The sequence below is a fragment of the Larus michahellis genome, chromosome 1, assembly GCF_964199755.1.
Source record: "Larus michahellis chromosome 1, bLarMic1.1, whole genome shotgun sequence".
NCBI classification, from domain to species: domain Eukaryota; kingdom Metazoa; phylum Chordata; class Aves; order Charadriiformes; family Laridae; genus Larus; species Larus michahellis.
This window is the reverse complement of record NC_133896.1, coordinates 147,555,540-147,699,718: the sequence shown is the minus strand read 5'-3', so window position 1 is coordinate 147,699,718 and position 144,179 is coordinate 147,555,540. Positions and strand designations below refer to the sequence as shown.

General features: G+C 40.0%; 1 protein-coding gene across 7 annotated transcripts; it reads right to left on the bottom strand.

Moving 5' to 3' along the window:
* Positions 1-74,591: 74,591 nt before the first annotated feature.
* CRLF2 (cytokine receptor like factor 2) lies at positions 74,592-124,204 on the bottom strand. 7 transcript variants are annotated; one of them, XR_012589924.1, is made up of 12 exons: positions 123,517-124,204; positions 118,007-118,102; positions 111,160-111,271; positions 110,230-110,402; positions 108,522-108,661; positions 107,636-107,798; positions 105,543-105,657; positions 104,439-104,523; positions 84,176-84,276; positions 82,237-82,336; positions 75,643-75,800; positions 74,592-75,030 (listed from the first exon to the last, which is right to left on the bottom strand). XR_012589924.1 is itself a non-coding variant. In XM_074607726.1 (11 exons), coding segments are annotated over exons 1-10 (1,047 nt in total). In that variant the 5' UTR covers positions 123,578-124,204; the 3' UTR covers positions 74,592-75,030; positions 75,643-75,678. The 7 variants fall into 7 exon arrangements, 5 of the variants coding, with proteins under 5 accessions (XP_074463827.1, XP_074463822.1, XP_074463800.1 ...); XR_012589920.1 differs by having other exon boundaries at positions 74,592-75,800; XM_074607726.1 differs by lacking the exon at positions 82,237-82,336 and having other exon boundaries at positions 75,643-75,679.
* Between the last annotated feature and the right edge of the window lie 19,975 nt (positions 124,205-144,179).

Here is a 144,179-nt window from a genome sequence, read left to right as displayed (position 1 = left end):
GTTTTCTACTGCCCTTGTTCATCACTTTGTAGTCAGACATTTACATTTGTATTACATCACCCTAACTGACTTTGAAATTTTCATTGAGTTAGAAAAGCTAGTTAGGGATTTAACTAGTCTAGCTAAAAACGAAACGAAATCCCCAGTCATGGTTGACTACACGGTTCCAGAACCAAATGTCAAGAATGCAGTGTCTTCTGCAATTAGTGACCTGTGAACTTTATATTTTTTTTTGCCTACCAGATATATCATTATGGCAACCTGCCCAACTAACCTTTCTAACAGAACCGTTCAAGCATAAGCTTCTCCTCACTCTTGAGGACTTCTGACCCTCAAAAGAGCTTAAGTTATGTCTGAATGAAAGCGTGTTGTCATACAGAGATATCCTGGGATGTTTTACAATGGGAGCTAAAGGCCAAGCAATGGATTTTTTAATAATCATACAGCATTTTGAACTATTTCTTCTACATGTTATAAATTGCCCCAAGTGATGATGCTAGAAATTGCACAACTTTGTCAGATATATTCTCATCAGACAGGCAAGCATCCCTCAAATTATGCTGCCTTTTCCAGAAGTCAAGGTCAACTGATCTGGAAAACTCATGATTTGGTGAGAGACAGCACTTCATGACGTCTCTTGGAAAGAAGGTGTTTTCTTAGCTCTTTTGGGCTACCTGTCCAGTTGACCTGCAAATGGGATGGATTTGCAGTAAAAGAAAGAGAAAGTTAAACCCTACCACAGGAGAACAAGATGCTCAGACCAGTACTGGCAGGTTGCTGAGGGCGTAACCAAAATTGTCTGGAAAAGTGATGGGGGTGGTTCAATCTACGTTTCTGTTCTTACCTTTGGTTACAGAAATTAAATTCAGTAGCTCTGGGCTAGCGTAGGGAACAAAGGAAAAGTTTTTTCACTGATGGATAGATTTCACTTCACTTTATGTTAGCTTAATAGAAATAAGGCAATAAATAAAACAGCATCACGTACTATCTCTCTCTGGAAAAATATTGGCATCACCAGAGAGCAAATACTTACAGTAAATTCCTCAGGTAGGTGGAATGAATCACCTACTGGAAATGCTTATCTATTTCTACTGCATACAGGGAAGAATCTGAGATCACTGTTTTACTTTAGATGTTTAACTTTCTAATGGCTAAAATCAACATTTTTATCATGTCAATTCCATTGAAGTTGCAACCTTTTCAGTGGATATGATTTTCACTTACATTTCTCTGGGAATACGTGCATGTACCTCAGGATAAAGTACGTTATATCTGTTGTAGCTTCATTATGCATTGCCTTGTGACAGACTTTGCATCTTACAGTTATCTTCTGCCTCACGTAAATCAGGGGAAAGCTAATACAATAGTATTGATGTGGATACGCAGAATTGTACATTTTTGATGCCTTCCACATGAGAGTGCTGGTATTTCCAGACACAAAAAGAAAAAAAGAAAAAAAAAAAAAGATTGTTTCCTTCATGCTCAGGTAGGTTTTATCTACATGATGTTATGCATGCTTGACCACCACATATCACATTTAATTTTAGAAAATGGAACATTTGTGGCTGCATGTAAATTATTTAAGTCATATGGCAACAGCTTTTGAAAGAAAATGTTGTGCAGTTACAGGGACGTTCCTGGAAAGAACATTGTTCAGTTAGAAAGCCTATAAAACTTTAGGATGCTCATATAATATTAAAAAAGAATATCCCTCACTTAAAATCAATGTGTAAACAACTAATAACTACCGAACATGTTTAGTACCATTTCTGTTCCAAAGAGAGAAACAGAGAACATAGAATGAAAACAACACTGACTCCAGACCCTGCTACCATGGGGTCAATTACATCACAATGAGCATCTCCTAATAAATTAATGAAATCTCCTTGTAAAATTAGATTGTTGACTCCCTACACATCTACTGGGCATACTGTTCAGATTCTGACTCCTGAGATATTTATATAACTTCTTCACATTTTGAGCATCATTATTTTATGGATGGTTCATACCTATTTGCTCTTATGCCAACACTATCTTTCAAGGTGGAAAGGTAGTTGTCCTGGTTTCAGCTGGGATGGAGTTAATTTTCTTCCTAGTATCTGCTGTGTTTCAGATTTAGTATGAGAATAATGCTGATAACATACATTGTTTTAGTTGTTGCTAAGTAATGCTTACATTAAATCAGGGACTTTTTCAGAACAAGCTGGCCAAAGGAATATTCCATACTGTAGACGTCATGCTCAGCATATAAATGGGGGTTGGCCAGGGGGCAGGAATTAAAGATTGCTGCTCAGGACAGGCTGGGCAATCGATCATCCGGTGGTGAGCAATTGTATTGCATCGCTCTTTTTGTATATTCTTTTACCATCATTATTATTATTTTCTCTTCTGTTACTGTTCTATTAAACTGTCTTTATGTCAACCCACGAGTTGGGGTTTTTTCCCTTTTTCTCCCTCTTCTCCCTATCCCACTGGGAGGGTGTGGGGAGTGAGCGAATGGCTGCATGGTCCTAGTTGCCAGCTGGGATTAAACTGCAACAGTACTTTTCCCTGTATTGTTAAGCAGTCACTGAGAGTCAAGGGGTGGGATTGATCTCAGCAAAATGGTATGAAAGTTACATCTTCATCCACCTGAAGCTTCATCTATATAGCTAATGTAGAGAAGCAGTTAACTCTGGAAGAGATGAAACCTTATTCTAAGACAGACATATGTTAAGATCCTTAGAAAGCTCTCATCAGTGCTTCACCCAGTTAGTATTGGTCTTCTTTACTGAAAATGTCTTGTCAGATACATGTATATGATGACTGCAATGTCTTTTTTTGAAGCAGTATCTATTTTTTTCAGCTGAAGTTCATCCTGTGTTTGTCTAATGCATGTGATCTGGCTCTTCTGTCTTACAGCAACAGCCTTTTGCAAAAGTTCCTGTTGCTACCTTTCCCCGACCTCAGTACTAGTCTGTTTCCTCACTTTTCTAGTTCTTTAAGTCTGATGGTCAACTGGTTCTTCCTATATGTTCTTCCAGTGCTCCTCTATGATGAGAATAACTGCCACCTCTACGTCATCAGCAGTTTAATCAACAACCTCCTGATTTCTGTGATGAAGTTATTAATGAAAATACTAAATGCTAAATACTAGACAAAGTCAGTCCCAAGGTCAGACCTTTAGGATTCTTAGTAGGAATCTTAATTGAAATCCGTAGCTGTTTCTTTCGGCTCAACTAATTGTAATTTTTCCTTTATTCCTTTCTGCATTTCTGTCATTAGCCTGTATCTATCCCATCTTCTTCTCGTAACTAATACCTTCCCATCATACCAGATGCTTTATTGTAGTCCTAATAAAAAAGTTTATGTTCAGCAACGGCAACGTATTATGTTAGTCTGGTACAGACTAGACTGCTTTCACTGAACTCACGGTTTGCCTTAACTTAAGAATCCCAAAGCAATAGACAAAGACAATTAATGCCAGTAATAAAAACATACACCTTTATTTAGTCTGCAGCCAAAACCCGAAGTCTGTCTTTGAGGCATAAATCAACCAGATGCTTTATCCAGAGTTTCCAGCTTACCTGTGATCCAAGTGAACATCCAGAACTGGAAACCAGCAGTCTTGTCATTCTCTTCCCTGTCTTCCCTTCACTTTAGAGATATTTACTTTTTAAACTTTCTGGGAAGCATCTTCAACAACAATCTAGAATTCTAATCCCTGCTATTTTCTCCCTGTAAAGACATTTGTTGGAAGAAATTATTCTCCCCTCACCAATGGTGCACATAAGCACATTGCATCCAAGAGGAATACAAAGAGCTTTAGCACCTGAAAATAACTTACATTGCATGCTACAGCATTACTGTGCAAACATTGACAGTGGTCTCAAAAAATTTAAACAAGCTTAGAACTGAAATTCTTAGATCTTTCCTTTGTCTTTTTTTTCCTGTACTCTCTTTAATTTTTCATTTGCAAGTTTTCAATTCCCTTCTAAGCATGGTCAAGAGGACTGGACATTGTTGTTCAGTATTGTTAGTTTCCGAGGTTATTTTCATCCATTTTTTATCACTGACATGATATTAGTTTCCCTATTCTTACTCACTGCTCTAAGGATCAGTTTGGCTCATTTACAAGAGTAACCGAAAAGGAGCTGGTGTTAACTTTCTTCTTCACTGAGATCCCTTAATCTTTTACATATTCATTGCCTTTCTACTAAAAAGTAGGCATCTTTGTGTGTCAATGAAAAGAGGTGTACAACCTGTTTCTAATATGGAGTATTTTTGTATATTTGATTGGACTTATATGTTTTGCTTGAATGATCCTAACTTATGAAGCAATTCAAGATACTCTTCCAATTTGTGTTCCTGTTCTTACTTCCTAGCCTGCCAGTCTTAACAGTAATGGATTCATTTTCTCTCAGGTCCTAAAGAAAATACTGAACAGCACCAACACTGGTAAGGATCTTTTTGGAACATCATTACATTTATTCCAGTGTAACAATGCCACGAAATTTCTCAGTTAAATACTCAATGATTGACATGAACTTGATTGATTACAGCTAACCTTTTCACTAGTGTTAATTTAAACTTTATAATTTGCAATACTTTTTAACTTCTTTGCAAAATTTTAGGTATATATATGTGAATACTGTTATTAACCAAGCTTAAAATATTTATGAAGGATTTGTTTGATAACGTTTTCCCCAAGAATATAGTGACAGTTGATAAAATCCTACATTTTTTAATAATGACAATTAATGATAGCTTTTGCATTATTTTCCCAGGACTGATGCTAGCCTAACAACCTTTAAATTTACCAATAACCTCTTAGCTTTTTAATACTGACAGAAAAGTTACCATCTTCCTATTTTTCATATCAAATGCTATCTATCTAACATGCTGATACAATATGGGAGAGTTTTCTGTAATACATGTAGTATTTGTCATACAGTCAAAGCATGGTAGTGGAAATTAGAGGAGTTGGGCTCAGCTAAAACTGAGCCATGGTCCCTCTTTTAGCAAATGTAGTCATACAATGCAGATGTCTAAATCTGAGTGAGTCACCTTAAGAGTCCCTTCATAGTTGATGCAGAGAAACAGATACTTCCAGAACATCGTTCCTTTCCTTATAAATAAATGTATAAAATAGATTAAATGAGTCACACCTTAAAAATTCTCATTTCCTCCCCTGAATATGAAGAACTGCAATAACTCACTCATATACAGAAATGTAAAGCAAGGTGGAATAAATTGTAGCCTTAATATGTTTGCCCCCATCTGTGACATGAGCAACAGCATAGACACAATGACTGAATATTTCTGAGTCTTTATTCATTAATATTTATAAAGTACTTTAAGATCTTGGGATCAAAGCAGTAAAAAGAAGCAATCAGCAATACATGGCCAATCCACGGAAGTGTCAAAGTCCCATTTTATAGAGCATTGTATGTCTAGGTAGCCCTTCCTTAAAAAGCTTATGAATTAATTGAGAGGATAGTTGGACCATGGCGGTGAGGTGTTCCTGTTATAGCACGTGAGAATGGTGCAAGGAGCTTTCACTGTGGTGTCTTGCTTCTCTTCATCTTGTCATAGTATCAGAAACATTATCTTCCACACATTATACGTGTGCTGCAAGTTGTAAGACTTGCCTGCAGGCCACTTTGCACTGTCTTGCAAAGCTGACCAGTAGTAGGTAACCATTATGGTTACCAGTAGGTAACATAGTAAAGTCCCTTCCATCTTAATGCACACCAATCCGCTGGCGTGCGCTCCACTGCAATATGGTGTGACTCCTGGGACTGCTGCTGTAACGACAGCCAGGTCGGCAGCAAAGGCTGACTCCTTTTATCTGGGTGAAACTGCCTGCCTGGTGATATACTCTGAACCTGAACACTCAGTCCTTCTTTAAAAAGCACAACCAACCCACAACCACCATCCCCACAGACCACCCCAAACAGGTCCATTAGCAGCCATACATTTACTAGCACTATTTTTTTAATCACTGAATACACTTGGACAGCTAAAGGGGGTTAATGGTCACAGATTTCCCCTTTCTGTATTTTGGAGGGCTCCAATCACTACATAACGACTATGCAAAATGCTGTTTGCTTATTTTTCTGAAAGAATTGTACGCGTGGCACATGGGTCCTTCTGATCACACTGCTGGAGGGGTAAAAGGGCTCTCTAAATCCACACATCCAGCCAACATGCACAAGTGGTTTTTTAGGCTTGCTTCTTTTTTAATCTGATCTAGTTTTACACACACACGCATACACACACACGCATTTCCTAGCACATTTTGTATAATTTAAGTTATTTTTGTGTTATATGCTCTTCCTGGTGTTCCCATGGATTCGTTAGGATGAATAATTTCTGTCAATAATGAACACAGGAACCCAGTACATGAATACTTGACGAGATGAATATATGCATAGGTTATACATATCAATTTGTGGTGAATGCATGAAACAAATGCATAAGAAACTGATTTAACTAGCACGAAACACAGATGAAATAGCTGGCATATAAACGTAATTATATTACTTTCAGGCAAATAAGATGGTGTAGATAGGAAGGTGATGGGTATGTGGACTCTGTAATGAACATCAGGGCAGTGGAGAGGCCCTTTGCAAAGACGATGCATCATTTTATGTTTTTAAAAAAGCCACAGTCATACAAAAAGCCAATAAGCAAGCACTGTTAATAGGTGGAAAAATAAATATATTCTGTGGGTTAAGAAGCTAGTATGGGTATAAAAATGAATGCTTGTGCATGGAAAGAAAGGTGACGAGAAATACATGGAATTACTAAGAATCTATTGGACCAGGTAGAATTTGTATTATCACCTTCAGTGGATTTTGAATCTGCCCCTAATGGAGTAACCGACATGCAGCATCAGCATGACAGTGGTATTTGTTTGTATGTCTGATCATAGTACGAACAGATACTTAAAATTATCATATTTTGAAAATTTCTAAACCTTTGAAAATCCCTTTATAATGACTTGACCATACTTAATCTGTTTTTAAAAGAATCTTTAAAACAGTGTTTTATGATGCACAGACCATTTTTGATACTAGGCAATAACACTGTATGATAAAGCTCACCATGCTGGAATGTCTCTAGGGACCTGGTCTCTGAGATGTATGTGTGGAGGACCTAGTCTTTCAGCCGATCAGTTTTATTGTCTCCTCTCTTTTAGTGCTATAAAGCATCCCAAGTTCCCAATAAAACAATGCACAACTCCTTATCTGCTCCAACATATATCTTTCACTCACCAACATTTTACTCACAACTCTTGTCAGACACAATCCTAAGCCTGCTTTTCACAAACATCTCTTCCTTGGTACCTGTTCGGCCTCACACGTCTTTTAGGGTTTCCTCAAGAGTTCCTTTAACAAACTCTTAATAAGAATAAAAGTTAAATAATGTTTATCCCTTCTGTGATTTTGCCCCTCATTTTTTCTGTGGTGTTCCCTGTTCCCTGTGCTCCTGGATGCCAAGGCACAGACCAACCAGCTTTCATTTCAGCCTGCTCCAGGGCTCATCACCAGTAACCCCATTCCTCTCCCAGAGACTCCCCTGGCCTTTTCTCCTCACCTGGCTCTTTGTTTCTCCTTACATTAAAAGCCATTCGTTGGTCTCCAAAGAGGGACGAATGTGACCCCCATCGAGCATGTGATATCCCATGAGGTTGTCTATAATGGGTCTATGGTCTCCTGTGAACCCTTTCGTTACCAGAAAGTTTATGGCCCATGCCATACAGCATAAAAGTGAGCGCTCTGAGTAGTCAAGAGTTAAAATTTACCTTGGCTGTTTCAATAAAATGCAATTTAATACGGCAAGGAACACATTTCATATCTAATGTTGACATTGAAGGATCTGGTATTGCTTTTTTACCAATAGAAATGACAGTGATTCATCAGCTTTTATTCCATTTTATATTGCTCTGGTGCTCTATCAGCCAGAGAAATGCTCTAATTTTTGGCAAAGTTTACCCACTGAGTTCTTTTCCTTGCTGCCTTTCAAATAAAAAATATTTCTTGTAGAAGGCACTCACATTTTTGTTATATTCCTGGTCTTCCCACTGTATAGCTCCCCTGTCCCCATGGAATCCACAGCTCAGTATTCCCTGTAACTTCTTTTTTGAAGGGAACATATATAGACATGCGAATTCTTCCAGATTTCTTTACAATTTTTCATGTCTTTGCATCCTCTGTTTTATTTTTAGAGTTTCAGCATGCATCCCTAACTTTATATGCTGTGCACTTTGAATTGCCGTAGACTCAAAGGATTTTCTGAGATCAAACAGCATCAATATTAATTACTAATAGAGTTTCCCTTTTAAAATAAACTTGGTTTTAGAATAGTGAGACAGCATTTTAGCAATTAATGCATTGAATTTACTTTTACACAAGATCCATATACTTTAAACATGGGGACAAGAAGTGCTTAGGCTCAAGTTCTGTACTGAAAGAGGTTCAACATTAGCAGTTGAACCAATTTGTAGCTTTGAGGTTGGGACTGAAATTACATGGAGTGTAAATCTCACAGAGGCAGTTGTCATGAAGCTTTCACTCTGTGAATAAAGGGGAGTCTTAGTGACTTCTTCAGGCTGCATTCAAGCTAGATCAAAAAAGAATATACAAAGAGATGAAAAAAATAGAGAGTTTAATATAATTCAAACCTAAATGAAAACAATTTCCTTTGTATTAGGCTGTAGTCAGGGTGAGTTTCATTTTGCAAATTTGACTCCTCATGCTCTCACATCTGCTTGTATTCGGAAAAGTTTGGGATATGGAGGTTTAGATGGGTTCATGTTCACCCAAGCTGAAGAAGAAGCAGACCATAATTATATTAAAAGATATACCAAAGTGCTCCTTTTGCACAATTGGGGTGTATATCCTCATCGGACAGGAAACAGACAAGTAACAGGAGTATTCAGAACAGCAGGAAATACGAGAAGGGTATCAATAGTAAAAGGCTCTGTCCTCCCACCCGACAAGGTCTGAGTCACAGGCCCTGGAAATAAGAAAAAAACAATTTCTCAAAGGCACACTAGTGAAAATAGTGAAGCCGCAGCTACCTACTCAAAATCGCTAAGAAGGTATGTATAAAACAATAAAATGGAATCTTACTTTTCTAAGGAGCATCCATTTTCTCAGAAGATGCAGCAGCATTTCTGTGAGCCACAAGCCAACTGTACCGGCTAAGTGGCAAGATTCAGGCTATCTGGATAAGCCATTTCATAGCACCAAACAATTTTGCTTTCTTTTTCCTGTCCATTTCTCCTCCTCATTAACTTCTCCAACCCCAAACCAGCACCAACTCTGAGATGACGCTCAAAATGAAATTCCTCCACTCCATGATTCTACTAGTAATCAAGCTGTAAACCCAATTTCAAAGCACCATATAATTTCCTGAATATACTTTACTCTGGAAAAAAACAATGTGGAAAGATAGAAAGAAAAAGGGCAAAGTACAATCTATCTCTATGAGTCGGAAAAGGTGTCAGAAGGTGCCAAAGCAAGCAGTTTAAAGGCACAGTAAATTGTCTGAGACTATGAAATACTTAAGGATTATGCTGGAAAGCAGCATGTGCGTGAGAATCTCAGGAAGGCACTCAATATGAGACACACAAAAAAATCTAGTCTCCCTTTTTATGTCTGAGACATCACAGAAGAAGTCATAAGCTTAGTGTGGATTCTTTATGTTTTGCCAAAGGTTTGGCTGGAAATAATTCTACACTCATAAAATCTGTTTATGACAGTATTAAAGTAAGTATATCACTCTAAAAATGCTGTCTGTTCTACCCCAAATAAAGGCAGCAGGGAGACCTGAAGCTCACCTTAAAATTGGGGTGGGGAAGAGACAAGAGCACAGGGACAATCTCACCACCGTCCCACGCCAGGACTCTGGTCTGGTGTTGCCAAGAGGGAGTGGGTGATTACCTCTCCGTCAGAAACCAGCCTCAAGAGCTTCCTGGGAAAATGTGAAACAAATTTACTGACGATGTCCGAGCTGCGTGTATTTTGGTGCAGTAGGAGCAGCAACAGTTGTGGGGCAGTGTGTCTGCGGCTGCGCTGGAGTGTCTGCAGCTATCGGTGTTGGCAGTAAGCAAGCATTCAGTGGGCTTTGCACAAACCATTTTCCCTTCAGTGTTCATGTGTTTTATGGGCTTGAAAGTCAAGGAGGAAATAGAAATGCTTGTAGGGGGAAGTGCTTTTAATACATCATAGTAATTTTTTACTTGTGACTTTTGTGTTAACATAATTTGTAGCTCTTTCATGTTCTCCTTTCATTCTCTCTCCCCTGATTTTTGCTGTGCAAACACGGAGATTTCCTGATAGAAGGAGACTTTAAACAGCCCACAAAGATCAGCTGCTTTCATGCTTCCAAATTTTCTCAGGCAGTTAAGCTCAAGAGACTCGTGCAAGAGCATGGATCGAGTAACTTATTGACACGCACGCAGACAAACACTGGGGAAGGGAGGACACGAGCCATCTGCCCTGACATGAAAGGGCAATGTGACTTTACACCACAGGGCCATCACCCCACTTGAACTATGTGACGGCAGTCTCTGAAACCAACCTGGGCAAGCCAGCTCCTCTGTGCCAAACAACCGTGCTGCCTCACATTCCTAGGCTAGCTTAGAAATAAAAAACCAGAAATACCGCACAAGCCTCTTTCAGGAACAGTCATTTTCTTAGTATACAGCAAAGCTGCTACTCCTAACGGCCAGCCCTCCCGTGCTCCTTGACTCTATCCATCTATATCAGGATATATATACTACTCTAGTCCATGAAAGCAAATGGTGCTGTACAGTAAAAGTGGGAGAAACCTAGAGAAGACTGAGAATAGCAAGGGAGGCAGTCAAGTCTGCGGCTACGTCTTGCAAGGAAGAAGGAAGGATGGAAGGAGAAGAAACTGGCAAACTACAGTGGTTCTCACACTTCATCTGAGAAGATGTAAAAGCAGTGGTCTGAGCTGCCCGGGTCTGGCAGGTTTCTGTGTTGCCTCTGAGTGCGGTATATAGAAGTAAAGAGGATCACAAAAGAAAAAAGGTTTGATGTGGTCAAAAAAGAAAATGGAAGAAAGCTGAGCAAATAATCACAGAGCCTAGCAAATGCCAGTAATGCACTGAGGGCTGGAACAGCCGCTAACTAGGAATAGCTATAAAAATAGTAGAGAAAAGCTCTGCTTTCTACATGGAGGCAGCTCTGAAGTTGCAAAATTCCATCACAAGCTGACCTCAAATACAAGGGCCTGAGCTCACCCTCCGGGTATTTTTGGCCACTAAGCATATTTCTGCCAGCGTAAGGGTTTTGTTTGTTTGTTTCCATTCCTATGATACCACCTTTCTGTCAATCAATAGAAGAAATCTAAGCAATTTCCAGCTAGAGGCTAGCTGTATGTATAGTATAATTTCTTGTTGGCACGAGCTGGTGTTGTAGCAGGGATAGTGACAATCAGCAGGCATATAACCATTTTTTCAGCAATCTCATCACAAATGGGATTCGAGGCAAGGTACCGAGATGAAGACAGACAGCAAGATTCACTGGTGCACTCTGGAATTATACTTTTTCCCCTCTTACACCCTGACATTATATGAGAATGTAAGAGAAGAGATACCCAACAGAACAGAACCGGTAGTCCATCCAGTTTGACCTTCTGTCTGCAGAAACAGGAATTGAACGTTTAACACATGAGCCTGGCCACTTCACTGCAGAACATTTTCCTTGAACTGGACCAGCTTCTGCAATCGTTGGATTAGGGATGTTAGAGGGTATTTTCCAGTCTAGTCCTTCTGGTATCTGTCTATAGACCTGCTGACCATGAATTTGTCTTCTCCCTTTCTCAGCCTACTGCTATTGCTTCTCTTCACCCCCGCTGTCGGAACAAGGTACAAGAGTTCCCTATGAGCTCAGTAAAGGAGTGCTTCCTTTTAAACCAGTCTGCCTCCTGCTTCATCAAGCTCAAGGACTCAGTCAATAACAGCTCTGCATTCAGCTTACCCAGCATCCTCCTGATTTTGTCACTCTTATTCTTCTTGTTCAAAATGAAGGGTCACAAACTTTTGTAGTCGCCTTTTGGAAGCCAGTTGCTTCATCCCCTGGATCCTTTTTGTTGCTTCACCCCCATATCACCTACAACTCCACTAAGTCCTTCCTGAGACACAGACCCAGGGCTGCACACACGGCACTTGAGGCACGACACATCCCAGCTTAATATGCTGGCAGAAAGTCTGTCTTGCTCTCAGTGATGATACCTTGCTGATGCTTTGGCCTGATGATATCCGAGATTATTCCCTTTTGCATCTGACACTGTGCATTGAGACACTGATTTTGAAAACCAGCCAGTGATGACTGCAAGGTTTTTTTCTTGTAGTGGCGGCTCGGTTACAGCTGGCATTTAGAGCTCAGGTTTCAGCACCATGCAAACGTGGTTTAGGTTACTGCTCCCTAGCTGCATTACCTTGCATTTACTGATACTGAAGCTCATCTGCCCCTTTTTTCCAACTTATTCAGTTTTGTGAGGTTTTCCTGAGGTTTCTTACAACCTGTGAATCTGTTCTCTACCCACGATAGACTTGCAGATTTTACTGTGCATTGCCTTTCCCAGATCATTGCTGAACACAGCCAGCACTGGCACAGGTGCTTAATGGGCAGAACTGGAGGCAAAGTGACAGGGCTGTGGCTCCCAGACCCATCCAGAGCCCTTTAGTATACCTTGGCCTATGTGCCCCCTCTATACTTTGGTGGCCATATGGTCCCACTACTCCCCACGCCTGCTTCCTGCCGTGGGTGCCTTCAGGTTCCTTGCATTCCTTCTCATTTTTTATTTACTTTCAACTTGCTGTGTGCATGGGCTTCCCTGTTCTTTTTTGGTTTGGTTTTTTTTTTTGGTCGGATTTCTATTTTTTAAAAATACTTTTCTATGTGACAGCCTGCATAACTTTCCAGTTAAGGCTTGAAGGGATTTTCTGGACTGTTTTGTTTTCTTTCTGAATTGTGGCACGCTTTTTACCTGGCTTCTAGCACTATATTTTTCAACAGCCTCCAGGCTGCTCCTAGGCTTCTTTCATTTTGGACAGCTGCTTTTATGAATTTTTTGCTTGTCTATTTGTTCATTTTTGACCAGTTACCTCATTTTTACACAGTTGCTTTTCTTGAAATTCAGTACTGTAGTCACTATCACAGAGACTCTTACTGAAGCAGGTCCTGTGTATCGTTCTAGGTCATATCCAAAATAGCCTCTTTTCTTGTGTTTTCTGAGGATAGTTGTTCCAGGAAGCAGCCATCTATTGTCTCCAGAAAATTTATCTCCCAGCTCATTTTTTACTACTGATGTTTAAAAGCACTGGTAATTTTTATTCTGTTGCTTAATATTGCTCAGGCAAGTCAAACAGCTTTGTAGGAGGTCTAATTTGATTTAATTGTTTATTGCAGTTGTGATTTTATTTCCATCTTTGCCTTTTCAAAGATGCATTGGACATTAGCCACATCCAGCTTGCATGTTGCAGTATTCCAGGTGCTCTTCCATATCTATGTGTTTTTTTCACGTTTTTAGTTTAGGAGACATCATAGATAAGTATTAGTTTTCAGTGACGTCTTGTGAAGTCTGCTCCCTTTGTCCCCAAGAGGCCAGGTACCATGCAGTCATGAGAAGTTTTCTGAGTGTCTAGTAGTTGAATCTCCACTGTCACCACCTGCTTCTTCCTCACCCTTCTGCCACAGGAGCAGGGGCAGTGAACGCTGACATTGACATCAGCTGGAGTGAAGGGTCTCATCTACAAAATTAGATCCCTCCCTTGGGATGTAGTCCCAGGCATCCCAGCAGACTCCCACTTGCCCACAACACAGGGTCACCATCATATGAACGTAAGCCAAAAGCTTCCTGCCCTTTCCAGCCTTTCAGGATCCAATTTCCTTTTTCTTCTTCCTTCTATTTTTCCTAAGCAAAACTGCCCTGTTGCTGTCCCCTTTCCCACTGGCAACAACTTGATGTTTCTTTAAAAGCCACTGGCACTTACAGACTCTATATAGCACTGCCACCTGGTGAATCTGGTTCGGAAAATAATGCTCTTGCTTCACAAATCATTGCATATACGGCTCATTGACCACAGTCAGAAAAGTTTGATTCAAATACAAAGAGATGGAAGAGTAGGGGATAGAAGATTTTGTGCTGGGCTTTTGTGCCATCCATTGCCTTTTCCACGGAGTTTAAACAAGCTAACCTGAGCGCTAACAATAGGCATCGCCTGCTCATGCAACTGGCAGGTTTGACCTGTTGCACTTAGTGTTTCTCATCACAGTCTTGTAGCTGGAAGTGGTTCAAGCACAAGGGACTCAAGAACTGTTTTCAGAAAAGAAATAAGAAGTAGAGGGTGCTCTACTTTTTTCCGGGGGGGAAGGGCTCAGTAATACAATATTTTGCATCTGTGACCATATAAGCCGGCAAGTGCCTACAAGGAGCATTTCCTCAGTGAATCCTCACTGTTGTTTTCACCAGCTTCATGCCAAGATAATTTCAGTGACCTCAGAAAGCCCTTTTTTTTAAAAAAAAAAAAAAAGCTCACTGTAGAGCAGACTCAGTTTCTCTTTATCTGTGTTACTTATTATTTATTTTTCTTGAAGTTACCAGAAGAAAATAAGATTCAGGACTTACTAACAATTTGGAATAGGAGTTTTTGAGCTTTTTGTTCACTTTTCTGAGTATTCCTGTCTGCAAAATTTAGGCAGAGAGTGGCTCAGGCTTTCCGTCCACTCTTCACATAAAGTAAGGAGTTTATTAAAATCAGTTTAATCTCTGAGTTGCATGCAGTAAGCCCCTTATCTAAGAGACTCTCATGCTCCTCTATACTCTTTTGTTCCCCTTTGCACCACCCTGTTTATTCCCAGTAAGTTAGACATAAAGTCCTCATTCAGTAATTGTTGAAAACAGATAGGAGCATGTAAGAAATTTTTTATCCATCACTTAACAGAATTCTGTAATATTTTATATGAGGGTTGTCCTTGTTCTCTGTGGCCACATGATGAGTGAGAAATTAAAACATGAGGTTTTCCATGCAGCATTAACTGCCATTCCTGCAAATCTGTGTGCCATTGCCAGATGCACTGTCTGTGACGGTTTCTGAAATGTGCATGTAACAGAAAGGCATACTCTATATGGAAGAAAAATCCCACAGTTTTATAGAAAAAAAAAAAAGTCCCTACTGTAAACATTAGGAAATGACAAATACTCTTAGGACATATTTATGTATCCAAAACAATATCAATTATTAAAGTGAAAGGGGAAAAAAACAAAATTTAACTAAAAAGAATGCTGAGTGTTTAATAGATTTGTTTAAGAGTCATAAACAAATAACCCATGAATACTTTAAAAGAGTTAGTGTTGCAGGGAGCAGACACCCAGAAGATTTTATTAAAGATTCAAACATTTATGGAGTGTGCTCTAGAGGTTAGAGCAGGGGCCTGACGCTCAAGAGAGCTGCCTTCTTTCCCTGCTCTGCTGCACATCTTTCCTGGAGTCAGCGAACCACCACGCACAGGGCTGTACCTCTACTGCAGCGGGGATGGTTTTGCGCTGGTGGAGCTTTGTGTCTGAGCTGTGCTGAGGAACAGGTACCGGTCTCAGGCTGAGCAGAGGTTAGCTACTGATGTGGCCGCAACAGTCTGTACGATGACAAAAAGGTCGCATTACAATGTGTTTCTGGGACATCTTTGAGTCATCCTGACCCCATCTCCACTCCTATCACCTCGCTCAGTTCTTCCACAAGACGCAAGTGTGAGTCGCGCTATACTTCTGTGAGCTACTGAAGACAGGGCGTAGGATTTGGTCCCTTTTGCCCCTCCAAGGCAACAACTAGAGATATAACCATGCCAGAATTTATCCCAGAAACTCTATGGTAAAGGTCTAGGAAAGCAGAAACTGAAGGATTTTACTAGAAAGAGGATTTGAGGTCTTTTTGTGGTAAACAAGGAATAAGAAATTGCAGACAAAAAAGCTAAGGTAAACTGTTATTTATATAGAAGACCAATAGCATGCAGTCTTCAAAATGTAAACTTTTAGGCATTTCCATAAACTCTCCCCTCAAACATTTCCCCCCCCGCCTCCCCCTGCTCACGGGATAGACCTCACAAAAAGTCCAGACTTAGGTTCATGAGCAGCAGCTGGTGCGTGACTGGGATCCCAACACCAAGGAGACTGAAAGAAGGCAGAAAAGGGGAGAGGAAACCCATTGGCACCAGGAGTTCAGAATAACCAGTTTGTCCCCACAATAAATGGAAACAGGTCTGAGAAAGCTGTGTCAGGCAGTCTTCACCTTCTCTCCTGCTTGCTGGGGCATGTGAGAAAAGCAGAAACAAGCAGCCCACATTATGCTACTGGCAGCATTTCGAGTGGGGAATGGGAGTGACGTCATGATTCTCTTGTATTACGTGATGAAAATACCCCCTGATGAGTTCCCTGCAGCTCCCCTTCCAATCTGAATTTGTACTTCAGATAACCTTAAAACTGGTATAGGAAAGATTTTATCTCACTTTTATAGCTAAATTAATGTGCCACAACAAAAATAAAGATGATCTTGAAAGAGCAGTGAGGAGAATTAAAACCTTTAAGCCTAACAGTTAAGTCCAGGTGATGTTCACAAAACTCTGGCTAGGCTTGAGGCATCTGAACGACCTTAAGGTCCAAGCTTATGTCTACAAAATTCAGAGACACTAAAATGTCTGCTGTTGGATGTGCCTAAAGAAGCCAGTATCTGCTCCAGCCCATCTATATGGATAACATACTCCTGCTTTGGGCCTAGCTAGTGCTGCAGGTTATCAAGCATCGCTCATCCTGTCACTGCTTGTCTCCATCCCAGCCTGGGGTGGTAAAGGCTCTTAGACCACATCTAATTGCCCAAAGCAGAAAAGTCCTGCACTACTCACTGGCCCAAATGAGGGGGATGAGGATCCATGGTATTACATGAGGAGATCTCAGTCCCGAGTTTCCAGCCATCCCTGTGTGCGCAATCACTAAACATTGAGGGAACTACATTCATACAGTTATGAGTATTGGAGAAAGAGGACAGGTGAACTATCACCTCTTGCTCAGTATTTTCATTTCTTTCAACAATGCGTGGTCCTCCTCTAGAGAACAATACCCAGCCTTTGATTTGTTAGGAGGTGTTGGAGGACCACCAGCAGGGCACTGTCTGAGCAGGTGAGCATTTCCAGAACAGAAATAGCTGTAACTTTGGGTCAGATGGAGATTCCAGCTACAGTTAAATTTCTAACACAATAGACCTATTTATTTTCTGGTGACATCTCCGAACCGTGGCAACCCGGCACTACGTGGTCTTCAAAGAGATGTGAAGTAGCGGCCTTGAAGAGTTCAAATGTGGACCAGTATCAATGGGTGAATCTAAAAAGTAAGTTGTGGGATGGGAGGGGGTGGCCTGGCAAGGTAGCAATGGCACAACAGCAAAAACCCGGTCAGCAACAGTCGCAGCACGTTTACTGCTCGGCCATTGCCTCTGCTTGGTACGCGACTGCGTCTATGAAATGCAACTGCCTTTGTAATCAAGCAGGGGCTGATGGATGCAAGACTATGTGGCTGCTCCATAGACAACTGCTGGGAGGCATTAGGAAGGTGCTCATTAGGCCGCCTGCGAGTTGCACAATCACCTGTAATTAATGGTAAAAAAAAGACAGGTCCACAGCTCATCCTCAGTCCCCCTGGCCCTGCCTTTTTGTCTCTACCTCTGCCCCCAGAGAGGAGATTTTAGTAAGTTTCTTTTGTTTCTTTAGAAAACATCTTAAGGCAGTACAAGAGGCATGCATTTTTACTTTCAGAAAAAGGTAAAAGAGAATACAAATATCCCTGTTTGCTTGTAATCCAGATTCTAAGTAGATTTAATGGCCCTGTTAGTGCTGAGCAAAATTAAGTCCTTATGAAACATGTTACAAAGTACCTTTGTAGATCTCATTTTTCAATAAAAAAAGGGTTTAGGTCATGTTGAACAATCTGCTACTTATTAGCACTTTGCCTTCAATAGGTCACCTTTCATTGTATAATACTCTGTTTTCATTAAGAACTGAATCCAAAAAAGCTATATTTTTAGAACTCAAACAAAATATATAACTTATATTGTAAGCACTAAGATGAAGAAATACAAAACAGTTAACTAGAAAACTCTTATCTTACACAAATCTGTCAGATTCAATGCTCTTCTCTAAATGCTGTGATCATTACAGGAACAGCTCGTACTTTTTAAATGTGAAATGTTAGGTGTAACATTTGTTGTCCAGCCAGGAGAGGAAAAAAAAAAAAAAAGAAAAAAGAGAAAAGAAAAAGAAAGAGCAATAAACAAAAACAAGCAGAAATTGCAGACTTTGACATGTTCAATCTGGTCTGCATCTCATAATCATGCACACCTGAGAAGAAAGAATATGAGGTAATGCAAAACTTAGTGATTTTATATTTTAAGAGATAAAAATATGTCAGAGACCAGTTATTCCAGTTTGTTTGGGTTCTTTTTTTAAATTATTATTGTTTATTTTATTTTATTTCTTTGTGAGTCCATTTTGTTTCAGGCTTGCCCAAGGAATATTTTTAAGATTAAAAAATCTCCCCTCATCTTTTGTACTAACATAAAAAATTGAGACATAAAAACCTGAGACTACGCTCACATTTCTTAAAGGCTATTCCAACATATGGATATGTTATTTTTCACTGATCATTTACTTTTGAGTGGTTGTAATGGCCCAGCCTCTTCTTGGAGACACATTATATGGAGAAGAAGGAATGGGTAACCTCCTCCTGTTTCATCTTTTGCAAAAGTGAGATAATACTTCCAACCTTTCTACCTTATAAAGTTCACTATTCCTTTAGGAGCACTAAATTATTTGCTTTGACCAAACAATCCTCCCATTTGATGAGTCATACACAGGTGGTTGCATTTGCATGGGAGGCATTGATACACACTTTTTCACTGTTGGCTAAAAGAAGTAACAGTAGATGGTGAGATCAATAGTATCTGCCGGAAGACAGGAAAGTTACAATTCTCTACAGCTCTGCCTTGTAAGTGGAACCTGGAAGCAGAAATCAGTACTACCTTCAGTCCTCTGCACCATATGCAGGGGCAAGGAATTTCAAACACCAGCATTTTTTCCTTCTTTAGCAGTGTACAGGGGGTAATTTTTTTTAATGCTGGAATAAGGTCTTGGAAACCAAAACACTGTCTCTTCCCTGCTAGCTACTAACCATGAGATAAAAGACACACCCCCACCGTATTTGTTTTCTGCTTCAAGTTATCTACAACATTTTTCTGAGTAGGATGCATGGAAAATACTGTCATCCTGAATATCCTAGTGGCTGGCTGTAGTTCTCTGCCATGGAAACCTCTCAGAGGTACCTAAATCTGGCCAAGGGTCTTGAAGACCTGTGATCCTCCTTCTCAAAAGAGCAAATATGGGGAGACATCCTCAGCCGTCTACATCCCAGGAAAGGATTACAGGCACTGAAGTCAAAGGACATTTCTAAACTACAGTGACAGAGATTTCAATGACAGCCTTCACCAGTGCCTTGCGAACAGGGTAGCCCAAAGAAGAAGCTGACTACAGGCAGGTCCTCCTTCACACCGGTGATGGTTTTGATCTGAGACCTGCTTCCCCCATCATCCTCAGAGCCTCTCCGGCACCTGCTCCTGTATGAGTCTGTCTTTTTGAATGTGGGTGTGAAGTACACGTTACTTCAGATTAAGCTAATCCCAATGTCACCTGAAAAAGCACCAGTTCTTCCCTCTCTCTACTGTAAATGTGTCCCTTTCTACATCCTGGCAGTATGTTTGTCTCCCTCATGACAGTGTCTCTCGCATCTTACTCCTTCTGTGATTAAACAGGCAATGAATAAACCACATAAAAACTCATTATATGAGTTGGGGTTGAAAGCAGGCAATTTACGGGTTGGCAGCTCACTCAGAGATCAGTTTTAGAGCTCAGACTGTAACTAAGTCGTGCACCTGACATTGCCCCTTCCTCTTCCCTCTCCACCTTCTGAATGAAAGCTTCCTGTTGCTTGCATTGTTTTGCTGACCATTTACACATGCCCTGTCAAATGGGTTACAACGGTTCAGATGAACCAGCGCTACCAAATTTCCTTGCTTATGAAGCCAGTACTCTTAGAAGAGGGAGATAATTGGTTGATCTGGAGTGATCTACCATTCTTCATTTTATCCCATTTTTTATTTACTTCACTGGCTTAGTTGTTCTTCTGTTCAAAATGCATTAATGCAACTGCTCCTTTAAGGGTCAGCAGTTCATTGATTAAAGTTTAGATCATTTTTTGAAAAAATAGAATAGGAACTGAAGGTCATTTCCAATGTTAAATCCTCTATTAAAATCACTATAATTTCCAAAGACAGTATTGATATAGTAAAATAGGTAATGTTTACATATAAATGGCAAGCAGAATGTACAAATTTGAGCACTATATTAATGTCCGAGTGACAAAGAGGTAGCTGATTTATATGAGACACTTCTTTGTGGAGAAGCAGAATTTTAATTCCTTGTTTCCATTCTCAGCATATTGGAAATGATTTCGCATCATGCCGTGGATTTTAACTGGTGTATACATCCTTGCAAGTGATAATCACGCACATTTGGGAAATTACTCCCATAAATGTTATTCCATTTGAGAATCCTATGTTTTAAGTATCATGTTCAGCACATATTGGAAAGAAGCTTGTGGTTCATATATGGAAACATCATTTGTATTTAATCACACAGTTGGGAGTAGTTATAGTAACTAAGTAGATGCAGGCAGTTTAAAATGCACAGATTGTTACTGCAACCTAGCTTGCCACGGGCACTTTTTCCCTTTGATAGCTCAAGTGCCGAATAAATAAAGTACAATCAATGCTCAGAACTGGTCGAAAAAGCTGTGCCATGTAGGTTATGCTGTCAGTCCTACTAAATAAGTCCGCACAACTTAGCTACAACAGTGTGAAAACAAAGGGCACGTGGGCAGCCTTCTTACTGCCTTTTGTGCATCATCTCTGGCATCTGGAGGGCACAGCAGCAATTTCATCAGGTTTAACTGGGGTCCCCTCTGTGCTGTTTTTATTTTATTTTATTTTATTTTTATAGCAGATGGAAGCTGGGCTAGGACATTCACCGTGTCTCCAAGCATCTGTGTGATGCCAGCTGCACGCACAGGGTCAGAGGTGTGACAGGGTGGCTCCTGCATCAGGTCTCACCAGGCAGTTTCTGTTCAGCACCTTTCTCTTCAAGCAGTGTTTAAGCCAGTGTTTGACGAACATTGGAAAATAAACATGTGCTTTTCCAATAATCATTCAGGGACTGAGTTTAAAGAACAAATGAAATTAATCTAGATCCTGAAATTATTTTCATAAATGTATCAATCTACAGGCATAGATACAACAATGGTCAAAATATAAATCTATAGACCTTTTGGTCTTACTCAATTTACATCAAAGTTATCAGCTTAAGGGTGTTGGGGCATAAAATCTTAATATCCTTTCTCATTAAAAATTATAAAAATATATGCAGTTGTATGTATGTATTGTGTGTATGTTCTGATACATGTGTACATACACGCACATGCGAGAAAGCCCTACAGAAGAGGATGCAAATGATTCTGTGTTTGTCTGAATATAATCTGATTTGGTGTAAGGCACTGAAATACTGCGGAAATGGCCCTTAGAGAAAAGCTGAAGCTAGACAAATAGATCTACACCTGTACAGTAGCATGCCTAGTTTTTAAAGATTTACTTACACAAGTTTCCTATAAAACATTAAAACATATCTATGCCCATGTACTATGGCAGAATTGATACAAATTTTGCTGCCTCCTACATTAACGTCACACACACGATGTTTGTTTTTCCTTCCCTCCTTTTCCAAGGTATAAATGAACTGCTTATGTGGAGTTCAGTAACATGACTGTACAAAATTAGTTACAAAGAGAAATGTCAGAGTTGATATTCCTGACACAGCCTTTCTAACTCTTGTTATGTCTTAGGCTCGCATATTGGAGATGGAATAATGCAGCAGTCCAAGATCCCAGGAGGCTCCTGCTACCATTGTCTTTTAGGTTTCTAGCCTGTGGCCTTGATTGAAAGGAGAGCTTCAACTGGGACTACTCATTCCTTATTATTAAAAAAATGGGCATTCTGGCATGCCTTTGTGAGGGAAAAAAAAGAAAAAAGGACAAAAAAAAAAAAGGAGGAGTTTAAAATATTTGCTCTCTGTTCCTGTGTAAAAACTTCTTAGATGGAGTTTGGCAATTGATGTTGAAGTAGAGCTAGACAGCCTTTGAAACACTTACCTAGTTCACTAGCATTATGGAGGATCTAGTTCACTGCAGTTTAGATTCATAGACAGCATTTTGCTTTTCTGTGATCAAAATGCCTGTGCAGTTTGAAGGGCTTATCATCAGAGTTGAATCCACACAGAGCCTAACCTAAGAACAGCCAAGAAAAGCATACATTTAAAGGGCTTTGATGCTCCATCACATAGCCATTCAGTGGCTATAATGGAAGAGGAGTACATGACAGACTTTGCTCGTGCCTGTCATTCATAAATCTCAGTTACATATACCAAGTGGTCCAGATTTCACCGTGAAATTGCGTCGGTATCTCGCTCAGCTGCAGAATAAACTCTCACTGCTTTAATCGTGTATATTACTTTTCTTTACTCATACTACTGAGGAACATATATGCCAAAATTAGATTGTTTTATTTTCAAGAAGAGCTCTTTAATATATTTACATATTTCAGCAGATGGTGTAAACTACCACATCACAGGAAGCAGGCTTATTGATGTGTTTCATACCTCTGGTTAAAGAATAAATATGTGCAGGCGCTTAAAGTTGAGAAGTAAGCAGAAAAATGACAGATTTCAAATATTAATATTACATGCAGGATATTTTTTTCTAACTTGTTCAGTCAGAATGAAGTCCTTTTTAAAGCAGTTTGGCAAAGGATTAGGACTTGTAAAATGTGTCTGGTTGAGAGAGAAAGTAGATTAGCCAGAAGCTGCGATATTTTTGCCATTCTCTTCAGCAGAGGCAAGATTTTGGCCCATGGTCTAATTTTGCAATCTTTCATCAAGCAAAATTCATGAGTATCAAATATACACAGAAGTGTTCCCACATGGACCGTCACTAAGGCTGTGAACACACAGTAAATAATGTAGTGGAAAGGGCGAACTTTTTTTTCGGGGAACGTAGTCATTCAGACGAGTGGTTATTGCCAAATGCCACCCTGTGTAATGACTTTCTCATCATCTTCAGATGTATTTCTGGTAACACAGCTCTCTCTTTTGCAGCATACTATCCTTTCTTAATCCAAAAGCATGCGGTACTTCTATATTGTTCTAGCTATTTGTTTCTCTGAGATGAACATTACCAACTGCATCAGCTCTTTCTTGATTCTCATTTCTGAAGTTGGTTTATACATTGTTGTGTCGTTTCATTCTTGTAACCATGCGCTTTTAATTTTTTTTTATTTCTAATCCTTAATAAGAATATTTTCTCTTCAGTAAGAATACATACTTCAGCCTTGCATATTTCCCTCCTCATTTCCTCCCATTTATTCAATCTACTATTCTTATCAAAGCAATTAACAAATGTGCATCGATTTTTATTGTTTCAATGAAAAATGAACGCTTACATTATTTTAGCAGAGGAAAAATCCTGTCAAGTAAAGACCTATTCAATTGTTTAATCAAATAATTCTTTCTGAAAAGCAAAATAAAATCTCCAGATGCTTGGTAGCTATAATAATTACTAGGGTTGTACAAGCTACATCCGTACATTCCCTGAGAATGCAAATATTCGTCTTTAATAAAGAAGTCCCATAGCCTCCTCTTGGTATCAGAAAACCTTGTGCATCCAAATGCATGTACTGCATGCCTCTGGAAGGCATCCCAGGTGAGAGGGCCCTCAAATCCTTCAGAGAGCAGGAGTCAGGGGTGGGCTCATCTTTTCCTTGATGCTCTCCCCTCCCTCCATGGCCTGTCACTCCCTGAGTGCCAGTGTCTGACCGCAGCCCTCCTCCCCAACACCCCCCAACTCCCCCTCCTCCCCAACACTCCTCTGCAAGGCCATACAGGGGCTGCTTTTCTTATCCAGTGTGATATTTTTAGCAGGCCTGCTAGTCTTATCCTTGGAAGACGTCTGCTACTTATCCTGCTCCCTGGAGGCAGCACACAAAGAAACTTGGAAAAGAAAAAAAAATATAAAAATCATCTATACTTGTAAGGTAGCACAAGCAGAAGTGGTCACTGGAGTCAAGATTTCACTGTGTTCTGTTCTTGTGCATCAATGTGAATGTGTGATCTGTGGCACAGTAGCAAGGGATGCCAACAAGACTAACAAACAGCACCTTAGTAACCTATCGTCAGATCCTGAACTTTGATGTACTTCCTGGAGAGTAATTTCCCTTGAAATGTTTTCCTTTTGTCTCTTGGCAAAGAGTTTCCACTGGGCAGCCCCAGGCCGGCTGCCTCCCCGCTGCTCCAGACATGGAGCTGAGCTGAGAATGAGTGCTTGTGGGGCAGAGGATGGAGAGCCCCTGTGTCAAACCCCAGAAGGAGCCCAGTGAGCTCTCAGCAGCAGAACAGCCTCCTCTGTAAATGTCTGAGGCTCATGGGCCATCCCTCTTCATCGACACAGATCTGTGGCTGAACCTTGGTTTTCCACTTATATTGGCTAGAAGGTTTCAGTCTGGTTGACGTATTCGTCTAACCCACATCCATCCAACCAAGTAATCCTTCAGGCTCTGCCAGTGCAGCGGGCAAAAAAGCCCCAACTTTTACTGAGATATGAGCAGTGCTAAGTGCCTGCTCTTTGCCAGACCGAGCAATATGTTTTCCAGATTCCCTAAAAAGAGAGTGACTTGCTGGCTCAAAACTTTTTGTCTTCCTTCATCACTTCTAGTATTTATTATCCTCTAATTCTACAGTAATACCCTAGGTCTAAATTAGGTCAGTGACTCAGTAATTGGCAGTGTTCTCTGTAATACTGCCACTGAAATGGTATGGGGACTGGATTTCTCAATCACTTTTATATGACCCAAACTATACAGAAGTCAGGTGAGGAATTTTTCCTCTTGCAGATTAACCTCCAGGTTCCAGCCTTTATTGAAGCCTGTCAAGAGTTTTCCCCTTGACCTCAGTGATTGCTGGCTCTAGATTCAAGATAGATTGTCACATGGGTGTTTTTTTCAGTTCTTATAAGATCTCTGGGATTTACAGCCAGAAATCTGTCTATAATTGCATTTTCAATCCAATTATATTGAGTCATCTGCCTATCTATTATTTGGTAGATAATATTTTAAATATTCTTTGTAAAATTTCTCCATTCCACCTTAGCCACAGCTGTGCTGACTCCATGGAACAGAGCTATCAACATCCTCCATGATACTGTTCTTGCATGCCTCACACAGCAGACATTTCCCAATGGTTTGTGGGTTTTGAAAGCAAAACATTCATAAAAATGCTACCATTTGTAATCTGCTTTGATCTCCAGCACCACCTGGGAGTTCATAAGATCCCATTGTTGATCTACAGGAAAATCATTGCTGGATTTGACCCGTTCACATTGACAGTCACTAGACTTAAAATAAGAAAATCAAAGTACTGTAGTACAATAAAGTCACGAGTTGAGTTGCATCTCACCCTCACAGGGAAACTTAAAAGAGTTGAGAGAGTTTCAGTGATAGTCCATGTCTGTTATATAAAATATGAAAGCAAAATGAGGAGGAAGAAGGCGTTCCCACCTGAAGGGACTTTACAGTATAAAGCAGCAGTGAAAATACAAATGTTCCTGAATTACAAAGGAATAAAAAGAAATGGGAAATGTCATGGATCAATTTGCTAGTGGTTGTGGAGACTGTGAGTAGATCATATACTCAGGAAAGTTCTTAAGCTTACCATTCGGTGTAAGCATGTAGGTAAATCACTTCTTCCCCTCCCTGCCTCCACCCAGGAATAAAAGTATACTTCCAGTATGATGCAAGGAAAAACTTCTGTAAAATATTGTCAGGCAAATCATTAAAGGAAGGATTTTAAAAAAAAATAATAATTTCAGCACTGAATGGAGAGTGCTGAGACACTATGGGACCCAATAGGGTCAGCCAACCACAAAAATGGAAAACTATAGAGAGATCTTTGCCATTTATCTAAGCATTAGTTTCTTGTTCCATAGCTTTCCATACCTCCCTTGTCTCCCAGAAGTGCCATATGTGATCCTGCTGCTCACCTGATATATACTGCAGCTGCAGAACAATGGAATGATGCCAAAGAAAGCAGAAAGGTGAGTGAACCACTTCCACCATAGCAAACACTAAAGGTTGGTAGCCCCATATAGGAACTATTCAGCCTGAAATGCTCTTAAAATAAAGGAGACTCCTAGTAGACGGTTTGTCAGTAGGTCTATCTCCCCAGCAGGCATCACCCCTGAAGCCTGTGGGCTGCCCCTCACAAGCTGTCATTTCCTCTCAAGCCACATTTTGGTGCTACTGCTGTCCCCAGAAGAAGGAAAGGAGAGTAACAAGTGGTGCAGAGTAGGCACTGCTGGTGACCTTGTCCTTTAAAGGTAGGCACAAAGAACTGGAAAGGTGTGCAATAAAAAAACAACAAAAAGGAATGCTTTTCTATACATAATTAGGCTGTGTAACTCTCTTCCGTAGCTGTTCTTTGTAATTATTTCAGAAAAGTGACTAGATGTGCATGATCTTACCAAGAATATTTGGTTATCACCATCAGTAACAACAGCTTGGGATGAGAACCTTGAAGATGAGAACCTTGAAGACCCTGGTACTGGGCTTTGGCAGAAACAGGGAGAACCTCAGGATCGATCCATTCCTGTGATTCCTGGCACACCTAGCCACTCCATAGAGCAGTTGTCATCATTTTAGAGTGCTTTAAAACTCAGGGAATATTCAAACAAATGCCTCAAGACTGTCATCACCAGAAGGACATTAAACAGATGGGATTTGTTTCCCTCGGAACATCTATTACCCCTTTCAATAAAAATGTTAAGATTTTGGTGAGATTGATTTGCCTTTGATGCTTTGTCCTGTACTGTGGAAAATTGCTTAAGAAGGTCAGTAAGTAGAAATACAACATGGATCAGCTGAAAGATTTCAATAATGATGTGGCATACATTCAGGATGTTCTCTTTGTCAGTGACAGACGAGAACAAGAAGTTATTTTGTTTCTCAGTTTTGCTGAAACTTGCGTAACTCTAATGGGAAATTTACTACAGGCCTGCCTGCCTTCTACTGAAAATGAGGAGAAACTCCCATTGTCTCTGTGAAGCTGGCTGTATCATTTTGCGAGAGGAGAGTATTACAGTGGATGGGTGTGTGCAGTAGATACAATCAGTGACTAGTGCTGCTTTATCATATTTTTTAAAAACAAGGCAGTAGCTCAGTTCCTTTGGAAATCATACAGAGGATTATCTGGATTTTAAATCAATATCAATAAGTCTGGGGCAATTTGCTTGGAACATCTAATTACTTTTCCCCTCCCACTAGATTTTCAGGCCAGCTGGTTACCTCAGGGCTTCAAATACCTTGGGATCCATCTTTCTCTCAGAATTGTTCTCAATTAACTTTGCATGCCTGCTTTAAGATCTTGGAGTTGGCAGTCCTAGGTGGCAAAATCTTCTATAAATTTATTGGCAGCGCCATTCTAATAACACAGTGTATGCATTTTCTATGCATTGCATATGTTCACATCCTGCCAGTATTGCTTTTAAAGATGTTATGGGAAGGAACAGAGAAAGATACATTGCAATTTTTTTCTGGTGAAGATAAATAAATAAATAAATACATACATACATACATACATACATACATATACCAACACCAAAATAACCTTGTAGCTGTTTGTTAGGACTACGATATCCAAAATTAGTATTGGAATTCATCTAAATATCTGAGAATTCTGCAAATACTGTATATGAAAGACATTGGTTCTATCATGATGGAAGTTAAACAGGTGGCAGAGCCTCATTTGATCACGCAGCCCTAGTTTCTCCTAATGGTATTCATCCTCTTATAATCTGGGGTTACCAATGGTAGAAAGTTATCAGCAGGATTGCAGCAACATGTCTGCTTTCCCTTTCTATCATTTACAGCAGCTCCTTGGGATGGGCTCTGCCAGAAATCGGAATAGTCTCCCATAGAATGTGTGGGGAAGCCTCGCCATCACTGAAAGGTCTCTTTGTACCAGACAAAGCACTAGGAAAACCACAGGTATATCCTTTGTTGACAAGGAAAAGGACTAGATAATATGTATCCAAACAATAATTAGATCTGGGAAAAGGCACAAGGGAAGGAATGATGGAGATCTGAAAAAATTATGAAAGGAAAGTCTATTTGGAGCAGCTGTCCGCTGTCTCCTCCAATACATGAAGTAAGGGGCATCAACACAATGGTGAGCAGTTCAAAAGAAACAAAAGGGTAGTTTCCTAAACGTTAGTTTGTTGCCACAGGTAGTGTGGAAAATAGTGTGAAAGCATACATGGGTTCCAAATAGCTGCAGAAGAAAAAAGCTTGTGCAAGGCTTTGCACAAAAATAGCCCTACTTGCTCAGGCCGATCTCAAGCTTCAGTCAGCTGTTTTCTGGAAGTCCGCACTGGGGAGGAAGCATCATTACATACGTTCTGATTTTCATTATCTTCCCCAGATAGCTGATATCGTTCACTGCCAGAGACAGGATATATAACTAGATGGTCTGACCTAGTCCAGACATTCTTGTATATTTTATGTGAAATATTGTAACTGACTGTGAACTGAAATATGTTCCCTGAAATATGCTATCTTTTTCTTTTAAACTCAAGGGTTTGAATGAGTCTCATCACTATAGGCAAGGAACTTTTTTGTCTGCAGGAGCTCTGGGATGCTCAATTAGGTTTACGTGAGCCTAAGGGAGAGTCTAGTGAATGATTCCACCAGGATTTCCTCACATGCTGTGTAGCATGGGGCTTGGGGTGGGAAAGAGTGAAGGAGAAAAGACCGAGTTTAAGGCCAGAAAGAATCAGCCAAGCACCTAGACTGCTGCACAGATAAACACGAGTCAAATACAGTAATTTACAAACAAAATTCTGCTTTTTAGGCAGCAAAAGATGCACTATTCATCATTTCTTTGGGTTGGTCCAGTACTTACGCTTACTATTAAAAAAGCATGCCATAGTATTTTTACCTTCAAATTCCAGCCAGTGGTTGTTGTAAGATCACTATTTGTGAGACTGTTGAGTCTGATAGGAGCTGCTATATTTTTCTTACAGATGTTCTTATACTTCGTAATCAAACCATCTCTCAGTCTTGTTTTTGAAAAACTCTCCTTCTTGCTCTTTGCTTCTTATTGTGAACGTTTTGTGCAGTCTTTAAACGTTTTTGTGTTACATGGAGTTTTGATTCTTTGTGAAATTTAGAGAGTGTTACTTGCTTGATACTGACGCCTTCCTTGTTGCTATGTCAAAGTCAACCCTCTAGACCACCTGGGAGTCTTCATTGCCATACCAGTAGATCATAAATGCCACTTCAAAAATGACCCATAAAGCAAATGCCAAAAGCAGAATCCACTGTGGTCTTGATATGTGTAAGAGCTATGTATGGGGAAGTTGTAGTGAAGACTAACTTAGATGCCTAAATGACTACTTTAGATTTCTAGTTTGCAGATTCATTTTAGGACCCTAGTGAGTACATCCACCTGAAAAAAGGGCCTAAGTTTAATGGAAAATGGTGAGTGTTTCTGAAGATTTCTGGAGTGTACACATTAGCTGAACTGGGATCTCTCTCTCTTATAACCTTTACGGGCACTTATGTTGCTCCATTGACATGACGGGAAGCCTTAGGAAAGTTTTTTTAACAAACACTCAAAATAAATGTACTAATTAGGTGCCTCATAATACCACTTGATGTTACACACAGCCCATCTATCAACATACACACAACACGGTAACTTTTTAATGTCTGAAGGCAGATATGCTTACCCCAGCTCATAAGTATTCTGACATAGTTTAATTAATCAACAAGAGGATAATACCGTGATACTGCTGGGACTCGAAGAGGAACAACCACCCAGGTGTACTGGTATCTGAGTGGAAGGACCTTAATAGCATAAACTCTAACCAGGCTTATTGGAACCTGAGGAGGAACGAGGGGAACATCCCTGCCCATGGGAGTGGTGGGGGAAAGACATGCTGTCCTTGTGTGTTAGTGGTGAAGCGAGAGTTGTCTCACAATCTGTTGTTCAACATTCATTAAAGCAGCACTGGTGAAGGAGGCGAGGACTGAACTCTGAGGCTGTGAGTTAGATTTCCACTTCTCTTGCAATTATTGGTAGCTATTGACAGTGAGTCAAGCAGCAAGCTCAACACCTTGGTGGTACCTGTAGAGTTTGTGGACTTCTTAGGAAATAAATTGTTGGGTAAAGCCCAGTGGGAAATATGGACAATTCACATGCAGTCTAGTTTATTTTTACTCAATGAAGAATATTTCTCAAAAAGAAGGAAAGAAAGAAAAAAAATAATTGTTCTACTACAGCAGCCTGTAAATTTCTACCATTTTAAGTGTCATTTTCGAGGATTACGCTGAATGCTGCAAGAGAGCTAAGTAGTGAAAAAGCTAGCTGTCTCTTCCTACAGGAGGAGGAAAAGATGATCCTGGCAAATGGGGCATGCTGGGAATATGGAAGTTGTCAAGAAATTCTTGTTTTGAGGTTACCAACACTTTTACCCACAGCTTCAGTCCTCGCCAGCTCTAGCCCTCTTTCAACACACCAGTCAACTCCTAATTGCACATTGGGATACAACATGCACTTTTGACTCCAGAGTCTAATTTAATGAAAAGGTTTGCCATCTCTATGGCCAGAGAATGTCAGAGGTGCTCTTTGCATAGACGCTGTTTTTTCAACCGGTTTACTAACATCATTTTGCTATTCATACCTAGGGGATTTAGGAAAAACACAGTTCCTGACACAGTTACCGTGAAGGCCTAATGTTCATAAATGCCAGGTTGTCAGTCTCATCAGGTCTAAGCAACCGAAATAGAAGGTGCTTTTTAATGCTACCCCAGAGTCAATTAAAATACAGTAATGCTGACATCTGCAGAATACAGAATGATCAAAGTAAAGAATGCCCATACAGCTTCTGACATAAAAACAGTGTGTTTGGCGGCAGAGTGACACAGTGTAACAGGTCAGGTAATTATGAGAAAATCTATGATGTATCTGTTGCAATTGCTTAGCTTCTTTCCATTATCAGAGCCATCAAACAGAACAGCGCTCTCACTTCTCCTGATGGATCGTAAAGCTAGTGACACCCTCGCTCTCCTGATACAGATGGCATCTCAGGAGCAGCTGAATTAATTTGACAGTAAATAGGTGATAGCAATTGCTGTCTTCTCTTTTTTATTATTTTTATTATTTTATTAATTGCACCAGGACAGCTTTTAGCACTTCTGGGAATAGCTCAGAAAGCCGATGCCGTGATTAGCAGTGTACCCTCCTCTCCTGTAGACCCCTTCCAATGCTTTTGCTGCTGTTTTATTTACATGATAATTGCTCAATGGCAACAAAATTTTATTCTCCCCCATCTCCCCACCAGTATTCTCCCCCATCTCCCCATTCTCAGTATGAACTGTGAGCGTTAATTATGATGATTAAGGAATTCTCTCATTTTTTTGCCTTGATGTGTTTATTAAATTAATGAAGGAATCTGACACATGGGCTTGTATGCTTAGGGTACAGTTATGCTAAAGTCATGGGTATATTTCAGATGGCTGCATATTTTCTGCCTCAGTAACATTATAATTGGCTTAATGGATTTTCAGTTATGTGCATTGGCTTTCTCCCCTCTCCAAAGCAGACTAATTACAGCTTTTTACATTAAATTCTAATAGATTTCAATTTATCTCCTCTAAATTATCACCATAATTACAGTAATAAATTAGGCATGTAGCTGTCATTAATCTAAACAATTTCAATTGTGTATCATAGCAGCACAGACTATGTTCCCTAAATGTGTATTCAAATATATTCCTAACTGTATAACCATTGTGTGGGAGGGTCTCATTTCCCAACAAGCTGCAAAACCCAGAAGGCAGAATGGAAGGCGAGAGGGGAAGAGAAGGGGGTGGGGAAGCATGGAAAAGGGATGAGAGAATGGAGTAAAAGTCAAAACAGCCCAAATTTGAGGGACCACTGCATACAATTAACAACGTCTGAAGAATTGCCTTGGACAGGAACATACCTGAAGCATCCTGGCAGACCTCAGACTCCATCACTAATCCATGACTATTTTTTTCCCTCTTATATAAAAACGTGTTGCAAATGTTTCTTTACTCAAGCACACCTACTTGAAATTGCAGCTGGCTGAAACATGAAATTTTACCTTTCATAGGAAATTTTGGCAGGGACAACTTTGGTTTTGTTTCTCATTTAGCACAATTTCCAATTATTCAGAACACATCACAAAATGGAAATTCTGAAAAATTTCATGGAGGAAACTCATGTGACTGTTGCTTTTTAAATTAAGAGCATTCCTCGCTTTTACCTTTCCCCTCCACCGAGAGCTATTGAGAGAAGTATTGACTTGACCCTAATCAGCTTCACAACTGCTCTTCAGCAGAAGGCTGCAAGCATGCCACTTTTCTTAGCAGCTGCCAGGCTTGCAGGATTTAAGTTTGGGACAGCTCCCTTAGCATCCCTGTGTTTCTTCCCTTCCTGTCTAGGCATTCAGAATTCCAAAACATCTGGCTCCCCGTGTGCCTGAAACCAAGGGCAGCTGGACCCTTCACGCTGCAGCATGGTCACAACCAAGTCTGCCTCAATAGCAGTTCAGGCAGGATTGCAGCAAACTAAGACCAACAGACATATCACTCCTCGGCTATGATGCGTGTTGGCTTCTATACTGTGCTGTTCCCTCCCCTAGAGATTAAAGCTAGGTTGGCTACACCTACAGTAATGCCTAGCCATGCTGATGTGCTACGCAACCCCTTCCCAACCACAGATCCATGAGGATGGGTGGGACCACAGGAGTTCGCTGCCCTGGCAAACATGTGGACACAAACGTATGCCCACCTGTGGGAATATGTGGACACCTTGCACTGTTACCAGAAGGGACATCCAGGTTCTTCTTCAAACACAAAGCACTGCTGGTTCAGTGAAGGGCCATTTTCTTATGGCACATACTCTGCCTGCATAGTTTCCAATTAGCTCCATTGACAGTACATTTTAGCAACATACAATACTGGGGTACTTTTATCCTGCAGAGGGGAGAAAGATTTAGATCTGTGTTGTAGCCAGCACTGCTTTGTTACCCCAACATGTAACATTATGTAACACCTGGACACAGATTTGTATGTACTGAATAATTCGCTGCTTCTAATCATCAAAATACTAAACTACAAAGATCCTTATATGGTTATGGTATATATCTGTGAAGCTTTCGGCTGCTTCTGTTATGAAAGTGCGATGGAATTTGTGTAAACGTTAAAAGGATTAGAAAAGAGAACTTTGTAAAAAAGTCCAAAATTTCAAACTCCTGTACTACAGTAAAATAAAGTAGCCTCAGAACACTGATACCATATATATATATATGTATATAACATAATGTTTAAAGCTTTCCTGAGCGCCGAAAGGGAATACCTAATGTGCAGTTTCAATTGAGTTTCCATATATAAAGACACTTACTACATTTCTGTTATACCTCCTCTAGATGAAAAGAAGTCACTAACATTTTTCGTAGTGACTAAATCATTTTGCAAATTCAGGCTGTTCTGTGAATTCGGAGAGGTTTAAATTGGTAACACTTAAAATAATAGCACATTGATTTGTGCAGCTCCGCAATGGAATTCCTCTGGAAGGATGTATGACCTCGCCATTAATATGAAATGAGCTCCTTGTGATACCTTAATGAATATGCAGCGTCCCCTTAGTGACATGAGTAACATTTGAAACCTTTATGCATTTTCAAAGGGCATTCACCTCAGCTAATCCTCAGAGCAGGTTCATTCATAGTCATATTTCCTGTTATCTGCTTACAAAGTTAAGATGTTCTTACTGTTTGAAATTTGTCACTTACTCCAGAAGAAGAAGGAAAAGAAAAAGCAAGCGATGGCTTTAATGGGCAATGTGCCAAGATAAATGGTCCCTGCTGTGCATGTTAGATTTGATGCAAGTGTTCTTTGTGTAGATACTACTTCCTGTACAGAATATTGCAGCCTTATGGCAACCTTTGTCCTTTGTCTTGATGATTGTATGAAATATTAATCTCTGAAACAGTAATGCTAAAAAGAAGCATTCTGCAGTGTATCTGGTGGCTACAGCTGTGGACAGGGATTCAGATGTCGGATCCTATTCCTGTCTGCACCATAGTCTCAATGGGTTCGTTTTTCTGTCTCTCAGCTCCCTCACTTGTCAAAGAGGAAACATTATTGTTAACTAAGTCCTAGGGGGTTTTCTGCACCTTACCTAGATAAGTTTGGTAAAACACACTGAGACACCATATGGGATTGGATGGTAAAGCTTTCTGATTATTCTAACTAGAATTAATACTGGACAGAGCGTGCCATGTTATTTTGTTGGCTGACCATAATAGTTAGCCTTGAACATCCTGACCTAAGAAGAACTTTCCAATCTTACATTCTTGAAAGGTTATTGCAGTTATTCCTCAGGATAATTCAGTGTGTTTCTGTTTGAAGGCACATCCTTAAGGATGTATTTGTGAAGCTTTGGGAGGCTGATAGTCTCACAGTTCATTTTCATCTTTTGGGCAGTGAAAAAGATCAAACAATGGGTACACCTTTTCTTCAGGTCCATTGGTAGTTAACATTCAGAATGCATTGTTTAGAGATGATAAAAAAAAAAAAACACAACAGGTTTTTTTTGTCCTACACGTCACTCATGGAGGGTATGAAAAGCCTTTGTAGACTATTATCCTCCTTGTTTCTATATGTCTAGAAAGAAACACACCAAAACAGGCATGTTCTGTACCTACATATCCTATATGGAGGAGTTAGTTCTTTTCTGTAACCCCTTTTCCACTCTAAAGAATCTGGAGAGTACATCAGTTGAAGGGAATAACAAAGCCATTTGCTGCTTTTGCTTTGGTTTTTTTTTTTCACCCACCCGATGTCTCAGGCTTCCTCAGAGGCCTACTTACATCTAGAGTTACTTCTTTTCTCTCTCTTTTTTATTTAAAAAAGACCCACACCTTAATTTATTGCTAAAGTGATTGCTGGTATTTAATGCTCTCCACAAAGCCTACAAAAGCCTGCTATAGAAAAAGCAAAAAAGGGAGAAGGGGAAAATAGGGATGTGATGTGCTTGGGTTTTTTTTTTCTTTTCCCAGCAGTCCAAAGCTTACAACATCCATCCCTGCTTATATGGCTGTATTTCCACATTGTTTATAGCCAATGGACACAGGGATGAAAGGCGTAAGTAAAGGGAGAGGAAAGAATTGCATAATTAACTTTTTAAATTAATTCATGACCCAGTTAAAAGGACAAGGAGGGGGTTATTAATTAATTAAGGTGGGAAACCCTGTGGGCATGTGAGATTTAGAGAGTTTTAACTTACCAGCCAGGTTAAAAGGCTTTCTAAGGGTGTACTCAGCACTCAGTGAATCTGGAATGCAGTTAATGCAAAAAGAAAAGGTGAAAATATATTGTAAAAGGTTTTTTCAAGGGGAATAAAAAGTCTAAAAAGACTGAAAATTAATTAGGAAGAATCCTGACAAATGTTTAATCAGAATTTGAGAAAGAGCCCAGCCCAATTCTCAGCTTTTTTAAGCCTGCTTAGCTCTACTGAGCACAGTGGATGCTTGATTCTGTAAAGATAGAAATTTAGTCATGAAATTTATTTTTAAAATCTTCTCAGGTCCTAAGAATTTAAGCAGAATTGAAGGATTAATAGCTATAGCAATAGTAGCAGTAATAACTGATGTCATACTAAGTGAACTTTTTTGACTCTCTGAAGATATTATAGACTGTCTTTGCAGATGTGGCACTTAATCAAAACACATTTTAAATTGGCCATTATGAGTTTCTTCTTCTCTCATGCATCTGTGACTGCAAGTGCCCATTTATAGTATATTTGTCTTTATTTCCCTAAAGGCTGGCATCACCTGTGCTGCTTCCAGCTCTTGTCCAGGTACCTTGGGGTAAAACTTAAAATTTAGGTGAGTGTAAGAAGACCTTACAACTTGTTTTTTCTTCCTATTGTCTTTCTTCATATATCTAGGTGTCTTTAGGCTTTGCAGTCTTTAAAGTAAGGGATAAACCTTCCATGAACTATTGGCACAACCAACAGCAAATATGCTAGTCCAAGAGTTATTTTATTAATTTATAAAACGGAGTGTTTTTTCTCACTGATAGTATTTGAAGTGGATTGCATGGTTTACTGTTTGTTTATTTAGCAGGTCTCACATTTCAATCATTTAATGATAGATATCAAGACTAATCACTTTCAACTGACTTTAAATGCCACCTACTTTCGTTAGCTGATAATGGCTATGTGTCTCTGTCTCACCTGTGTTTGGCAAAATCTCAATCACACTTCAGATGTTGTCACAAAAGCTAATTATGCAGAAAACCTTTGCTTTTTCCCAGTTGCCCACCTTGAAATATCAAAGATTTTAAAAAAAAACCCCAACAAACTAATAAACAGAAGATGCCAGACAAAGTGATATGAAAGTGGTACTACAAACCATTTGAAAATTAGGGGGTTAAGGGGAAAAGAAAATTATGATCAGTAGAGACAGGCCACTGCTAATGGAATTTGGGTCTTTTTATACACAAAAAATGTCATACTAGCTGTGCTGTATTACTGTTCCCTAGGCAAGTAGCAATCTTCATTGCTTTATGATTCTCTTTTTCTTTATCATACTGCAGCATTTTGGTGTGAGAATTTTAAAATTAAATCTCCTTATTGTGCAGGCAGGATGTCCAGTTTTATTCTATCAAATGCCACGGAAACAAAGGGAACAATCCATTTTTCCTGATAGAAGCCAACAGTTCGTAAGAGGTTTGAGATGAGTGTAAGGATACAATTTGCCTAGAGAGTGCCTGAGGATCAAGACAACCTGACTTTCCACGGAATGAGTCTGTCAGCTGGCATCTTGCAGTAATTGCTTCCCATGGCAGGACCTTACCAGCCGAGGGAGGACTGCTCTCGTCAACCCAAGAATCAATTTCTACAGTAGCTGAATGATAATTGTTTGCTAAGGCTCGGGGAACTTGTTGCCAAGCCTGAAAAAGGGGCTGAAGCTATGATTGGCACTCATTAACCCGGGATTTGGATTTGATCATTTACCTTAGTAGAAGAATGTGTGGGGGTAAAGGAGGGAGAGGACTGCAAAATGTTCTTTTGTTTGGAAGAAACAAATGCGATCAACTGCAGAACGGGTATCTGAATGTCAAGCCTGAAACCATATCTGTCTTCGCTCAAAGGGACCAAACAGCATGCACTATGAGGTGATTTGAATGCTTTCCCTCAAGTAGAAACATCCTTTTGGAATTTTTTTTCCTGATAGATACCTCTGTTTGTATGTTTTGTTCATTATGGTAAGTACGTCCTGGTGACTGATATCCTGAAGTTAGATTGCTGAGTTACATGGCAAAGAGAGTGGGAGAAGACATGCTAGATGTCCAGAAGACTAACTTCTGACTTACATAGTCACAAAAGCTTGTGCTTTTGCAAGAGGCGATCACCACTGTCTACCTCTGCTGCAGACATTCATGCCCAGCTGCAGTTGTGCCCAGCAATGTTAGCTGGACAGCTGTATGTGGTGTGTTCTGATCCTCACTGAAGTATGCCTAATGCCAGGTTTCCTGCCACACAGCAGTTTAGCAGGTAGACCAGACACCAGATTTAGAGTATCATCAGCTCCCCATACTGCCTTTACAGCTGTCTTTCCTAGTGCCTGTGATTATTTATGTGACCTTTCAAAGTCTATTGATCGACACATAAACATTTTTATTTGTGCATCACAACCAGTGCATTCGCACAAGTCTGCCAGTGCTGGTTCAGGGAGAAGCACAGGGCAGTACCTAAGTGGTATTTATGACTAAGTAGTACGGTATTTAGAAGACTGCTTCAGAGTCACACTCCATCAGGGAGACCTTAATCATCTTTGGTACCTATCAATGTTTTTGGAAATTCCAGACCAAGCTCTTCACCTCAGCCCTCTCTTTTACTCTTCACGTATATGGGCATTACTAGAAAAAAAACCAGTCTCTGTTTCATGACTCTGGTCTCACCAAGACTGTCCCTTTCAGATCCTAGTGTGTTAGGGTCTCCAGAATGGCAAAACTGTGGCTCTTGTGGCCTGAAAGTGGCCCAAGGGTGTCTGTGGAGCCAGTAGTGGCTCTAATGAGTATTAGGTCACAGGGATCTCAACAGAAAGTTTTGTAGTACGTATTTCAGCATCTTCCTGTGCATATAAAGCAATGGACATTGAAAGGAATAACATTGTGCAAAATAAGAACAGTATAGTTTGTTCAATATCAAGATAATACTAACATGACAAGGATATTTAGCTGTTAAGCATCAGGAAAAAAACCCAAACAACAGCCATTGTAACTTTCTCCTATGCAACCTTATTAGTGCTCATCCCAAGTTGCCTCACGCCGAGCATCTCCCAAAGCTCACCAAAAGATGTGGTGTATGGATCCTGTAGAGACAGGAAGGATGTCCTCTTTTGCACAACATCACAGCATTGGAAATGCAGCAAATCTGTAACTCTTCTGTGCAGGCTTGTTTTGCAGGTCTTCCCATGCCTGGTTTGTGTGCACCTTAAAGCTCACTTGCCCATCCGCACTTGTAATAGAAAGAACAAAACAATATTCAGATCTGGGGGACTGTCTCATCATCAATTAGAAAGTATCTGTACTCAGCCATGGTCTTATTCCCCACCTACAAGACACACAGAGGTCTTTCATTTTTCACCCTGTCCAGAGGTAGTTTGGAGTATTTTCTCACAACTTTCCATTTCCAGCGAATTTCAGCTCTGAACTTTATTAGGTTGTTGTTTCCAGTGCGTTCTGAATGCAAACTTGGTTATTCAATTTACATTGCATGGCACAGACAGTGTCACATCACTTGTAGTCCCTTAGCAGATCAGTCGTGTCCTCAGTGGCAGCAGTACCAGGGTATTTGGATGTGAATTTGGCAGTTAGAGTAATTAATCGCTAGACGTGCTAGTTTGGAGACAAACATCCTGCAGTGAACTGACCTGTGGAAATCTCCATGTTAAACATAACTCCCCTGTTCTATGGCCTTCTGATTTGCGTAGGTTCATGTGAAACACTGAGTGACTTGAGAGGAACTACAGAGGTTCAATGGCTTAGTAGAACAGAATTCCTCAGATACTGCAGAGTGCTTCTTTAGCTCATGTGACAACTATATCTCAATTTGATCACAGGGGAATACATTTCCTCTTTTCTAAGACTTTGGACATTACATGCTATACCTCCAGTGCTGGTCTACCAGCAAATCAATGTGAACAGATGTCAAGTTACTGAATCCCCACCTGGCGATGGGTTTGCATTCAGATTCAACTGGGGGAAAGCAGCTTTGTAAAAACGCCAACTTTTCTAAGATTCACAGCCAAGAAAGTTATACTAAATGAATCTTGCACATGCAAAAAGCCATAGTCCCTTATTAAACCAGTCCCAAAAGAGCCAATGTCCTTTAACTAGAAGGATGTATTATCTAAGGAACATGATTCTCAATCTAAATCTAGAGGCTTATATGTGCAATACATGCAAAACCAATGGAAACAGTGATTTTATGTCTGACATACTTTCTTACGTATTTTCCAACTGGTTATGAACTACTCCTTCTTAGCGAGCAGATATGGTACTTCACAGGGATTTGGAATATGAATGACTGCTGTTCTTTATACCGCAAGAAATGCTACGCAGCTGAGTTCTTCTGATCATGTATCCAATGGTTTGTATAAAACAACTAGGGTGACATGCCTCTTTTATGTGTCAGACAGATTTAATCTGTAGGCCTGATATTTTCACAGAATAAGGCCCTTAAATGAGTATCTTCAAAGGAACTGCGTGCCTCCAGCTGTTCTGGAGGGGTAGTGCCTAGCCAGAGATACAAGAGGAGAAACACTAGTTTGAAGTCCAGGTAATCTGTCTTAAACTGTGGGTTTAAGAAACATGAAAAGACAGAGAAGAAACCAGGCTCACCAAAGTTACAGGAGACTGTTGCCATGGAAGTATTTTGTGACAGTACTTTGTTTTGATGGCTGGTTTGGAAAAGGCAATGGCCTCTCACCTGCACTCCTAATTTTGTTGGGGCTACTTCTGTACTCCCACCAGGCAGGCCCATCACTCAGGAGAAGCTGTGTTTTGGGGGCTATATTATGCAAACAAATGTAGAAGCCCACTTCTGTGTTTCTCATGCTCCTCCCCTCTAGTCTGCTAGTGGAAAGCAATGTGGCACTGGTTATCTCTGATGTACATTTTTCAGCCAATAAACATTTGCATTCCATACCTTTATTTTCCACATTCCTGTAGAATTACAGGAACAGTAAGCATTAGATTTGTACTTGTGCTTTCAAACAACTTACACAGAAGTTGAATTATGTAACTTGCTAGGATGAGGATAAACCCCTGCACACTACCTTGAAAATATGAGGTTTAAAGTGAACATTATTGTATCAAAGTATTTCACAGCCAAGAGTCTTTGAAGGTTAAATTGATGAAATATGATGAAATTAACAAAGTGAAACCTTATATCCAAAGATGTTTTCTTTGTTCTTGAATAGAACATCTTACATCAAGGTCTCTATTTGAATGCCCTTACAGCATACCAAAATAATAATTAGGAAAAAGTCCCATCAGGTTATATATTTTGTGGTTAATGGGTTCTGCTGTGTTTCATTTCAGAAAAGCAGCTCAAGAACTGCTTCCTCATTTATGTTCTCCTTGGGACAAATCCTAATCCTAAACTGGTATTAATTTTCTTTCAGTGTCTAAATCACCCTGTGTACAGATGTCTCCATTTATATAACTGGAAATCATTGCAATTATTGTGTTATCTCTCCCTCTCTCTGTTCATCCTTCTGCTGTACCCATAACCCATGGCATCCTATCTGTGCTAATGTTTGTCACCGCTCTCTCCTGGAATGAGATGTGTCGGAGGGTGTGTGATAATCCTAATTCGTAAGAGCTGCTTAAAAAGAGGATATAATGTCAGCACAGACACAGCTGACAGCTAAAGAGATATTCTCCATCACTTCAGGTGTTACAGGTGTCTTTCGGAGAAGAATCTCCTATGGCCATAATCGTCAGTAAATCAGCCCTGTTTCACTGAGAGTGAGGTGATTCCATGGCGCAGCCCCATTAAGCAATTAATGGTGCTGTCAGCTTCTAGGTGTGAACACCGCTGGCATTTGTGCCTTTTTCCTGAATGACTCACCCAGTCAAATTTACCTCAGCAATAATAGTGTTTCCTCAGCAATTCCATTCTCTGCAGGAAAAGAACATGGACTTAGAACAACACTGATTTAGGATAGAGATCAGTAGCCTATGAGGTTTTTTGTTTCTGTGAGAACCTATGAATTTTTCCAAATTTTGTGTGGGCACATCTGTTAGTCTCCCCTCCATGTGGTGGATTCGGAGTCAGCAGGACTTAAACGGTCTCCTGCCAAAAACCACATAGCTGCATGAATGCAGTGCTGAACCTGACCTTATAAGCCCAGCTGGCTTGTGGGCTCCTTGGAGGATATTTTTATCCTAACACTGATATTTGTTTTCTTTCAGCATATAAATCACTCCATGTACAGTTCTCCACTTACACTGATGGTCATTATATCATTATAATGTGTAGTGTTATTAGCTTGGCCCCTTCACTGTTCTTACACAGTGTTACGGCTTTTGAGTTGAAGATGTCTTGTCTGCTTTTGGCTTGGGGTACAAGGATATGAATGCATCACTCTCTATGAACAGCTGTGTAGGCATGTGTCACGCTTAAGGAAACCTAGGCTGGTGGAATTACCAGTTTTAGTTCATTTCTATTTTGATTGCCCTCTTCTTTGATCTCTGCCCTTATGGTTGTGAACCGCCAGGTAGCACTCCAATCCACACGATTTTTTATGAGGATGTTGCAAGCATGCAGTGCCTGTTTATTCCTCAATGGTGAATAGTTCTCTGTTAAAAAGAAAAAACCCAAAGCCACTGTTCTGCCGTCATTTACTATGAGTAAAGTTTGTTTCCCTTTATTATGTGATATAGTTTCTTACCTCTTCTATAACTCAGCCAGTAAAGCTCTACAACTGGGCCACGGGGGCATTAATAGCATCCCTATTGCAGAGGTGGTAGTAGTGAGAGCGGATCAACACAGGTAGCTGGGGAGTTACCCTGCCTGTGGTGCCTGCCCTGCTGGGCTCACTGCCATGCCAGCAAGGCCACCAACGCCAGCAAGGCCACCAACACCAGCAACGCCAAGGGAGCATGGGAGCTCCTCTGCACCACCACTCTGATAGCATATCACTCCCAAAGGACCCCAAGCCTGGCATCTGCCTTCTGTGTGCTCCCTACAGCCTGTGAAAAGGGAAATAAATGCCTCACTTGATTTTTTTTTTTTTTTGTTGGAAAACCCAATAAGCCAAACTCTTCAAATACACACTATGTGAGGAGGATTTAAATGTTTGGGAAAGGTTGTATTCCAGCGCACATCACTGGAAGGCTGCCAGAGGCAGCCTGGAGCCAGCGAGGAGAGAAGTGTTTATTGTGGTCAGCGTGGTAATATTGAGGGCAGCAGGGACAGACCAGAAGGAGACTGAAACCAGAACAGCTGAACGTAGAAAGTACACAGAAATTATAACCTAATAATAAGCCTCTGAGAAAGCAGGCGTGAGAAGGAGATGCCTGATCTGTGGAAAGGCTCAGGTAGCTAATTTCAGGAGCCTGGCTGAGGCAGAACGGCTGCTGTGACAGGGGCACTGATTTGTTGCCGACCTTTGCACTAGCAACAAAGGTTGGGAGCAAAGGGCCCTATCCTTACACCTCCGGAGCCGCTTAAAAACTCTGACCTCAGCGTCTTCCCAGCTCTGACTGAACCTGCATCTGACAGCAGGCAGAAATGCTCTTCCGTGCTTTCCCTGCAAAAGGGTTTTACAGCTATTTTTCTACTTCCTTGTAGTTCCCTTCCCTTCTTTTCTTTTTTTTTTTTTTTTTTTGTGTCTTATTTTCCCCTTCGTAATGGAGGGAAAAAAGGTTAGATTAGAAAACTTCAATTAAGCCTTTAAAAAGACCATCTGCTGAATGCTGACTGGGGTTTCATGTAAACAAAATGCCTGTGCTGGTTACAAACAAATGATCTTATCTATTGTATTGTGTTACAAATTAAAATTAGATTAAGCCACCTACATGGTACCGCCGCTGAATCTTAAATTTCTTATGGAAACTGAATGTTTGCTGCAAGTATTCATTCGGCCTGATGAGAGCCTCATTATTTTTGTACCAGCAGTACACACTGGGTATAGCATAATCAAAGCCTGGGGGTACGTATTAATTATCCTTTTGAATAGTGATGAAATTTTAAAAAGATCTCCTTTAGGCTCACATCATCAGCAGATGAAACAAAGCTTTGCACAGCTTGTGAGCAGTGGCTCACATGTGTTTTTACATCTGTTCAGGATATTTCAATTTGAAGCGCAACAAGCCAAGTCTGGGATTAAAGACCCGGAGAAAGAGGGGGGAAAAATCTGCAACAATAACCAGACCCCTCCCCTTCCTGTCTGCAGCGGAGAGGGAGAGTGCCTTCTCCGTAGTAAAACCTGGCTCCATTTTGCTTTTCCTTTTGGTGGCGGTGGAAATATTATTTAGAAGAGGGGTGTAACGCTCTGAGCCAGTGCACTGCCTGTGGGTGCCAGGACTAATTACGTGGTCCCCTGTTCTTGTCTGCCCATTGCGGCACCCGGTGAGGTTCTAGTTAAAGCTGTCAGTGCTCCTGAGTTTAGTGATGTTTCCTTCTCTAGTATGGATTACAGTCAGGTTAAAGACAGGAAATGTTTGTGTCCCTGCCCCGGATTCCTGCAGATGCATGTTTGCCAGCTTGTGAAAAAATGGGGAAACGGGGATGCCCTTCGTCAAGAGGGTTATGCCGTCCTCTTTGAATGCCATCGGGTGCACGCCGCAATTGCTTTGCTGGAATGTAAAAGGATCAGTTCAAAATACTTTTAAAAGCAATGTCAAAACTGCAAGCCACAAATTGCACAGGTTAAGTCCTACCACTGTGATGAGTAAAAGCAAAAGTGGTCAGTCAGAATGGAGATGTATTAGCTTTCGGTGAGAATGGATTGCTGTGGTTCGGTGCTCAATCAAAGGACCGGATTCTCAGGCAGCCATAAAGCTAGAACCCTTCTGAAGTCTGCATGAGCCCTGACTTGATAGACACTCAAAGATCAAGCCGATCATGTTTACAAGCCCGTACGCATACTGCTATTTGGTGGGTCTTCATTTCTTTTTTTTTTTTTTTTTCACTGCTTCTCTTGAGAGAGAGGCAATAGCCAAATTAAAATAAGAGGCAAGGGCAGGACATGAACAGAATCAGTGCTGCTGACCAGACATGAACTGAGATTAGGTGGTTTTTAAAAGTTTATTCATTTTTACTTATCAGAGCAGGCCAAATTCTGCACTCATATACTCTGCTTTCTAAAGATGCATCTTGATTGTAGCCTAGAATGTCCTCCAGAACTTAATTTTCTCAATGGACTTGAGTGAAAGCTGTATAAATCTACTAGCAAATAATCTGTGGTTTCCAGGTCAGAATACATCCTTCAGTTTTTATGACAGATCAGAAATATTTTAGCTAATTGTTTTAAAAGTACATAGAGACACCACCGAAGGTAAGTCATATGATCTATTGAAAATTTTTACTTCCTTGGTCACGTATGGTGTTTTTGAAGCAGAATAATCTTCTCAAAGGATATGATTTATAATTCACTTAGTGGATTGAGGCTGGAAGACACATAGAAACAGAATCAAGAATCTCCCTCTATGGGCCATTTTCAGATACCATAAGCATCTCCCTGTTGGTGTTATGTTGTAAAACAAGTGGGACTCAGGAAGGGATCCCGGGCCCACCAGAACATCTGTTCCCTACGGGTCAGTTGTGTAGGTGTCAGGGGATAACCACACAAACAGCGAGAGAGCACAGTTTTGTTCACAAGTCACAAGGACTTGAACCCTTTTCCACCGACAGGGTAAAATTGACTTAGACAAAGTGAGCTCTGTCTAAGTAAGGACTGGTAGGAGAAGGCCCTACACTCTACTTTCCAAGCAACAAATGAATGCTGTCATTATTAAAAATTAATTATGCTAATGAGTCGAAGACTACACTCCAAGTTGTGTGGCTTTTGCAAGCTAACAGCTGTTGCAGTTCCTTCTCTGTGCTCAAGCCTGCACGGCCTGTCATTTACTATTCCTTACAGAGTCTGGACCACGGATCATAACAATATAAATATGGATATATGCTTAAAAACATGATTAAAAATAGTTACTGCTCATGGACAGTAGCCAATTTGCCAACATGAATAAACACAACGCTATTTTTAAAAATGCAGCATGACATATAATGGACAAGCCTGTAAAATTCAAATAATGAAACTTTTTCAGAGTTAGAAATGACTGAGTGTTAAAATCTGCTTTCCTATAAAATAAAAAGTGACCAAAAGTATTTTTTTCGTATTTATGAAAAAAAAAAAAAGTGCTTGCAGGCTGAGTCTTTGCATGCCAAGTTTCAGCCTAAAGCGAAATTTAACAGCTGAGTTATAAACCCCTAAAAATAGGTTTTTGTAATGGAAGTGCTGACACAACTTTATCTATCACAGTAAGAATGGCACAGCTATAATTAAAAGTACATAGTGTACTTTGTCTTTGACTAACATAAATAGCTGTCAGGATGGCCTCCAATACAGTTCTCCATGTTATTTTGAGTCCAACACAACGGAAGCAATTCCTTATTCCTGCATGCTGAGACAAATTATCTAAAATTATAGGGTCCTTGGATTTCTCTACAGATAGCACCCAAACACCCTCACAAGGAGACGTCAAGTGGCACGAAGAGCTCCAGATATTTTAAGGGACAAGAACCTTATCCTGATGCTGCCCTATGAGACCGAATTACTTGGTTTTCTGCTCCACTTTATTATGTGGATGATCAATCGTTTTCACTGGTTTTCACTGAAACATCACTGGTTGTCACTGAAACATCAAGATAATACCCATCAACTAGACCAAGCTTTTGGCTTTGGGTGCCTTTAAATTGCTAGATATCGCTGTGGCTTCTTGTTTTTGCAGTGATACTTCATTGAAGACGTGATATGTAATTAAACTTTTCTGACAAGGCTTTTTCTTTCTGACTTTTTCCAACCCTTCTCTTAACATTTCTAGAAAAAAAAGCTCAGCCATATTTATATATTTAATGACGGTCTTAGCTTTTATCTGGTAAATCATCTTGTTGGGTTGGTTTTGCCTCCCACCTCTTTTTCCGGTTTCTCTCTTCTTCCTGTGTATGTTGCTCTTCCTCTGCCCCCCTTTGCCCTCCTTTCTCTCCATAGGACTCCTTTTCCGTTCTGCCTCTTTCCCCCATACTTTGCATCTGTGTCTGGCTTTTTCTAGTGGGGCTTCATTCTGAGGTTTTTTGCACATCCAACTCACTGAAATCAGTGAGTATTTTGGGAACTAAGTGCCAGACTCCTAACTTCTGTCTCTCCTTTCCTAAAGCACTTGAGCTTAAACATAATAGTTGAAAAAAATTCCTGAAGTCAAGCACCTTATTTTGCAAACACTTCCACACACGTGTAACTTTGTGTGAGTTGCGTCTGTTATGGCTTGAGTCCGAGAGACTGGGATTGAGGCACAGCTTTCAAAATACTTATGATTTGACTGGATTTTTTTCCAGAGAGTCAAGAATTCTCTTGCCCTGGTGTAACAATAGCTTGTGTAACTTGCATGATGTGCTGCCATCTTCAAAGGTGGGCTTTAAAAGTGCATTCTGTCTAAAAAGAGGATTCCTCCCTTAGGATGTACTTGCAGCACAGGGAAACTGCCCACACCTCTGCTGATGCAAACAGGAACAACTCCATTGTTTTCTCTTCATTTAACTGATTTTACTGTTGCTGTAGCAATTTAACCAGGAGGGATGTTTCAGAGACAAATATGGGATACACATTGCTAACCATCAGGTGACAAAAGATAGAAAGCAGACAATAAGAGCTATAATAAAATATCTGATAGAAGAAACATGAAACAACATTATTTTTCTAAGTAAAATATTCTGTGTCAAGGACAAGAGGAAGCTTTTATTTTTTCAAACCACATTTTTTTCAGTGAAAAACAGAAAAAAAAAAAACAAAAACAGAATTTTACTTAGGGAAAGTTGAAACCTAAGATTTAAACAATTTTATGTCCGTTTTACATATGTTTAGTTTAGAAATTTGGGGAGGTTTTATGAAATTGTAGGATATGAAAAAAAATAGTGAAATTAAGATACTAGAGAATTAATTAATTTTAATTAATTCATAATGCTTATTTTTCACTTTGAAGCCAGTAGGGGGGAAAAATTAAATGAAGCTTAAATAAGAGATATGCTTTTATTGCTCACGATGCAATTGAAAGACAGATAATATTTATCTTTTTGCGTTCCTTCCTTAAGTCTTTCTTTTTGTCCCGAGCCTACTCACACAGGTCTGCTGGATAATGTTGAAAATCGCACGGCGTCCCAGGACAGCCCCTCTTTTCAGGTGGTTTTGGCTCTCAATTTTCGGCCTCCTGCCTAACACAATTCACCCGAGGCACGGCGATATCCCAGCATAACACAAACCTTGTCATGTCTTATTGCTTAAATAACACAATAAGGAAATTAAAAGGCTTGCAGGTTATGGTTTTCCATTGTTACGGCTTATGAAGCCTTGAAGAATTTCAGGAAATTGATTATCCGGGGGGGTGCGGGGGGGGGGTGGTACCTATGGTTGGAAAAAAACCCACCCCAAGAACAACAAAGACCCTCTGACTAAAAGTCTTTTGATATTAATACAAAATATAGACCCTTGTCCATCCTGGCAGAGCTGCGATCAGGCAGCGATATAAGCGCTCCGGTCCCGGCGGTGAGCAGCGCGGCCTGCCCCGGCCTGGGCTGCATCGGCGTGGGCTGGATGCCCTCTACCGGGGGATCCGCCATTAACCGCCTTGCCTCTGCTCCCTCCTCCGCCCGGGCTGGGGAGCGCGAAAGGCTTTAGTCGCTTCACCTACGTCTTCCTTCGCATCAAAATGTAATGGGAGAGGGGAAAGAAGGCTCTAATTAATGCCGAAGCTCTTTCACGAAGTTCTTGCCGGGAAGGAAAGCAATGGTGTGGCTTGCAGCAGCACAGCTTCAGTGAGGGAGGCGGAGGAAAGCCCATCAAGGCTCCTCTGCCCCCCAGTACGGGTTCCTCGTATTGCCCCTGGCAGACGCTTGCCCCAGTAGAGCCCTGCTGCCTGGGGGCAGGAGTTTCTCCCCCAGCCTCATGTTTTGCGAGTGAGCTCAGGAGGTCTGTGCTGCGTTGGGCTTCACGAGTTTAATAACAGCCTTAAGTTTCATCCTACGAGGGGGAAAAAACCCAAACCCACCCAGAGGCAGGGTGGGTTGCCACCCATGGTAAAAGGCAAGAAAGATGGCGGCAGGAGAGCCGCACATGGGGTGGTGCAGCCCACCCTGCCCTGCTGATTGCCTCTGACAGGCCTTTGCCCCCTCATGGCTCCTCACTTTCCCTCATCCCTGGTCCGGCGAGGGCAACTGGGAGGAAAGTGCTGGTGGACCCTTGGGAGGGCAGCAGTTCTTGTCCGAAAATGAGCCCGGCCTGAAGAAGGCCGGCCTTGGGGTGCCTGTGTAGAGGAGAGTGCCTCCTGCCTCCTGCGGGAGCGGGGACCCAAGGCCTGCTGCTGGGCAGGATGGGGAGCACACAGTGTCAAAGATAAATAAATAAATAAACAAAAGGAATGAAAAATGGGGAAAAAGCATGTGTTTTCAGCGGGGAGGCCCGGCCACCACCACCGCTGCCAAGTTTTGCCGGCTGCGTGAGAGGTCTGGTTTTAGCCACGTAGGCAAGAAAATTTGGTCTTTGTGCAGAAACTCTCCTCCAAAGTCAGCAGCGGGTGCAGCGCACCCTGCCAGCGCACAACTGGGTGGGATGAGGCTGTTTCAGCCATACCCCAGGATCCGATCACTTACAAAGGCTTCAATTAGATCCATCATGTTATCTGGATGGTTATTTTGTGACTTAATTCCCCCTGCTTTTTCACAGTGGTAATTAAATGAGCGAGGGGAAAAAAAGAGACAGATTAATTGATTGAACTGATTCCAGGAGAAACCATTACTCCTGTTCCTCTTCTGCTCTATATGGTGTTTAAACAACTCTGAAATAGAGCTGGGTGAATCCTGCCAACATATTTCTGTGAGCGTTGCTTTGATTTTCAAATGAATTGTCTTCATCTGCTTTTATCCCCCTATTGCCTTGGCTTTATGTGAACATTTGTACAGTGTAGCTTGCTCATGAAGAGAAAAAAAAAAAAAAAAGCTAGCGTGTTTTAATACAATGGAAAATGAATTTTGTTTCCGTGAGCTCAAGAGTTATGTAGTGACAGGACAAAAGTGGCATCGTGTAACAGACCAGTAATCACTAATGACAATGTTCAGATATGCCACAGTGCAAATGAATAATACTATGTCATATATCGAACAAAATTTATGAAAATTATTTAACAGAACTGCCAAAATCATAAACTGTAGAAACTCTGCATCTAGAAAAAGAGGTGAAATGTCCCAAATACTGCAGTTATTGCCAGTTATTCACTCTTTTATTGAAAAGATTAGGAATATTTTTCTTTTAAATTGTATTCAGCAAATGTACATTTATAAGTGTGATGGCAGCGAGTATAGAGCATATTAGTCAAATCTGTGTTTAGGGAATATGAATAATGTGTATTAATCATAAAAGTCCCTTGGTAGTAACAAATATACTTACAGATTTTTTTAAAGTATTTTGAAAGGAAGGAAGGAAGCAAGAAAAATCACACAGGAGTACACTTTTAAGAGAATTTTACAAAACAATAATCAACATTAAGGAAATGCAATTTTTCATCTAGATCTAATCTATGGCTTCATAAAATCTCCTTGTTGAACAATTATTCAGAGAGAGACTAGGAAAATATAGTGCTAAAAATCATAATAAAGGTTTCCAGAAAATTTGAAAAGTGGGCAAAAAAGCCACTTAGTTACCTTCTCTCAATCTATAAGAAAGATTACTATTTTGGCTTGTGTTTATATGCAACTTTTCTTCTTCATAAATTGCTTCATACAGCAATATCAGATTATATGAGGTTACAGAATGGCTGAAATTTTTCAAAGGTATGTTTTTTTTAACGAGCAGAATTGATGTTTAAGACAATGCATTTTCCTGAATGGTGCATCCTTGGCTTAATTGTCAATACTGGGATTCTGGTTTCATCCTGGATGATTGTTCACCTCAGGAATATGCTGTGGATCCTCTTCCCTTCCAGACTGACCTGCATATTTGGAGAAAGCATTGTGATTTTAAACCTCTCAGAAAGAATGCAAAGGCAAATTAGAATGGTAAAGAAAACATGAGGGAGCAAGGAGGAAGTTTTTGCCGTGTCTTTCTCACCCAGAATGTAGCTGAATATACACACGGTATATACAAAAGTCTCAGTTTTAAAAATAACTGTGTTCCTTTGGAAATTATGTAGAATACAAGATATAAAATTGGCTTTATTATACAGTATACAGATTTCATATAGAGCTTTCTGTAAAAAGTGACCAGAGAGTTATGCAAAATCAATATGAGGCTGTGCTGAGGTGGGGGGGGTGGGAGAAATTGAAATGAATTCAGACATGAATATAATATATAAGTCAAATGAGGTGTTATCTTACTTCATGAGAAAGGGTTTTGCTGCATTATCAAGCTGGGCATGATTCCTTGAGAATGATGTAGCCAAACAGTGGAAAGTCCAAGAGGAGGGTCTTAGAAGATTTGAGCAAAGGAAAAAGACTAAAATAGTTTCTGATTTGTAGTAAATATGCATTCATTACTTTTTTTTTTCATATTTATCACCACAAGCAGTTTGACTAGGAGTGGGGATTTTTTCTAAGTAAACATAAACCTGGGAGATGAGGCTTTAATCTGTCTTCCTTTCCCCTACTAAATAAATCTCCAAACCTTTCACCGACGGCCACTGTTGCCCAACTGCCTGGCCCCATCAGTGTCCTTAATTGTGGAGGGAGCAAGGCAGGAGAAACTCTGTGTGGGAGGTGAACATCTTTCCTTCTGCACCGGCACGGGTGGCCTGAATTCAGGCAGATAAACGTTACCTGCAAAATGTATGCATAATGCAAAGGGAAAGAGACGTCAAATTTAGTTAGAGAATTAAAATGTGCTGTTTGGAAGTAGCTGGTAACTTGTGGCTAGATGCGTACATGAGAACTTATAAAGTCCTTATTACTCAATGGCGCCTGATTGCAACCTACTGGCTAGTACATTTTTTCAGCCAAGAAGGGGGGAAGAAATGCCTCCTGGCAGAGCACAACTAAATACATTGGAGAAAATAGTTGTTATTTCAGGTGCACAGGTTCCCAGTAGAAAATAAGTTTAATTAATTAATTTATTTTTCTAATTTGTGAAAATATGCCTAGGGTGACCTCTAGGCACATGTGCAAAAGCCATAAAACCAGATTCATTCATTAAGCAGCTGACACAATGTCAACCAAGGATAGTCAAATAAACAAATAACATGTGAGGAAAACTCAGACTCCTCCCATCCAACTCTCCGTAGGAAAAAACGCCTTTGAGAGTGAACACACTTGGCAGCGTGCCTTGGGCTCCTTGCTCACCGCCTTTTTTGGGTGACAGAGAGAGTGGACTCTGAATCATGGTGATGAACCCTCTGATTTTTTTATTAATTGTTCATGTCATTCAATTAAATACCATAAATGTACCCATTTCTTTCTCTCTTTATTTTAAAAAAATATGTTAAATGTGAAATAGGAAACAGTTACAAAAAGGAGTGTGTAAAGCGTTTGGACCTCTGGGATTGGACAGAGAACTGGAAATCAGGATTTCTGGCTTCTCCTCCTCCACTGCCATCACCTGCCACTCTCCTGCTCTCTGATCATGGGGAAGCTACGTGGTCCGAGTGGTTAGATGTGTAAACACAGGGCTTGTCTGTTCCTAGTAATTCCATGTGTTGCTCTTTTGCCAGTGTGTGCTCTTTGAACCTTGCTACAGGTTGCTATAAACATTGAAATTAGCTGAGGAAAAAGCATATGCATCTCAGTAATAGCATTACAGAAATAATGGAAGAAGTCCAGCCTCTTATTGAAGCATTAGGGAGCATCAGATTCCTGTGGACAGGTGGCAGCGGTGCTGAGATATCAGCGCTTCACACCTTTCCCAGCACCTTCCACATGACTGTAGTGACTTTGCTGTTGCTAGCGTCTTTGAGGTCCCTGAAGAAAGTCCCGATTGGGACTCATCCACTGTGATGCCATCAGCAGCTACAGCTTTCCTCTCACAACATCCTTGTTATGTATGATGAAATAATGTGTTATGGTTTACCTTATAAATAAGCGTTTTTTGAAAACTTAATATTTTAGCTGTTTGACAGGCAAGTTTTTCCATAGCAATAAAACCAGGTTTGTGTCCAAACATCCCTTATAACCCCCTATTTATAATCACGTAAGGGAAAAAAAAAATCCTTTCAGGCTACAACTTCATATTTGAGTTCTAACAGATGAGATTCTGTTCAAACTGGAGCGCTGTGGCTGTGATGGACACAGAACAGGGCAAAGTATATCTGGTTTTCAACCTGGGAGGAAATCTTCCCCCTAACCTGCCCCCCTCAAAAATGTTTTCAAGAAAAGATCAGACACGGGTTTTTAATGCCTGGGGAAAAACAAAACATGACCCACAATAGATTTAGGCAGTTCCATTTTTGCTTGCTATTTTTAAAAGCATACATGTTATTTAAAAATAATTAGCTTGAGCCAATTTATGTGCAATGTATATATTGCACATATGTCTAGAGGAAACCAGAAACAGGGTTGTATAATCGTAACCTTACTGCACTGAAGGCCTGGCATAATTAGCATTGCGAGAGAGAAAGCCAAAGAGATTTTATCTGTCATATTTGTTTCCCTCATGTAAATATATTAAAACAAAACAAAAATAAACTTTTGATGCTCAGAGCTGAACCCAGTTTATATAGTATGCATTTCATTCTTTGTTATTATTATTAATAATAATTTCCCACATATTCATGGGCAGTAAAGCACTTGAGATGGCAATCTGTAAGGCTGTTTTTTCAGCAGCTGCAAATTTCATCTGTTGCTCATGAAAAAAAAGACATCTTCACATATACATGTGTGTTTTTCCCTGATTTTGTTGCTGCGTGGCAAGTGAGGCTGTACGGGGCAAAAGTAGGTTTTACCATGCAAATGTGAGCATGTGCATCTGCATAGTCATCTGGCCCTTTAAAATGTAATTAGCCAGTATAATAAGGCTGCTGTGTATGTGTAATATCATCCTATTTAGTGAATCATAAGACTGAATGTGAGGAAGAAAGTCTATTGAGTTGAGATTTCCCAGAGGCTTTGCTGGAGCTTGGACTGGCACATGACCGACGCTTTTCTGTATCCTCAGATTCAACACCAGGGCCAACTTTACTTGAAAAAAGTAAAGATCCTGTGAAATAAAAACCATATGAACCCTGCTAAAATAATACAATTTGAGTAAATCAATGCCTTTGGACTTTCTCAAAAGTATCTTAAGAAACTCACTGAAAGGGAACAGTGCATTTCTAGTGAGTACCAGTTAGGGAGTTTAACACACTCCTCTGTACCTTGGTGACCTTGCAGGAGGTGGGATAGATTTTCCCCACACGGAGTACACATCTTCATTTTGCAGCACATTGTAAACACACTTTTCATAGTAATGTCTTGTTTTGTTTTGTTTTTTCATAGATTATGCATTAGTAATTTGTGCATCATATGCTGGCAAGCGGAATCACAGTATATTGCACACGCTACTAATGTGAGACAGAAACCTCAGCATATTCTAGCTCTTTTCTCATATCTTGTTAGCATCTGTTTGTGGTAGGCTGGGATGATGAGGTGCTAATATGATACAGCGAAGGAAGTGTAATCCATGAACATTTTTGTGTCACATTTGTGTAATATATTACACTAATCTGACCAGACTTTCATGTGCTCTTACCCAAGGAATGCCATTCCAGCCTCCTCCCTTCCCCCATCAATGCCTTTGAAGGTTTGTGAATGATTTCCTGTACACAGGCTGTGTAAGAATGTGCGCACATTCTTTCCCTGGTCCAGGACGGAGTGCTTTTTATGCCCGCTTGCTCTCAGCGTAACAATGTTCATGAACAAATTGCACTAAAGAGGGAAGCATGTTCAATTATATTCTTCTTTCTCCGCTCAGAGGTAAATGAAGTAGAAGGTGCACTCTCTCCAATAAGCGTCAGATCCATTCAGAGCACTTCGTGCAGTGTCTGGGGGCAATTTTTTAGCAAAACTTTTATGAGGCAGCCGTCTGCAGGTTGCACAGCAATAACTAGGTTGCCTGAATTGGCAGCCATTGTTTATTTCTGAGAAGTACCATCAACAAATGGCATCTTGCAGACTGGTTCTGATTTTCACCTTGTTACTTCATACTTGTCCTTGGACAATTTTCTAGGTCTATTTTTCCTATCCATATTTAGTTTTGCCCTAGACTGTTGGTTGTTCAGGTGACAGCTGTCTCTTCCTATGTGTTTATGTAGCTTTAGCACATTGGGATCCTGCTCCTGACTGGAACTGCTTGTCAGTACTGCAATAGAAATAAATGCAGTAGCAAAGTGAACTCATAAAAAAAAGAAAAAAATGCATTATAATTATAATATAAAATGCTTCATCTTGCTGATCTGATTCAGAAAGGGAAAGCCAAATCAAAGTTCTGGATGAAAGACGTGGAATTAGAAAGTCATAATGGTTTTGGCAAGTCATTGTGCATTTCTCTTCCTTGTGGATCCTCAGCGTAAGTTAGAGTTTATAAGGAATAATGAAGAAAAGATATCTAATAGTGAAATGTGACTGGACTGTGAAGCTCATATATATGCATATATATATATGCATGTGTGTGTTTGTGCCCGTCCTTATTGTAGGTATTCATCTGAGACTAGAATGCCCTGTTACCCATGGTATGGTGTAACTCTTTAGGTGGGTCATCTTATAACTCCCCAAGAGCTGCATGCAATGTAAGATCATAGCTTGACTATCCCTGTGATAGGCAATGCAACAGATGCTCATTCTACCATACTAAGATCAGTTTTACTGGCTGTTATGTTGCATTTTTCTGCATTAGAGAGGTTAGGGCTTCAGGAAACAACAGCTCAATAGTCCTGGCACTTGTGCAAGACTATTCCTGTTGGAAAAGCAAGGAGGAAAGCAGGGTGCACATGTTCTAATAAATTAAACGGTGCCTGTAACATTTCATAGCACCAAAATACAATCTTGAATACTGTCAAGCTGTTGGCATGCTTTGCCTTGTACTAAGGAGCATTTCCTGAGCAATTCCCAACCAACAGCCACAGAATGCAATAGAAGAACCTACCCAGCCCAAGATGATTAGCAGATTTTTGTTTTGGACTACAAGTAGCTCTATGAATTCCTTCCCTGTTGGTTCCTACTTTGCTTTCTAGCATTTTCATTTTGACAGATATGGCAGGACCAAGCTCAACTCTAGATGACATTGTTCGTTGCAAAGTGAAGGTGGATTTAAAAATATTTCTCCTTTAGTTGTGAGCCAAAATTGGATACTATCATACTTGAATAGCTGTGGGAATATTTATCTAGAATAGCACAGTGTGGCAGCATATAGTTACCCTATTAGCATCTTATCGTGTCAGTTTGCCTGAGTGTACCCAACTGTGTTCAGTATAATAAATCAGAAGAAGTCTCAGAGGTTATGCCTAAACTGCATGCACCTATGGTCCTTCTCAACTACTGGTCCATGAAACATACTCTGACCCATCCAAGATTTGAGGTTAGAATGACATCCAGCTGTACATAATCCTCTCCTGAACCTTGGTGGGGTTTTTGTTTGCTTGCTTGTTTTTTGTTTTGTTTTACTAGGGAAAAAAAGCCCCACAAGCATGCATTGTGAAAAAGAGACATAATGTTTTTCCTCTCCTGGGCAGTGACCAGAGTGACTGGTGGTGCCACACAGCACTTTTGTCCAGCCCTTCAGTGCAGCCCATGGGAACTGGAGCAGATATGCAATGCAAAGGCAAACCACGCTTATATCTTCCCTAGGCAAGAAAGTTAGACATAGCAGTGTTTTGGTATCACAAAACATAATATTGGTGAATTAATTTCAGCAGAGGAAGGACCAAGACCCCAAGTAAAGCGTTTGTGGATAATGTTGATATAAAAAAGACAAGGCACTATGTATTACAGTACATTAACCATTAGCTTGTTACAACAATATGGAAAAAAAATGCATCATGTACTGGCTTCCTATTGATGTGATAGGGTTTTGAGCATAGCTACTTTACTGAATGTCCTGGTAAAACAAAGATGAATAAAATTAAAATTAAGATTGTATAAATTGTAAAACAGGAGAAAAAAAAGGTAGTAGACAGAAGCTTTCAGAGTCCCATGAGCTGTTTTTAAAACATTTTTTTCTCTAAGAGCTACTCATTTTCTTATGTCTTTCCCTGACAACTTTTTGCTTTTTATCTCATTTTAATAAAAAGATAGCATTTGAGAGCATCTCAGAATCCAGCATCTCAGCCTCTGCCTTTGTTGTTTAAATTACAAAAAGAAGAAGAAAAGAAAAACCAAAACCAAAACCCAAAGCCTTTCAAGAGAACCTCATCAACGTGTTTTGGGCCTCCTCTTTAGGATTCAGAGCTTCTTTAACTGCCATTAAAATCAGGAAACTTGATCATCCCCTTCAACAAAAAGCCATTGAAACAAGACTCCACTGCAATAAGAGAAAACACTACTTAAATTATTGTTTAATCTCATATCTGATGCTGTCGGAGGCTTAACAATGACAGGAAAAGGTGCTACCCCCAGACTTCCCCTGAGCTACTGTGACCTCTTTTCTCTGCACTCATCTTGCGGAAGATTTGAAAGGAGGAGCATTCCTGCGTGGTCAGGTCCTGGGCTATTGAGACTATACAGGCCTCATGACTTCTCAGGGGGCCCTCTCCAGGCCATGTGCCACATGAGAAGGAGAGAGATGAGGACAAGAAGACTCTGCAGTGTAGAAAGATGCTGGGGGGATCGCATGGCGTTGGTAGGGAATTGCCTAGGAGGAAGGGGTGATTATCCTTCAGATACCAAAGAGGCATTACCATGGCTGGCCAGATTTATATTGTAGCAGGGCTGAACAGCTTGGAGGAGGTTAATTCAATATTTACAAATGCTTTGGAAGGAGCATATTGTTTCTTTCGCAAGGTTTCTACTGAAGATAGTGAAAATTGTTATATAAACTGGACAACCAGAGGGAACTATATTTAGACTCTGGTAGGTCATTGCCCAGTTAATTATTTACAGGAAAAAAAAAATCCAACATGTTGGAAAACACTGCATCTTATATATTGGCTTTGGACTACATTTGTTTGCAATCTCAGTTTGTTACTTTGAAACTCGTGTCAATAATATATATCTACGAAAGGAAATGTTTTATCCCAATGTCTCCTTTCTTAATATTTGGTCCTAAAAGCGACAGTTGATGTGGTAAGAAGTGGCAAATGCTTTTTCCAGATCTCGGGAGAAAATCAGTCCCCTGTTAATCATTTAAAAATTTGAAAATATGTGCTTTCACCATGATGAAAATGTGCAGGTGCATGCAGAAGAGTAATTCTTATAAGATGTTATTACAGTGATTAATTTAATGATGTTATTTCTGGTAAGCATAATTATTTACTGGGAGCTGAATAACTAGAATTTGGGGTAGCTGCTGGCCGAAGATCTGTATTAAGATCTGTGTTTCCAAAGTATCACTTTTCTGTGGCATATGACAGGGAATATAATAGACCTAGTTTGTTATACCTACAAGTTCTTTCCTGTTAAGCGAGACCTCTTTTAAAGATTAGACATGTGTCAGTAGAGTCAGTGTTGAAAGCACATAGTCAGTCCTATCTGCTGGTAGAGAGCGCTCTGGATATACTTTTGCATCATCTATGATGTTTGAGCATGCTTTAGGAAAGGAGCCTCTGAAAGCTATAAAATTATGGGTTTGTTAACCATACTAACTGTCAGCAAAGGGCAAGTGATTTGTTTAAACAAGCAAACACTACAGTAATTAGTATTATAATATAACATGGAGGAAGTTTTCGAGTTCTATAAATATGTGTGAGACATAGGAAATTGGTCTTTTGGGGGTGATTCTGTAATAGAGCAGTCCAGATAATTGAGTTTGTGCAGTAAATGAAATACAATATAAAGGGATTGGATTGTAACATATGCAGTCTTCATCAGTCTAGACTGGTGTCTGCTTGAACAACTATTGATAGCCCAGCATGATGTATACTAAATCTCCTAAGTTAGACTTAAAGATGAAGAGTTCAGATGAGACATCATCAGACTTTCCATTAGAAGAATGAAGGTAGGATGAAATGAAAAGTAGGGTGTGATGATGCACACATTTTCATGCTTAGACTGAGAAAGGTCTTACCTAGAACCGCTTCCCACTGGAAAAGCAGAGCTGAAAAATATTTTGAGACAAAATTCAAAAGCCACAAGAGCTTCTAAAATAATCACCAAACTAAGAATATCTTCATATAGAATTTGGTCAAACTCAGGCTAATATTTTTAAATTCCCATTGATTTCAACAGAAGCCAGATCAGACCCTAAAATATTTTTTTTCACTTATCTTAAAAACAAAAGAAATGGGTAATTCTATGCACAAGCACTAAACAGTTTTAGCAAACATATCTCTCTCTGGATTTTTTTTTTTAAGAATGGAAAGAATATTCAGCTTTATACAGATGAAACAAGCATAGAAACCTCTGTATTCATAGAATAGTATTATTTATCGTTTAATATTGCTTACGTTTGCTCACTCAAACAACCAAGAGAAAAATGGTAGGTAAGTAGACAATATAGGGAAGATAACAGCACTGTCATAAAAGTGAAACAGTTCCTCAGTCACTTGAACTAATGCACTTTCTTTCTTGTGAAGAATGTTGCCCAAATTATAGAGTCTTTATAAGACTAAAGTGCAGGTCAGCTGAACTTTTTATTTTGCATTAGGTTCCAAGGTCCACAGAACCACCAGGTCCATATTTTATACCCACACAAAATAGGCTTCTCAAAGGATAAAAAAAAATATCCAACTCATAGCGCACAGGATAGAAATGAAGAGCAAATTGAAAATTATAGTTTTCTTGCTACAACAAATATGGTTTACATTTATTCTTATGTAAATTTTAGCTTGTCTTGTACCACTGAATTATTTGGCAGAAGTTGCTTGACCTCAGTGGAAACAGAATCCTTGCAGGAGGTCTGTGAGCAGGTTTACATAGGGGAGAACCATAATTTATTCATTATGGTTTTGATAAGGATCTTCTTTGGGATTTTTTCCATGCTTCTACATTTTGATCTCAATGGAGCCGAGCAGCACAGTTACTCAAGCAAAAGGTACCAGGGTAAAATTTAAAGATTCTTGAAGATGGCTAAGCAGAGCTGACACGGGAGCTGCTGAAGTGCTTGATGGGAGCAGGACTGTAGGCACACAAGACATCTAAGGGAGGAAGTTCTTCTCAGAGAGTTTCCTTCCTTGTAGTTCGTTCCCAAGAGGTTTGCTCATTATTTGATTCTCAGAGGCAATCTAATCACTGCTGGCATCACTTAGCACTTCTGGGTTCAGTTCCCCAGTCTGCCACTTGCACTTAGAGTAGCTTTCCCTGGTCTCAGTGTATCCTAGTTTATTTATTTTAAATAAATCCTGTTTTGTTATTTATTTTGTTCACTGGAATTGAGTGAGATTGATTGATTTAAAATATTTATATGTAAATAAACATTATATATGTATGACATTACCTATACAGTTTTAACTAATATAATATAGTCTTCTTAATATATTATTTATTTATAAATTGCGTAGACAACTGCAAGCAAAATGACACACACATATTTATGTAAACTTATGTATGTGTCTAGATTATTGAGATTACGTTGGTACTTGTGAACAGACAAAAAAAGTCACTGCTGATATCCCAGTTAAAGTAATATCATCTTTACTTCTTTCTTCTGCATTATTTTTTCTCTTTTTAATTGCCTTATTTTTCTTGAAGTAAAGGCCTTAAGTGAGGAAATCTCTTTGCAAGCCTCCAAATTAAGAGCGAGCTTCCTCCTTAACACACTTGGTTAAAGAAACCTTGTCCTTAACTGGGCTCCTCACCTCCATTAGAGTAAAACGTATTTGTCCCAGATGTATACATAAATGTATAATGCATACAATATTTCTACACTGGCAACTTAAAGTTTTGAGGACAATATTTTTAAAGCGTCTCTAACCAGATGTGCCTTGTGCTCATTCTTTCATGCCTCTGACCATCTCTAAACATTTTATTTTACCCATTTTCATAAGGATTCCATTCACAGGCAACTTCAAAAGCTTTGTACCAGTCTTCCTGTTGTATAGGATGCAAGGGGACCCGTCATCTCAGCCAGCATCCCTGCCATGAGCCATTTATTGCAACAAAAGGCACTGTGTTAACGACATGGCTCATCATCAGTCATTCCTGGTGCAGAAGATGTCAGATCCACTGCTGGAGAACAAGGATAATTTGGACTTTGCTTTTTGAAATGGAAAGATGGCAGGGGCTGTGAACAGTCACCTGTAAATTGGTTGATGATTTTATACTTTTTTTTCACAATAAATCCCTACTCTGAACCTCTTTTTTTTTTTTTCTTTTTTTTTCCCTCACAATTTTGCCTTTGGAAGGCATCTTAATTTTAATCAACCTGGACATTTTAGTTTACGCTCACATTTTAAATTTAAAGGAATTTTATAAATTTAAATTCCTCTTCTAGTGTGAAATGCTTTTTTCATGATCCTGTAACTGAAAGGGCTGAGAAATCAGTACTACAGAAATTGGAAATATTTTTATAGAAGTCTCCAGAAAATTATAAGCCTGCCTGCTACTGACACATATCTCTTAAAGTTTTGGTCTCACTTTTGACAAGCTTAACACTAACATTGGCAGGAACGCAGCTGTGTGTTCTGGTAGGAGAACATCAGTTTTAGCCAGTATTTGTGCTGGAAATAATTTTACAGGCCTTTCCAAAGCTTTTGCTCAATTTTTTTTTTTCATGAATTTTTGTGAAAAGTTTGATGATTGGTATGTGAGTTTATTGTTATATCCTTTATTACTGCACTGTTTCTGATTCTTTTTTTTCCTTAAATACACTTCTAAGCAAAATTGAAACTTATGTCACCGAGGATTTCAGCACAATATATATAGCTCTTTGCATTGAACTTTGGACGGATAATATTTCTGGAGATAAAGAACTGGTGTACTATAAGACCCCAGATTTACGGTAACCATTTTTGAGCTAGGTAAATAAGCCACCATCTTCCAAGCACGTGCGTGACTCATTTAACTGCAAGTAGTGTTTACTTACACTTGCGTTAAACACATGCTTAAAATTAAGCATGATCATAAGTGCTGAAGAATCAGGGCCTCCACACATAAAAGGAAACGTGAGACATGTAAGTTATTTGCATTCAGCTAAAGCATTCAATATGGAGTCTCATGAAAATTGGACTAAAAAATTAATTCAGTTTGGTTTGAATATACATGCTCTTCTGTGGTTTGAAGAGTGTTCAAAGGAGCTTGGTAAACAGTTAAGTAGCAAGTATCAAACTAGGTTAAGGTGTCTAGTGAGGTACCACAGGGATCTCTATTAGGTTTTATTTATTTAAGTGTCATTAAGAACTAGAAGAGGGATCCTGTTAGTGAGGCATATAAAATGAATGTTAATGACCACAGTTTAATTAAATTCACAGTTAATGCTGAATTAGAACAAAGTTGCAAACAATGAGAAATAATAAAGCGGGAGCTAAGCATACGGACAGGACAAAATAAACTGAGGATCAGTTTGAGAAAACTGATACAAGTGGGGGAAAATATTGTAAATGCAAAAGGCAGCTGTTCCATAGGAGGAAGAAACAAACAATCCAGAGATACTTAGGAATGACAGTGAATAGTAAAAAGCTCCACACAACTTTTTCTTCTTGGTGTGTCTGTATTCAGAAAGTATTATTTCCATACTACTTTTGCGCACTGACCTATGATATTTTGTTCCTATATTGAATTATTTTTTTATTGAAAAGTTATTGATTGATTCATTTAATGGATTACAAAATAAAAAGCACTGTCTCAGAATGCTGGTAGAAAGAAGAATTAGATGTGCAAGTGGTTATCTGAGACCACAAACACCTGAGGGCAGAATGGGTTTTATTTTGGACAGTAAAGAGCATCTTATCTATTGGTAAAAGGATGGAAGTTAAAAAAAATATCTGATGTGGGTTTTAAAAACCATAGTTTTTGAAATTTGGAATGATTCTACCTGACTGAGGGACATTATCCTATCAAAAAAAACCCCTCATAAAACCCAAAAGTTTATTGCCAGCAGGAATTTCCTTGACAGAGGAGAAACCCTTGTAATCAAGCCATACATTTTTGACTCTGACTCCTAAGTTTCTGTGACACAAATTGTTCATACACATAAAATGCCAGTGAGGTGGCTATAGTGTCTGGTTTATGTGGTTCTATACCCTGCTAGGAGTAATTAATTCATTGATTTTTCTTTGTTAGTCAACCGTGTGTTCTATAGCACTTGTAGCTGCATCACTGGCTTGGAATACGCAGAGGTGCACCTTGCAAACTTTGAAAGCTCTGACAGAGGTGTTCTTGGTGTCCTTATTATGTAGCTTTGGGGAATAGGACAGTACAGATTTCAGCATGAAAGTTAAAAGGGGAACTCATTTGTTATTTTCTGCATCTTACTGATGTCCATTCCTTCCACAGGCCCCTCTGATTTATCATCCTAAAGCTTCAGAATGACTGTAGTTGATGTTCTGTCAAAGCTGCAAGGGGAATAACTAACAGCTGTGCATGGATTGTATTGAAAAAAACCCACATCCTATGATTTTACTTGTTCTTTTCTAGTTGCAGTTGGAAATGGTACCAACAGATGCAGTTTAGTAGTCTGTTCAATTTATGAGTTTTTTGCCTGGAACATAATGTGTCCAAAGGAGTATTTAGACTTTTTGGTTAATACAAGATGGTTAAACGACGACTTATGAGCTGAAACGCATCTAATGTTATTCAGTTAGCTCTGTGTTTACTACCTAACGTACTCTTATTTTCTTTCTCTATTTGCTTCTCAAACTCATGACTTTCGACATGGCTTCCTTCTCCTTTGTCCAAAAGTAAGGGCGCACAACACTCGAGACTAGCTTCCAAAATGAGGCATTAGTCACTTGCAGTGAATTGAAAAATGATTGAAAATGCTAATTGAGCTGCCCCCAGCTGTGAAGATATCACAACTTTTTCTCACTCAAGGCTCCCAGGAAACCTAAGTTCTCCACATGCTAAGAAGCACAGTTTAACTGGGTGCTATCTTAGCAAAATCTCAGGAGGATTCAGAGGGGAGTCGTCCTCTGACAAAGTCCCCTGAAGCCACCAATCAAGCCTGTGTTTGAAGAGCAGACCAAAAACACTTGGACAGGAGAAAAAACTCATCACAGATCACAGAAAGCCATAGCAGGAGATGGATTAAGCACACTCATTGTACAACAAGGTGATAGCTAGAGAGCATTCAACCAGGACATGGGAGGCACAAATCCGATTTTTGCCTGTCTGACAGGATTTGAAAGTCCATATCTCCGTTTCTCCGAGGAATGCCCTGTTTATGCATTTTATCCAATGCAATGTTTCAGATGAAACACATAAATACTCCTTTATATCAAGCAATCATCAAACAAAATACAAAGGAGCAGCTTTTGATGTTCAGACTGGAGCCCTAGATTTCCTATTGCTACTCTTTCTCTCTCCCCCTCCCATTTCCCTTTACTCAATTCCATCTCATCTACCCATTAGCTCTGGTACACTGAGCGTTTGGATTCACGTTGTAGGACACCCAGTTCTGCGTGCATTGGATTAAGTGCTTTTTGCCAAATTTGTCTTCAAGATTTTATTCTGGGAGCTGAATAAACTTGCAAAACTTGGTGATTGGGTTCCTAGGTTCCTGTTTTGAATGCGTCTGTTCCTACAGGGAAGCAAATAGCGTCCCTCTAAGGAAAAGTGGTAAAGCAGGCTGATATGGAATGCAAATATGTAGCTTCACCTGGATAAAGCTGTGCAAAACATAACAAAAAATCTTCTGTTTACATTTTGAGAGCACTAAACTCAGGTATTGTCTTGGAAATGTCATTATTTAAAAGATAATAGCCAGCTGTAGTCACACACCTTGGTGAGTCATTAAAATAGAAATGAATAGCAAACAATCCGAATTAGTAAGAGCATGCCTACAGCTACTGCTTTAGGTTTCAGTTTTTTTAACTTCTTTCTCTTCTGACGTCTATGATAAGTGATAAAAAATATACATTCCTTATTTTTCCTCATTCTTCTTCTTTGGCTCCCTGGCTCAAGGACCTCCCACAAGGTACAGTCTGTAGCTTACAAGTATTTGTTCTTTCTTTTATGAACATTGGCCTTGACTTTAGCAGGAGAGAGAGATTTTCCTTCAGTAAGGTACAATTAAGTAATCAGGGGCAAGAGCAGCCTGTCCTTACTAGGCTGATTAAGATCTGTTAAAGTCAGCATCTCATTTTTACTACACATATCAAGGCCTTATCTACTGCAGAAGTTTGGACTGCTCTAATGAAATCAAGAGAAAGTGTCTTCATCCTAGGGTAACAGTCCACTAAGACTTGAACCATTAACTATTTCAGAAGGAAACCACACACCCACCGCCATATCTGTACTGATGTAAAAGCAGACAAGGCCTGTATAAAGTGTGCTGCGTTCATGCGAGGAAAAATTCTGTGGGCTTTGATAAATACACAAGAAGGATAAATTCCACAAAAAAAGTAATTTCCAAATAATTAAAAAGAATTGCTGATGGTCACTTTTTAACTGAAAAGAGTGGCATTCTAAACAATACTTGTTACTCATAGAAAAGATCGGATGAGGTTTACCATAGTTGTGATTCTGTTTTAACTTCCTGAAAGACTTCTTATGAAGAGTAAAGCTGAGATGTCTACCATTTTTTGTGTTATGCAACTTTATAAAGAAGAAGTTATTTCTATATTTCTTGATTCTATTGCTGTTCCAGTGAAAGCACTTTATAAATTTGTTCTTTCTCATGAGCTTTCAAGTGCCATATTTACTCATCCCTCTGCCACCAACTTATGTCAGGCATGGCAAACCATGCAAACAAGTTCTGTGTCACTTAAAAGTAAGCCTATTTGCACTAAAAACGGGGCCAGTTCCAACTGCTCACTTGAGTTAGTGAGATTTTCACTGATATCAGGCCCATCTTCTCTTTCAACCAAAGGACTGAAGAACCTTGGACTGCAGGTGGTTTTACATTCAGCTATGAACAGTTCGTCCTGTTAAGACCTTGTGTTTAAAAGGTGTGTTGGGACCTTTGGACAGGAGAAAACCTGTAGGTGCAGGGGACAGACTCCCAGCATAGGCAGTATGAAAAGTCAGTGCCAGGAGGAGCAGGACGCAGGGGGAGCAGGATGTAATGTTGCACTGTAGAGATACACAGACACAGTGTCCAAGGACGTGGTTCAGGTGTACCTCAGATGGCTTTAACTTACTACTGCCCTAACAAACAGTACTATGCCTGTGTTCACATGGATTTCATCAGCTGAGGGCTTAAAAATACTCTGGAGAACCTTGCAGCATCTATGCTGAGCTCCTTTCCATCACAATTGGACAGCTACTGATAACGGAATAACCTGGTTAAAGTCAGCTTAGATATCAAAGTCACTGCTTTGGATTCTGGTATTCTTGTATTTGGATTTCAGATTTAGAGAAGGGGCCTTCTGCAGTCAGTAGATGGCCAGTGGCTTTGTTACTAAGAGGTTGCTGGCTGTAGGGCTGCAGAATAATTCCCGTACTCTGATTTTCTTTAACAAGAACACAGTCATACCTCCTTCTGGAAAAAGTGCGTGCTATAAAGAACCATTTTACCAGGTTTCTCTTGTGGGATTTCCCATAAATTCTTCTTACAAGAGTAAAAAAGATAAAGTTAATGGCATTTAATAGAAGTGAGGAGCTGGAGAATGTTGCCCGTTATGCTTACGAGGCATTGCTGGAGACAGCTGCTGAGGTGGATTCCTTTTACTTTCCCACTATCTTTTGTTCTCTCTGATTACATAGACAAACAGCATTATCAGTAGCTCCTCGGTCCGTAGTTGTCCCAGAGTCCTCCCTCAGAAGGGTTTTCCAAAGTAGAGTGGATGTCACAACAAATTCATCAGAGCTTCCTTATCAGTGAGCTTCTGTGGGCTGAGAGGGATGGCCCATGTTTCCCAGCTTCTCATCCTTCCTCCTACCCATCCAAAGCACCAAGACTCACATCTGTAAAGTCCCCAGGGGAATGATAGAACACAGCAGTGGTGTATGGTCCTCTCATAAAGCTACTGAACTGTGAATGAAATGTGTCTCTAAAAATTACTGTTTAGTACAAACTCCATGAGAAACAGCAAATACACAAACAGGTGTAGGTGTAAAACTTGAGTCAGCCCATTAGTTTTTACTTGAAGCTCCATATTAAAAAAGGTTGAAAAAAAAAGTAGGGCAAGAGAACATTTCATGCCTCAATTTAAACCATTGTTTTTCAAAGGAAATGTAACTTGAAATAACCATGTATTTGTTACTAAGTGGAAGCAAGTGTTATGCAAACAAAGAATCATGTGTGAAAGTAATTCTTATCTTGCTGCCTGGACTAGTTGGGGGATAAAATAAAATAAATCCAAGTCAGGTCCAAAAAGAAAATGGAACTCAAACCTCTGGAGCACATAGAGCAGGGACTGAACATGCTGTAAATCAGGGGAAGTCAATTGACTGCAGTAGGAAACGTGCTCTCTTTGTGCACACCTGTAGGTCAGGACTAGCAAATGCACTATTAAAAGCAATATCCCTACTTAATTTTTAAGTACTGTTTACAGATCAAAGTGCACTCATTATGAATATGGGTGTCATGTTTAAATAGTCCCTGCTTTACTGCCATATAAAATACTCTTAAGATATTTCCTTTTTACTGTGAAGTAAAACATTCTTGGCACCACCAGTCCTCCCCTGCTCTAAATATCTCTCCTACTAGCAAATGGTAGATATATAAAATAGCTTATTTAAAAGTTTTTCACTGTAGCTCATATCATCTCACGTGGACATCAAAAAAAGTCCAAGCTACATCATCCATAGGACTCAGGAAAAGTTCTGGTTGTTTAGGACAACTTCTGAGTCTGCTACAATAAGGAGATAATACTGTATTCTGTAGGTGGCTCCATGGATTTAAGAAGAGTTTATATGAGGAGAGCTACTGAATGCTATAAGTAAGAAAATAAATACCAGTTCTCAGTAGCTCACAGGTGCATCTTCTCTGTGCTTGAGGTCAGTGTCCCCCAAGTTTGCTGAAACCAGGTTATGCCCCTGCTCTTGTCCTGCTCCCAGCCCCTCTGCCATGTCCTCAGCCATCCTTTTTCCTAAATGCCCCCTCCCTCCACTGCAGGCTGTACAGCGTTCTTTTCATTTAAATGTAAAGATACCGTCATGTGCAGAGGAGCGTTTGAGCCATAAATCAGTAGAGACTGGGAATGCGTTTCACAAAAGTATTGTTATTCATTTTGTCCTTTTAATGCTCTTTTTTAGAAGGTATTTGACTGAATGGGCCTTTGATCTGATGTACTACGACATTCTTCATTTCTTGTGGTTTTCCTCGTCTGTCCAGCTTTCACTGTGCTGTTGTGCAGCCTACTTTAACAAGCCCAAATGAGTTTTGTGTCACGCTCTATCACACATCTAAACAACCTAGTTCTGAGATACAAACAACAGTTGCTAAAAAGCAATAGCAAAATTTTTCCTAACGTGTTCTTCCAGATGGTCTCTCTTCTCCAGAAAACGTACTCCAGAATAAATGGTTTTTGCAGTGTGTTTTGAAGGTGGGTGCATTCAGATCAGGATGAACTAAGGAGGGAAACAGATTCCTCAGTAGGGCCCTTTGGTGAAATCATTCTGCCTTCTCTCAGTTGATGGTACAGCGTGGGGTTGTTGCTCAAGCATCATAGCTTGGAAGAGGTAATCAGGACTTCCTAGTGCTTTCCCAAGTTCCAGGTAAATAACCTTTGAACTTTTGATGGGCCATCAGCACTTTAAAAAAGGATTACCTTAACTCATCCTATTCAGAAAGGATATTTGATATGAATACTTTACTAATATTTAAAGGCTCAGTACTTGTATTTTTCAGTGCCTGGGTTTCACGGTGCTATCTTTAGTCTACAGTGCTTCAGATTAGTAGTACAGATGTTATTCCATGCATTTTGGAATTTCTGTACTACTTCTTACCTTCTAAATACACCAGAGGCAGTGATCTTCACTGGCATTGATACACCGGCGAGTTTGATAGTCTTGACTACAGTTATTCTCTAATACAAATCTAAATCAGGAAAAATGTGACTGAAGTCAATGCAACCAATGCGACCACAACATGACATGAACAGACAGCAGACTGACCTACAGGTTTTTTCCACCAGTGTAAAGTATAATACCTTTTTGTCATCCCTAATTTTAACTTTGTCTTGTATTTTGTGCCTTGTGTTTGTATTAGTTACTCTGTGGTGCTGAGTGTAATAATACAGCTTCTGCCACTTGTAAAAAGCACAGTGGGACTTTTTTTTGGTACAACCTGAAATTACAAAAGCAGCCAAGCAGAATTTAGTCAAACTTAGGAAGCAAATATTTAAGTCTGACTAAGTCTATAAATAATAGTAACAATCATCTCAGGTTGTTAGCAGTTCAGAAATAAAGGCTTTGTAAATGGAAATGTTTTCATGTCATAATTATAATGCAAGGGAAATCAATACTCTTTAGTCTTAGAAAATAGTTTGGAAAAAAGACACTAGGAAAGAAGTAGCCCCTATTCTTACCTCAGGTTTAATCCCCAAGGTGGCAAAGCATCTTTAGTTCACATCAGTTTCAGTTTGAGTTGATAGGGGTGCATTCAATGTCCCACAGTCGGCCCCTCACACCTGGTTGGGGTTTCTTTCATCCTCTAAAGCATGGATGGCCAACTTCCATATCCTAAAAGCTATTTTTATTCCCAGCCAGGTGCTACGGGGCCAAACAGATATAGACATATTGCTACAGTGCTGCTCCGGTTGACTGGACCAAACCCAGATCTGTGCCTTCTCCCTCCTACAAGATGATATAGGAACAGGCCAATTGCTGCCTGGCCAGTGTTCCCCAAGCCAGAGAAATGTCCTTTCAGGCTGAGTCTTGGCTCTGAGCCATCTGCTGACTAGTTTGGCACAAGGCTATTCCAAATCTCTTCCCTTTATTCTTCCTACCTCAAGGATCTGAGTGATTAGATTCCAACCTCCTTTCCAAAACCACCTTTTTTACAATACTGGCACTGTGTCTGCTAGTGACAACCCCTTCCTAAAAAATGAGCTTCTTCCTGTGAGTTATTCTGAAAGGTTCTGTAATACTAATCTGGTGTAGCCCCACCAAACAGCTTTACCCTTTGAAACCTTTGCTAAGAGTTGCTTGTCTCATTATTTTCCTCTTTTTTCATGGCAGTGGTCCGGCATTTCATGTGTTTTCCTTCATTTCAACTGAGATGATGTTTTAAAGGGATCTGCTAGAAAAAGTCTTTCTGAACTCTCTCCCTCTCCTAGGAAGGAGGCAAAACAATTTTTATTATAATTGCTACAAGGTATATTCTATTTTTAATTATATTCACAGTAAATTAAAATAAACATATAAATTAACATTATAATTAAATGGAATGAAAAGACTTTAAAGACAAAGGCTTTAAAGCTAAAGGCTAGTGGCTGATTTGAGTTATGCGAACGAAGAGTCGTGTGGCATAACTTAAGTGACAGCACTGGTGCTGAGCTCAATGGTATCCACTGAAAATCAGACGAGATGAAGGAAGGTGGAGGGTCCTTAACGTGAGAAGCTGGTCAAGGAAAAGGCAACTGTCAGCTTGCTGATGTGCTTTGCCCTTGTCCATTATGATTTAGTTCTTTTAGTCCAGTGAAATATATTCATATCTGTAACAGAGTTTTGAATATTGACAAACTGAGGACTCAAGGATTTCCTGGCAGTGGATGCATTTCTGTAGGAGGCAAACAACAGACGCAGAAGAAAACTGTGGAGTGCACAGTGCACTGTAATGGGCAACATCCTGATAGATGGATGGGCAAGATTTTCCCCTTCCTACTCTATATATCCCATGCTTTTTTGATCAAGTCACTGCCCATTTATTACCTGTCCTTGTGACTCTGTAGCTGCTGCTTTTCCTGTAGCAGCTAGGAACAGCCAAACTGGAAATAAGGTACAACTTTTAACTATGCTGGTAAATAATTATCAGAACTACTTCACTACCTCACATGCAGACCTGAAGTCAAACCTGGTTATTTTCCTAATATATGTATTCCAACTTAACTACCCACATCACCGGATTTGATGCAGAAAAAGAGTGTGGCTTATGTTGTGCCCCGGGTCAGATGAGATGCTCACGCCGCTCCCTTTTGGATTTAAGGATCCATGAATCAGACCCGGTTCTTTGGTTTATTTCCAGAGAAACTAAGTAAAACAATCAGAGACAGTCCCCGAACAAACAAAACTGGCTGCCTTGCACCAGTGGAAGTAAATTCATTTAAAATGTGTTTTGACACCTAAGCTCAACCTAGAAAAAGAAAGCTTCCCTTTCATTGGTAAGCTCCGCCTCACCTGCTTAAAAATATTACCACAGATGAAGTTTCCCTTTTTAACAATAAACTATTTAGTAAATGTTGGGCTTCAGCCTCTCACCTTTACAGCCAAATCATTAATTATGACCTTTTTAGTGCTGTTATTAAGCAGTTCCCCCTTTCCTTCTCAAATTATTTTCCTTTTCTAACAGTGAACCTTCTGTGTCAGTGGCTTATAGACTGGAGCAGTTGTAACCTGTAAGTAGCATCCACAGATCAAAAGGGAAAAAATGTTTACTGGAAAGGGGCAATGCAGCAAAGACAAGAGGAGGCAGTACATGGATGGGCAAAGCAATGACTCCTCTCTCTTTGTCCCTGTTATTAGCCAGGATTGTTTGGGGGTGCCTCTGCAGGGGCAGCCATCGGGATTCACAGAAATATGGAAGTTTAAATCATATGAGTCTCTGACTTCTTAGGGGATATGGGAAGGCTTGCCGGCATCTCTGCAGCAGGCGGGCACCCAAAGCAAACATGATGGGCTGCCATGGGCACCTGCTCCCAGCAGGGCTGTCTCCAGCACTGGCTCTGCTATGGCCTGGGCACTGCCTGGGGAGCCCTGAGCGGAGGGAAGGGTCTCCATCTGAGGAGGATCCATCGCGGTCGCCCTGGAGACTTCTCCAACACAGTTCACAGAAAGAAGGAGCAACTTTTACCTTTGAATAAAAGAGGCCCTCCCTTTACATCAGCCCAGTCGGTACTTCCAGATGGGATGGGGAGGCATGGAGGGATACACTCTTGGAAGGGTCTCAACGACAGCTGCATCAGGCTTGTATACTTGCATTTGTTCAGGGTGAGTAAAGACTACAATGCTGACGTGTTTGGTGTGAGAGCTGAGGCCACTTTTGCTATTTGCATTCACTGATGCTAACCATCTCCTGGCCGCTTCCCAGGCTGCCGTTCACACTGCACTCCTAGCCTCGTGGGAATCCTTTCTCTTCTCTACTGAATCTTCAAGGCATTTGGTGGGGGATCTGCAACGTGACTAGCAGAGGTGGGAGACAGTACTCCCATAGCTACCTGTGGCATTAAAATTGAGATACCTTTTTTTTCCTCAGTAAGTTAGTTTTAAACTTATTTCCTTCCTTCCTTCCTTTCTTCTCTCTCTCTGAGTTGCTAGAGGTTGAAATCACCTCAGGAGAACTGAAACAGGGATCTGCTGCCACCTTCCGATCACTTGGAAATCCTTCTATGTCCCCAACAGAGAAACAGTGCTATGTCATAGAAGTGGCTACATTTCACTAAATGGTGAAAATATCCTTCTGTCATCTACAGCTGTACCTTATATTAGTTTTCATCAAAAATACACTGAGAACTTTGGAATTAATACAATATGAGTGAAATATTCAGGGAAGGGGTCCCACTCTTGTGCACATAGTATAGAAAAGCATTACACGTCCAGGTTCAGTGCAGGTACCCAAAGTTTCCGGTGAGCTCAGTCAGTACTAGAATCGTAGAATTGCCTAGGTTGGAAGGGACCTTTCAGATCATCTAGTCCAACCATCAACCTCACTCTGACAAAAAACATCACTAGCCCGTCTTTTAAATACCTCCAGAAATGGTGCCTCAATGACTTCACTGGCCATCAAAATACTTTTGTCTGTCATGCCCAAAACTGGAAACAGACACAGAATCCATGTTATTCTGAACAATCACAAAAACTTTAAACCCATCACTACTTTCATTTATTAAGAACCTCAAAAGTTTATAGTTTGTAATATTTAGCATGGCAGGGATGGAAAAGGCCATGTGCGAACAGCCTATTCCTGTAGATAGAGTTTTTAAAAAACTCAAGGGGCTATCCCTTGATTGCTCTGTAATCACTTATTTCAAACCTTGAATTATTCTGGTATGTAAATACTGATAATAGCTACATATAACAAAAAGTGGCCACGTACACGTGCATACACCATATTCATCTGTCAGAATATTTTCCTGGGTCTTCAGCACCAAACCCCCTGACCTTTACCACTTGAAATAAAGGCTCTTTTGTCTATAAGCAAAGTAGCAGGCTGAACAGTAATTTTGGCCAGCCACAAGAAAGACAGCATTAAGCATTTACTTCTCAGAGGCATCAATATTGCTAATGATTTCAAACCCCTGACTCAGGCCTCCTGAAACCATTAGACAGGCCTTACAATCATCAGTGCTTAAGACAACAATAAAAATGTAAGGGTTTTTTTATTATTATTTTTCACCTGTTTTTTGAATCTTTACAATTCTGTGTTTTAAATTTTCGTCAGTCACCCTGGCAGACAATTTTTAGGGGAAACTCAGCTTGTCCTGTGATTACCTGGCTGCAGGAACTGGGGTCTTAAGGGAGGGAAAAACCACACACACGCATACACAAAAAAAAACCCCAATGAAAATGTTAAAAATTGGATGGCTATGAAATCAGGAAAGTCATCAGCGTGAGTGTAAGCTTTTTTGCAGCCCACCAAAGTGTGCAGAATATTAGAACCCCCTTAAGCTGCCATTTAATGGTGGGTACTGTCCCATTACAGAGTTGACAGCAGCCCTGGCTCAGACTGACTGCGTAGGCTCACGTGAGCTTTGCCGTCCCAACCTGGCCAACAGAGAAAGCGAGATATCACATGTCAGGCTCACACATTATCCCCTCGCAAAGGAACAAGCCCTGGCACCTGGGAGGAATATACCTTGCGGCACCCCTGCTTAGGCACTGGAGGTCTTCGCATGCCCCGGCCCCAGCCGCTGCTGTGCCTCCAAGACAAGCTCTGCCCCTTGCCCAAAGGCAGAGCTAGCTGGGTCGTATGCTGTGCCTGATCCGGTCGTGGGGAAAAACCACACCTGAAGGGCCAAGTCCTTCTGCGTGAGATCAGCAGCCTGGGTCACAGAGATAAAACTGTGTTTATGTGACAGGCCACGCCAAAATTGAAAGTCTTCAGTGACTTAAGAAGAGTGACAGGGGACCCTGATTTGTTGCAGATCTTAACGGAGGCTAATACTCAGAAAATGCTCAGCATCCACCCTCAGAAAATCAAGAACAATGATGATCCCTAAAAGTAAAGCTCTAACAGCATTAGTCTCTTCTGAAAATCTCAGCAGGAGTTTTTAATCAGGGTCAGCCTTGTAACGAAGAGACAAGTAATGATTTCCTATAGTCTGTAAAATTCTGATGAAGGTAAAGTAAACATTGTTATTACAGGGTTACAGAGTCAATTTCCTATCACTTTTCACTAGGGCTATTGTAGGGAAACATTTGGGTAACCACATGTTGTGCTAAAAAAACCCTAAACACTAGCAATGTTTCCTTTTTAGGAAAAGAGACTTGTGAATGATTTAAAGCCTGATTCGGTAATTTGGGCTCTTTTTTACTCTGAAAAGGAACGGGGGAGAAGGGGGAGGGTGCCAAAACTATATTGCACATTACCAGATTTCCAGGATTCTGCATTTTCTTACTCATTAAACTTCACATTGAATATGCATCACTTCTCTGCACACAGTTCCAGCCCTAGGGATTGTACAGTCCAAATGTATTTTAATTACATTATTTATTATTTAAATTAATTTAATTACAAAAAATAACAGACTCTGCACATGTTCGAAAATGCCATGCTGTACAACTAAATCTTGAGTAATTGTTAAATTTCTTGCAGGCCTCCTGCTAGGAAGTACTGTTTTTCTTTAAAAGTGAGAACACTATTATATCCGTCAGTGGAAAGTTTACACATTGTATTTCTTCTTTCATATGCCGTTAAACATGAGGCTCTCTCATTTCCCCCTTTCTTCAGAAGGCAGGAGACCCATCTGGTAATATTCTGCAGATCAGCATTTCTTAAGGAGAGTTTGATTTAAGTGGTGGTTTTGTTGAAGGCAACGAAAAGAAACTTATGAACCTGGGTTACAGCACTAGGTCTTGTGTTGTTATTAAAGTTACTCCATGCTTGTTCCATGCCAAAGGTAGAGCTGTCTTTAAGCTGCAGAGAATAAGTAAGAGGTATTCTTTTAGTTCTCATCCCAGTGTGTTTTAGACTTGCAGCAAAGTAAAAATGGCCAGTGTTTGCATAGCTCTTGACTTGCCAGCTAATTCAGCTAATTTTGTTTTGAGAGTTGAAAACTGATGTGGATAAAATAAGAGGTCCTTCATAAGCTCATGTGTTGTTAAAGTTTTAGGAAAAAAAAAAAGAAAAAAAAAGAAAACCATTTTCAAGACTGATAAGTGTCTGCGTGCTTTTTCACTTCTGCTTTCTGGCCAGCACTGGTTGCACAGGTGTTGAGATACTGTAAGAGAGATATTACTGTCTTAATTCCTGGACTAAATGTAGTGGTTGAGCCTCTTTTCCTTTCTCAATCTGAGCTGGGAATCCAGAGCAAAATGTGTGAATACTGGGAATAAACCTTTCTTGGATGAAAGAAAGCAGATAAGGGATTTTGCTATAGAACAATGTTCCAGCAAAGATCAGGAAACTTTTTAAAAGTTTCCTTTTGGGAAAAAACAAAAACAAAACCAAAAACCCTTCTTGACCAGAATTCAGGTTCATAATACAACTATATTCTTCTTTTTTCCAACCCCAAGTGCCCAAAATTACCGCAGATTTCTGTCTCCTCTTCAGCAGGACTTCAATTCTGTAAGAGAGAGCAATGCATGAAATCCACTGGAGAATTTTCTTCTGCTGTTACTGGTGTTTTTTACAGATTTTAGTCCACAGTGATAAAAGCTCAGTATAGGCATCAGGCGGGGAGAATGCTGTAGAGGAAATGCCAAGTCAGATCAGCAATCTGTATAGTTCATATTTTGTTTCAGGAAAGGCTAGTGACAGATAATTCAGTCCTGGTCATTTAAGTAATTGCATCATCTGCAAATATTACCATCTCAGTACTCAGCATCGTACCCAAATGGCTAGCAATTATGTTAAACAGTTCTACTCAAACACACTGAGGCAGCGAAATGTTAAGGTATGCAGTGGTGAAAAATGCACTTTTAATTTTAGCCTGATTTCAGCCAATCTGGCTTTAGGAAATTAGCTGAGGTCCAAAAATATTACTGTACTCCAGGCTGTCTTTGTAGTTGTTGTAGAAAGAAAAGCAGTTGTAAAAGGTAACTAATCCAATCTATAAATAGTCTACCTTGGAAGAGTCTACCTTTCTCCCTCTCTCTGTAAAGAAGTGCCAGCAGGACAATTCTCTTGGCAGTAGTAACAGACAATTTATGAATGCCTTTTTTTTATTCCACACTATAAGACAGCTTATTTGATGGACTGGCTTCCATCAGACACTTAGAAAAAGACTTTCCGAAAGTCCTTTCTCTCCCCTTGGTAGAGAGAGCAGTGGATATTCTTTTCCTTGACTGCAGTAGGGCTTTCAACAGTGTCTGCCGTAGCATGCTCATAGAGAAGGTGGTGAAGTGTAGTCTGGATAAGCAGTGATGTAGATTGAAAACTGTCTGAATGGCCAAGCCCAGAGGGTGGTGATCAGTGACACAAAGTCTAGTTGGAGGCCAGTAACTAGCAATGTAACCCAGGGGTCAATATTGGGTTCAGTCACGTTTAATGTTTTCGTTAATGATCTGGATACCCTCAGCAAGTTTGCTGATGACACAAAACTGGGAGGAGTGGCTGATATGCCAGAGGGTCATGCTGCCATCCAGAGGGACCACATCAGTCTGAACAACCCCATGCACCAATGTATGCTGGGGGCTGCCCAGCTGGAAAGTAGCTTGGTGGAAAAGCACCGGGGGGTCCTGGTGGACACCAAGTTGAACATAAGCCAGCAATGTTCCCTTGCTGCAAAGAAGACTAATGGTATGACACACTGCCCCTTGACACACTGCACCTTGACCAGCATCGACATGTAGGCAAGGTGCCACACACTTCATCCAAAATGGCATGTAGGGCATGCTACTGCCATATGAGGTGTGATTCTCTCAAATCACACTATCATTGGTGGAGCCAAGGGGTGGCGTGACTCTTATCTACATTCAAAAGGCATTTGCACAATTGCCTGCTCCTGTCAGATGACCTGGACATTAAGTGTCCCATGGCTGGAGCCATGGCATTGCTTATGCTCCTGTGTTTGCTACCTCTGAGTCTCTGTGTGGGTTCATCATTGCTCGTCTTTCTCACTACCTCAATAAAGTTTGGTTTATAACATCTTATCAGACCTCGTTACTGTTCAGACCAAAGCTGGGAGAGCTGGAACTGTTCAGCCCGGAGAAGACAAGGCTGACAGGGGGATCTTATCCACGCGTGTGAATAGCTGAAGGGAAAGTGTAAAGAAGAGGGAGCCAGGCTCTTTTCAGTGATGGGACCAGAGACAACAGGGACAAACTGAAACACAGGGGTTCCCTCTGAACATCAGGAAAGACTTTTTCACCGTGAGAGTGGTCAAGCACTGGCACAGGTTCTCCAGAGAGGCTGTGGAATCTCCATCTTTGGAGATATTCAAAAGCCATCTGGACACAGTCCTGGACAACTGGCTGTAGGTGGCTCTGGGTTGGACCAGATGACCTCCAGAGGTGCCTTCCAACCTCAGCCATTCTGTGACTCTTTGGTGATATCAGAGAATTTTAGTTTAGAAGTTATAGATTTGTGGCTTTTTCTTATCTGATAGATTCTCTTCCCACTTAAATGAGCCCAATGTTACTGACACAGGTTTAAAAGGAATTTCGTATTCATAATGAGGATGGTGACTGATGGGCCCAAGCACATTATTTGCTTTCTGTAACAGACTGGAACTTTCTGTTTCCCAACTTCCATTTCTGTGGTTCCTCTTTTCTGTGATCTTTAAAAGCTCATATCCTTCGTTGGAAGGATTTCTTACCCTCTGTACCCCCACCTCTGATTTTTGTCATTGTCTTGTAGTTGCCCTCACTAAACGTTATTTGAAGACAAAGTGATAGTATAAGACTTTAGCTTTTATCCAGAATGATACCATGGGGAGATATATACTCCATGCTATCAGGGCCAAAACAAGTTTCCCTGTTTCTTAAAGTTTCATCTTCACTCTAAAAAGCTCTGTCCTTAGTGACCACAGCAGAGTTCAGGATTTATAGGCACAGTGGTGAAGTTCAAGAGAGTTTAGTTAAAAGCTTCAAGGCAAGAACCTGAAAAAGTCTCCTCTCCCATGAAAATGCTTGAGATTTGTGTTTCAGTGAGACTTTCTACCCCTTAACACAAATGAGATGTAAGAAATTCATCCCTCACTGCTAGATTAAACACTCTCCCACCTTCCCCAAGCCTAACTTTGCTAATTGTGAGAGTCATGAAAGCAAAGGTGAACTGCTTCAAAGTCTGGATGAGTATTTTGGGTACTTTTGAACCCAATATAACCTTGGATCCAATGGACCTCCGTGCATCTTGCATAGTCCTATTTCCTAGAGTCAGGATACATGCAGATGTGATACCTGATACCTTTGGCTTCTGAAGAGGGTGGTACCAGGCAAGTTACAATGCAGAATAATCCTACCAGATGGAGCCACACTTTAGAAAGAGCTGTTCATTTGGCCCTTCTCAAAGAGAAATAAAAGGCTGGGGAAAGGGGAGGGTAAGCGAACAGAGGGAAAAAGTGATGACTCCACAAAAAATGAGTGGGCTTTGCTGAAAATGAGGTGAGCCTTGGGGCAAAGCAATAATAGAATAGTAACTTAAATTGATAAAATACCTTTCAGCATGGTCTCAAAGGACTGCACAGTTATTAAAACCTAATGCCAAATTTAGCGCTACAATAAAAAGACAAAACAAAAGCAGTTCCACAATATAGTGAAATATATAAAAAATACCAAAAATAGAGTAACTCTAAACCCCAAACAATCTTACTTTCCCCTAAGTTTGGAAATATGAAGTGATTTTCAGGGCATTGAGTACTGGGCTATGTTGTTTTACAGAGAGAACCATAAAGTAAGCAGTACACATTTTTGGGTAGGGGGCACACTGTGGGCAGAAAGCAAACCTACTAATTGTGTCTTGGAAATGCCCTACACTCTAGGAAACAGTTTTTTAACATTGTTCATAGACTTTAAATTGAAGATGGTCCAAGAGTTTGATCTTAGAGAGAGAGGAAGGCAGGCAAGGAAAACATGGGCTTTTTTCATTGGGTCACAAGTTATTTGGCTCAGTCAAAGGATTATTGTCTAAAATATCAGGGTTATGAAGGAAATCAGACTATGTGACTGTAATCCTTTTTAGTTTCAAGAACATGCACATCTACCAGGAATTAATGTGTTTTATTTATTGTGGATATAAGTATAGCTGAGACATTCTGGAGTCGGAAGATTCTTCTTGCAGCTTACATCTGGTCTGGACATCCTATTCTTTCCTTACACTTAATGGAGAGAAATGGGCTTCTTCCTTCGTTATTCACCTGCTTCGCTAGAGGTTTCTCTACTAGGAGGTGACGAATTGTGTCCTAGAAACTCCTGTTTCTCTCCATCAGCTTTACAAGGAGTTTAGTAGGACAGGCAAAGGTATAGAGCTCTCCATTTGGTCAGAATTCTACCTTGAGCTGGGGGCTGAAGGAAACAAATATTTTCCATTTGTGCAGAAAGACTAGAAGAGGCCAAAAACACTGTACTGGCTGAAATTTAAATAGAAGATACGGAATTTGGGTGAGACAGTTGTAGGTATTTCTTATATGCCACAAAGCAATTTTGGAGTAGTTAATGAATACATCTGTTTACAGGACATTCCTGTAAAACATTTTTTTCTGTTTGACCGTACTGAATGCAGTTGGTTAAGCTAGGACTGCATTCAGGTATCAAGATATTTATTTGCACGCCTTGCAATTTATAAAACAAGCTGTGTTCTCTCTCTTGTGCTCTCCTTTCACCCCTTCTCTCTCTGATTTGTTGCTGAGTGGTAAACAAAATCATGGGGAGTGTAATGAATGACAGGCTGTTTTTAAAAACTTTATTTACTGATTTACACAAAACGAAAAATACTGGCAGAATTACACAAAAAAGGGCTTCTTTGACTTCATACCACTTAAGCCAATACATTGTGACTGAAAGCTGAAAAAAAATGCAGAACCTGCGACCCCTTAAAACGGATATCCCAGAGAAAATGCACTATCCCTTCCTCTATGGCTTTAACTTCAGTAACCTGATACCTAAATTGACAGTGCAATCAGGATTTGATAGGTTTAAAATCAATTAGAAGAAACTGGGAATAGGATCAGCAATCTACAAATACTGACTAAAACCTGAAAATCTATAGTTGGGAATGGATCTGGAAAATAAAACCAAGAGGATTTGGAACATAAAGGAAGAAATGACCTAAAAATTAGCTGTTTCCCACTAGGCACAGAGGAGAGAGAGATTCTGTTCACTGTTTTAAGTAACGATCTGCTCTCTTCTGCATCTGAAAATAAAGGCAACAGCAAGGCCGATGCTCACAGGGTCTCCAAACTGCCTCCTTCCATAGTTGTTTCCAAACAAACCCAAGACCACGATAGTAAGTTTGCTCAAAATAGCACATTCTGAAAATTCCTGGAAAGTCTTAGTCTGGCAGGTCATGAGGCACAGGTGCTTCATGACCATAGCCTACAATGAGGAGAGTAAAGGAACTGAATGAGACTACTGTACATCTTAAAATTTTAAGTGAAAGACAGAGGACACTTTAATTTCAATGTAGTTTACATAGCAATGGATTTTACATATCAAGAACAGAAGCACATCAAAAAGGAGAGAAAGGAAAGGAATGCAGTCCTACAGAAACTGAAGTTAGTAGAAATGGTCTGGAAAACTATGAGCCAAATTTTTAAGAAAGTCAAAAGCTTCACCCTTTTAGAGAAGTGGATTTATTTATTTTTTTTTTAATATAAAACAAAGAAGGCATCACAGAGCTAGGAAAGGAGAAGTGGTAAATAAAAATCATGAAGCTGTGGTTGTTTGAGGGAATTTAGGTGTAACTGAACTGTAAAACAGTAATAGTACTACTGTTGGTAACAGAAATATGAAGAAAGCGGGTATCAAAAAGCATAATTCTAAACCCTAGAAGAAAGGAAAACGAGGTGGGTATAGATTAACACAGGAAATAGGTCCCTTCCAACCCTACTATTCTGTGATTCTGTGTGTGAAATGAGGAAGATGACCTGAAACATGGAGTAATCGCCCTCCCAGTTCTGCCCAAACACCGCTATCTCATTAAAAAATATGGTGCTGTATCTTCACCCTGGTGGCAGACTGAAACCCTCCAGGTAGGACATCACCCTGAAGTTGAAGAGGGGATGGGTGTTCCTCACTGTCACAGGGTGAAGGTGAGTTCCCATGTTTAGGTGCAAAGGAAAACTGGGTTGTGGAAAGGATTATTTAGGGATACACATGGATGGGCATTTGAACTGAGGAAGCAGCAAGGGCTGAGGAGTAATGTGAGGAGACATATTTAGCTGTTTGGGACTATGGTTAAGAAAGTTAATTTTAAGGGTAGGGTGTATAAAATGATGAAAGAAGATTGAAAAAGTAACCTATATATACTGGGAGACTGAGAAATAACCAGGACATTCATAATCTCTTCATTGTAAAAAATGAGTCACTTTTAAGCTATAGACTCAGTATTACAGCTTAACATTGTATTGGCAGGTCTTAGTCTGACAGGGTTGGAATTACACTGTAGAAACGAAAAAGGTTAAGAGAATATGGTCTGATAAATGGCGGATTTGTGGGTCAATAAAAATTGTATCTATAAAAGTTAAAGGTCCAAATGGCCCTGTCAAGAAAAAGAAGGTTTTACAAGCAATACAGGTAGATATACCAGGTAATATACTGTAAAAGAAACCCATTTGCAAGCTGGGGATAAAAAATAAATAGGGACAACATACACACACAACACATTGTTCTCTACAAAAGCTAAATGAGAAAATGAAAGCCACTTTATTAGCTAAAAGTCACTTCTGTTTTAGGACATAGTCTGAAGAATGAAGAGGCAGATTAAAGGTCATCTAAAGAGGAATGAAAACTAATAGTTTTCCTATGAGCCATAGGCAGAATCAATTCTTTTCTTTTTATTGTTTTTAAGGTATCTTAATAAATTCAGGGAGCAGGACACTGCTGAAATGCCATAAACTGCCCCTTGTAGGTCAAGGGAATTGAGAACTGGACAAAGGAAGTGACAGAAAGATCTAGTAAAGTGTTAGAAACATGAGATCTGAACATTATTTGGAAAATGAGGAACTTTGAAATTAGAACTCACGTATACTGTTCACTGCCACAATACGGAATATATGGGTATCCTTCTTGCAAATTCTTCTCAACGATCAGCAGCCATCATCACTTAACTTGGTGTTAATATGCTAGTAATCAAAAAGCAAACAGTACAGATGGAGACTATAACCTGTGACCACATAAAAGTACAAAAATTATACAGGTCCCTCTCAGAAATTTCTAAGAGAAAATGCTAAAGATTAAAAAAAGTTGTGGGCTTCTGGAAAGTGGTAATGAGACAAATCTTTATTACGGAAGTTTCCTACCTTTAAAAAAGGAAACAAGAACTAAGAAGAAACAATATCTTCCAGAATCCTGAAATTAGAGTAAGTTTAGAGAGTCCAACAATTATAAAAAATTACTGGAAGTGAGAAGAAATTGGACCTCCTGCAAATTAGTAAAATGCAAAAAACTTTAAGATACAGTTCAAACAAAGAATGTGACAAAGGAAAGGACAGATAGATGTGTAACAAGAGGGCTTCAGAGAAAATGTCTGGTTTGGCAATCATTTTAATTAGTGATAGTAAGACACTAGTGTATAGTTCAAAAGGGACGGCATATTATTTGAGCAATTCTGTGGATCTCAAATTTTCAAAGCTGGAGGCCAGGGGAAGAGGTTGTCTTCATGTTTTATACCTGCTTCACTTACAAATACAAAATAGAGACTGAAGAGAAATGTGGTCACAAAATTTTACAAACTTCTGAGGAAGTTGGTGCTTTAAGGAACAAATTCTTTCCCTTCCAAGCAAGAAGTGTATCTGTCAGAGTCTGAAGCTCCAAATAAATGAACAATTTTGGAAAAACTGAAACTGTATATTTCAGGGATATTCTGTTTGTGAAGAAAAATCATTTGAAATAAAAGAATAAATACTTTTTTAAAGATTTTGGAGATAAAATGAAGAGTTGCATTTTTCTACTTTTTATAGAAGTCCGTGTGTTTTCGTCATAAAGAATGGAAACCTTCTCAGGTTTAATTTCACCACTGGTTGCAATACCCATGGAATCCTGTTTTATTGATCTCCATATGAAAGCAATAGAACATGGATCCAGGAGGGAATGTGAAGGTAGTTCAATATGCACAGGTCATGTAATTCTCTGTACATGGTCACCTCTTCTTTAAAAGCAATAGTACTCTAAACATGTAAATTTTGCTGTGCTTCTCAATATAAAATAAACAATGAAAATCCAGAAAATTTAAATGGCTGCATTTTTAAGGAAATCTAACTAGAATGGAAAAAAAAAAGTAAGAAAACCCACAAATTCAATTGAGTTCAAAATGCAATAAGAAGCCTAAATATAAGCCTTACAGGAAAACATGGCAGCATATAAAGTTCCACATCTACCTGTTGCAGCCTTCTGAAGAGACACTGGTTAACTCTTATTTGCCATATTATGAAAAATAAAATCTTTCATGAGGACCACAACCATTTTGTGCTCAGTAGATATATATATTTTATATATATATATATATATATAAATAAAGACTAACCATGATGCAATAATAACATTGGAAATGAGACACTTTGACAAACTAGTTCTCCTGATACCTGGTGCAGGTGTAAAATAACAAAAGGCCTTAAGTAATGGGAAGGAAGAAAGATCTTTTCAAGGGGAAAGAGCAGTTGCCATTACAGGCAATATATTAAATTTCTTTGGAGTAAGACTTGTTTTACACAGAGAAAATAGTATGAAATAATACACCAACAGAAGCATTTCCTATCAACTATGCAATTTTCTGGAATAGCTGTAGAGAAAGAAGCTCTTTTTTTCTGTTTCTGGTGGTTACGCTCAGAAGTATGAGTGTGCTGGAGAGAAATTGCCATTGTAGTGGAAAGCACTATCCTTACAGGTCTCCTAAGCTCTCATGTGAGGAAATTCACTTTGTGCAGAACAGAAAAGAAAACAAACGAACAAAAAAAATCACCTACCATTCCTGTGAATAACTTCTGGTAAAGATGCTGCTCAAATGTGTAAGGAAATTTTCATCCTTCTCTCTCTTGTTAGTCATCAAAACATGATATGGGACATCCTGATATGAAAGGAAGAATTACATCAAGGCAAACTGTAAAGAAGAGTCAAAAGAGGCACAAATATTTAGAAAGATGGAATGTTTGTTTTAGGATGACATGCTACAGATTTGGTAAATCTAAATCCCAACTCAGATACTTTGAATACTAATAGTAATATTAAATGATATAAAGTTTCCCTAGACAATGGAGATGATTCGAACTTCAGAAAACTTGTCACCAATGTTTTCTTCTGTAAAGTTATAATAACTTCAGCCTTTAGGTAGTTGTCTAGTTGTCTGTCTGGTGTGTTTGTATGATTACTTGTTGCTGTTTCTTGAGTTGCCTGAATGAAAAAGGTCATTGAGCTCTTTCTAAGAGATACCTGCACCATTCCTGACTGTTCCTTAACAAACTTGTGACTGTGCAATAGGGATGAGTGTCCTCAATTTCACTGTGTAGTTGCTCACTCAGCCCCAAATAGGAATTCACCATTTTCTGACCGGCTGGCCTCTAAGAGGATATCAAACACTTTCCCTCTTTCTTTGTGCTGGAAAGAGAGTATGTATTTGTTGTATCCTTGTGGAATTCATGCATGCTCATAGAATCATAGGATCATAGAATATCTCAAGTTGGAAGGGACCCATAGGGATCATCAAGTCCAACTCCCTGCTCCTCGCAGGACTGCCTAAAACTAAACCATATGACTAAGAGTGTCGTCCAGATGTTCCTTGAACTCTGACGTGGTGCCATGACCACTTCCCTGCAGAGCCTGTTCCAGTGACCAGCCACCCTTTCAGTGCAAAACCTTTTCTAAATGTCCCATGTTGTTAAATATCTCCAAGCCAGTACAACAGACAACTTTTATTCCCCAAACCTAGAAAAGAAACCTGAAAGAGCAAATGATATGGAGGAGAAAAGAGGGTTAGAGTTGGGCTAATATTAATTTTGAGAAAATAGATATTTTCTGAATTTGTATATCTTCTGTTTCAGTTTAAGAACCAATGCCTGTAATACAGCATTCTTTTTTGTTAATTGTATACTTTTGAGAAAAATACATTCACTATTAACATTTCAATATTAGAATACAACTGCTGAAATTTTAACAGCACTAGCGCCCTATCAAGGAATTATTTACATCTCTCTTCCCCCTTCAGAAATATACAGAAGACATTAAAACCACCTCTGCTGTGTTTATTTAAGCATAAATGCAATGTCTGATGACTAGCAGTGTTCAAAGTTGTAAAAAAATAATGAGACAGTTCTTGTAGGAAATAAAAAAATTATCTCAAAGAAACAACATAATGTCCAGAGCACTGAGAAACCCACTCTAGAACCATGCGAGTAACTGACCAAGCTTCAGGTGGTGTCAATTTAATAGAAAATGGTAACATTGAACCAGAGATTCAGAAGGGCCACTTTGAACAGTTAGAGGGATTGATGTGGAAATGCTAAGCTCCTGGTTGACAGCTGGGACTTAAATGTCCCATTTCTCCTCTGCAGCAGGTACCACTATATCTCTCCCTGAGGGCACACCTCACCTCCAGTGGTCCTTTCTGAATGCTGGTCTAACACACCTAGTGCTGTGTGAGCAAAGGCAGGGGAGGCTACAAGGCCACACTTGCTTCACACATGCATCGTGGGTCCCATTTGCTCGCTCATCATTTTCTCAAAACCCACCATCCCCCTTCTGATGCAACATGTGCCCAGGGGGCCTTAGGAGACATTTTAGAGCATCTCTGAGTGGTTCTTCATGGGCAACAATGGAAAGCTGTCACTGGTCTTTACCTCTCAGAGGCAGAGTTTGTACGTATGGCAGGGTCTTGCACATCTTCTCACTCTTCCCCCATCAAAATGGGGTTCCCATGCTGACAACTATATCCATTAGGATTGCTAACTTAGTTTCCTTCACCCCAATGGTAATAGAACCCAATTTCATCCTCCTTCCCTCCTCCACAACGATGTTTTTTACTGAGATCAGAGACGCCAATCTGAGCCTAATAAACATTAGTAGCACTGGAGCCTAATTTTTTTCCTGAACAGACCCCTTATTTAGTTAGATTCTTTTGTCACATCATCCATCACAACCATCAGGTTTAGCCTGTTCCTGTGATTTGGTTACATTTAATGCAGCAGCTCAGTTAATTATGTGGCCTCGTAGACACAGCAAAAGTTTTGTCTTATATGCTGTTTGCTGAATTAGCATTTTATGACTAAGCACCGATGACCATCACTGTACAGCCTCCTGACAAAAAGGAAAATAATCACTTACACCATGTCACATTAGAGATGGAGATCATTCAAGGGAAATACACCACTCAGCTGAGAATTGTTAAATGGGCTTGTTTACAGGGTGAAACCTCATATAAAGCAGAAGTCCCTATTTTACCAAATATAAAACAATAACAAAAATAAACTTTAAACCAAAACAAAGTGCTCTCCTGCATACTACTTGGCAATTTGCTTTGGTGCTAACTTGCTTTATCAGGAAGCTCAATAAAAAAATGTTCATTTTATGTTGGAAAATCAGCATGTCTGTCATTTCATGTTGCAACCTTTCCACATTTCAGCCAACACTGGCCTTTGTCAGGCTTATATAGTCTTGAATTTATTTTGATGAAGTCTAATGCCATCCAAACTGCCAGAATTACTTAACTTGGCTACTAATAAACAAAGTAATAAAGGCTGTTCTTCAGCATGGACTGCATGATCTTTATTAAGCTTGATGACTAACCAATAAGTTACTTGATGAAATTAAGCTTTTTATATGTAATGTGTATACACACACATACATATTCAAATGTATGTTCATACACACATTATTTGTAGACAAAAAATATATTCATTTCCTCCCAAGAAAAAACAGAACTCATGCCAAATAATTTTTCTAGAAAGGACTATATTAGGTTAGCAGAGAAATCAGTTGCATTTTCAACACTGTGAGAAATTCAGGTATAAACAATTCCAGAAGAGCATACATATGAGGAACATTTTAACAGCTGAATTTCCCCATTGCTTCAGGCACCTAAAGGTGTGAGTAGACCTCAAGGAGGACTTTCAGAAGTGTTTAACAAGCTTCACTCTCTAAAGGTTTTTTGTTACACCCAGGAGGTGGCTACCTCATGTTTAGATACTTACTCACATGGGCAAATTTGTCCCCACTGTATTTTGGAGAGAGATTATGCAGATTGACAGCACCTCAGAAATGACAAAAAAAAAAAAAGAAGAATCAAATCATTTGGGGCTGAAAATCTACCACGAAGCCACTTGCACAATGACACTCTCTTCTACCGAAATTTTTATTCAGCTGAGAAATGTTGTGATTTGTCTGGCAACCTAATCTAGCTCTTATTCAGAAGAAGGTAAAATGACCTTCTGACCTTACTCTTGTCTCTTCCAACTACTGTGAAAGTAAATAGTGAGAAGCCACCCAGACATTGCCAGCTTGATGCTGGCATGGCCTGAAGAGCTCCTTGTGCTCCTGTGGTTGAGCAGATCCATGCCAACTGATACTATCTGCAATGCAGCCATTTTTAACTTTTTACTGATTATAGTGAGTTTTGAACCAACTTTTTTGACAACTTCCGGGGAGGTTTTGAAAAACAGTTAACCTAGCAGAGAAGTGTAATTATAAGGTAGCTTGGCAAAGCATTCAATTACTGAGATTCTGGCAGAATAGCCCCATTTACTGGGAGGACCTCAGATCCACCTGATGTTCCTTATACAACATGTCTCAAAGCTTCTGTGATGTTTCACAACAGTCATATCGCAGGTGGCACTGGCAGTAACACAATTACGGATGTCTACTGCCTTTTCCTGGAAGTTTGTTCTGTCAGCCACTTTGAATTTTGCTAAACTTTTTCTCACTGACTGCTGCCCAGGCTTTCACACCCCTTCAGTCAGAAATTTCAGGAAGTCTGACAGAGACAGTTCAGCATGAGAATTGATGTAAAAAGTTTTTTCAAAGATTCGAAAAGAAAACAGAACTAACTTTCCCCCTTCTAGTCTGTGAAAATGGCTTGAAGTCCTAAAGAAGATATTATTATACCTAAGAAATAATAATTATTTTCCTTGAGAAAAGAAGAAAATTAATTCATATAGTCTCAGGCTATAATACTCTGGAAATCACCTCTTCAGAACTTCTGAAGAGAACTTATTCTTAAGAGAACTTCATTCTCCTCTAATGTCTGAGTAACCATGTTCACATGCTTATGAAAATAAGGCTCGTACGAACTCCAGTCTCAAAGAACTCTTTACTTTTGTTTTCCGTAGAGTATGGTCAATGCCCGCAGCAACACTTTCTGCATGCCAGCTCTGCTTACCTTGCCCAGCTTCTGAGGAATATAAAGATTTCTTGGACTCCACAGTTACATACAGGCTGACCTGCGCTTAATTTCACTCACAAAGCAAATAATACTGATGCAAGAAAGGGATTAAAGTTTGTGCAAGGCCATAGCATTTTCAGTGGTGTCCAAAGTGGTAGTCCTTCTGGTTCTCCCACAAACTTACCAGGTTATACTGGATAAAGAAATTAGGGAAACCCCAGCATTTTTTAAGCTGGGATCTAGCAGTTTCCCACCCATAACGTTACACAATTTATTTCACATTCTAAATATATGTTTATCATCCCACAATATACTTGGTAAAAAAATGTTACAATTACAAAGTCACAACGCAAAGAGACAAATAAGAGAATTACAGTGGCCCGTGTGCATGCATTATGATGCAGTCTTTAATTACAGAGTCATGTCCACCCGCAGGACCCCTGCCTCATTCAGTGCACAAGGCAGACTGTGCTCACGAAATGAGGAGCCATGCCGTATTTCTTTTTCTTCTCATCATTTAATATATGTCCCCATGCCTAATTTGCTGCACACCATCCAAACCTTGCACTGAATACATAATTATTCATTTCCTAATGAGCTTTTCCCTGGTGCTTTTTTTTCATAGTATCCTACTTATTAACAGAAATTAATGAATTTATCTTCATAATGTCCCTGTGGTATCATTCTCCCCATTTTACAGATAGGGAATTGTCAAAAGTACCAGCTAATTTGGGGTGGTAATGTGAGATGCCTGAGGTCTGATTTCTCATAGTATATAGCAGTATGTATGCTCAGAGTAGTGCTCCTATTTATCTTAGTGACTGCTGCAAAAGCTCAGCAATTCTTCAAAAAAGATTGCAGGATCACAAGTTGTATGTCCAAATCTGAGAAGAGAGTGTTTATATGATTTTCATAGAAAATCTCTGATAAAGACAGGATGGAGTCTGGTTTTCCAGGAGCACTCAGTGACTTCTATCACAATCCTTTTTGTTCATCTGTCTTATGCAGTGCCCATCTCCAAAGCATCAAGTGATCTTCACTCATGACACAAACGGATTCACTCCTAACCACTGTTCATCCTATATTTTTAATGAAGTGGGATTCTTATGATCTTTCATTTCAGTCCTCAGGCGTAACACATATTCATATAGTGATGAATTAAACCTAACTTTATTTGGCCGTTTTCTAATGTTGGACTACCGGGCAATTTTGCAGTTTAAAGATTCTTTCAATGTAGGCTTGTGGCTTAGAACTAATTAATTTGAACACAGAGGATGTGGGGAAAAAAGCTGAACAGCACGCATGCATACATGTGTTCCCACACAAGCAAACTCACTGAAGCAGAACCGGGGTTGTCGGGTGCGCAGAGCAGCCCTTTATTCTTCAAAGTATGGTGGAAACTGGAAAAGGGAGGAAACGCTTGCTGTGTGGACCTCCCACTAGAGGGGGGTGGAGGAACACATTTGGCCAGTGACTTTGGAGCCTTCTAACAAAGCAGAAATGTTGAAATTCAAAAGCTGGTGGTTTTTACACAGGTGGAATTGGTAAGGGGTGTGGATGTATTGGAAGAGCAGTAGGAAAGCTGTGGTGCTCTCATTTTACCCTTTTCCTATACACATGTACTGTATGTTCTTGATCACAGGACAGCTATGTAGTAGCTTCATCATTCCTTCATTGGATATAGCTGTATATAGCTATCCTCTACTGAGATCCTAAAGGAAATACATCTTAATGGATACAATATATTCTGTGTTCCTGTTCCTCCCTAGCTCCTTTCTTCATTTTTTTCCTCCAGTATCTTGCCTCGCCACTTCTTGCGCACTCTCATTGTCTGCTCATAATGCTCCTCCTTAATGATTTTCCATCTCTCAGGCATGTATTTTCCATCTCTCAGCTCTGTTCAGCTCTTGACACCTTCTTTTTCACCACATCTCCTTCAAACCTCTACCCCTCACGCCTTCATTCCCGCCCCCTCCCCCTCATTTCTTACTGCACTTCCAAGTGCAGGTCTCCCATGGCACACCACAGGGATGGAAGAACGTGGTGTGGGCTCAGAGTGGGTGCATGTGACATCCATGACCAACGCTGGCAGAGCATGCTTTGCTGCGTTTGGGATGGAGCTGCCCAAAGACTGGCAGCCACAGGGTCAAGCAGCATCCCATTTAGTTAGGAGACTGGTAAGACTTTACAAAGTGTGTGTGAGGTTTCAGAGAGGCAGGAGGTATATGATTTATCAGAAGTTTGTAACTTGGCCAGATTTGTACAAATTTACACAATACAAGGCACCATCCTTACATGAATATGACCTTTATCCCAAATTTTGGAGGAGCCAGAACATTTCCAAGGCACAATTTTCTGTTTTCCTCTTTTGTTTGTAATGTGATTTTAAAAATGTTTAATGTAGTATCATTGTAAAAAGTAGCTACACCATTTATGCTGAACAGCAAAGTAACCTCTGTTACTCAAAAACCTTAAAAACAAAAAGCATAACAGAAACAAAACCTCCCTTCAGCAGTCCTATGGCATAGGGGTTTTCAGCCCTATAGTTGCAGTTTGTCAAGCTATAAATAGCTAGTGAGTTTTAAACTGTTTAGTGATGCGAATTTTAGCTAACATTATATCTGTTGCATACCTCCTGCACTATATACCCACTCTAAACATTACCAGAGCTCCATTAGAAACTAAAGAAGAATTTTCAATCATAGTTTGTATAGTTACCGCAAACCATGAAATAACATCAGTGGCAGATGTTTGCTTCAACCCAGTGAAGACCTGTCCATTGGTGGCACGTTCTCCATTCCTGTGTTTAAAACTGGGTTTGGCAAAATGCTCCATGCCCTCGTCATAATAAACTATGTTGGTTCTTCTGTCACAGCAACGTGATAAAGTAAGTGAAGTCATATACTCAACCTATGCATATGTCACATATAACCAGGATATGATTCGGTAAGAGCGAGATCCGTCACACAAGGTAAACTGAACATTTTATAGACTTACTGATCTTATTTTTGGCCAGCAACCTTTTTAATAAGCTTGAAAGATATTCTGGCTCTGATGTCATGGACCTAGTTTTAGATGACCAAATATGGAGACAGACTCATAAAAGTAGATATTCAGCTTTTAAAAATTTCTGAATGGTTATAAAAGCTTTGAAAGAATAAGTTATTCAGATAAAAATATTTTGAATAACGCAGACCAGAAAAGTCCTGCCTAAAAAGAATACAAGTAAAAATAATGTGGAATGTCTCTACCCACATTAAAAATATTCATATTTGGTATGTTTTCATTTACTATTATTTATTTTCATCTTTCAGAGAATTGTATTAAATTATAATAGTATCTTATTTCTTGAGATCAAAAGAATCTGCGTTTAATATTTCATAGGGGCAATTGTCCGTGTGGTCTCATATTATCTTATTGGAACATCAAAGCTTGTTTTAGATTTCTGCTAGTACCCCCCTGGGCAGATCCCATGTTCACATGGAAGCTATTGGTTGAGAGTCAGGACTGACTTTCATGTGGGGGGCGGAGAAAAAGACTATCTCATACCTATAAATGGACCACCAGGGGATGCTTTGAAGATGGGATGGAGGCAAAACATACACTATGTGTGAATGATTACTTAGGAACTTCCTTCATGTGACTGCTGGGAAGAAGTTTTGTTTCTAATGGACAAACCTGATGACAGACCTGGGGAAATTTGACATTTCCATATGCTTTCTTTGCTGTTTTGCCTGAGTGTAGGCATGTTTTGAAAGGCTATCTAATGAGTAGCTGTTGTATACAGGAATCTCTTTTTTCAAAGATTTATGCAACGGCTATTTACATTCATTATACATATTTCTTAAAAGCCCCAACCTCTTAGTTTTCAATATTTATTTAACACAATTGTGTAGAATTCCAGTCCCTCCTGTATAAAAAGCAAAACACAATAACCAAAGTGATAGCTGCATTCTTGAACATTCAGTCAGGATTTATCTCTTTCAAACTCACCCATGTAAAAGTTAGTGTCCTAGTCTGAGCTGACTGTCTTAGCTGCTCTCTAGTCAACGGAGAGAAACAGAAACCCCCCAGAAGTTATCCAAACTGACTTAGATATCTTGGATGGGGTGAACTGCTCTCTAGAGATACCTGCTGCTTTCCATAGGGAGACACTAGATGATTTCCTTGAGTGGATGTGAGACAGCTAACACTTGGTCAGCTCAGCCAGCTAAATACCATGCTTTCGTACCAATTTGCTTTTGGAGACACTGCTAAGGATGTCACAGTGTTTGTCTAGGACATTGTTTCTAGACATCAAGGGGCCTCAAAGAGCCATCCTACTGCAGCTCATGGGCTGTTACTGGCAAGCAAGAAGTATTCTCCTAGAATACAATATAGGGGAAGAATAGAAAGCAAACATAGTTCTCACTTTTTGAGAAAGTTAGAAGTAACACTAGAGAAAACAGAGAGCTAATTTTATCTTATTTGTAAACACCTGAAATATTATTTTGGCCTTATTTTTTCAGTATTTGTCTAGAGAAAACATTGTGATGCTTTTTGTACTTGAAACCTTCTTTCACGTGATTACATAGCTTGTATATAGTATTAAACCAGGCAGAAATTAAATGGTAGTACTCTTGTGTACATGTCCCGCTGGACTGTAAACATAAGCAGCATGGAAGATTTTATCCCTGAAGATTTCATGGTACTTGATGGGATTGTTGCACCAGGGAGAACTACCTGCTTGGAGGATGCTGTGAGGGAAAGTATCCTGAGTGATTTTTCAGGTTGGGTTCGGTGGAAGAAAAGAAGACTACTTCAAGCTATTCTCATCATGTAACCAGAGAAAAAACAATATTCTGTTTTGAGAATATGTGATGTGCATGTTGGTTACTGAACTGATGTTTTTAGCAATTTGTAGTGTTCACTGGAAACCTACAGAAATCAAACTATTTCTTTTAATCTTCATCAAACTTTGTAACTTGCAGTGTCAGTTCTTCTGAGCATCAAGGTTATTCTTTGTCTTCAGCTGTCTAGTACTTTTTATAGCCCTCCTTGGTACGATGTGCATGCTCATATTACATAGTCTGTAAGACCCCTTAAGGCTTCTTGCACTTAAAAAGTTAATGTATTGAAGAAATAAACTGAACTTTTTGCAAAATAACACAGGACAGTGTGATAATGATATTTTTCCAAAATACCTGGAGGCAGCTGACTGTACTGTCAGAGTACTACAAGGACAGAAATACATCTGATACTACCAAGATGCTTTCTACATTGGTGTGTGGTCCAATAGCTTATCTGTATCTGAGAGGACATATTTTTATTAGGTTTGCTAAATCATTTTGCCCTTCAGGCTGACTTTGTTTGCAAAGTTTCTTCCTTTTCTTCAAAGACTGAGCTGCAGACGTCTACATAAATGCTGACAGAATGCGTGAATGGCGTCAGAGCATTTGTATTCCATCTTCAATTCTTGCTTCTTTTAGAGCCCTGAGAGTAAAATCACATCAAGACATCAAAAAGATTTGTTTTCTACTGTTTGAGAGCTAAGTTTACCACAGCATGTAGTGCTATCCCTTCCTTGCCCACCTACCTCCCTGCTTCTTTTTCAGTTCAGCTTTTTGCATCCTGTAGATGCTGCCTATAATTCTGTGCACTCTTTGTGTGGTTTCTAGTACAACAGAGTTCCAGACTCAGTTCTCTTTTAAATACTACCTTACTAAACATGCTAAACAATAATATATTACACTATTGTTATAGAAATTGATGTTATCAATTGCCACCCTCCACTTTCCTACACCAGTGCAGGTCAAAAGAGTGGAGCAACCACGCATTTTGCATTTACACAGGCGTGTGACCAGTGCAAAATAATTTGCTTATCTTTAGGCAATGATCTTGAAGGGCTGGAGAAACAGGGTGGCAGGAAATTCATGAAGTTCAGCAAAGAGAATTGCAAAGTCCTGCACCTAGGGAGGAACAACCCCAGGCACCAGCATAGGGCTGACCATCTGGAAAGCAGCTTGGCAGGGAAGGCAAAGCTGGTAGACAAGAAGCCGACCATAAGCCAGCAATGCACCCTTGTAGCGAAGAAGGCCAATGGCATCCTGGGCTGCATTAGGTAGCCCTTTGCCAGATCCTTCCCCTCTGCTTAGCACTGGTGAGGCAGATCTTGAGTGCTGGGACCGGTTCTGGGTACAAGAGACACAGGGCCATATTGCAGTGAGTCTAGAGCAGGGCCACAAAGATGATTAAGGGAATGGAGCATCTTTCATGCAAGGAAAGGCTGGGAGAGCTGGAGCTGTTCAGCCTGGAGAGGAGAAGGATCAGGGGGGATCTTTTCCATATGTATAAATACCTGACGGGGACAGGAAAGAAGATGGAGCCAGGGTCTGCTCAGTGGTGCCCAGTGACATGAGGCAGTGGGCACAAATCAAAAGAGATTAAATTCAATCTGAACATAAGAAAGCACTTTTTACTGTGAGAATGGTCAAACACAGGAAAAGGTTGCCCAAGGAGGTTGTGGAGTTTCCATCCTTGTAGATACTCAAAATCCAACTGGACATGGTCCTGGGCAACCTGCTGTGGCTGACCCTGCTCTGAGCAGGGGGTTGGACTACATGACCTCCAGACACGTTTTCCAGCCTCAGCCCTTCTGTAAATCTGTGTGGATCTGTGATTTCTCTTCTTAGATGATCAAGGCCATAAGTTTGAAAACAAGATTCTCTGCCTTTTTGCAGAAGGAGAAAGAAAGAAGAGGAACAGATCCTCCAAATTTCCTCTTTTTTTTCAGGTTTTATTATTCTCTAGGAATGACTGTCTAAGTGTCTTTCCTAAGAAATACCTGTAAGTTTGGAATAAAATTTAAATTTTAACAGCTAATGGAGGATGTCTATATTGTACTGGCTATAAATTTTCTGACTCTGTAGTACAGTAAATGTACTTGCAGTACAAAATCACATAGCGGTTTATATAAGCAAGACTTCTAGTCATCACTTTCAAAAGTGTCCTTCCAGTCAGATTCTCTTCTTTTTCTTAAGAGAGTAATTTATTTTTTCTATGAATTTCTGTGTTGCTGCATAAGCAGCACTGGAACAAAAGGTTGTGTAAGTTCTCTGTCTTTCAACTCCTTTGGTTTCGCAGCTTCAAAGAGCCACATCAAAATATCTTGCAACAGAACAAACACCAACTGGATTTTCTTTCAGCATTCAACAGATATCACATTCTGCCAAGTCCCCAGCAGAATATGGGGAAATTCTGCCAAATCTGTCCTTGACATATAACAGAGCCCGTTAATACTGAGGTAGCTTTATGGGTACGTTGCAAAATTTTTTTGTTGGTTTCTTTAAAGACACTTTCACATCAAACCAAATGGTTCTGTAAAAGTCTGATATAAAGCATTTGAGGTAAAATCGTACTGTTGAAACACATTAGTCAGTTGCCTGAGCTTTGTCTTTTAAACCTATGGCACCTAGATGCTCCCACTTTCTCCCCATGCCCTTCAGTTCACTGCTGAGGGCGGTCATCCCCCTGAGTCCCATGGCAGCAGAAGCAGCACCTCAGCCAGGATGTAGACTTTGAAAACAATTCTGATTTGACCGATTTCAACCCAAGATTTGGAATAACTTCACAGTTGTGGGTTTAATCAAAATTAAGAGGAAGTACAGACTCTCTTCTGATTGCGTCTTTTACCTCTTGTTTTTAATCTACACCATATTAGCTTTGCTACCTGTTTTAGTCTGGGTGGTGGTAACGCACTGAGATTTTTCTGATGTGGAGATCTTCTCCAATACCTAAGTGTTTGAATCCTTTGTGTTGTTGATTGTGATCTAGCATCTTCTGCAAAATAGCATGCAAGACATATGAGACATTTGCACGCATTGAGATACCGTGAGCGATAACTCAGCTCTCAACCATCTGCTAGACCCTTTGTTTACTGCTATTCTTTGTACTGAAGTTCAAATATTTTGGAATGAATGGGGGGAAAATTGCACAAGGAGCCCCCCAACTCAGCTTTAGGTTTTTTTATGGACATCTGCAAAATATGATAGGAAAGAAAAACATCTGTTTCCAGTGTCTTTGCTCTATTGTGCCTTTCTAGTGACTCATATGCAAAACTGAAGCCAGGCTGTTTGGGGCATTCTCTCCTTTTTCATTATGTAAAAAGCCCTGGGCAAACTCAATACAGAAAGGTAAGATACTCAGAGGTGGAGCAGGTATTAATAGGTCCACAGTAAGCCTGCTTCAGCTTCACAGCTTCTGGATGAAGAATCTTTTGGATGGAAATGAAGATTAAGTTCTTGACTGCCTAGTGGTAACACCATTGTTCATGGCAAGATTTACTGTAAAGTAGAGGCAGACTTTTGTCTGTATCTATTAGTTTCACCTGGTCTTAGCAATTTAATGCGCTGGAAATGTGGTTGTTAGCCTTGCAGACCAGTGTACCTGCCTCTGCTGTCCTGGTCCTGCTGTCTGTTTTGCTTGGATATCCATGAGATGCTGAGCAATGCTTGTGTGACCTGGTAAGTGGCTGTGGTGTTACGCTGCCTCTATGAATGCATTTAAGTGGTGGTACAATTAATATTTGAAAATCTACCCTTTATGAACCTCAGGTGAAAAGCATTATTTACTTTTATTGTTGACCAAAATAGCTTTGAAGTTTAGGCCTCCTTGTGCATGCAAAATTGAAATTTTCCCTTCATCTTACAGGCAGGAAGTGACCCTCCTCTCACCCTCTCCCTGCTTAACCTTATAGCTCAGCAGTTAGAGGATTCACAGGACATGTAGAAGTTGGATGTGGCTTTGAGCAGCCTGGTCTAGTGGGAGGTGCCCCTGCCCATGGCAGGGGAGTTGGAACAAGATGATCTTTAAGGTCCCTTCCAACACGAACCATTCGATGATTCTATGAAGTCAGGCTCTTATTGCTCTGCTTTTTAGTAAGAAGGACCTCCTATACTCATTAAAAAACACGGTGCATTTGTGTATGCTGTTCTTACCCTTCTTTCAAAGCTCAGCTCTTTCACAAAAATAAGACCCTTCCAGTCTGGCTGGCTCAGAGGGGTAAGAGGATGTATGGCTCTGCAGCCCAGAGATGCAGGTACCCACCAAAGCAGGGGGCTGATCCTTTTTCCATGGACTTCATCACACTAAAGAGTCACCGGACAAAGCAGAGCTGTTTGTGCCGAGACACAGCAGTGTAGGTAATACATGCCCCTCTCCATCTTTCTGTTGGTGACTTTCAGCTCTTCCCCAGTTAAGAGGTATACTCAGGACATTTTCTAAGGGACTCATATGCCTTCTATGGATATCCGAGCTTCCGCAAGTGTATTAGGGATATCTCATCTTTTAAGTGGATTGTGCTGAAATTTTTCCTCTTATTTATATAATTACCTAGCAGTGCAGAGACCTAATGTTAGGATAGAGAGCTTGTTCTGTCTCTCAACCTTACAAGACATATTGCCTACATTTTATCAACCCCTCTCGTTTACTTATTAAAAAGCTGAAACCGGTTATATTCTTCCCTTTAATAACCTTCCAGGAACGCAGTGATAGAGGCTACTTTTTAACAGAAGTCTTTTGCAGAGCAATATAGAGGAGGAAAACATTTATCAAAAAATGGTGGTCCTTGGGCATATTGATACAAGGAAAACAGAGAGGAAGAAAGCAAAATTAAGCCATGAGAGAATATTTGTTCCTCCTTGATTCTGTATAATTATAATATTATATAATTCAGAAAGGTAAAGATATTCCTTTGGTCCCTCTTCTGATAACATTTTCAGTCTGCTTACATATATGCTGGGAGATTTTTTAAAATACGGTGCATATTATTGCTTTCTCACACTTATCCTCTAAGAGTAGGAAACCAGAAGCTCCAGCCACAGAGTGGGCAGACATGAATCTCATCACTAATCCCAGGGATTTCAATTGGAGAAAGAAACGGTGTTATTTCCCCAGGAAAGAGACACAGGGTCCGTCATCTGCAGCCTGTGATAGAGCATTCCCTGCGGGACTGCAGGGCATGGAAGGAAGCCGAGCTCTGTCTCTGCCTACTCCACATCCAGGTGAGGAGGAGAGAGAAACCCCAAACAGCTGCAGCTTCTCGTGTTGCAAGCTGCAGGCTCCTCTCCAAGCTGGCCACACGGCAAGCGTGGATGCACGCAGGGACCAGTTATTGCTCAGGGTGAGCGTACACCTGCTAGTTCCCTTTCACCAAACCTTGTGCTGGCAGTTGCCAGCAAGAAACTGAGCAGGAGCAACCCCTGCAGATGACACTAATCCAGCTCACAAATCATAAGGGTTACGTGAAACCTCCAGTAAAGGATGAGTTATTATTGCGTTTCTTCTCTTATTGCATAATACCGCTCTTTCAGCCACTAGATTAGTCGGTGATAGATGTCTACTTAGATACTCAGTGACAAAAGGTCAATTAGGGCCATGTTTTCTTTTCCCACGGAAAATGCTGACTGTTTGCCCTTGGTATTTTGACAAGTTAGACCTGTGTGGCTTTTCCAAAACAAATGATTGTATCTAGACCAGTCTTTCAAGCGTTCAGTGAGTGTGACCCTCCATTTTCATCTTTGCAGGTCACATCGTTTTCAGGAAAAGGGCAAAGCAAAATAAACTATGTTTGCATGGCTCAGTTTAGTGACTGCAAAAATGCAAGCCACCAAAAAAAAGCCAAGGATGGTTTTGAAAGTTTTTATGAGTACGCTGTAAGAAAATTCTAGGTTCATTGCAAAAGAAGCAACCACTTTCTGCTCAAAATTATGCATTTGACAATTGCACAAAACATATTACCAAATAATTTGAAAAACACTAATGTATTACAAAAATCAAAAAGAAACAACGACAAAAAAAGAGAAAGCAGAAGTTGCAAGACTGGCTTCAATAGGTCCTGTTACTTGTTTAAAAACAACCATGTGATTTCCTCCTAGTTTACCTCTCACTGAAAATCAGACATCAAAAGCAAAGCAAACAGCATAGATGTTCAATCTATCAATGTAAATTGGCTCAGCTGGTATAGCTAGCACATAAATTGCATGAGGAATAAATATACAGTCTGTTTCTTCTGCTGTTCAGAAAATACAGTTCAATTAGTCTGGACTACCATATGACACACAGTTTCTCCCTTTCTGTGGGATATAATTAGGAACACGATGTAGCATCTGAGGGACTCATGCCTTTGAAGAACATGACAACTTTTGAATAAATAAGAAGGAAGATGTGAAAGTTGCCGTGTATCCTTCTTCTCACTGTGGGGAGTTGAACAGGCCTTTTCCTGTCTGGCCATTTAATTTGCTCATTTGTAGCTAGGCTTGCATGAATCACCGCAAGCCTGCTCTGAGAGATGGGCTGCACAGCTGTGTGACCATCTGGGAAACAGGAAAGGAAGGAGAGGAGAGGAGAGGGGAGGAGAGGAGAGGAGAGGAGAGGGGAGGAGAGGAGAGGAGAGGAGAGGAGAGGAGAGGAGAGGAGAGGAGAGGAGAGGAGAGGAGAGGAGAGGAGAGGAGAGGAGAGGAGAGGAGAGGAGAGGAGAGGAGAGGAGAGGAGAGGAGAGGGGACAGAAGAAAAAGTTGTGACAGAATGATGGAAAATGTCAGGTGGGAGATTAGGGAAGCCTCACGTTACTCTCTTTCCAACTTGTCACTGTGACAGTAGTTGAAAGCAGCAAGCCAGCCTGCTATTCTTTTCAGTAAACCATGTGGAGCGACGGCTCTTGAATTTTGCTACAGAGCTGCCCAGCACTTTCTTGCAAAATGAGCATTAGGCCAACAGGCAAAGATGGGTGAGAAGGCTTCATTTTTACAATGTAAAGAAAGTCCCTCTTATTTGAACAGCAAGGTAATATGCAGCATTTTGTAACAGTCTTAGAAGATTAAGCGTTGTATTGAAGGCAGCTGTTTCTCCTGAATGGCTTGGGACCAAAGTCATGCCCTTGCAAGTCTAGAACCTGCGTAAGCTAAAGATATTATTTCAGTCAATATGTCATAAAGGAGAAACCAGTCCTGATATGAAGATGGGGTGACTGGTTGTACAGCATAACTGAAAGGGAACTCTGTTCTCAAACTTATCTGGCTCGCTAATATTCCTCTCTGAAGTAGCAGATCCATCCAAACCCTCTTAAATTTGTTGTAGAAAGCATACAATCATATTTTCATAAATACATTTTGTTACATCCTTCAGACATGTTTTAGCTGGGTCCAGCTTCTCATACTCTAACTGATCGTCTCATTGATCTTTCACTGAGCAGCAGTTCAGCCTGAAGCCACAGTGTGCCCAGGAGGGCTGGCTCCCAGCTCTTCATGCCAGGAGCTGGGGCAGAGGGTGCCATGGGCACCAGGCATCCTTCCTGGGGAAGCAGTGCCTGCTGTGGCTGAGAGCTACCAGGGTCTACGTCTCATCAGGGATAGGCTATGGCAGGCACCAGGAGAGCAGAGCTCAGGGACGTGCCTGGGTTCACCCAGCTCCCCCAACACACACCACCAATTAATGTTGCTGATTTGATATGTCTTGTTGTGCCGTGTTTGATAGAATCATCATCAGCATTTGGGGGACGACCTTTCTGGTTGCTTAAATCCTGTTCTTCATAACTCGGTAGATATTTTTCTAGAGTTCTCCAGGAATGGAATTTTTTTTGGGGAAAAATATGCTTTATTTTGAATGTCAATAATTCCCTATGTTTTATTTTCTTCATAAGGGGATGTTTTTAAAATAAATATTTGAGATATGCGGGTGTTTTATTTGTTTTATTTCTATTTTGTTATATACAATGTGAATATGGTTGTATACATACACAAAAAGAACCTTTATGTCTATAAAATATAATACAAGATACTATAGCTTGCACTAAAAACTTAAATTACTATAACATTTCAGTTCAGGAACACTGCTTAAACAGCAGCAACTTTTTTTTTTTTTTTCCCCCAGTAAAACTTCAGAAAATATACTAAAAGATTTTGAATTCAGGCAGCAAATTGTTTGCTCAATAGAAGGTGGTTTAATTAAGGTATCTAGCTAGCTCTGTAGACAACCATATGAATGCGTGGTTCAAACATGAAATAACAAAGCAATACATTCTGGGCTTTCCTCCCATTTTATTGTTTGAATCATTGCTGGAACAGCTTCTTATCTGTTGTAAGCCACTGTAACTTCTTTGGTTCTCATGTAATAATTACATTTTTATCAGCTGAGAATAGCAGAGCTGGATTCTGCTCATCAAATTATATACAGCTTGCATTAGTTCAAAATCTACTGCATTCTTACGGTGCTGTTGCATACTTTGCATTTCCAGAAATATGGGGTGTACAAAAGGCCCCAAAAAATTTGCACACACCTGTTTTAGATAGGAAGAGGCAGAAATGTCTTTAAGATTATGGGAAGTCCTTTGTTAGCATGTTAATCTTATTAATGAATAATCAAATCTGAGGTAATGTCAAGAAAAACTTGGAGAATGTGCCTGAACTATCCTTGCAGTTAGTTTCCCAGTTATTAGCCAGAAAATTTCTGGATTTTTCCTTGTACAGCAAGAGGCTGGTCTATGCAATATGAATAAGAAGTCCTAATTTGGCTCAACTGCTGATTGCATTAAAAAACAATTTGAAATAAATGCAACTCAGTTAAATATAAATAGTGTTCAAAATGGACCTCAGCTTTCTAGAAGAAGATGCTTAGTCATAAAAAGACTATGAGATACCGAGGACCTGACCTCAGAGGAGGCCCATGAAGCCCTGCTCTTCTGGAGGAAGCTGCCTACACAGCACTACTCACAGGATAAAATGTGACTCATTACTGTACATCCTCACTCTTCTGTTCTTAGACCTGGGGCTTATTCTTTCTCTTTATAAAACCTTTGATGTATGCCATGCAGCACGAAGTTTTACACTGGGAGAAGCAACTTACAAAAGCAAGTTTTCTACTCTAAGGAGGGCTTGCAAAGCAGTATCCTATCACTGTGAAAATGAGCAGTATATGGTCTGGTCTTTGTGAGAAAAAGACCGCTAGCAGAAAAATTCCTTTATCTTCTCTCTTCATTTTGGGAGGAATAACAGTGTGGTTTTCACTGCTCTACATACTCCCTAAGCGCGAGGACTGAATCTGGGCTCTGCGAACATGTATTATGGAGGAGCTCTTGTTCTCTCCTGTCCATAACAGGAAAATGGGACTCAGTTTAGTCTTAGAGACAAACCCGAATTAGAACAACAAATCTGAACTCTATTTATTATCAGGTGGTTATTTCAAACACTGAGCCTGCCCAAGTGGTCTTAAGTGCTGGGAAAGAACAGATCAGAAACCAGATAACCCAGCCTAGTGTCTGTCTTGATGTGAGTCTACTCATGACAAACTTTTCTATTCAGCCACTCCCCTAAAATAATCAGGATCTTTTATGTAATTATACAGATTTTATAACATCACATACATGTCATCGTTCATTAAGATCTGGAAGCCAGCAAAGGAAGCTATAGTGTTGGATGTTGGCATCAGGCAAGCAATCTGAGCTGCTTTGGGGTCATTATTTTCAGCTGCTCTTGAGAAACTAAAGATTTTTTCTTGAGGCTCCTGTTTGTCACAATTCTTCTCATCTTCTTGCTGGCTTTCTGCCTCTATGATGCACTCTGGCTCTTCATATTCTAGCTTGGTTTGTACCATTGCATGATCAGTTTTGTCTATCCATTCCTAGGAAAATGAAAATGTTGACAGGGCCTGAGATATCAATCAAAAGAAACCTGGCTGTAAAGACACTGATTTTGCTTTAGTAATGGCATGTTTCCAGGATAAACCACAATGGAGAAGATGAAATGGAAGCAATATAGTCAAGCAGTACATAAGATAGCACGATGGAAGAAAGGCAGGATGGCAGGAAAACAGACAGGATTCCACAAATGCATACAAACTCCTACTGATTATCGAGAGCACATTAAATAAATCTTCGTATTTAACCAGGGCCTTTAGAAAACCTGGGATGTATAAAATAGTTGGTGTTCACTCCTTGACAGACTCATGCATTCTTTGACCCAAGCCCTGACTTAATCTAAATTGAGACTGAGTTTACATGGAGATTTACAAAACATAGCATTTCTGTATTAAAACTTCAGTATTAATTTGCATTTATGTCTTTCTTCTTCAGTTTCAGTTTAAAGCTATTTTATATATAGAATGTTTTCAGTTTGTCTCTGGGACATTATTACTACTCTTTGACATTGCCATTGGGTTTGAAAAGGTAAATACATGACCATGACCTGTCTCCACTCAGAGGAAACTTAGTAGTAATTAAGATAAAAGACAGCCCAATTAATACAGGAAAATACATGGCATGTATGATGTCATGGACTCAGGAAGCAGCAAGAAAACAAAAGGAAAAACTGTGGTCTGTCCATTTGACAGCCGTTTCGTGTCTAAAGGTTTAGCAGCCATACACCTCTGTGTCCAAGCAAGGATGCTTCCTACTGTGACTGATGCCTCCAAAGGCATGAGTGCCATCGCTGGCTCAGCACTAAGCCTCACAGCAAGTCACAAATATCAAGGGCAAGACCAGGTTGAAGCAAGCTCCCTGAGCTATCATGTGCAGGAATGGATGCAAACACCAGGATGGCGTCTCACTGGATATTGTACCTCTGGACACCCTTAAATTCTTCTCCAGCAATTTCTCTGTCTCTTTCTATCTAAGTGTCTCTTCACAGTGCCAAAACAGCACTACACTGAGTGTATGAGCTCTGGTGTTTGCTCTGTGGATCCTCTTGGTGATGTTGCACGAGGGGAGGGGCTTTTCTCTTGGATCAGAGAGTGCTTATGGTAATGTCTGTGTAGAGCAAGTATCAGTAGCTACTTTCAAATTATTCTTAACATTGTAGAGTTTACAGCCTTGCTAGGAAGGGAATGTTTACCTGAAAGTTTCCATTATGATCATTGAAGAGATCAGCAAATACGTATTTTGGATCCGGTATAGCAGGCATGACTGACTTCCGAAGCCTGCAAAGAGGAAAGAAAAATACAAAGGGATGTTTTCTTATAGTGCAGTCATTCATACAAAAATCTACTTCAGCACAGTTCTGTAGCTACAAATATATTTTACATGGCACTACTCTAGGCTTAATTTCTTTTAAATGTGTTCTAAAGTCAAAAAGCAGCTATAACAGTATGATAACGCCATCAGGCTAAGAGTGATTTTTCTGCTGGATTTTCAACCAGCCCCATCCTGGTAGAATCTGGACTCTATACAAACTTGCAGCTAGTCAGCAAGTGCCATTTTGCTCTATGCATTAGTCAGAGTTTTACATTCCCTGGCCGCATTCCCCTGGGCAGGGAAGATGGTGCAGCAGCCAGCTGTATTGGCTGATTTAGTGAACACAAATGTAAACTTGAAACATAGAAATATAGGATAAAAAACTCTGCTTATGATCTAAAAGGGTTATCATAATCGCATACATTTTCAGCTCTGAAAATACTGCATTTTTTGCTTTTTTTTTCTTTTTCCCCCAACGAAAAAGCCAAAATTTGATGTCTTTGCAGGTTTTCTTTGTTGTTTGGTGGTTTGGGTTATTTTTTAAATTGTAGAATCTAAACATGAACGGAGTCATTCAACTGCAAATCCAAATATTTATATAGTCTTATTAAAGTTGAATGCACTCAAGCTTGGTTCAGCCTACCGCAAACAGTCATTGAGTCTGATGAAAGTTACACAAAAGATTGTCAGTTCAGACGAAATAACCAAAATAATTGGCTTCTCAGGATTTAACTAGTTTTCTGAAAAATTTTCTGAAACTTTGTCTTTTACCAGAATTGTTCTGTTTTTGAAAATTAAAGGCTTTGGTGTTTGGAAGGCCAGGATGCATTATTGCTCAAACAGTAATTAAGCTACTGACTTCTACATCTTCATTATTACTTTATTTATCAGCTAAGAATTTTGAGTGCTAAGAAACTTCATCCTGAATGATAGCTCTATTTTCATGACATGATTATTTAGTAGTAACCAATAAAACTAGATTTACCTCTGCCATTTACACAGAAGAATCAAAAGAATAAGCATCACTAGAAGTACTGCCAGCAAACAACTTAAAACTGTTACTGTCTTCGAGTGAGATTTTATATCGTCATCGCATGAATCTAGGAATAATCACAAAAAAAGTATGTGAAAAAATTATTTTTTGCTTTAACTGTAAATATTCCTAATTACATTAGAACACTGACTTTTCTTAAAAAAAATATAAAACCTTTTAAGAACAAATAAGACAAGTTCAGTTGTTCAACTGAAACTGAAACAAAAAGCCATTCTTCCCCATCCTTGCAACAAAAGAAAATTGTTCTTTTATTTATCTAAATTGACCTGGTACAGGACAAAGGAGTGGACTTACAGGTAGAGCAGAGGCGTTATGAATGAATTGAATATTTCTTCTTAACTTCATCCCATTGCATTGACAGTGATAAAGCAACTTTGTGCTAAGATCTAAATTACATACAGCTACTTACAATCACCAAAGCTGCAAGTGCGACTTTACATGTAGCCTAAATGTCTTCTTTCCCAAGATAGAACAAAGAAAGAAAGAATATCTCCCCCGTCCCAGCAAACAAAAAGCCAGCAAACCACAAGCGCTGATACCCAGAAAGTAACTAGTGGCAGGACATCATCTAACACACAGGTATATAAAACTAATGCATTTGTGCGCTTTTCCGCATTCTCAGTGTTCTTCCTGAAGCTTTTGTAATGCCACCTGAAAACTCTTCCTACTCCTACTGACCTTCTGCTCTCCACATAAATACTAGAAAAAAGAAATTATAATTTATACAGGAGCAACTGTCCAGCCTGTTCCACCTGCCTGCTTTGTCCAGCTTGCCGGCATGCCACAAGAAAAGTTGTGATCCTATGAAATTTCTTGAGCACAGCTTTGTTCATGGTTGCCTCTGGTGTTAAATTTGGAGTCAATAATAACTCATTGAAGCCCTGAAGTGAAGTGCTTGCCCCAGTGAAGGGGCTGTGCCAATGTCACTTCTGATCCAGGGGCACCCAGAGCAACCGAACCATTAATCTGTCTCCTCTGCGCTTTCCTTCCTTGCAGTTACCTGTCAAGGCTGTTGATAACAGGTGGGGCTGTTATCTGCTCAGCTCTCAGCGGTGCACAGGGTGACATTGTGCTCTGTGTTTTCTTTAGGGCATTTGCCAGCCGCACCTGAGGACATGCTTGCAGGCTCATAATTTGCATGGTGGAGGAGGCTTCTCTGGATGTCAGCGCTGTGGCTACTACTAGTGCACATGCTACATGTACCTACTCTCCAGGGTTTCATCCCAGCTTTATGTACCTAGATTTTCTTCAGGTGAGCTAATAGCCCATTGCATTTTAGAGAACTCAGATATGGGTACACTGGACTTTTGGGTATCTCATAGTTCTGATAAAGCCTAGTGGGTGGCATTTTGTGCTTAGCTGAGGTGATACGAAAGTTTTAGGATGGTGTACAGTCTTTACTACAGCAAATATGTTTTTTGGTTTTGATAACCAGTAGAAATGCTGTTTCCATCAAAGATCTAATGGAAGTGAATGACACTCAGTTAATGTGTCTGGTGGGAAAGTAGCGCTGATACAGACTTCGCTTCCTTTTCATCTCTCTTCCCCCATCCTCCCTGTTTTGATCAATCCAGCACATATAAGCATCAGACTGCTATAACCTCTGGTCCTATAATTCAATTTACTGTACTTTCAAAACAAACTGCCTTCAAAAACAGGCCATCAAGGATTTTCTTAGCATCCAGGTTTGATGTCCACATATCATATGTGCGCGCGCACACACACACACACACACAGAGACCCTTCCACACCCCTCCCCCCCATGCATCACATCACTGTCATTGGTGGACAATGTAATACGAACAATAAGGACACTCTTTGCTGACTATGGCATAAATTGATAGTGTTATGGGCCATCAGGAACAAAGTGAACAGGAGTTATACATGGACAATTAGACATCCACATGAACTTTGATAACGGGTGGACCACAACAGCGCAACATTAATTTGTTCCCAGCCTCTTTTGCAGTCAACCCTTCCCCATTTTGTACTTAGACAATATATGAATGTAGCACAGTTGTTACCTAATAATGTGCCATTCATCCAAAATGTTTCTGCTGCCCAGTCACTGCTGTAATTAACTACGTTGCAGTAGGGTACTAGCCTCTTCAGTCTGACCCGGAAAGAATAGCATTTCCTTGGATCAAAGCCTTGCTCTCCAACACTGCAACACTTAGAAGTTCTGGACTGAGAAGGAAGGCATATCATCGTTAATTCTGGTTTTCAAGACAGCACTTCAGAGTGCCACACTCAGTCATGGTCACAATTAGGTTAAGGGATAGGCCAACACAAAACATCAGAACTGAATTTTAACTTCTCTGAGTTTAAAGGAATTCTGTTCCTTGACTAACTCTTTACTATTCATAGCCATTCCTCATTGAAATCGAGTGAAGTTCATAACAATCATTACAAGATGCACTATGCTACAGTTGCATATCTACGATATGAAAAGACACCTCAAGCCACAAAATAATTACAAGTTATATTTGAGACCAGACAGGTTTAAGTCAATGAAATAATATTCAGAAATACTTAACAGATAACTTTAAAATAAATAAAAATCCCACATCATCTCTTTTCTTTCATTCTATTTCATGGTTTTTTTCTCCTTTTTTCTCTCTTAACTACTCTGCTTTCTGCTTTTGTCTTCCAAAACTCCTCTATTCTGAATGTATGACCTATCCCTTAGATTGTCCTCAGCTCTTTGCATGGCAATTAGATATAACTCAAAAAGTAAATGATTTCTGGTATGACAGGGATCCATGATCCTAAAAATCTGTTTTCTGCTTCCAGAGATATTTGAAAATATAGGATGGGGGAACAACTTGACAAAAACCCTGTTTTACATCATATGGGAATGCTACTTCCAGCTTCTTCCAATGTGGGTTAAAAATGTCATGTCCAACTCACTTGCCAGTCTTTGTCAAACTTGCTTTTGTATTGAAGCTCAAGAGTTAAACACTTCACAGCTCTCTCTGGTTTGTTACAGCTTACAGTAACGGTGTCCGCTTTCCAGAAGAAGGTCACGTTTTCTGGTCGATTGGGCTTTACTAAGAAGAAAAACAAATTATGCTATGGTCTCTTAAAAGGAAGCACTTTGCTGTTAAAATTATTGTTGTTCCTTCCTTGTCTCAATGTTTCTCTGAGTAGTAAGTGAAGAAAGTGAACTTTTTTCTTGGAGGATGTACTTTTGTAGCTGACCCCCCTATTAAACGTCAAAATCGAGCTTGACACGATGACACTGCTCACCATTCGAAGTGCCACATTCAAAGGTAGATACTATCTCATGTCAGGAACCTATTGCAAGCACTTAAGGAAGGACTCTAGTCTCCTCATACTCTCTGCAATCAAAAGAGTCTTCTTCACTGGAAAAGGTGTACAAATTCAGTACCATAAAACGTACAAGACACACTTGTGCAGCTGCTGGAGGCTATGTGGGATATGGTGGGGCATCTGAAAAAAGCACTGGGTGTCTACCTGTGCACAACTGAATCTACCCCTCACTGTTTTCAGATGGTCTGAAGAGCATGCAAAGGTCTGATCTATGTAGCTGGTTATTCTGAAATAAAGGGCTGAGAAGAGTGTTACCTGCTTCCTTAACCCTTCTAGTTGTCTTTTCGTATTATGAAAATTCTACCTTCCTAACGTAAAGACCTGAGTTCGATTCTTGATATTTGTGGTTTTTTACTTAACCCTTTTGAAATTCATTTTAGTATAAGTGGGTGTTTAATAGCCAAAATTCAAAGATCAGGCTGCAGCTTTCCATAATTTACCAGATATTGGTAAAATTATGAAACAGAAAAGTATTCTTAAAGTTAGATGTCTTGGCAGGTTTTTATTTGATTCCTTTTGCTAAAACATTATTAATAAATGCTAATAATGTATTTGGAATAGATATATTTTTTCCAGATAATTCTGCATTATATACTTTCTATGTGATTTTTATCAGAAAAAAATCCCTCCACTTTAAATGCTGTAACTATGTGCAATTCCAGATTTTCATAACCCGATTTCACACTAGATGTGAAATATGTATTTGGGGGCAGGAGGGACTTAATGAAAACAGGAACATTGTCTCCCTACTAGTGGGAGGATGTCTCTTCTAGTCTATGAGACTGTACCAGAGCCACTCAAATAGTTTCTATTGCCATCTGATGATGGTTTTAGACAGCCTCTTTGATAAGAAGTAGTTTGCTGCCTCACATCCCACGGAAGATGGCAAAAAAAAGGAAGGTTAAAAATACAAGAAAGATCACACAGCCAATGCTAAGATGAGAAACTGTGAACTTTTATTGATTTTCCTGATAAGAATACTGAGCAGGCATGCACTAGACTAAACACACCCATATAGTTTAGCATTTTCATTCTGATTTTGAAACTGTGTTTTGGGACAAATCTGGCTGCCCCGTGTAATCTCACTTAGCTGCAGTTGCACACGGGCCAGTGTAACAATTGATGAGAGCAAGAGATGAAAATCAACATGAAATGACTATAGTTTGGTTTTGGCACACATACTAATAACACTTTATACACTAATATAACTGATTTCTTCTCAAACTGAGAATGAATCAGTGAAGACTTTAGGATTACCAAAGTAGTTATGATTTTACATACTTACTATAAAAATCAGATTTTAGTGTTTTAGAAAAAAGCTCTTCACTTCCATTACTGTTCCTGATAGAGATGGCAAGGGTGGGTCCTTCTGTCTTAAAAAGACATCCAGAATTATAATCTTGATCCAATAAATAGGTGGGACATGGCTTCCAAACTTTGTTCTTGCCTTCAGCAAATCTGTAAATGAAATAATATTGGTGAATGCAACACTCTTACCAGTTAACACAACTTCATTCCTATTCTTTTTGTTACTGTTTTTTCTTTTTTTTTTTTTTTTTAATTTTTTAAATGCTCCTACCAAGGGAAGTCTGTGTATGGAATTTCTTGAAGCAGCAAATTTCATAGTGGTGTGAAGGAATTTGTTACCCAAACCTCACTGACTTTCCAGCACTGGGTTTTGACACAGTCTGAAATTATCAAGTTTCCTTCATGCTGTTGTTGTTGTTGTTGTTTTCTAATGAGAGAAAGACTTGCTCAAACGTATGTTTTCATGAACCTCTTCCTAAGATTGTACAGCTAAAAGTTCTTTTACGTGTACCAGTCAGAGAGAAAAGGGAAGATCAAGTACTATGACTGTCTTTAACCAAAACATTAGATTTCTGTTAGTCATTAATGACGTCAGTCAATAAGGAAAATATACACATATGTGGAAAAAACTCATTTGATGGTGTAATTAGCATTAGCATTTAGCACAACAACAGAAGAGGGACAAATCTTTCATACAATGTTTGTCATGACTGACTGTTCCGCAGGCTTTCTGATTTGTACACTTCTGTAGCAGGCTGTGAATATAAACAGGTTTCATGCTGGATTATTAACAAATGTTAAAAGGATTTTCAGGTACACTTCACAGAAGACTCAAATAGACTTAGATATTTCAGCCTCCCAAAGTAAATCCTTTCATAAGAGAAGAATAGGCGTTGTTAATACGCACGTATAAGAAAATGACACATTCTTGCTGGGAAATAGTTCTCTTGCTGCCCATGTGATCTGCATCTTCTCATTATTGAAATTGATTATTGTGGTGCTGATGGCATCTTTCCAACCTACCCAAGACATTGACAGAGAATATAATTTCAGCAGTGAGTATGAAAAGCATCCCTTGACATTGGTAGGCAATCAGTGTTTCAAAGATATATATGCAATAGACTCGACCATAAAATAAGAAGACATAAGAACATCTAAAATGCAAGAAAACAGAGTAAAATAACCTAGAGAGGATAAAATTAGAATTTCAAAATAGCAAAATGAATGCATGCACAGCAACACCAGAGAGCACCCTATGGTCCCTGGGCCAAAAGGTAGAGACTGGTTTACATGTATGCAATGCATAGGGCCTATACCTTGAGGCCAGCTTTCCCCCATAATACCTGCTAAGGTTTTCCTACTAAGGAAAACTGTTTGGGAAATAATGCCACGTGGAGCCTGTCTGTAAACTGTCAAATGTTTACTGTAAGAAACAAGGAACTGACACCACCGGTCAAGACCAGGTGAAGATCCATAGGAACCCAGAGCAGGTCAGCACAAGTGTGTGTGTACTGCATATTTGATCTATGCGATCCTGGACGATTCCACCTTACAGAGAAGAAAGATTATTTAATCTCCTCTGACTGAATGCAGATTTTATTGCCTCTCCTGACCTCCTCCTTGTTATAACTCTTGCAAGGGACACAGGTATTTTAGTTCCGTGTCCACCAGGATTCCACAATCAGACACTGAAGATAAATCTGACATTGAAAAATGGAGAAGTTAAGAAGGCAGAAGAGATTAGAAATCCATGCTATATCAAGGAGAAGGACAAATAATTTATTTTGCATTCTCTAAGAATATTTACTTGAATGAACGAAAAGCAAGAAAATGTATCTTGACTATCAGCATGAAACCACTTAAGGGTAAAATTTGCAGATTGCTGTCTCCAGACATGAACTGTCCACCACTAAAACCTGTTGCTGGAATATTCTTGCCTGGCAGGAGAATAGAGTAGCTTTGATTGCTGTCTACGTTTCATGCCACTCTGGACTCTTGAAGGTGTTTAGAATGGAAACATTTTAAAACATTTCTTATGAGTTTTTTGTCACATACATTGATCCTGAATGTTCATGGGCATCAGGCCTAACTATTCTCATGTTTGCTGTCTTTTGCTCCATAATCAACACTAAGAATGTGAGAAAGGCATGTGGGTTGAAGTAACCATTTTGTCTATTTTTATGACTATATCTCTGCTTGTAGGCATTTCATTACTTCTGTAATCAGAGTTAGTCAAAACATTTTTGCATAGATGTAATTGTGTTGTAACATCTTGTTTTGTCAACATCATTCAAGAGACAGTTATGACAGAAATCCAAGAGACACTGGGTAGATGTAGCTGCAGGTCACTGCCACGTGATTCATGGAGCTCTGGTAAAAAAGATTCTGCTCTTACTCAAGAGAAGGACTTGAAACTAACTCCTCCATCTCCTAACTAATGCCTTCAGGCTTGTTCTGTATTGTTTTCTCAAACTGAAAATCTCATGTGTTTTTCTGAAGAATAGAGAAGTCAGTATTATTACATGCTGAAGCAAAAACACAACTTCAAAACCTCAAAAGCTATCATAAAAAGGATTTTATCCAGCTGTTTCTACTTCTGTTACAAGAGACTACCTAGCTCTTCTTTCCTAACTCCTCAAGCGCTTTGTAAGACCTCTTGGCAGGTCTAAGAGATGATCTTGTCTTTAACTAAAGCCACTAAGAAATATGATGGCAAAGTGCCTAACAGTGGATCCTTGGTCTGCGATTGCACTAACACGTTTTAATTTTTATGGACTAAACTCTAGCATGTTTGTGCTGTGCAGTATATAGTGATATTGTTTGTGTAACTGAAATCTATATGACCATTAGCATTTCAATTTTCTATAAAGGTAGTTAAATGTATATTTAATGCCTATTTGAGTGTATAATTACATGTTCTACATCTTTAAATAAAATTAAATTTATAAAAAAGAAAGTAAAAGCATACTGTACTACTGTACTGTCCTGAGATCATTTTTATGAGTATAGAATGAATCCTTTCAATTCCCTTTAGAAGGAACAAAATATGTATTTTCCACTTTTTCATAATTAGTCTGCAGATATTTTTGCTTTGAGAAAGAACTGCTAATGTCTGTGCTTCAATAACGAAAATAAAACCAGGAAGAGTACTTGTTTTCTTAATCACATATTTTCAAGGATTATCAATTTCAAAATTAATTTACAATGCTGTTTCTCTGTGGACAATAGTTTGGCACAGTGACAGTTGGCAAAATGCTGTTTGTAGGGCATGTTTTTGAATCAATTTTTAAGTCAAACATGAATGAAATTCTTCAGTTTATCCTCAGAAGGTGGCTTAACATCTCTGCAGAGAGCTGTGCAACACATCTTCGTGCGCTTGACGAAAAGATTTCAAATAAGCTATGTGCTAGGCAGAGCAGCACGCAGTCTCGACAATAGGACATAACAAAGAGTGGGCACCTGGGAGTCCTATCTCAGGCGTAGTCAACTAAACCGGGTTGTGCCAGGACCCTTACCAGAGGAAGGATGCCAGCTCAAAACCCTCACTTGGACTTGGGCAGCTGGGCAGACCCACTGAAAAACACAGCAGTGATTTTTCCATTATTTGGAGGCTGGGCTCAACACCCAGCGTTCATCCCATTGCTCTCCACTTGTGAGGTTGCAGCAGTTGGCCCAGGACGTGAAAGATCTGCTTGCATTGATTTCTAGTGTTAAGCAAATGGTGCGGGTTGGGTTTATCTGTAAGACTGGTCTCAGATTGCTCAGTACTGTACAGCTGGGCAGCATAAATAACTTTTTTTTGTTTTAAAAATATGTTTATAGGGAAATCAGTGGAATTAACACAGATAGCAGTCATTCATAAGTTGTGTGAGAGAGCACACGGAATTTGCTCATGCAAATTTTTTGTATACAACTGAGAAAAGCGCTGGTGCCAATGATTTGATTGAATTTGCCTTTCAAATAGGTGATGTGTGCTTGGGAATCTCCTTGAACCTATGACTCTGTATCTCACGACCCTGACATTGCCAGCAGAGAATAAAAGACCGAAACAGTAAAGATTTTGGTAAAGTAACAACCCGTCCTTCCCTCTCTGTAGAGATCAGCTCTTGAAATCCTTTTTCAGGTTGCCATGTTTTCCCCCAATTCCAATGTGCAAAAAGGACACCAGCATCAAAACCCTAAATCCCATAAAGTTCCTTTAATGGGGTGTTTGATGTCTTCAAACTTGCAGTGGTTTAGTTGAGATGTGGTTGGTTCTAGAGATGGATAACAAAGATAACAGACAGACCACATGGGATTCCCACACACTAAGGAGTGGACACTAAGTAAAACCTGAGACCATGATCTCACTGGCCTGTTTGGAAGGCAAGAAAAGCCGCCAATTCATTCTGATCCTTGGACAACACTCATTATTCTCTATTTTTCAGGTATATCGTGATAGCTCTATACTACTAGTAAGAGGCTGCAATTCAGAGATGCACACTAACTCTTGGGTTTGGCAATGCATATTTTTTTTGGATGACAGAGACGAATATCAGTTTGGCTCCAGTCCTGCAGTGATTTATGGATGGACTTAACTTTGCACACTCTGAGTAGTCCACTTGACTTCAGCAGGATTACTCAGAGAGCATTAACTTAACAACACATATAAATCTTTCTAGGATCAGATCCTTTTTCTGCAAAAAAACCCTACACATTATGAATTGGAACTCTGGGATTTTAACATTTAAATATAAACTCCAGCAACTGCAGTTATTTATGTACTAAAATGGAAGGTAATACGTTATTAAATACTTAAAGAACAAATAGAACCATTTAATAGAAATGGAACAGAAATTGTAATAAACTATCTGGTGATATACACATATTCTTTCCTTTGGTCTAGTTTTTAAAAGCTTCATAAGAAATCGGTCTTAACATAATTAACTAGGTACATAGGGCAAAAAAGTCTTTACCAATCTTTTATTATTAACGACTGTATTTCTAGAACTCTAGTCAGGGCAATTTTCTACCATGCTTTCTAATTTCATGAGTTTTGTAGCCTTTTTGAATGTGGTATGTGATGCATTTCATGTAAGTGTTCAGTAAACATTTGCATGCATCTTTTCAAATTATAGCATATACATGTTACGAAATTCACATTTCAACATGAGAAGATGCATAGCTTAAGTGAGATTTTAATACTTTTTGATTAAACTGACATCAAATCCTCTGAGGATATGTACAGGTTATCTGAAATATGGCATTTCCTTATGATAATCTTTCCTTTGCCTTAAACTGAAAAGACGTTTAATTTCCTTTTCCTTTTCCTTTTCCTTTTCCTTTTCCTTTTCCTTTTCCTTTTCCTTTTCCTTTTCCTTTTCCTTTTCCTTTTCCTTTTCCTTTTCCTTTTCCTTTTCCTTTTCCTTTTCCTTTTCCTTTTCCTTTTCCTTTTTCTTTTCCTTTTCCTTTTCCTTTTTTTTTTTTTTTAAGGACGTATACTTCTGAAGGCAGAATAATTCCTGTCTTTTGCTAATGGAAAGAGATAGATGGAAAGAGAGAAAGACAATAAAGGGATTTCTCCATTTCTCTCCCTTTCTTTATGATGGAACTTTTATGAATTCTCCTGTAACACCATGGATGTTTCTCAGCTAATGTGCCAGCTTTTCCACAGTAACTGTAATAATTTAAAGCATTCTTCTCTTCATGATCCTAGAGGCACACAACAGACCAAGGTAATAAATTTATCATTATTCTTTGTATTATGATAATGGGTAGATGACAAGGTCAAAAATATTATGAAGAGGCAGTCCCCAGGCTAAAGAGGGATGGCGGCAACTTTCTGCCTGAGGATGGTCTGCTAGTCTCGCTAGGTGTGCAGTATGTTGCAGTGCTGTAGGACACATACTGGTGCTCTGGAGCATGAACTTCAGAGAGAATTATCCAAGCCTACATCTTTGGTAAAACCAGAGGGGCACTGGTAGGGCTCCCCACGAGACTTTAACCTCACAGGCATTGCTGGGCACCTAGCTCTTCTCAGGTCAGAGAAGCGTGGAAAATACCACTATGCTGTGTGGAGAAATTACTTTTACAGGGGGAAAAAAAGAGAAATTTCCTTGCACGATAAATTATGCAGACACAACCACGAGCAAGAATATGAGCAAGTACGTTCCACCTCCAAGACAGTTTTCAAAGTTTATTACTGAGAAAAAATACTATTGAAGGGGAACATTGTAAAAAGGCTGAATGTCATGGAACAGATAAAGAAAAAAATAAAAAGAAAAAGGAGAAGCAGAATGACAAACTGCAAAGATAACAGAATGGAACATGCATGTACTGGAACAGCTGCAACCTCATTGAAGCATAACAAAGAAGAAAAACCACTTTTGATTTCCTTACACTGGTGAAACCTGATAAGTAACCACATGTTGAACTTCCACATATTGCAGCACACTGCAATAGAAAATACTATAGAAAATAATATAGAAACTACTGGAGAGCAAGACACAGATGTGAGCCCACACTCTTTAGTTACCCTTAATAGTACTCATCTATGAGAATAGTTTCATTTCATTAATAGGAGCAAATGTAGGCGAAAGTGCAACTCCTTGAGCACAAGACTGCTGAATTGAACACACAGAACAGACACTGAATAGACTTCCTTTCAAGAAAGGGAATAGGACAGCAAGAGAGTTTTTTATAGATATTTTGAGGCAAACCATAATCCTTATAGCATAATTCTTATAACCCGTTAAACTGTGTGTTTGGGTTTTTTTTTCAGAAGATCACCAACCATTGCTAGGCATCACCACTCTGCGCATCAAAAAAGCACAACAACTGTAATTTTCAACTTTTGTTCTACAAAGTCATCCCATCAGTATGGCATGGCTATAGGTGGTTGCAATCTCAGGACAGGGAAGAGTCATGTTCCCTAACAGGAGGGCAAATGACTCACAGGAGCAATTAGCGCTGGAGAATCAGCTGGTGCTACATTGCCTGAAAACGGTACTTGCCATACACGTGACAGAACAGAGAGCTGATTTATAGGTTGATAAGATGAGGGCATAACTTTAAAGCATTTCTTTCCCCTCATAAAATTAACAACAGGGAACTTGTGATAAATTAACGAGTGAAGATTAGATTAGTTGTGTATGCGTTGGGCTTTGTGTTTGATTTCTGTAATAATCCAATTATCTTTGGCAAGCTGTAAGAAATGTCACTGCAGACAAAAATATGAAACAGAGATGTTCTTGTATTTAGTAGCCAAATAACCAGTGTTTAATGGCTTTATTGATTTTGCTCTTTAATAGTATTTTTACCTTGATGCTTTCTCACGCACAAGATATTACTGGATATTTTCCCATCGTGTTCATTCTTCCAGAGTACTAAGTGCTGGTCTTATCTGGAATCTGTTCTATCGATCTTTGTTCAATATGAAGGCTAGTCTTTTTCAGATGCAGCACACTCTGGTAGAACCTATGCCTTAGTAAGTAGTCCTGCTTGAAGTATTTCTCTTTTTAACAGTGGACACAAGCTTACCAAGTTCTACCTTGATTTTTAATTAGAAAACTGTCTTAGAACTCTGTTATTATCTCCACCAAAATTTTATTTTTTTTAAATCCCCTTTCATCTCTGCTGGATATCAATTTCTGTTTGTTTGATTCTTTTCACCAAAAATGTGCTGAATATTGTAACACATGAGATAAAGTATGCACAGAAATATTACTAATTAATGTGTCAATTTCTTAAATAAATATTTGTGGATTTGAACTTACCAGGAGATTGTGACTGAGAAGCCACCAGGTTGCCCAGTGTGAAGATCATTGAACATGCTTGAAAGATGAGTCTCATGGTTGGAATGATACAACAGACTGTGAAGAGATGAGTAATCGTAATCTCTGGATTTTACTGTTTGATCACTTTATACCGGAGGCTGATGGGAACTGGAGGAAATGACTACAGGAAATAAAAAATTGACATATCTCTAGCTATAAACAAATCAGAAGTGCAGGACTCCAGAATGCACACCTTCTCCATACAATGTTAAAAAAAATAGTAGTTAATTTCTCAGATTATGAGTCTCTCTTTTGTCAGCGCTTTGCCTTATCTTTTCACATCTGTATCAGAGGTGACCATAGCCCTGATCCAAAACGAGGACCAGGAAGCTGTGCATATCGTGGATGAAGGCACCGATCTCAAAGTGCCCATTGACCTGAGGTCTGCCTGACACCCCACTCGCAAACCAGGAGCTGTTACTGCTAGCAGGTGTTTATATGGCCGCTCCACATGCCTGATGCACCTCAGCTGGCTTGAGCCGCTTCAGAAGCAAAAGTTGTGGACCCTTTTGTGACAGAGAGCGCTGAGCCACCATGGGTAGAGAGGCTATTACCCAAAAGGTAGCACGAGGATGAATTTTCTGCTGTGTTACCTGGACACATCTATGCTGCTATTGCTTCCAAATATATCCATATACCTATCATTTCTTTTGTGTATATATATATATACACACACATGCTGTACCTATACCTTACATATCAATATACCTAAAATTATACATAGGAAGTGGGAAACAGAATAGTGTTTTGCCTGACATTAAACATATTTTAGAAATAAGAGAACTTGGAATCTTGTAATAATCATAATTGCCATGTCCAAAGGAATATATTATCTATAGATCTGCAGTAAATTGGGCTTCAGCTACGTCCACATAGTAGTGCAGCAAACAGGAGCCGTGAAGCAGTGGGATGAAGCAGTTGGTGCTGAGGACCCAACAGCCACACAGTGTGCATGGGGACAGGGGGAGCATTCCCTAGACTAGCACCAGTCCAGGCCCATGGGCTGAATGCCTGCTAGCAGTCAGAGTCTGCTAGATGCCCTCCTGGAGCCCAGCTTCTGGGGAACCTAGGGAACCCAGTGCTCCACTGTGTGAACAAAAACATGATGATGATTGTGAGACTCACCTCACAAGGACAGTCCTTATCCGAACTGAAAAGTTAGTGTCGCCCCAGCCTGCCGCCCTTCTCCAGCAAGAGCTCAGGAAGACAGCCCAGAGTGGCAAAGAGCTCTCTTCCCTGGGCTTGCTGGCTGCTCCCTTTATGTCCTGATAAAGGTTTACTCTTTACTTTTCTAGGGACATGTGAAACAGGCAAGTACATCAACGTACTTCAAATCCAGTCTTTCCCCTCCTTTAGCATCACACAAAATAAACTACTCCATGAAATCAACAGGTAAAAATATAAACAGTAGGCCCCAATTCCTATCTGTGTTTCCTAGCTGGTCTCAAGCTTTTTCTCTGCTTGCATCAGAAAAAGTACAGGAACTTTCTTCTCATGCAAGGACATGCTTGGGAAGATGAAGGAATCAGTCACACTGCATGCAGTGGCCTGGGCACACACACCATACGGCCTTCTGGAGACCCTGTCCCCTAGATGCCTTCTTGCCTCAAGTTTCTCAAGCACGGAGAGTGGAAGTTTGCTTGCTGCATGCGGTACTAGATAGGGAGTTGGATTGTGGAGTTAGGAATACATCCAGCAGCTCCTCTGTGATTTCTGTTTAAGGCTTATTTTCATTCCTCGACAGTACAGTTGGTCAGATGAGACCCTTATCAGCTTTGTCACATCGTCAAAGTCTCCAGCCAGGTGATGTGGTACCAATTTTGATCACTTTTCTTGAGTTGTCTGCTTTCACTGGCTTATTCATCGTATGTCCCAGGAAGACCTATTCAAATCCCAGTTACTCTTGGAAACGCCAGCCCCACAGTCCGACACACATACAGTACTCATGGAATCACGGAATCATGGAACTTTTCAGAGTTGGAAGGGACCTCTAGAGATCATCTAGTCCAACTCCCCTGCTAAAGCAGGATTGCCTAGAGCACATTACTCAGGACTGCATCCAGACGGGTCTTGAAAGTCTCCAGAGAAGGGCACTCCACAACCTCCCTGGGCAGCCTGTTCCAGTGCTCTGTCACCCTCACTGTAAAGAAGTTTTTTCTCATATTTGATCAGAACTTTCTATGTTCCAGCTTGTGCCCATTACCCCTCATCCTGTTACTGGGAACCACTGAAAAGGGTCTGGCTCCATCCTCCTTAAACCCACCCTTTAGATACTTGTAAATGTTAATAAGGTCTCCCCTCAGCCTTTTCTTCTCCAGGCTAGAGAGACCCAGCTCTCTCAGCCTTTCCTCATAAGGGAGGTGCTCCAACCCCTCAATGATCTTTGTTGCCCTATGCTGGACTCTCTCCAGTAGTTCCCTGTCTCTCTTCAACTGGGGAGCCCAGAGCTGGATACGGTATTCCAGTTGTGGCCTCACCAGTGCAGAGTAGAGGGGCAGAATGACTTCCTTCGACCTCCTGGCCACACTCTTCCCTACGCAGCCCAGAATTCCATTGGCCTTCTTGGCAACAAGGGCACATTGCTGGCTCATGGATAATTTACTGTCTACCAGGACCCCCAGATCCTTTTCTTCAGAGCTGCTTCCCAGCAGGTCCACCCCTAACCTATACTGGTGCCTGACATTCTTCCTTCCCAGGTGCAGGACCCTACGCTTGTCCTTGTTGAACCTCATTAGGTTCTTCTCTGCCCAGCTCTCCGGCCTGTCTAGGTCACACTGGATGGCAGCACGGCCCTCTGGGGCGTCAGCCACCCCACCCAGTTTGGTATCATCAGCGAACTTGCTGAGGATACACTCTGTCCCCTCGTCCAGGTCGTTGATGAATATGTTAAACAATACTGGTCCAAGTATTGACCCCTGGGGGACACCACTGGTTACAGCCCTCCCAACTTGACCCTGCTCCATTAATCACAACCCTACTCTGTTAACCGTCTAGTCCCTGCTTTGATCAAGTTCCTCCAGGGAGGCATTAATTCCTGGAATTAAAATAACAAGAAGCACAGAACTGAAATACTAAAATAGGTCGTAAGTGATAGTTAATGGAAAGCTGAAATCACTCACGGTTTCCACAGTCAGCATTGCAGAAGCCAATGTGACAAACAAATGAAGGCAGAGAGCCAAAATTCTCTTGTTCCCCAGGACAGGGAAACTCCCACATGTCCCCATTTGAGTTAAAAACACATTTCTCTTCCAGAACATATGTCTTGTTTTCACTAGAGTGTGATGGAGATGAATTTGTCCCTGTCTGCTTATCATACACGTAGAACACACTGGACTGCAGACCTCCTAAGGTAGTTCATTCTTTGGGGGAAAGGGGTGTGGGGAGACAACATGCAAAGAAAAGCTATCTAAAATACCTTCTGGCTTATAATTATTCTGATTTTGTGATACTACGTCAAAACCAAGGTCTAATTCTCAAGTGATAGCAGCGCATTTTCACTGACCGTTTCCTCCTACCAGGTATTTTGGTACCTCAAGTAATTGTCCCTCCCACCAGCCTCTACTTCCTTTTACGATACTGAGGGCCTTTTGAAGACAAACAAAATTACTCTTTTCACTACTTTTGAAACCAAACCTAGGGCTGAAGTCCTGGGGAATAAAAAACAGCAACTGAGACAAACAAACTGCTTGCACAAACCTGATATCCTGTCAAGCTATTTTTGCTGCTGCTGAGAGAAACATCAGATTTGGCATTTGAGGGATTTAGGGCTTGGGCACTTCCCACCTCCCCCCGATGGAGGCACACACTAGCCTAACCACCTGGCTCAGGCTCTGCCTGCTGCCTTCTGGTTACTTGATTTGATTTTTTCAAATATGGAAGATCCCAGTCCATGAACTGAAAAGCCACCTGTGAGCCACAGGTCTTTTCCTACCTGCCTGCCTGAGTGTGATTGATTAACTTGTCCAGATCCTCTGGGTCATTGATCCCATGAGGACAAGGACAGAGCATTGTCACAGTGTGCCCCCTTTTCAGGGTTCACTCGCAGTGCAGCGTTGGCATGTTTGGCCTAAGAAAACAAGATCCATCCTAATATTGCAAATTCACTCAGGAACAGGGAAAGCAAAGAGTAAGGGTGAGTTGAAAATTAGCAGCTGGGGCATGTGATTTTGACTGCCAGTAGAGACAACTGTTAACAGGATACCCAGAGAATGAGGGCAATGCACGTGAAGCAAATAAATCAAAAGAAGCCCTTCTGACTTCATTTTGCACTTTGGATCAAACCACACAAACAGCCCTTGGCCCTCTGCCACCTCCTCCACCCATGACAGCAGCCCTCAGAGGTGGCTTCACTTGCCAGCTGCAACCTTCAGCAGCCTTACTGACTTTCATCAGCTTCCTTCCTCTCTTTTTATTTCCCTTCCTATTATTTCATCAGCAGTGTAAAATGAGTCTTTGATCACTACACAGTTCAGCAAAGCAAATTTTCTTAGTTTATTTCTTCCTTTATCTGGAACCTCAACAAACAACAGCCCACGAATAACTTCCATTTAATGTTATTCACTTACTGATGGCCTTGGTAACGGACTCCACAAAAAGCCCTGCAAAATAGCAGAGATTATCTCTTTTCTGTGGCGATGATCCCTTGTAATTTTTTGCATTAACGGGAAGTGATTTCAGTGTGCTTTGAGTGGGTGGGATAAAGGGAACGATGACCCATTTATAGAAAATAGTGAGTCCCATCATTCCATGACAAATTGGCTTAGTCAACTTGAGTCAGTGCAGCCCATTGTTCTGACAGGACAACCTGATTCCCTTTTGTAATATGCTGCAAAGTGTAAAGATATCTACCGTACTTTTTGGACTGCTATCCACAGACAAAACTTAGAGGATTAATCCTCAAGGGTCCCTGACATTCGTAAAATTCATGCTCTTGTGCAATCACTTCAAAAAGTGTCACTTGGTCTTTCCTCGTATCACCATGGCTTGACCTGTCCCAGCCTTCTTTATGAATGGCAGGAAAGCAATGGAGGGAAAAAACAAGAAAAGATGTCAGGAGGTCTGCATGGGTGAGCAAGGAGCTCCTATCTGAAATCAAACATGAAAAGGAAGCATGCAAGAGGTGGAAGCAGGAGCAGATGACCTAGCAGCATAAAGCTGCTTTTCGATCTTACAGGGACAGGGTTAGAAAAGTGAAGGCCAACCTGGAGTTGAGTCTATTAAGGGATCTGAAGAGAAACAAGAAAGGATCTACAATTGCATAAACAGTAAAAGGAAGACTAAGGGAAACATGGGCCTGCTGCAGAATGAGGCAGGGTACTTGGTGACAAATGACACAGAAAATGCTGAGGTACTCAATGCCTTCTTTTCTCCAGTCCTTACTCGCAAGACCAGCCTTCAGAAACCCCAGGCCCCTGAGACCAGAAGGAAAGTCTGGAGCAAAGAAAACTTACCCTTAGCAGAGAAGGACCACGTTAATGAGCACTTTAACAAACTGGAGGTATGTAAACGCATTGAGCCTCACAGGATGCATCCGTGCATGAGTGCTGACCGAGCTGGCCAAAGGGAGAGATTCTTGAGAAGTCGAAGAAAACAATCATCACTCCTGTCTTCAAAAAGGGAAAGGAGCATTGGGGAACTACAGGCTGATCAGCCTTACCTCAGTTCCTGGGAAAGTGATGGAGCAACTAAACCTGGAAACCATTTCCAAATACATGAAATCGTGGTCAGCCAACCTGATAGCATTCTACAAGGACACTGTCTTGGTGGATGGGGGGAAAGCAGTGGATACTGCCGTGTTTTTTTTGTTTTTTTTTTAAACTTGTTTCCTGTGCAACCTGCTCTAGGTGACCCTGCTCAGGGGGGTTGGACTAGATGATGTCCAGAGGTCGCTTCCAACCCTACCATTCTGTGATTATGTGATTCCGTGATTCCGTGATACTGTTTACTTTGACTTTAGTAAGGCCTTTGACATTGTCTCCCACAGTATCCTCATAGACAAGTTAACAAAGTGCAGGTTAGATAGGAGTTTAGGTGGACTGAAAACTGGCTGAACTACGAGTCCCAGAGTGTTGTGATTCATGGAACAAAGTCCAGTTGGAGGCCAGCAACTACTGATGTACCTCAGGGGTCAATACTATGGCCAATACAGATTAACATCTTCATTAATGACCTGGACACTGGGATGAAGTGCACTCTCAGCAAATTCGTAGATATTAAAACACTAGGACGAGTGGCTGATACACCAAATGGTTGGGCAGCTATTCAGAGAGACCTCAACAGGCTGGAGAGTCGGGCAGAGAAGAACCTCATGAAACACAGCAAGAGGAAATGCAAAGTCCTGTAATGGGTGAGGAATAACACTGGGCTCCAGTACATGCTGAGGGCTGACCAGCTGGAAAGCAGCTCTGCAGAAAAGGACCTTGGTGTCCCAATGTACAACAAGATGAACATGAGCCTGCAATGCACTGTAGCAGCAAAGAAGGTAAACAGCCTCCTGTGCTGCATTAGGCAAAGTATTGACAGCAAGTCAAGGGAGGTGAGTCTTCCTCTCTACTCAGATCTGGTGAGACACATCTGGAGCGCTGGGTCCAGTGCTGGTCTCCCTAGTACAAGAAAATTATGGAATGAGTCCAGTGAAGGGCCATAAAAATAATTAAGAGACCGGAGCATCTTTCATACAAGGAGAGGCTGACAGCCTGGACAGGGCTTAGGAGGATCTCATCTGTGTGTATAAATAGCTGAAGGGAGATGATGGAGCCAGACTCTTCTCAGTGATGCCCACTGACAGGACAAGAGGCAATGGTCAGAAATTTAAAAAAATGAAACTCAGTCTGAACACAGGAAAGCACTTTTACCGTGAGGGTGGCACTGGCATAGGTTGCCTATGGAGGTTATGGAGTCTCCATCTGTGGAGACATTCAAAACCCAACAATACGCAGTCCTGGGCAGGCGTGAGCAGGGGGGTTGGACTAAATGGTTTTGAGAGCTGCCTTCCAACGTCAACTGTTCTGTGATGTTCTGTGAAAACACAGGAAATGTCACACCACTTTGCATTTACACATCTGAAGTATTGGAGTTCTGATACCTCCCTATCTCCCATCTTCTAAGGATGTGCTAGGGTTAGAAAGGAGAGAGAAGGGCTGCAAAGCCAAACAGAGACAGGGAGCAATATTTGTAAGAAGAAAAAATTGAGAGAATGGTGCTTTGCAACTTGTAGAAAAGAAGAGTGAGTGGAGAATTGATAAAGGTCCAGAAGTTCATGAATGACGAGACAGTAACTTAGGAGTGACTCTTTGCCTTTTCTCACAACATGGGACTTCCTGACTTCATAAACGAAGTTATGAGGCAGCAAGATTAGAACAAACATAAAATAACACTATTTCTGATAATGTATCTTCAAACAGTGGAGTGTGCTCTATAGTGAGCAAGTTACAGCTTGGCAACTGATAACGCATTTTTGGTAGGTCTAGGGGTGCTTACACAGCCAACACCAGTAAGCGTGAAATAAGAGACAGTAGACAGCGGGGGAAAGAGGAAAGAGAGAGAAATATCACTTATCTGCTCACAAGAAATAGAATTTGACACGAGCAGAAAAGGCATGCTCAGGAACCTGGAATTTTAATCATTATGGATAAGAAAGAGGAACAAATTGCACAAAATGGGACCTAGTCATAGATTTTCATATCAGATTATGATGAAAAGATCTGATTTCTTAATGTACAAAAAACCGGCCAATTTTATCACATAAATCCTGGACTGGCTATATTTGATATCTAAAACTCAACAAACATTCATATATTTCTTTCTCTGGATGGATCTGCAAAGTTTCATCCAAGCAATGTGTGTGGAGAGCCAAATTAAAATCTATTTTAAATTGGCAGGCTCTTGCAGGAATTTGCCCTGAAGTAAGAAAGCAGAGGTTGTTCCAGATGAAGCAATGATTAACTTGTATATGTGCACAAGAACATTACCTTTCTAGCTTTAAAATGCAAGTAAGCTTAATTACAGATTCCATACATGATTGCGCTACAGAGTTTTATCACTAAAGAGGACTGAAAGTTTCCTGCTGCTTTGCACTTGTTTGCATGATATCATTACAATCTGCCCAACAATACTTATTTTCTGAACTTACTGGAAACTTTGAGCTTTCATTCATTCTCAGGCATTGCCTGTTAGCTAGTAATAGCCACAATAAGCAAGCATTCAAAACTGTGAACTGCACTCAAAACTGCAGAGAGCAGCATGTAAAAGCCTGATCTGCCGTCATTTGTACCAGTGCCATTCTCATTCAGCCCTGTCGTATACCTGCCTGCTACTCAACTGCCACCAGTGACAAAACCTGTGCCAAGGGTTTATTGCCACATTTATTTGCCACCCGTGCCAAAACATTAAGCCAGACTCCATATGTACTGCACCAGTAGGCAAAGCTGTCTCACACAAATTTATTTCAGAAGGTCATTATTTGAGCTGCCAGGTGAAGTATCCCAAAGTCAGAATAAAGAGTCATGTATAAGCTAAACGCTTTATTCAAATCCTTTTGTCTGCATACAACTTAAACACAGAGAGATGAGTCCAGACCGCAGAAAGAAGCTGCTTCTTGAATGGATCACACCTGGATCATGAAGAAGTCTTTTATGTGTAGGACCCTGCTTGATGTGCTGAAGAATATGGAAAGCATATGCTGAATGAATCTGGGTGCTACAGACATAAAGAAGAGGGTGTCCTGATAAGAATTGTCACATGCTGTGCAGGGCATTTGTCTACACGTCAGAAGTTCTTAACTTCGATAAGGTCTGTTACGGACATTAACAGCTTCCATGTAAAATTCACGTCCCTATCTAAAAGAATAAGCAAGCTTGGCCATTGCAAAATAATGTATCAGCAGAAATATTTCGATGTCAGCAATTAAAAAACTTCATTAAAAAAAGGAGAGGAGAGGAGAGGAGAGGAGAGGAGAGGAGAGGAGAGGAGAGGAGAGGAGAGGAGAGGAGAGGAGAGGAGAGGAGAGGAGAGGAGAGGAGAGGAGAGGAGAGGGAAGAGAAGATTTCAGTTGGAAGGGACCTACAGTGATCATCTAGTCCAATTCACTGACCACGTCAGGGCTGACCAAAAGGTAAAGCATATTATTGAGGTAATTGTCCAAATCCCTCTTAAACATTGACAGACTTGGCGCATTGACCGCCTCTCTAGAAAGCCTGTTCCAGTGTTTGACCACCCTCTCTGTAAAGAAATATTTCAGTGTCAAGTCTGAACCTCCAAAGTAAAAAAAATAAAATAAAACATAAGTATTTTGGTTGAAGTTGACTACCTTCTAAAAAAAATCATACACAAGCAAGCAGCTAACATTACATAAAAATTAAGAATGAACAGTTCAAGTTATAAAGTACTGAAACATTATAAGCAGAAGAAAACACTTTTAATGGGTAGTATACAGACGTTTGCCTATTAGAAGGCATTACCTATCTCATTTAGAAAAAGTCTTCTCATTATTCCAGTCAAAAGTGCATGTTTAATTTTTCACCATATCCCTTTGTTACGTTTCATCCTTGCCATGTGTATCCTTAAAAACATTTGCAGTAAGTACTACGTTTTTGTTCATAGTATTATGCTTTTGTTTTCTGTGGAAGAGAATAATAGAATTATAAATTCAAGAATGCAACTGAACCCATTTCTCTTTTTGGGACATCCTCAATTGTTGGAGTATTTTGCATCAAATGGACACCTGACAGTAAGTTACAGTTCTATTCTCTTTCTCTTTTCCCATCTATTTATGTTAACATCATGTATGTGATCCTTCAAATACAAGTCAAAATATTGCCTTAGTCCCACATCTAAACTGAGTCATAGAATCACAGAATGGTTTGGGTTGGAAGGGACCTTAAAGGTCATCTAGTTCCAACCCCCCTGCCATGGGCAGGGACACCTCCCACTAGACCAGGCTGCCCAAAGCCCCATCCAGCCTGGCCTTGAACACTTCCAGGGATGGGGCATCCACAGCTTCTCTGGGCAACCTGTTCCGGTGCCTCACCACCTTCAGAGTACTATTTAATCTAAATTTCTCCTCTTTCAGTTTAAAACCGTTACCCCTCGTCCTATCACTACACTCCCTCATAAAAAAATGGTAAAGCAAATTTTACGATATGGTCTATAAAACAATCTATAGAAAACAGAGGAATAGTTATGTACATGTGCATTTGGGATGATCTTTTGACTGCATAATCCTTAAGATTATGTAAAATTAAGATCCATAAAATTCCATTAATGTTCATTAATAATAATAATTAATAAGACAATACAATTGTGTAATTACAGCATTACAGTCCTGTAATGCTAGGAAAGATTTTAGGCTAAAAATAACTTCTGTGACTCTCAGCTACTCCTCTTTGAAAAAGTCTGATTCTTCCATCTCACATAATTAAATATTTTGACCTATTTTTGAAAATTCCAATCCTCTGGCACATTCCTTTCCAAAATACCTAGCACAGCTTCCCTTGATCTTTCCTGGTAAAAGGCAGAGCTCCTGCAACAAACTTGCATTGCATGCAAGGGGCTTTATTTCTGTTTCCTGAAAAGGTAAAGAAGCTGAGAGGAATGCAGCCTGAACTGGTGATCAACATATGTGTGCAGGACAAAGTTCTGAGTAATTAAAAAATATATCAGCAATAATAGGTAGGAAGTTATGGCAGATTACATGGGAGAGGAAAAGAAACCTAAATAATGTGTTGTAATCCGGAAGAAAAATTGTTTTACTAAGGTGAGTATATTTTTCTCTCTCTGTACCTTCCCCACATTAAAAAAAAACAAAACAAAAAACAAACAGAAAAAAAAAACTGAGAGAAAATAAGCATCCTCAAACTAGATACCAATGTTTCCACTGCTAAAGAGAAGGACCAAGTAATGGAGCCAATACCAAATCAGTAATCTTTCCTTCTCCCACGAAACAGCTATCTCATGCCGTCTGTCTCATTTCTCCCCGAGTCCTCACCTGCTGCATGCAGTAGGCAGGAGACTGCACCAGGAATATATCAGGGCACTATTTCATCTTCCAGAGTTTGAAAGTATTTTGGAAAACATCCAACAAAACTTGCAATGCAAAGTGGTGAAACACCTCTTAAGAAAGCATAGGATGAACAGAGAAGATCTGGGGCTCAAACAATCATTTCAAGACTGGTTCATAGCCTGTCCTGGGAGTTACTCACAGGCTGGGGCTGCACTACTGAGATCCTGGTCTGCCTTTCAAATCATGAGAGAAATAGCATTGTTTCTGAAAATAAACTTTGATGTCCCACACATGAAGAAACTGACCCATTGACCCATTTATTGCAGAAATTCATAACTATCACTGTCATGTATGGAGCCCATAATGGTATCTGGTTCTCATTTAGCCAGCTCATGCGAAAATTAACTTTAATGGAAGTTAAGATGTTAGCAAGGGTACGGGAGGGAAAGAATAAGATTTTGTCTTGATTTGTTTCTGTGCTTGTAGACAATAGATAATCATCCCCAAGGGTGCTGTGTGAGGCTGGAGTCTGCTAGGAAAGTGGGCAAGTGGACTGACAGCCGAGAGGGTTTTACCTGCAATATGCAGATGGTCACTAGGGCGTGAAGAAGACAGTCATGAGGTGGGCATCAGGCAGGCGCTGATTTCATGTTGGTGTTCTCATAAGGCATTGCAGGCTCCTGTGCATACTAGTGAGTCCCAAATGGCTGGGAAACTCCATGAAAAGCACCCTGGAATTTCCAGCCGGCTTCCCTCCGCCTCCTCCCTCCACTGCTGCAGACATCGATGGGCAGGAGATAAGGATGAAGTTTAAGCGCTCTTCCGGAGAAGCATCTGCACATGCAGCTGTACAGAAGATACTGAAACTAAGATAAGAACATTAAGAATTACTTTTTTCCATTCTACTTTTAACTTCTTATGAATGCAGTAGTTTTCGGGCGTTATGATAAAATGTAGTTGTTGGATTTTTCTGCTGCTGAGTGACAAATTTGACACTCTGAGTCAAATTAGATTAATGAAATAGGCCTGTTCTGTTGTTTACAGTTGTTTGGGCTTTTCATTAGAAAAAGTCAAGTGATAGATGTTTCCCAATGCATCTTCTTTGGCTGCAATGGTGCAAGCTGCAGCAACAGCAAAAGCTGTTTTTATAACCTTCCACCTAGCAGTTCATTTCAAGAGATTGGACTCCAGTTACAACATGCACTGACTTAGCTTGAAAAAAACAGACCCCACCGGATTTCACCCATTGCTGATATGAAATACTGTTGGTGTTTCAGCAGCTTGCCAGTGGAGGGTGTGTTGAAAAGGGCTAAATAACCACAGTTATTGTCTGGGCTCAACTGTTAACAGCAAACTTTTGTGGTATCTAGAACCAAACTTATTTAAAAAAAACATAAAAGAACTGTTCAGTGGGAAATAATGATAGACTGAGTTGTCAGTAATCTCAGGATATACTGAGATGACTGCAGATTCTTATCTTTGGAAAGCGTTTTAATCCTTGTCTCAGGTATTTGTTTTGAAAGATGCAGGTACTACACTCATTTCAGCCATCATTATCCTTTTTTAGATAAGATTAACTCTTCAGAAGAACGAACTGTCCAAAAATTACAGCATGCTATGTCATTCTTCTGAAACTATTGAGCAAGGACTTCCAGGAACATAGGATTTTATATTCAGAAGTGGAACTGATCGCTGTTGGTACTTTCTTTTGTAGAATTTTTATTTGCTTTCTCAAATCACTACATTTCTTCTTCCACATAGAGTTTGACTGAGAATCAGCATTTTTCACGTTAACATGTCTAAATTCAATCACAGAAAGGTCTGCAAAGCCGGTACTTGGAACTGATCTCAGTGGACTTGTGATGCACTGAACAGTTCATTCTAGTTTTCATAACAGATTCTATCTCTCCTGAACCAACTGTACTCGCTACTCTTGAAAACTCCCACATTCCACCATTGTTGTTGACACTGTCCTAAAAATATTCCAGACTGCAGTTATTGTTTGAATATATTCTAGTGCTCTTGAGTTTAAATCTTGCACAAAACCTGATAGCATCAAAGATACTTTGAACAGATTTCCCTTGGCCTTGAAGTCAGGTATTGAGTTAATTTAAATTAAGATTAAAATCAACAAGAGCTTAGGTCAGTTACAGAGCAGTGCAAGAATCAGACTACGAGACCAGGGGACCGTGAAGGGGAAACACGTAGGGAACAGAATCTCCATATGTTGATGTTGCTACCCAAAGAAAAATACACCTCGGTCGCGGTGGTGGATTTGTACCCCTCACTGATTTGAGGAAACACGAACAGATCCTTTCGTGCAAAAAGCACCTGGGCTGCACTAGTAGCGTTTGCTCCAGATAGCAACAGTCCTCAGTTTTCCAGGACTTTGAACACTAGTGGGTTTTACTAGAGTATAAGCTTTGGGAAGAGGAATTGAATCAAACTTCGGAGGACCTCGAGAAGAGCTGTAGATTAGCCGTAAAAGTTAATGTGTTTATCAGGAAAGAGTTCACTCTGAGGATTGTTATCTGCAATGAGCAGCAAGCAGGGAGCAGAGATACCTGATCTCGCAGCCCAGTAAGGCACCTACAGCACGTCATCTGAAAAGAGACATAAAGGAAGGCTTTAAATTTTGTGCTTGCTCTAGGAAGATCATATTGTTTGTTTTCTTCACTTCTCCCAATTCTTTTATAAGCATCAGCTATTTCGAATGTACCCTCCAGAATAGATATATTTCCACTTTAACTTCACCTGCATTAAATGAAGGGTGATTTCAATCTGACTAACAACAAAGACTTTTCACGCAAGCCCGCTGTGATTCTTAAAACGAGAAGACGAGGCGCCTTAGCAAGTGCCCGGCTCTCTGAAGCATTGCTTGAGGCTGTCCAAGGAGGAGCAGAGGCTCTTCTACAGGAGCAGGCTGGTGTCAGAGCTGTCGCTGCAGGGAACAAGAGAAATTGTGTCTTCCAATGACAAGCAATAGCCGGGCAAGCCTCCAGCGTTTGGCAAGATAAGTGGAAGCACATTTGGATTCTGATGGGTCTCAAAGGGGTTTTAATAAATGAGAACTCCTGAAAATTTGGTTCACCAACCAGCCAGGTTTGATCTAAACGAACTGAAATATCAAGAGTAAGATTTGCTAATTCTCACAAAAGAAACACATACATTGAATACTTTTTACAACTTACCCCAAGAAATTGTGTCCCCCAGTGTGTGAAAAACGGAATGTTTTAAGGCATCACAAACTGCACACACATCTTTCTACATTGTGTCAGGGACAAGGAAGTTTTTCCATTGCAAACGCACAAAATAAAGTTATTTGTGTCTTGCAGTCAGCACGAGATGAAGGACAAGCCAGTGATATTGTCTGGCTTTCATCTGTGTTCCTGTCCAGCCTCTTTCTTGTTTTTTTAGATTTGCTCTTCCACAGGTACCTGCCTCTCTGCAGTAATAAGCATGAGCAAAAATGGGTGCCAGATGACCTAAATGCATAAAAATAAGGACAGGGTGCAAGAATTTAAGCTTTCTTCTGTTTTTTCCACCTGATGTTCTTGACATGGTGCACCAGAAAAGAAACCGCCAGGGTGTCAGCAGCAGCCAGAGAGCACTGCCGGTCTTTTCCTCCTGCACAGTGAAACCACTCCATGTGTTGCCACCTTCTGCATCAGCAGCTTCTTCTGGTTTTGGGTCAGCATTGTGACCAGTGCTTCATCTGAATCCTGCATAAGGAGACAGAGCATGCACGTGATCAGCAGCCCTAAAACCGACTGCACCACATACTAGAATAATATATTCTGGACTCTGCGTCAGATTGTACTGTCAGAGTACCTGGCTGCCCAAATGGAGCCAAGTGAGAATCAACTGGGATAAGCAATAAACATTCTTTAAATGTATAAAGCATATTAAAGGAAGAACTCTGGCTTTTGAACCTGAGATCAAAGAGTAGGAACTTGAATTTCCCAGGCACTAAAGGGACGGATATACAGTCCTGAATTTTTCAGTTGAAATGTTTTTGCTCATAAATACGGTTAGTAAAACTAGATAAAATTAATTAAAAATAATTCAAAGTTGCTCCACAATAGCAGCTACAGCAGCAAGAAGAACATGCCTTTATGTTTGGAAATTTTCTCACTGCTTTTCCTTTTAAGTCTTACCTTTCTATATTATTCACATTTGTAAAGTAACTCTGTAATGCTATTGATATAATTCTTTCCATCTTTTTTATCTGCAGAGTGGATAAATTTTCGTGTTTTCCCTCCATTTATTTGCAGTCCCAGATCACAGTGCTCTATTACTCACTTCGGAACATAATGCAGGAGAAAATCAAGCATTAAAGACCATTTAATGGGATGGAATGCAGGAATTTACAGCCCTGGAGGTGTCTCTAGGCTGGGACAACAATCCTTCAGTATGAACGTGCAGCTGCACCTAATTCCTCCAGCCATGCGTAGCCCTGAAGATCACACAATTAAGATGTGACTCCCATGTTGGTAAATACACATTTTATTGTTAACTGGCTTTTCTGTTTGAGGTGATAGGAGAGATCACGCTGAGATGTTTAGCCAGCTTCTTGAAACCTATGGCTAGAACCTGCTATCATGATAAACTGGAAGACACCATAGTTTACGCTTTCAGCATTGTAATCCATCCTGACCTCCAGCGCATGGCAATAGGGAGCTCCATTTTTGGGGGCAATCACCTGTTTGGTGCTGAGAACCTTTAGCACAGAGCAGAACGGAAGTCAGCTGCTGACAGAAAAAATCGCTCTCCAAAAATTAATGCCTATGGGAAATAAAATATGCCAAAGCTGCTACCCAGTAGTGGGCAGCTTCCACACCATGCCCTGCAGCTCTCTCACAAGCAAGGGGCATTATATATCACTCTAAGCAAAGAGCTTTAATGCTCACCCGGTGTTTTTATGCTCTTGAGCGTGTGTGTGTGTGCACACACACGAACGCATCTGTATGAATGGGTTCTATAGAAATAGACACATAAATACATGCATATTCATATTCCATAACAAATTGTTGCTATACATACATATGAACATATATAGACTCATACATTATTATTATTATATACACTCATTATTATTTCACCCTGGGTAAAATGTCAGACGCATCGTTCATATTTTTGGATCCAATGAAATCAGATTTTAAAAGTGACTTCAGTGCACCCCTCAAAATATTGCATAATCAATATCCTCTACTATCCTGGAAGACTAACGTAGCAGTTAGCCTGCTTTCCCTGCTCACTCCCAAGTTGGAGTTGTTTTACTTCATATAAATTATATGCACGCAGAAAATGAGAGAACTTGCAGAGCAGGGGCAGTTTCTGCCTGTGCAGGGCTGCTTTGAGACAGTTGACTCCATACCTTAAGCATCACAGATTGAGACTAAATCTAAATACATTTTTTCTTAGGTTTAACCAGATGGTTACCGCTAGCTGGCAAGTGTCCTGACTTACTGACTGTGCCAGTCCCAGCCTCTCAGAGAGGTCCCATGGAGGCATCACCATCCGCTGGCACCAGCCTCTGCCCAGTGCTCCTCTGGGCACTCATCCAGTGTGGGGCCAGGAGCAGCTCTGGGAGGGCTTCGACTGGCCTCTTCCACAGGAGGACACAGCCATTTGAGTGTGAGAACAGGGACAAACTACATGGGGATAAAGTCCCCAACGGACTTCTTCAGAAAAAATAGCATCTCCTTAAGTTAATACTCTGCTGTCACTAGTTAAGATGTTGGACTAATGAGTAGCAGCTTCATGGATGTCAAGTAGGGATACTCCAGGGAATACAGGGAAATAAAATGGCTTTGAATGCCTGAGTAACTGAAAAGTTGAAAACCGGCTAAATTTTAAAACTGATCATTTAAGTTCACACAGAGCTGAGCTGAGAAGTGTGATATAGCCAGGCACAGGCATTGAAAAAGCTGAATCAGCTCCAGCTCTCCCATCCTAGAGACACCAGCAAGGTTACAGTTACCTGTGTTTCACCTTGTTAAATTACCGTAATGCTCTGCTTTCCCCATAAATTACGTTCCACCGTGAAAAATGGAGCACAGCTTCCTTTAACTTGTTACATCAATAAGGGGGTTAGTCTTTTTTTTTTTTTTAATTTAATATATTTATTCAATTAGCAAACAGAATTCATATGAAAACCATTATTTCAACCTATATGTATTCAAATTATTAAAGTATTTAAATCACCAACTGTAAAGCTTTCAGAAGTGAAAATGATAATTTCTCCAAAGTTCCAATTTCATTAAATGAAAAATTAAATCACAATTGCAATGACATATTCAAATGTTTTTTTTAATCAAAGAACAGCAATAAGGTTGTCAATAATTGGTCAATAATTGGTTGTCAATAATTGTCAATAAATATATCAATAATATTATCTTTGTGTAGAGAAAACTTTCCTTTTCAGAAGGTAGCCGTGCCTGGATGAAAAATGTTTCAGCCTTTGCTTATTGAAAATGTTAGGCCTCATCAAACATACATGGAACAACATAAGCACCGTGTAGCTGATACAGGCGGACACGGGAGCCCTGTCCCTCTCCTGGGACTAGTTGTTCACAATCTCCCACGGACCTGATTATGGGACAGTGACCTGAGGAAAATAAAAATAAATAAATAAACACAAGTAAATGCAAAAAAAATTAAGAAGAGCGCTGTGGAAGTAAAATATTTTTAAAGGGAGAGGAAAAGATTATTGTTTTAGAAACTTATGTTGTGTCTCTGTTTTGCGTTTGGGTTTCAAATGTCTTCCAAAATACACTCATGATTTCATGCATAATCAGTGTGACATGAAATTACAGTGACTGCTGATGCAAATGAGGTAATTGTGCATGCCAATTATGTGTTACATGCCTGTTGCATTGTTTGAATAACCAATTACTGAATTTATAGAGACAAGCATGTTAACTAGGAATGCATATTAGGCACATAATTACCACCACTTAATTCAGAAAATCAGGCAAAGCAGAATTTAGCTGGGGGAATGGTTATGAATCTTGGCATTTTTCCTAGGCATAAAATCCTAGTTTCATTATATGAATTTCTTGCATTTATACCAGCTTATGCCCCAAAGTGATTTAGAAAATTAAATAAACTCAGTAAAATCAGGCACGTGCCTAGCTAAGCATATAAATGGTCATTTTGATTACTTTGGCACTCCTCAAGTTTTCTGGGCAAATCTTGAGGAAGCAGAGTTATCTGTGGAGAGCTCTTAATTCTCTACTGAACTTTGGTGGCCTCACTGGCAGACTAAGCAGTCCCACATACTGTAGGCCAGAGAAGGGAGTGAAGAAATCGAAATTTTAGCCAGAGTGATGCCTGATGCATTCTACCTTCGGATGCTTGGTGGCCTTCGACTGCCAGGCTGCATTTTTATGCCCAGTCTGAGACGTGGTGTCAGCCGGTGCCACGACACCACCCGCACAGTGGTGGTAACTCCCAGATCATCCAGAGTCTTACAGAGTGCTTTGACCAGTGGCTGGTCTGGATGGACTCATCGGTGACTACTAAGTCTCAAAATGGCATGCGTATGTAAAACCTCAATTCTGTTATTCCATTTGCTGCAAATGAAGCCAGAATACGCACTTGTCAACTTGAAAAGCAAAAGCTTGTGTTTAACTGTTCCTGGTGGTGGCTTTGTCTGTAGTCCCAATGCTAATTAGGTATTGATAATTCTTAAACAGAGATGTCAGTATAAAGAGAAGATCCAGACCAACATATTTTATAACTTTATAACCTATTTATAGATCATATTTTATAAAATAGTTATTCTATAATTGTTTCAAATCATAAACTAGATATTTTATAGACATTTATAACTATTCCAAGTGATAAAATCAATAATTTAGTTCTCTGTAAAGAACTCTCAAACAAAGTTCACAGAACTGGCAAGATATCTCTTCCAGACCAATTCTCGCAAATTTGTTTTTTCCCCACTGGGGATGTATCATTCCTTTCAACTGAGCTGCTTGCGTGTGTAAGGTTATGTGTGCAAGTCAGGAGGGTAAGTCATGTATTTAGGAAAATAATAATCAGGCCTGGAGGTCCTGATTATAGCCAAATTGATTGGGCTGTTAGAAGTTTATATTTTTCATGTTTGTAAAACCAAGAGAATATGTTAGCAAAAAATATCTCCCTGGAATAACTAACAAGGTGGAAGGACTTGGGATCAATCCTTTAGCCCCCGTGGAAGGCTCAGCAGAGGAGGCCTGAAGTACATTGCCTAAGCTGTCCTCTTTTCTGCCCCGGGGGTTGACAGCATATGCTCCCGTGTTTCAGCACTTGAGATTCATGTTGCGCAGTTCTGTTGGGAATGCTGGTGGGCTCCCAAAGATGTGGAAACAATCCAGTTCTCCCTTTAAAAACAAAACAAAACAAAACAAAACAAAGCAAAGCAAAGCAAAGCAAAGCAAACCAAAATACAACGCCCAAAACACTCCACCTTCCCCTCTTCTTTCCCTTCCTCTCCTCTCCTCTGTCCCCAAAGGAAAACACGTTGGGTCTGGTTAGCTCAAATCCTAATTTCGTCTGTATGCAAAGTAAAGGAAACAAGGAGTCACCCAGGCTTACCGTGGTTTCAGAAAAGAGTAGTCATCTATTTTGAGTTTCTTTAACAGTCAATCTGTTTTATTCATTCAAGTCCATATTTGATGTCAGTTCCCTCTCTTTATGACAGGATTTAAGACCTTAACACTTCCCCCTGTGTTACATCTCTCTTCACTACAGCTTTCTGATGAATGTACTCACATTAAGCCCATAGCAATTGCTTGCAAGCTCTGTGCAGCCTTAGGATTGCTGCATCCACTTCAGACTTGTAGAACATTTGTGTGCTTAAAAGCTACTCTTTTTCCAGATCTGTGAGTTTGCTTTCATAAAAGACGACATCTTTCCTGACAGACCTTGTGTCACTGCATATTCCTCCATAGACCTAATGAAGCATTTTTAATGTTGAAAAGCTCCTATTAAAAATGGGAGTATGACAGAATATTTTTTTCCATAGGTAAATGCCATTTTTTCTTAATTCTCTTGTAGAAAAATGAGAAATGAAATCTAAAAATATTTTTTTCTTTTTTTGACAGCATTTTGCATTGGTGTATTTTTCACAAAGACAGTATTGTTTTAAATGTGAAAGATCAGATTTCAGGTAAATCTTCTGAACACTTGTAAAGTGCCACTCTGGTAAGTCAGTATATAGTTCTTGGTTTTATCATTTGGCAGCTTTTCCAGACTGGGTTTTGGTTAGAGAAGTACAGGCATCTACGTTTACCCAGCAGTGCTGCCTTCATAAAAATATGCAAGGATTACATGTAAACATCTGTCTCTTGCTTGATTAAGATCTCTGGTTAGCGCTATTTATTTGTAGTCATGTATTTTAATTAGTTCTAAATTGTAAAAAGTACTATTTCAAGCAATAGAGAAAGTAGCAAAAATGGAAATGCTTAATGAAACTTACTTTTTTCAGTGTCTTGAGGTTTCACAAACCTCAGACTTCTCTTTTACATACTACTGGCTGATGCAGAATTACATTGATTCATGTCAGTCTTGTGGTGTTTTGCAACTTCTTTCATCTGTTCTCAAGTGAACCCGTGTAAAAGTTTATGAACATAAAATTGCAAAGGAAAGTTAACTTCTCTCATTCAGTCTTTCTTCTGGTATGAGTTTTGAACAAAAACCCCCTAACCAAATGTAACCTGAACTATTTGCCTGTTTGCTTCTGTCTGTGACGGCAAAATTCAACTTTTTCAGAAGAAGAAAAAGTTGATGAAATTCAACAGCAGAATTTTTTTCTTATACACATTATTTCTTTTCATTTTCATAAAAATTTATATTAATCCTACATATTTTTTAAAGTCTACACTGGAACTCAATGTTTGCATTTTATGCCTATTGTTTTAGTTATTTCCTTTTTTAATATACTTTATTTATAAGATTTCATTTCTTTGTTTTCTTTCTCATGTTGATTAGAAGTGAATTTCTCGTATAGTGGAAACTCCTGACATCTACCTGCCATGCCTTACGAAGAACTCCTGTATCATGTTCGTGTTGGGGTGTCCCTAAAAGCGATGCTGTCTCAATACTCAATAGACAGGGCTGGACATTTTGTGAGAGGTTTTTATCCTACCTGCCATTAGCCTAGTCCAGTACACCAGGATGGGATATAAGGGCCTGGGGAGAGCCTGAGCTCTTTGCAACTGTGGAAGACTTTGTAGTGGCAAAGAAAGCAGGGAGATAAATGGACATTTAAGGATAGTCGTTTGCACTGATCAAATGGCTGCCCATCATACAACGAGCTAAAGATTTTTCTGCTCTCTCGGGCCGCAATTTACCTGTATTTCTGGAAAACTGTATGAGAACCTCAAATTTCAGGTGGTAGTTGTTCTGTTACTGTTATTTGTGCCCCAAGTAGTACTGAAGCTTTAAAGCAGGTCTTGAGGGGAAGGCTGCTTCTGTGTGGAGGGGAGAGTTAAAAGGCTTATGTACTCTGTAGGCGATGTTCCTACAGTAAAGGAGACGAAGGTGCAATTCTAGACTCTGGAGATCTAGCAATCCTCTGCCCTCAGGAAAGAGGACTTTGCATCAGGGAATGTGGTTCACGTTGTCCATTTTTTGCTATCTGAGCTATTAATAAAAATATTTTATTGTGCCTTTTAACAACTAATTACACTGAAGATTCCCTGTATCTAGAAGGGCAATCATATCAAAATACTCTAAAAGAGGACTGTATGGTCGTAGCAGTGTGATATCTTAGGTCGCTGTGTCTAGGTGGAGGTTAGATCTTTGTCTATATTTTTACAAATATCAGTTATTTTGGGGCTGGGAGAAGGGACTCTTCAGCCAGGTTGTCTTCTTGCTTTGTTACCATGTGATTCAGCTGCAGTTGTTACTGACTGCTGAGAGGACCCTTCAGTACAAGACTAATTGGAAGTGAGGTATGCACAAGATAATATTCTTAAATAGGTAAATCTGCTTAACCGAAGAAGGGGAAAGCCAGCCTCTAGAGACAGTCTCTTGCACCAGCGGCAGCTTTGTTTTTTTCTTGACAGTCCCCATTTTGTTTTCTCCGTGAGTTGTTTTAAAAAGGAAGCAGGGGCCCTTCTCAGAATTGCAGTAAATGTAATTGAATTTCAAACGTTATTTTCAAACAAACAAACCATAGAAAAGTTGAGGATGGCGAAATATAAGCAAAGTTTTCTAAAATGCTGTTGTACAGGCAAACATATGTTTTGAGTTAAGTTAAGCTCATTTCTGGTAACAGTATTAACTTTGTGATGGCCATGACCAGCAGGCATATGGGGAATGGAGGGTGGCAGTTTTTATCAAATTAGATCTAAAGGAGAAGAACGTGTATTTAGGTTCTGTTTCTTTTTCTTAGTGTTTTTTAGAAGGTAATCTGGAAAGGGCAAGCAGAAGCTGGGAGGGCTCGTAGAGAAATTATATTGTTTGGGGGCCGGAAAGGAGGAATCTGCTTTTGTTAAAGTACATCTTCTCAAGATGACCGTTTCTCTTTATTTCAGTTTAAAATGTGGTACTGTTATGGAAAATCATACTGAAAAGTTGTATCTGCTTTCCCTGAAAATTTTCTCCTTTGACTCAGTATTTGGGTATGACAGAGCCCCTGTGCATATGAAAGTAAGCAAAGTAGTTTTTATGCTACATTGACATTTCATATCTAGATAGTTATATTCTGTGGTTTTCTTTTCTGAAATCCATTCAGCTACAGAGAAATTCAGCAATCCATGGATAACTGCAGTGAAATAATGTTTGAGCCAACCCCTCGCCCAGTCTCAGTTACACCCTTACAACAGAAGGTGCTTCAGTGATACGGAGTAGTCATAAAAACTAGTCTTGGAGAGCCAAAGTAAAAAAGGCTTCCTGGGATTGTACACTCAGAAGAAGCTGGTATGTCACATCTCTATCCATTTGCATTGCTGATGAAAAGCACTTCTAAAGGGAGAAAATTCTCTCTTTAAGTGATTTAGAAGCAATAAATACAAGCTTCCCACCTATGGCGCTCCTCCTTTGCACTGCCCCTCTCCCATATAGACCCATTTAAGTTGTTTTAACTGAGCAGCTTTCAGAGCACAAGCTTTCTTGGTTCACCGCTGCGACAAGAGGACTAAACTGGGACACCTTCACTCACAGCTAAGGGAGGGTCAGCCTGAATGCTCAGTGCCTTGTAAAGCATGCATTGATTCACCACTCTTCTGCATGAGTGTAAAACAACGCTGTAATGGAATGCCTCAGTTTTATCTTGCCTTACCCCAGTGTAAATTACTGCCTTCAGTGCAAGCCTGAGAAGTGCAAGTTTGCAGTTTTCCACCCCATATAGCAGTCATCAACCACGAAGCTATGAAAGACAAGATTTTCCTCACTCTTTCACTGAAGGAAGAAGCCCACCTTACGGTGTAAGGAGAGCTGCAGGCTGGCAGCGGCACCAGCAGAGCCAGCCCAGGCTGCAGCCCGTCTCTCACCGTGGGAAGCAAATTGTCAGTCATGCTCACACTCTGTTCCAGTTCTGTGTTGAAATACAAACTTAAATTAGGGATGAATAAATTCAGATTAGTAGGGATGACAAGCGGGACAAAAGACACAAGGGACTAGTAATTTCTGCTGCAGCCAATGTCACATTAAGCAAGAGAAACAAAGTTTAGTGAGACCTAACACACAGTACTTACAGGGAAAAAGAAACAGATCAAGATAGTCCTTTTTTCTTTTTTCTCTTATCTCCAATTTCATTATCTCCTTTATCAAGCAGCAAAGCAGAGATAGAAGAACACACTGAGCAAGTTTAAAGTTTTGTTTTGAACAAAATGGATTCTCTCTGCTCTACATGCGTGCTCAAGTGGCATCTTTGGACAAGGATTTTTCTTTCCAAGGAGGGAGGAATAAGATGGAGGAGGGAGTCAAAACATGAAACGTACCCACCAGTTGTAGATGAGAGGTTTCTGCAGGGCATGTGTCCTCATGCAGAGATGGGAGCTGCTGCATGCCTGCACCCACAACCCAGCGGTAATAGCCCTGCCAGTACGGCCATTGAAAAGGGTCCCCAGAAGGTCATGTGTCCCCACCCAAAATCATGGGTGGCTGTTCCTTAAATCATTGTTACTGTGCCGGATTATATTCTAACCTTGTTCATCATTTTTAGGAAGTTTCTATAGCCTTTTCACGAACAGATTACAGGAAGAAGATATGGGCCACACCTGCTTATACCCCTATCAAAGGTGGTGAGCATCTACACTTCAAAGACTATATATTTTCTTCCTCTTGCCAAAAGGTGCACAAGAAAGAAGAGGCAGTAGCTCAGCTCTAGACCTCTTGTGTATTCCTCCCCAGGGAGGGCATGGCTTGGTCTCCCAAAAGCCCACTCCTCCCCAGGCAGACAAGGTAGCCCCTCATCTCCTCTGTATCCAGTCTGGAGGACTCTATTCCAAGGATGAGGTCACAGGGCAGGTGAGGAAGGGACCTGGCACTTCCAACCCAGCCATTTCTCCAACAGGCATACCATGAGAGGCCAAGGGTAGGACATAAGAAGGGGACGAGCGTAGCGTGCAGCCTCCCCGTGTCTGGCTGGCTGTAGCTCAGGGGCTTCCTCAGTCACAGAAGTGTGCTTAATAGTTCTTGATGAATCAAAGGGTTACTGTCTGAGATTTTTTTAATCACCGTTTGACCTGATGTTGACTATCAGCATCCACAGCACTCCTTGGCAAAGACATTTGCAGCATAACAGTGCATGTTGTCGGAAGAGATATATCTGATTTGTTTAGTTTATAGCCAGTATAACCATTCTTCCTCTTAACTACCTCCCTTCCAAGCTGAAGGAACCTAGTTCCTTCTCAGGGGCAAGCTATTTCACGCCTTTCACCACTGTAGTCTTTCGCTTTCTAGATTTATTGTATTATTTTTAGGTTGGACAACCAAACCTGCATACGGTTTTTGGGCCACTGATACACCCTGTATTTTTACAATGTCATTGTAATATTTTCTGGTTTGTTGTTTATTACCTTCTTATTAATTCCAAACATTTTTGAAACAAACAGATAGAAGGCATACCCACACACTGCATAAGAAAAACCTAGATAGACCATCAGTTTGTCTTGACAGGATGTTTGTGTTATGATCCAACAGACCAAATTGCTGCTTTATATCAAGAATCATCTAGCTTCAGCAAAAAAATTAAACAAAACAGAAACAAAACAAAACCCCAAACAACTAACCCCAGCCAGCCAACCAAAACTAATATCTTTTAATCTTGTCTCCTATGTGATTTTTGTAGTATTGAAATAACATTTGTTTCAGGAGATTCAAATTTGTTTTAAATAGTTCCTACTTGCACAATTATATGAGTTTTTTAAGCTATGGAAAATGTATCTTCACCCTGATGTGATACTCAGGCAGTGTCTACCTCTCCCTCCTTCTATGGATGACTCTGGACTCTGAAATCAGTCTCTACCTTGCTGTGATGAACAGCCAGACTTTGTGCAAGAATTGTACGCACTGCACAGTGTTTCAATGGAATAAAGAAATTCCATATACTCAGTGAGAACTTTGCTAGTAGTTGTTTTGGGAGCAAGATTGATGTGCCTTCATAAAATTTATGTGACAGCTTGATTTGCATTCAACACAAGTGCAAAAATTATATTGTCATGACAGAGAGCGCTGAACATATCTTTAGGATGTGTGCAACCACAGTAATGAGTTGTATGCTTTTAAAATTAGGTATTTAATAAACCTATATTATTTCCAAACAGCCCAGTATTTATCCCACTTGGTTTCCTTGACAAATAAAGTCATGCTTCTACATGCATTTTAAAACAATTTTTTTTCAGAGAGCATTTTTACTCAGTTTCACTTAAGAAAAGATCTTCTTTTACAGAGGTGAAAAAAATTTTCAGCATTTGGGTCTGAATTCTTTTACTCCTTATTGATTACAAAAATAGAATTTAGTCTTCCATGTTAGTAAGTATGAACCATACTAATCAGTTAATTTGCTGAAGTTTTCGAAGTATGTGTGAGACTAACTCAATTGAGTTCAATAAATTTATCTAACTTCATTAAAAGTCAGTTCTTATGCATGGTATATAAGTGTTTTGATAATTT

Bases quoted from the DNA above. Each gene is read 5' to 3' on its own strand.
- CRLF2 (XM_074607691.1), bottom strand. From the start codon at position 123,577: ATGCGTTTACATACCTCCAGTTTGTTAAAGTGCTCATTAACGTGGTCC. The intron at 111,272-118,006 runs GTAAGTTCAAAT...TGTCTTGGGTAG, and splicing joins TTCTCAGTCACAATCTCCTG to GTTGGAAAGATGCCATCAGC. The intron at 104,524-105,542 runs GTAAATCTAGTT...TCCTCTTTGCAG, and splicing joins CTTCTGTGTAAATGGCAGAG to GCTTCGGAAGTCAGTCATGC.